A 144,179-nucleotide genomic window follows, 5' to 3' on the forward strand; every position below is an offset into this window, starting at 1 on the left:
AGTTGGCTGGTGCTCAGCTGGTTGGTACTTCTGCCGGTCTCACTCACAATCTGCTTTGTCATTGCAGTTAGACGGTGCTGAGGTTGAAATCTGTTTTGTTTTTGGAGATTTTTATTTGTGCCACTGGTGCCTGGGTAAGAATAGCTGAACCTCTGGGCTCAGCTGGGACACTGGGATGCTCTATCCATGTGGTCTCAAGGCTTCTCTCTTCACATGGCTTTTCCATGTGGTTTATCCACATAGTCCTTCTAGCAGGGGAGCCATATTTCTCAATCGGTAACTTAGAGCTCTCTAAATCACAGAAAGTAGAAAGGAGAGAGCTTTTTTAAAGATTAGGTCTGGAAATGGTGCAGCATCACTGTGCCACATTCCATTGATTAAAGTAGTCACAAGACTAGTCTACATTCAAGGGGGTGAGGGACTAAATAATGACATGAAAATAAAAAGAAATGATTCATTGTGGACTATTTTTGAAGTCCAGTTACCACCCATGTTAATATAAATATCAGTTGTTAGACAGTGGTATGCTATGTATTAGCTAAAATAATATTTTTTTCCATCAGTAGTGTGTGACTTGCTTTTTGGAAAACACTGGCTTAGCTGTGTTAACCTTGTGTCATATATTTCTCTAGAATCACCAAAGCAAACTTTACATATACGTTGCATTGTACAACATGGCATATATTTTTAAACTACCATTGCAATGATTTCTCAGATATTCATAAATTAGTTTTCTCTTCTTTTTAGTTAACGTACCACAGACATTTCATATGTCGTAAAAAATGACGAGACAGATTGTCAGAGCCTTCTTCAGGAGAGTCCAGGAGCACTAAATAATCTAACGAGCTAGAAAAGTGATGTTTATTGGATAAAAATAGAGTAGACAGTATGTAACAACCTTAATTTAAATATTTATAACAAAATAATATGCTTCATTACACAGCTACACTATAGGTATAAAATTGCCTGAAGGCCATTAATTATGCTCCATAAAATAAAATATCATTTAAAAATAAGCTTTACAGAACATACAAATATGCCAGTTAATCTAATGTTAATATTTGTAACATATCTTAAAAACACATAAATTAAGTTTCACCAAAAATACTTTTTTTTTTTTGTAAATAGAGATGCTAAGTAAACTATTATTCTTGCAAAACACAATCCTTTTGTTGATCTGCTGTTGACATTATTGGCCACAGCATTTGAAGTTTCATGATAAATGTAAATTTAAATGTGGTATCAAGTGAGCAGGTGTTAGCTGACAACAAACACCAATACTATCTGCACTGTCTGGGAACTGAGAGATAGACACACTTAGATTGCTGATGTTTTCACTGGTGCCTGAAATGGCTTGGGAGGCTGATGTTTGGCCTGTCACTGCTACTACCACTACCAATGCCACATATACCACCCAGGGTCCCAAGGGCCCAGCTGCCTGGAACACTGTTGCTACTACTGGCATCTGAACATATGAACTAGAGGCCTGAGGACCAACCCAACAAGACTCGCTATTCCAGGTGCCAGGTTTCATTAACAATACCCTCAGTGCTTCTAGTCTCTGCCTGCTACTTGCTAACAAAACCCAGACCATATCTTTTGCTATGGCAGTACCTATGTCTGATACTAATTTCTGTTCTGGTTATCTTTTGCAGTGCAATAAACTACCCCCAAACTAAGTGTATTTTAAAAAGTTGTTATTTCTCATGATTCAAGAGTTAACTGGTACTCACTCAGCTGGATATCACTTTTGCTGGTCTCACAATCTGTTTTATAATCAGAGGCCTGTAGATCTGCATGGTGTCCTGCCACCACACCAGTACTGGTGCCTGAGGATTGGCACACTTCATGTCCCTGTGGCTAAAAAAGCCTCACCACAACCTCCAGTAATATCTGTAGGCTAAGCCACTGAGAAACTTACATATGCCACTGATGCTGATTATAGCCAAAGAAACCATAGGGAGACTACACTACTGCACCCACCCCAAATCAAATGCAAAGCACTCTATCCTACCAAGACTATAGATATAAATATATAAAAAAAAGTCTTTTTCATGAAAGCCAATTCATAAAATTGGAAGAAATGACTGTTACATCAGATATGCAGATATCAATGTAAGGACACAAGAAACATTAAAAAATAAGGAATCATGACAAAAACAAAAACAATTCTTAAGGAATAGATCCCAAAGAAAGGAAAATCTATGAAATGCCTGAAGAAATATTCAAAATAATTATATTTTAAAAAATCAGTGAGATAAAGGAGAACAGAGATAAACCATATAAAGAAATCAGGGAAACAATTCATGATCTTAATAAGAAATTCAGTAGAGATAGATATTATTTTAAAAAACACAAGCAGAAATAATGGAACTAAGGAATTCAGTGTAGGAGATAAAAAACATAATTGAGAACTTCAACAGTAGAATATCAAGCAGAAGAAAGAATTTCTGAACCTGAAGACAGCTCTTTTGAACTAACTCAGTCAGAAAAAGAAGTATAGCAAAGAATGAGGAAAGCTTATGTGACATATGAAACACCATAAAGCACTAAATAATCAAATTTGGGGAATTCAGAAAGAAGAGATGGGCAAAGACATAGAAAAGTGATTTAATGAAATAATAGCTGAAAACTTCCCCAAGTCTTGCATGAGATATAGATATCCAGATACAGGAACTTCAAATACACCAAAATAGACTTAACCCAAAAAGGTCTTTTTCAATGCACATTATGGTCAAACTGCCAAAAATCAAAGACAGAGAGACTTCTAAAAAGAGTTAGAGAAATATGTCAAGTTACAGGTAAGGAAAGCCCCAGGAGACTAATAGCAGATTTCTCAGCAGAAAGCATGCAGGCCAGGAGAGAATGTGATGATGATATATTCAAAGTGCTGAAAAAAAAAAAAAAAAAAGAAAAACAAAAAACCTGCCCTGCTAGTCAAGAATACTATTCCCAGCAAAAGTATACTTCAAAAATAAAAGAAAAATAGCCTTTCCCAGACAATAACTGAGGGAATTTGTCATCACTAGACTGGCCCTACAAGAAATGCTTAAGGGCCTCCTGCGTCTGGAAGTTAAAGGAAAATATTTACCATCATGAAAAGACATGAAAGTATAAAATGCCCTGATAAAGCATACTAACAAATGAGAAAGAGAAAGGAGTTCAACATTATCACTACAAAAGGGCAAGAAATCATAAAGATAAAAAGAAAGAAAAATGATATACAAAATTTCAAAAATTAACAAAATGACAGGAGTAAGTTTTCACCCATCAATAAAATTCTTGAGTGTAAATGGTTTCTATACCTTGATTAAAAAAACATTAACAATAGATTTTTTTAAAAGACCCAGCTATATGCTTCCTACAAAAATTTCACTTCATCTGTTGTATCATTCCATTCCCACACTGCTATAAAGAACTACCTGAGACTGGGTGATTATGAAGAGAGAGGTTTAGTTGACTCATAGTTCTGCAGGCTTAATAGGAAGCATGACTGGGAGGCCTCAGGAAACTTACAATCATGGTGGAATGCAAAGGGGAAGCAAGCGCATCTTACCATGGTGGAGTGGGGTTGGTAGGGAGGTGCCACACACTTTTAAACCATCAGATCTCATGAGAACTCATTCACTATCATGAGAACAGCATGGGGGAAATCCACCCCCATGATCTAATCACCTCCTACCAGGGCCCCACCTTTAACATGTGGGGATTACAATTCCACATGAGATTTGAGTGGGGACATAGAGCCAAACCATATCACTTATAAAGACAACCATATACTAAAAGTGAAATAACAGGAAAAACAATATTCCAAACAAGTAGAAAACAAAAGCGTACAAGAATAGCTATACTTTTATCAGACAGAACAGACTTTAAGTCAAGAAACATAAAAAGAGGTAAAGAAGATCACTATATAATGACAAAGGAATCAATTTAGCAACAGCATATAACAATTATAAATGCACTCAACATCAGAACACCTAGATATATAAAGCAAATATTTTTAGAGCTGAAGAAAGAGATCAACCCCAATACAGTAATAGGTAATAGTTGGGGATTTAACATCTCATTTTCAGCACTGAATACATAATCTAGACCAAGTTTCCCAACCCCTGGTACTGGTCCATGGCCTGTTAGGAACCCAGCCACACAACAGAAGGTGATTGGTGGGCCAGCGAGCATTACCACCTGAGCTCTGTCTCCTATCAGATCAGTGGTGGCATTAGATTATCATAGAAGTGTGAACCTTACTGTGAACTGTGCATGTGAAGAATCTAGGTTGCATGCTTCATATGAGAATCTAACCAATGCCTGATGATCTGAGGTGCAACAGTTTCATCCTAAAACCTTCACCTCTGAACTGCCACTCCACCTCCCACCATCTGTGGAAAAACTGTCTTTCATAAAACAGGTTCTTGGTGCCAAAACGGTTGGGGATCACTGGTCTAGACAGGAAATTAACAAAAAATATCAGACTACATTTTCAATATACATCATATAAACTTAACAGACATTTAGAGAACATTTCATTCAATAGCAGCAATGTACACATTACCCTAATTAGTACAGGGAGAATTTTCTAGTATAGTCCGTATGTTAGGCCACAAAAGAAGCTTCAGCAAATTTATAAAAACTGAAACCATATTGAATATCTTCTCAGATCACAATGGAATAAAGCTAGAAATCAATAATAAGGGGAACTTTAGAAACTCTACAAACACATGGAAATTAAACAACATGCTTCTGAATGAACATTGAGTCAATGAAGTAATTAAGAAAAACTAAAAAAATTTCTTGAAACAAATGAAAATGGAAGCTCAACATACCCAAACCAATGCCACACAGAAAAAGCAGTGGTAAGAGAGAAGTTTATAGCAAGAAATGACTACCTAGAAAAAGTAGATATGTTTCAAATAAACAACCTAATGATTTACCTCAAGGAACTAGAAAAGTAACAAGAGACAAAACTCAAAATTATTAGGAGGAAAGAAATAATACAGATCAGAGCAGAGAACTAAATGAAATCCATAGTAAAAAAAAATACAACAGATCAACAAAACTAAAACTTGTTCTTTTGAAAATATAAACAAAGATAAACAAATTTTGAAAAGATAAACAAAAATAAATTGCTAGCTAGGCTAACCAGGAAAAAAGAGCGAAGACCTAAATAAATGGAATCAGAAACACAAACAACTGATACCCCAGAGATACGAGGGATCATTAGAAACCACTATAAAAGACACTGTGCTAACAAACTGGAAAACCTAGAGGAGATGTATAAATCCCTGGACGTTTACAAACTACAAAGATTGAACCAAGAAGAAATATAAAACTAAACAGAACAATAACAAGTACAAGATTAAATTAGTAATAGAAAGTCTTCCAAAAAAAGAAAAGTCTAGGACTGGATGGCTTTGCTGTTGAATGCTACAAAACTTGTAAGGAAAAACGAACAGCAATTATTTTCCAATTATCAAAAAAAAATTAAGAGGAGGGAATTCTTCCTAAATCCATGTATTTTTATCTTTATTTTTTAGAGGTGGGGCCTTGCTATTTTGCAGGGATGGCATTGAATTCCTGGGCTCAAGCAATCCTCCTACATTAGCCTCCTGAGTATCTGAGACTTTAAGTGTATGCAACCATTCCCAGCTTTCCTAACTCACTGTCATGAAGCCAGCATTACCCTGACACTAAAACTAGAAAAAGACACAACAACAAAAAAGAAAACTGCAGGTCAATATCCCTAATGAACATAGATGCAAAAATCATCAAAAAATACTAGCAAGCCCAACCCAACAGCATATCAAACAAATAATACAACATGATCAAGTGGAATTTATCCCCAGAATGCAAGGATAATTCAACATATGCAAGTCAATAAATGTGATATATCATATCAATAGAATGAAGGACAAAAATCATATGTTCATTCCAATACATGCAGAAAAAGCACTCAGTAAAATTAAACATCCCTTCATGATAAAACTCTCAACAAATCAGACATAGAAGAAGCAAACCTCAATATAATAAAGCCTATACAAGACAATCTCCCAACAAGCATTACACTGAATGGGGAAAATCATTTCTTCTAAGAAGTGGAACAGTATCCTGCTTTGAGGATGCCCATGTTCACTACTATCATTCAACATATTAGTGGTAATCATAGCCAGAAAAATCAGGAAAGAGAAAGAAATAAAAGATCTTCACATTGGGAAAGAGGAAGCCAAATTGTTCCTCTGTGCAGAGGACATGATCATATACATAGAAAAACTGGAAGATTACACCAAAACCTCTTTGAACTGATAAACAATTTCAGTAAAGTTGCAGAATACAAAATCAACCTACAAAAATCAGTAGCATTTCTACACTTCAATAATAAACTAAGTTGAAAAAGAAATCAAGAAAGCAATCTCATTTGCAACAGCTACAAAAAGTAATAAGAAACCTAGGAATAAATTTAGCCAAGGAGGTGAAGACATCTACAATGGAAACTGCAAAACACTGATGAAAGAAATTGACACTGACACAAGTGAATGGAAAGACATTCTGTCCTCATGGATTGTAAAGGAATTTAACACAAATTTACTAATTATTCCTTCGGGTGTTATCTCATGGTTGCAAGTATTAAATGTCATTATAAATAATGTTTATAGATCAATAGAATAACGTTTAAAGAATCAATCCACTAAGCAATAGACTAAGTAGTTATCTGTGGAGACCACAAATATACACCTATAGATAACTAAATAAAGAAAATAAACTGTTACAGTGTTATTGAACATGGATTCTTGCACCATAAAACAAATAGAAAGTTATCATCCCTGTTTCAAAATTCTGCATCTAAAACCATGTTGTCAAAAGTGAAAATAATGTATATTTTGAAGTCAAGTTAGATCACTCAAAACATGGCTTTAGTAATAAAACATTTTAAAAAGGAAGGTACAGAGTTAAGTAAAGCATTTTTGGAAATGTTATAATGAAATAATATGGTCTTTTTTTAGTTTAAATTATTATTATTTATTTATTTATTTATTTTGAGACAGAGTCTTCTCTGTTGCCAGGCTGGAGTGCAGTGGCGCTATCTCGGCTCACTGTAACCTCCGCCTCCTGGGTTCAAGCGATCCTCTTGCCTCAGTCTCCCGAGTAGCTGGGACTATAGGCGCGTGTCACTATGCCCAGCTAATTTTTTTATTTTTAGTACAGTCGGAGATTCACCATGTTGGCCAAGATGGTCTCGACCTCCTGACTTCAAGTGATCTCCCCTCGTCGGCCTCCCAAAGTGCTGGGATTACAGGCGTGAGCTACAGCGCCTGGCCTTTAATTATCTTTTAAATGAACATTTCAGACATCCAGAAAAGCATAATGAAATCATCACAATATGGCCACTACTCAGCTCTGTCAAATTCAGCAGTTTTTGTAATGTTCCAGATTACTTTTTAATTTAAGGGAGTCTAACTTACCAATTTTTTTCATGAACTGTGCTTTTTCTGTTGTGTCTAAAAAGTCATCACCAAACTTATGATCACCTATGTTATCTTCTAAAAATTATATAGTTTTGCGTTTTACATTTAGGTCTATGACCCATTTTGAATTAATTTTTTGGAAAGGTGAAAGGTCTGGGTCTAGATTCGTTTTTTTTTACATGTGGATGTACATTTGTTATAGTATAGATGTGATGGATTACATTAATTGATTTTCTATTGTTAAACCACACTTATATATTTGGCATACATATAACTTTTTAAAGAACCAAAGTAATATAAATTAATTGAGTACTTATCATCTAGTACTTAAAATTGTGCAGTTTGTACTTATCAATTTAAAAAATAGAGTATTCTCTGTCAACTGTAGTCAAGTTGAGAATTTTGATCACTCTAATGGGTGAGAAGTGATATGTTAGTGTGGTTTTAGTTTGAATTTCCTTTATTATGAGTTAAGATTATATATATATATATATATATATATATATATATATATATATATGTTAATAGCCAGCATGGTCACATTTTTTTTTTCCTGTGAACTGTTCATTTGTTTTGCCTATTTTTCAACCAGAGTTTTGGTCTTTACCTGTGATATAAGTTGCACATTTAGGTTTGTTTGATCATGTTTTTGATAACTTTATCTAGTCAAATTTATTCTTTTTCTTTCATTGCTTCTAGATTTTGAATCACATTTAGATAGAGTTTTGCTACCCTAAATATAAAGGAATTCATTCATTTTTCCCCTAATAATTATGAAAATTTTTATTTGTTCATTTAGATTTCTGATGTCTTTGGACCTTACCCTTGGTAAATGGTGTAAAGTATGAATTCAACTGTATTTTTTCTAAATGACCATTACCTCCCCCCCCTTAAAAAAAAAGCTCAGTTTTAAATTTTATTACTTTGTACAAATCTTTTTTGCTTTTTTTTTTTCTGTTCGTTTCCTTCATTTGACGTCGTTAAAAGTTTTGAACATCATGAAATTGATTTGGCTGCAAAGGAAGTAACAGTACAAAAACCAAATGAAACAAATACCCAAAAGGCAAACAGAAAACCCTAAATAAACCCTCAAGTTTGGTCCTGGGGGTTTACATATCACAACAAGAGCTATCAACTCAATCCCCACGCAAGGTAACTCCTAGGAGAGCTGTTGGATCCACACCAATACAGGAGACAGCGCACAACGTCTTTTGTTAATTAACACAGCAAGTGTGACACTAGGTAACTTTTTTTTTTAGTACAGTATATGATACACAGGGTCACCAAGGTGACCCTGCATAAACCCCTTGTGAAGACTTGAGCCAAGCACTGGCTGTTTTTTGTAAAAATATTGTGTTGCTACAAAAGTGTAAATAAATGCTACTGCTATTAAGAAATATTAAACACATTAAACTTATACAGATTAAGAAAAATATTAATTAATATCAGTAGAAAACTCTGGCCTAAAAGATATTTTTGTGTGTTTTGTTTTTGTGAAATATTTTTGTATTTTTTTAAAGATGCTTTGAGTTTCTTGCACTCAAAGAGAGAGACACAGTCAGAAGTGTCTATGGCATTGCCTAGAAAATCTTAACTACTGAGAAAGGATGGCGCGGGAGGCGGTGGGGTGGAGGGCGGGTGCACACACATGGTTACCGAGTGGGGAGTGGGGAGGGGCATCAAGGCTTTTTCAAGATTTACCTGATGTGAACGGATCACTGATGTGAATTCGTGGGGAAAAGAAAAAGGTAGGATTAGAAAACAACTGAAAATTATTTACACTTCTTAAAAAGTATCTCAGCAGCCAGGCGCAGTGGCTCATGCTTGTAATCCCAGCACTTTGGGAGGCCGAGGTAGGTGGATCACCGGAGATCAGGAGTTCGAGACCAGCCTGACCAACATGGCGAAACCCCGTCTCTACTAAAAATAGAAAAATTAGCCGGATGTGGTGGTGGGCGTCTGTAATCCCAGTTACTCTGGTGTCTGAGGCAGGAGAATGGCTTGAACCCAGGAGGTGGAGGTTGCAGTGAGCCGAGATTGCACCGTTGCACTCCAGCCTGGACGACAAGAGCGAAACTCCATCTCAAAATAAATAAATAAATAAATAAAAATGAAAGTACCTCTGTGATTTCCTGATGCTTGGGATCTGAATGGCCCTGGAGGAGCTACCTGGGCCTGCCCTGCCGTGTGGTTCTCATCCTCCTGGCTGGCAAGGCCCAGCCCTGGGTCAGTCCACCAGCTTGGTTCACTGCTTGGGATGCCGCTCATCTGGCTGGGCAGGAGGGGATGTCCTAGGCAGAGACTGGCTGGTCTCTGTGGGAAGAGCCCCTCCTTCTGACTAGCCTCAGACCCCATTGTCTGTGGCAACCTGGAGTTCAGGAGGTGCCACAGAAATCCTAGGCCCCTGAGGTTTCAGACAAGGCAGGGCTTTGTCCTCTTAAGGAATTTTGGTTTGAAGAGTCAAGGTGCCCTGTGGGACACATAGGTGGGCAGGGCCCTCGTGGGTCTTGATGCTAATGCCCAATTGCAAACCTAGCAAATCCTTCTCTGAACAAGAACTGGTCTTCAAAGCAACCTCCGTGGTGGTGTGCTGGTGTGGTGGTGTGGTGGTGTGCTGGTGTGGTGGTGTGGTGGTGTGGTGGTGGTGTGCTGGTGTGGTGGTGTGGTGGTGTGCTGGTGTGGTGTGGTGGTGGTGTGGTGGTGGTGTGGTGTGGTGGTGTGGTGGTGTGGTGGTGTGGTGGTGGTGTGGTGGTGTGGTGGTGTGGTGGGTGGTGTGGTGGTGGTGTGGTGGTGTGGTGGTGGGTGGTGGGTGGTGGTGTGGTGGTGTGGTGGTGGTGTGGTGTGGTGGTGGTGTGGTGGTGGGTGGTGGTGGTGGTGGTGTGGTGGTGTGGTGGTGGTGTGGTGGTGTGGTGGTGGTGGTGGTGGTGTGGTGGTGGTGTGTGGTGGTGTGGTGGTGTGGTGGTGTGGTGGTGGTGGTGTGGTGGTGGTGTGGTGGTGTGGTGGTGGTGTGGTGTGGTGGTGGTGTGGTGGTGGTGTGGTGGTGGTGGTGTGGTGGTGGTGGTGGTGGTGTGGTGGTGTGGTGGTGTGGTGGTGTGGTGGTGGTGTGGTGGTGTGGTGGTGTGGTGGTGTGGTGGTGGTGGTGGTGTGGTGGTGGTGTGGTGGTGTGGTGTGGTGTGGTGGTGTGGTGTGTGGTGGTGTGGTGGTGTGGTGGTGTGGGTGGTGGTGTGGTGGTGGTGTGGTGGTGTGGTGTGGTGGTGGGTGGTGTGGTGGTGTGGTGTGGTGGTGGTGTGGTGGTGGTGGTGGTGTGGTGGTGTGGTGGTGGTGGTGTGGTGGTGTGGTGTGTGGTGGTGTGGTGGTGTGGTGGTGGTGGTGTGGTGGTGGTGGTGGTGTGGTGGTGTGGTGGTGGTGTGGTGTGGTGGTGTGGTGTGGTGGTGTAGTGGTGGTGGTGGTGGTGGTGTGGTGGTGTGGTGGTGTGGTGGTGGTGGTGGGTGGTGGTGGTGTGGTGGTGGTGGTGTGGTGGTGGTGGTGTGGTGGTGTGGTGGTGTGGTGGTGTGCTGGTGTGGTGGTGTGGTGGTGTGGTGGTGTGGTGGTGGTGTGGTGGTGTGGTGGTGTGCTGGTGTGCTGGTGGTGGTGTGGTGTGGTGGTGGTGTGGTGGTGTGGTGGTGGTGTGGTGGTGTGGTGGTGTGTGGTGTGGTGTGGTGGTGGTGTGGTGGTGTGGTGGTGTGGTGGTGTGGTGGTGTGCTGGTGTGCTGGTGTGGTGGTGGTGTAGTGGTGTGGTGGTGTGGTGGTGTGGTGGTGGTGGTGTGGTGTGGTGGTTTGGTGGTGTGCTGGTGTGGTGTGGTGGTTGTGTAGTGGTGTTGTGGTGTGGTGGTGTGGTGGTGTGGTGGTGGTGGTGTGGTGGTGTGGTGTGGTGGTGTGGTGGTGTGGTGGTGTGGTGGTGGTGGTGTGGTGGTGTGGTGGTGTGGTGTTGGTGTGTGGTGTGGTGTGGTGGTGTGGTGGTGGTGTGGTGTGGTGGTGTGGTGGTGGTGTGGTGTGGTGGTGGTGGTGTGGTGGTGTGGTGGTGTGGTGGTGTGGTGGTGGTGTGGTGTGGTGGTGTAGTGGTGTGGTGGTGTGGTGGTGGTGTGGTGGTGGTGTGGTGGTGGTGTGGTGTGGTGGTGGTGGTGTGGTGGTGTGGTGGTGTGGTGGTGTGGTGGTGTAGTGGTGTAGTGGTGTGGTGGTGTGGTGGTGGTGGTGTGGTGGTGTGGTGGTGGTGTGGTGTGGTGGTGGTGTGGTGTGGTGGTGTGGTGGTGTGGTGTGGTGGTGTGGTGGTGTGGTGGTGTGGTGGTGTGGTGTGGTGGTGTGGTGATGGTGTGGTGTGGTGGTGTGGTGGTGGTGGTGGTGTGGTGGTGTGGTGTGCTGGTGTGGTGTGGTGGTGTAGTGGTGTGGTGGTGTGGTGGTGTGGTGTGGTGGTGTGGTGATGGTGTGGTGTGGTGGTGTGGTGGTGTGATGATGGTGTGGTGTGGTGGTGTGGTGGTGTGATGTGGTGTGGTGTGGTGGTGTGGTGGTGTGGTGGTGTGGTGGTGGTGTGGTGTGGTGGTGTGGTGGTGTGGTGTGGTGGTGTGGTGGTGTGGTGGTGTGCTGGTGTGGTGGTGGTGGTGGTGGTGTGGTGTGGTGGTGGTGTGGTGGTGTGGTGGTGGTGGTGTGGTGGTGTGGTGTGGTGGTGGTGAGGGTAGGGGGATGAATATGTCAAACAGTGACCTGACAACCTTCACCCTCATTAAAGTGGGAGTGGGAGCCTCTTCCACGGAAATCACGGGGTTCCTTCAGTGAAAGCCAGGGCTTCCCCGACCACAATCCTCAAACCCCAATAATAGAGGAAGAAAAACAACTACAACAAAATTCTCTGGAAACCCTGAAAAGGGGAAACTAAAAGGAAAACTTAAGAGGGAACACAGTGTATATCATTGGTTGACCATAACTGGCCTAGCAAACATTAGCCACGGTGAAGTGGAGGGGCAGCCTCCTTCCCAGTTCTTCCACTGGCCCAGCTGGACACGGGAGCTGGAGCAGGGCTGGCCGGGACAGAAGCTCCCACCTACTGGCTCCAGGGGACACCTGGAACTTACTTAGTCTCTTGGTTCTGTCAAAACCATCGGCCTTGTTAGGACCCTCCTTAAGATCCAGCCAAGAGAGTCACTGTGGATCTTCCCAAGGCAAGGGCAAAGTTATGAATTTGGGGCGGCTCACTGGGGTACCTCCTCCTCCAGCACATCCCTCATGATGACAAGATGTCGGGAGCATCCCCAGTTGAACTATCTCACAGGGCTTCCCTGCTCTATACACAACCCATCTTCATTTCAAACCCTCCCGACTACCCTGTGCGCCCCCCGCCCCTCCCCCAGCATCTGTATCCCTAGCATCTCTCTAAATGCCCACTTTCAAGGAGTCTAGCTCAAGTCCAGGGGAAGCAGGTGGACTTGCTCAAGAATAGGGGACTCCTAAAGGCAGAGGTTCAGCTTCACAGTGGAAAACATGCCTTGGAGAATTTTTCTTTGGTGTTTCTTTGAAAGTGCAGGCGATAAAGTGGCCATTACCTTTTATTACCAATACAATTTTTCCCGTAGTGATTTGAGATTACAGTTTATCATGTACTCAATTTCTATGTGTACTGGGATCTGTTGCTAGCTGTTTTCTTTTCATCATCATTCTATCTGTTCTACCAGAATCAAATTTTTAAGTTATAGTTTTAAGGTTATATTTCAGTACCTGGAAGGGCTACTACCATTCATTTTTCTTTTTCAGGATTTTCTTTTTTCTTCTTCTTCTTCTTTTCTTTGAGATGGAGTCTTGCTCTGTTGCCCAGGCTGGAGTGCAGTGGTGCAATCTTGGCCCACTGCAACTTCCGCCTCCTGGGTTCAAGTGTTTCTCCTGCCTCAGCTTTCCGAGTAGCTGGGATTACAGGCACACGTCACCACTCCCAGCTAATTTGTGTATTTTTAGTAGAGATAGAGTTTCACCATGTTGGTCGGGCTGGTTTCAAACTCCTGATCTTAAGTGATCCGCCCGCCTCGGCCTCCCAAACTGCTGGGATTACAGGCATGAGCCACTGCGCCCGGCCCTTTTTCAGGATTTTAATTGTTATTCTTGAATGTTTATTTCTTCTTTAAAAACTTTAGCATCGAATTGTGATGTTCCTAGAAGAAATTTTTTTTGTTTGCATTTACATCTACCTTGAGGTTAATTGGCATCAGTATGATTTTGTGTAGCTCAAGACAAAGAGAACAGCTATATTCTTTTTGATGTTCTATTTTATGTCTTTTAAGATTTTCTTTCTATAAGTTGAGCAATTTTTGTAATTTCCTAAGCATTCTATTCTGTTGTTGTCATTAAAAATGGAATGTTCTCTTAGTTAAGCTGAGCTCATACTAGAATAAAAAATGGAATATTCTCTTCCATTCTATTTTTAACATGTTATGGTTAGTATATAAAGACTTTGATTTTTGTACTTTTTTATATTTAATGAATTGTGTCACTGTGTTTTACATAAATAATTTTATATTATCAGTAAATAGAGATAGGTTTACATGTCGTTTTCTAGTATTGTGCCTCAATTATTTTTCTTTTGTCTGATTACATTGGCTCATGCCTCCAAAACAATGTCAAATTACAGTAAGGATATAGATGTCTTTATTTTTTTCCTGATCTTAGTGGAAATGCCTTTAATGTTTCTATATCAAGTAAGATGCTGCTTTACTTTTTGAGTGCTTTTCTTTAGAATGCTTGTGGAACTATTGAAGGCCTTTTAAACATCCATGAAGATAATCATGTTGCATTTTTTTCCATTTACGTGTATTGATATGATAAATTAATCCATTTTGAAATATTGAACTATCCTTCACTTCATAAATTCCTTTTGGTTGTGGTGTCATTTTTAATGAGATATTAAATTTTTCTTGTACATTTTTTGTGTTTTATAAACCATATTCAATATTGACATTTTCTGAATGTCTTCTTTGTATGCATTAGGAGAAATGTTTGATTTTTAACTTTAATTTGATAATGAAGTACATTATATTATAGTAACTATTTTTCTAATCCTGAATACTTTTAAATTTCTAGAATAAGTTAGATTTGATAATAATATATTATTTTCATACTCACTGATAAATTCAAATTAGCTAATAGTTCATTCAGTATTTTTGGATCTACACTCACTTTTTTAAAATAATGGCTTCCTGGTATTTGCATCAAGTTTGCATTATTATTTTATAATTCATTGAGTGGCTTTTTCTCTTACTATATTTTCTATAATAATTTCCTTATAGTTCTTTTTAAAGTTTGGATTGTGTGTATATGTGTATGGGTAAGGTATGAGAGTGCATAGTTTGAGTGAAAAGAAAGAAATTTGGTTACATTTGGAATTAGCTTAATGCTTGAATATTGATTAAGGTTTCTTATTTCTTCTTGAATTAGTTGGAGTAATTTACTTTTCCTCTAGGGAATGATCTATTTCATCTGAAAATGTTAAATATATTGAAATAGTAAATGTTCATGATTTTTCTTACTTTTAAAAATCTCTACGTGTTATTTTCTCTCCTTTTATTATAATAATGTTTATTGTGACATTGTGTTTTTGGTTATGAGTTTTTTCGATTATTCCTTAGACTTTTAAAAAAAGGTATTTAGTTTTATTTTCTATACTAATTTTAGTTAGAAACTTAGCTTAATTACCAAATCCAATGGCCAATGCTAGGAACTGATTTTTCTTAACCTATCAGTGTCAATTGACTGGTTAAAACACTTTCTTTATTTGGCTTCTGGAACATTACCTTTTCTTGATTTCCCTCTTACCTCACTTGTTACTGTTGTTTAGTCTTCTTCATTGGATCATTTTTATTTCCATGTAGTATGATGCCCCTAGGTTTAGTTTTGAACCTCCTCTCATCACATACATCCATTATCTTCTCCAAATCATCTCATTCATTCCTGTGGTGATAAATATCTCCTATATGCTTGTGAGTCCCAAATGTACTAAATGTACTTAAACCTGTTTCCTGAAATTCAGACCCATATCCACCTCCTTACTTGACATATTTATTTGAATGTCTATGAAGCATCTGTGTAATAGCATGTTTAAAAAATCACTAAAATTTCCCCTTCTCCCCCAGCTTACCCCATCTCAGGATAGTATAAATTCATTATTTCAGTTACTGGGCCACAATCTATGGAGTTATCCTGAGTCCTCCCTATCTGTGAAACTCCACTTCCATTTCTTAGCAGGTTCTGTTGACAGTTTCTTTAAAATATATCTAGATATGACTACTTGTCACTTCTATCACTACCATTCTGAGTCCAGCCACTATAGTTTCTTGACTGGCATTCCCAGAACCTAGAAAAATATCTAGATTAGAATATATGTTCATGAATGTATGTGAAGAGTTAAAGAATGTAGTTCTATTTAACTATAACATTCTAGAGCCTAAAGCTACTTCACCAATAACATTAATGTTATTTTGTTTATGTATGATGATAAGAATACCTGAGAAGCTTAAGTATTGCCCAAAATTATATTCCCATGGTGCCATCTTGTTCTCTTTATTGATTTTAATAGGGTGAATATGGTATTTGGGTATAGAATACATTTATCTTTAGATTTATTGCCTTTTGCAAGCGCATCATAAATTTTTAAAATTGGATCATCTTTTTTTGGATAGAGAAACAATATTCAATATAATTCAGTTCAATTCATTTCAACATATTTATTGATTTTTCTACTTTGTATCTTGCAATGTCCCAAATACTGCCAAATACTGTGGTGGATAAAAAATGAGTAAACACAGTCTACATATCTGAGGGCTTACAACCTAGTCATAGTCCAACCAGAATATACATTTGTCAAAATATAGGGAAATGATACCAGAAATGAATAGTGAGAAATCTGGAAAAGCCTAATGAATTAGCCAAAATTTATATGAGGGTTTTGTGGGTCATATTGTGTCCCCCAGAAAGATATGTTAAAGGCTTTAACTCTGCTACCCCTGAGTGTGATCTTATTTGGAAGAGGGATCTTTGCAGATGTAATCAAATTAAGATGAGCTCATGTTTCATTAAAATGTGTCCGAATCCAACATTACTAGTGTCCTTATCAGGAGAGAACACCATGATCAGGAGAGAACACTATGATGCAGACACAGACACACAGGAGAGCACATCATGGAGGGTGGAGGCATAGATTAGAATGATGTATCTGCAAGCAAAGGTGTATAAAAGATTTGCAGAAGCTAAGGGACAGATTCTTCCTCAGGGGGAACCAACCCTGCAACAAAAACAACAATTTCTGTTATTTTCGAAGCCACACAATTTGTAATACTTTGCTGTGTCAGCCCAAGGAAAATAATACAAATTTTATTACCAGGAGTGGGATGCTGCTGTAATAAATACTTAAAAAATGTGGTAGTAGCTCTGGAATTGGATAATGGGTCGCAGCAGGAAGAATTTTATGGCATATGTTAGAAAAACTTAGCCTTAAAGAGATCGTTGGTAGAAATATGAATGTTAAAGGCAATTTTAGTGAATGCTCAGAAATGATAAAGCTTCTTTTATCTTAGAGAGTACATACGTCAACATGAACGGAATGTTGCTAGAAATATGAACGTTAAAGGTGATTCTTGTAAGGCGACAGATGGAAACAAGGAAAGCAGAGCGAAGATGATCCTCATTATAAAATGGTAGAGACTTGGCTAATTGTCTTCTGCTGTTGGGTGTAAAATAAAACTTTAGATGATGAACTTGGATATATAGCTGAGGAGATTTCCAAGCAACGTGTGAAAGATGTGACCTTGTTTCTTCTTGCCACATACAGTAACATGCAAAAGAAAATAGATAAATTGACAAAGAAACTCTTAAGCAAAAAGAAACCAGAGGTTGATTATTTGAAAATTTTCGATCTCTCCATGTAGCTTGCTCTGGAAACAAGGCCAGGGAATTTCTGTAAAATATTTTGGTGGGCTGGGCACGGTGGCTCATGCCTGTAATCCCAGCACTTTGGGAGGCTGAGACGGGTGGATCACGAGGTCAGGAGATCGAGTCCATCCTGGCTAACATGGTGAAACCCTGTCTCTACTAAAAATACAAAAAATTAGCCGGGTGTGGTGGCAGGTGCCTGTAGTCCCAGTTACTTGGGAGGCTGAGGCGGGAGAATGGTGTGAACCCGGGAAGCGGAACTTGCAATGAGCCGAGATCGTGCCACTGCACTCCAGCCTGGGTGATACAGCGAGACTCCATCTCAAATATATATATATATATATATGAAGAGATCAGGCATGTGACTCACAGATCCAATTAATCATCTCAACAAAGACACTTCCAGATTGGACTAAGAGGAGAAGAGACACACACATGGAGAGGAAAATGCCATGTGAAGACACAGAGGGCAGACAGGCATGACATCATAGAGATTGGAGTTATGCAGATGCAGATTGGAGTTATGCAGATCTAACAGCAAGAATTGCTGGCAACCACAGAAGCTAGGAGAGAGAGGATGGCCCTCCTGACACCTTGATTTTGGACCTATTGACTCCAGAACTGAAAGAATTTAAGTTAATGTTGTTTCAAGCCACTTAGTTTGTGATAATTTTTATGGCATCCCTAGGAAATGAATACAGGGAGTTTGGTGATTATGAAGAACTCTGACTCCTTTAGAAGAATAGATTTAGACTCTAAGCCACTAGAGAAAAGTAAAAACACATGCATATTCAGTTAGTAACCAGACTATAATCTCACAGGGCAAAATTTAAAAGGACCAGAATCTAGAGAAAGTTTGATACTATTCCTTCAGTATTGTATGAGAAAAGGACAATGGTGAAAAATACATTTTACATTTCAATTTACATGTTTCACAAAATAACTCTTACCACACCATGATGCATTCTGATTCGTCTGTTCCATTCTATTTTCTTTTGTGCCATAAAAGAAGGCTGACCATGACTAACCAAGGTGATTTCAAGATCAGTCATGAAAAGCATTGTGTGTAAAAACACTCTAGCTCTAGCACTGCCTAACTTTCTTGTACTATTACCAAAGTCAAAAGTAGTCCGCATTTAGCTGGCATAAACTTGGATGCATTCTCTTAAATTATGTTTTATTATTGTTTTCTGCTCTTATTGTTATAGTCATTTAATAGAAAAAACATTGAGAACTACTCATCAAATAGTACATAAGGCACAGTGTCTTCTATGAATAATTTGACATGTTAATCTACTATTTTCTTGTTCATTACATAAAGAGAACAAGGAGATTTTTCAATCTGTCCAAGTGTTTGTGAATAAATGTTATCATCTTGACTAAACTTTCTAATGTGGTAAAATAGATAAAGCAATAGATAATCTTGTGTTGATGCCATGTACTCTTGGTGAAGATTCAGGTCTTGCTTATTGGGAGAGAGAGGGTAATAAAACCGCTCAACTAGAGAGAAATTTTATTGTCTTTAAGAATGTAGTGATTGACAGTGGCAGGACACTGGTAGTAATCCACTCATTAGCTATGGATGTTACCATGGACACCAGTGCAGTACCGCAAATCATGAGTGGGAGAAAAAGAAAATTATGAGAACCAAGAATAGTTTCTCTACATAAAGTATATATTTCAGAGAGACAATCATTTACTTATGATTTTTTTAACTGAGATTTTCCTTTGTTTCAGACTCTGCTGATCTTCTTTAATGTCAAAGGCTCTCCTGTTAGAAAAGAAAGAGTCTGATTTAAACAATATTGCTGTTGTGTCCTGTTTTGATCTTTTGTTTGGTCAATCTGTAAAAACTTTTAATACTTACAAAAGGAATTAGAAAATACATGGGCTGTCTTTGATAAACAATCTTCTGACTGTTTTGCCCACTTAATACTATAGGTAACATTTGTTGTGGTAGAAATACTAATACTGCAACCTTGCTCCTAAAGAAATTATTTCAGCTGGTCAGTCAGTTTTACTTTCAAATATTTCATTCATTCATTCACTCATGTTTACGTTTTCATTTATTTCATAGATTATGATAGGAAGTGATAAAGTTCTGAAATAAATGTATATAATGTATTTTCACTATCATTGTAGTCACAAATTTGTTGTTGTATTTGGAAATACCGATGGGGATATTTTTACATTTTTGTTCTGGACATGATGTATGTATGCAATGAAAAATAAGACCATTGAGCACTTCCTCAGAAGGAAAAATTGCAACAGCAGTAGAAAAGGCCATGTATTAGTCAGGGTTCAGCCAGAGAAAAGAATCGGTAGGGGTAGGGGTGTATGCGTGTGTGTATGTGTGACAGAAAGAGAGAGAGACAGCCAGAGAGAGAGATAAATTTGTTACAGGGGATTGGGGGATTGACTTACACAATTGTGGGAGGTGGTTAAGCAGTCTCCGTAAGGCTGCTCTCTCCTCATATAGTCCTGGATCTTGAAGTTCACAGGATGTGCAGACAGAAAGGAAAATAGACGTAAAATGAGGAAGACCAAAGGCAGGATGGATTCCATAAGCATGAGCCAGAAACCCATCTGGAAGGATTGAGCATTATCTTCTTGCCTCTACCCTTGATGCCAAGTGTATCCTGAAGAAGCTATGCCTGTTGTCATGAAGTTAAATTGAAGCCCAGGAGTCAGAAATGCTAAAGGAGTCTCCAAGGAAAGGTGAAAACAATTTAGGTTCAGCTGCTACTTCTTGCCAACGAGGTGAGTCAGCACACTGGCAACAGTATGTGGGAACTACAAAATGGCTGATGCTCACCTTCTGCCTTGAAAACAGCACAAGGATCTCCCTTGTGGCCCACTCTTGTGCCTCAGTTTTCCTTTCTTGGAATGACTAGAAACTTCTCCTCTGTCTTCTTTTAGCCTTTTATAAATTATAATAGTAGTTATCAAGCATTGAACATTTGTCATGCAACAGGCACGTATGTTGTCTCATTTAATCCTCATAAATTTCCTGTGGGGTAAAGTCTATTAATAACCTAATTTTACAGATGAGGAAATCAAGGCTTAGAGAGATTAATAAACTTACCTAAGGCTATGATGCTAAATTATTAGTGGAACAGAAATATGAATCTAGATGTCTAGGATCATGCTCATTCTCTGAACCTCCAAACCATGTCCATCTCTGCTATGGTCCACATGTGAATATACTCTAATTATTTCAATCTATTTGTATCTGTTTTTTCCAGCACACTAGAAATCCCTCAAGGCAATAAAACATCTTACTTTTTTCTTTTTCTCATGTCAATTTGTATTTTCTGTTGCCCTTTGTACTTTTTCACTCTACAGCTATTTGGAGCACCAATATTGCTCTTTTTCTTTTTGTAACAACACAGAGAATAAAATCTCATTATAAGAAGATAACTTTAGTAAATTATAATCAAAAGCTTTTCTTGGCAGTAACTTTTAAGCAAATAATTATAACTGTAAAAGCTTCAAGAAGTTGCAAGAAGATTAACAGATTTTTTTTTTTCATTGTCTAAAAACATACATCAGTTCTTTGGAATGATAAACCACTTTCATGGTCTTGCACATAAAACTTCAGCATCATTCTGTTTGTAATGATTGGCCCAGGGCTATCAGAGAGATCTCTGAGAGAAGTGAATTTGCTGTGTCAGGCATCAGATAAGTGCTAACAAGAAGGTCAGTTTTCTTCCCTCCGGAAACAACAGCAAAAAGAAAATAAACCCTTTGGTGATTACAAGAGGATAAATATATAAAATTAAAATAAAATTAAAAAGTGAGAAACATTGAATAAGCAAAGAAAAACCAAAATAAAAGCAATGGTCCCCATATTAGGAAAGAAAACTTCCTTACCAGTGAGGACTTTGCTGACAGTCTTCTGAGAGTACACTGAGCAGGTTCGTGGAATTGATGCCATTAGGGCTAATATTAAAATAGAGCATTTAGTAGCAGTAAAGCAACGTAAACAAATAGGAAATCTTTTTCTATTTTAGAAAATAATTAGAAAATAATTCTATAGGAAAGCAGATAATTTTTATAGCGGATTCTTTACTTCCACAGTTAAAAGTATTAAATGTCTGATTCCAAATGTGGTTTGAGCTCTTCTTAAGAGGCAAGCACTTTGCTAGCTTGCAGCCATACTGTGGTGAATAAGTTAAGGCCAAGCACTTTAAAAAGATGACAGTATAATGGGGGCATATCTATAAAACAAGGAGATTGCATGTCAGGGGTGAGAAGCGCAATAGTAGGACAAAACACAGGAGGGAAATCTGACCAAGTATTGAGGCTTCAGAGTAGACTTTCCGGAGGATGTCACATATATGACGTGAAGCATGGGTAGAATTTAGCTAAAGAAAAGAATTTGAGAATAGGAAAGAACATTTAAAGCAAGAAAGTAGTGTATGAAATGAGAGGAAGTGGAAAGGAAAATAACATGTTCTAGGAACAACAATCATTACCCACTGAAAGGGTTGCATTCTGGAAATGTATCGTGGAAGGCAAATCATGGTTGTCACAGGGAAGGTCTCACTAAGAGTCCCGGATCAGGTAAAATGCATGAAGGAAATATATCTATGCTTTAAAGACATCTTCTATCAAAATCACGCAATGAATTGAAATTAATTCCCCTAATGAAGCCCTCTAATTGAGTGTCACTTGGATATTCAGTCAGTCTGCAAATAGTCTTGAGTTGTTATCATTCTCATAAGCCTGTTCTCCCACATGGTTTATGCTCTGTACCCAAGTGTTAAATTCTTTAGCTAATTCTGTTAAGCTCGTAATTACTGGCAGGTCCTTGTTGGTATTTTTTTAAGTTATCACAGTATTTTACGGCCTACTTTCTCGGTCTGGTTTTGTAATTGAATAATGATGCAGAATATTTTCTGTCCTCTCCCTTTGATAATTCCATATGATCTTTAAAGTGGACAAAACAATATTTTTGTTTTTTAAATCTCTAAATCATGAAATAAAAGCATACATTAAAAAAGGTTTGTCATATGCAAGTGTGCAATAATCTAATAAAACCAAGAGAGGACCACTGCCCAGTATGGTTAGAGGAAATAATAAAGTGAACGTCAAGAAATGAATATAGATAAGGCAGGGAGACATCTCCAAAGCCTTTCCGTGTTTAATTAAAGAGCCTGGGATTTACACTGAAAGGGGTAATTAATAGCTAAGGAGGATAAATTAGGCTAATGTCACAAAGCTTTATTAGGTGACTTTGGGGTTTGTGCATTTGAAGTGAATGACGTCAAAGATGGAAAAACCAGTGGGTTTTGAGGATAATGATAAGATCTGGAAAACAGTCAAAAGTTGTTGATGGCCTCAACTAGAGAAACACCAGTGGACATCTAAAGAAGGGAATATATTTGAGAGATATTTAAATAGGACCATCAATAAAACTAGGTGATTGAAGGTGGAATGTGAGGCAGAAAGGAGAGTAAACATTGATCCTCAAGTCACTGAGTTGGACAAGCAAGTGTATCAGCAGGTCGTGCACTGAGAATGGAGTCACAAGAAAGGGACACAAGTGAACACCTACTATGTGCCTCAAACTATACTGCATTCGCTTTTCACACATTATTCTATCAATTTTCCCAACCAACCAAATAAAGAAACTGAACCTCAGAATGTGTTAAATAACATGTCCAATGTCACACAGCTAGTACATTGGGGAAAGTGAAACTCAAACCCAAAGACTAACCTATTTTTTTTTACTAGGTTTATATATTTTGAGTTTAGGGTCCCAGTAGAAGTTCAAAGTAGAGATGTCAAAGTAAGAAATAAACCTTTTCAAATTTTGAACCTGGGAGGAAGGCTACATAATTTTCAATTGTGAAGCCAGGGGAATGAAAGCCACCATGCATGGAGAGTGAGAAGGCAAAGAGCCCAAGACAGCAATGTGTCACACACAGAATGGAGGAAGGAACATTTGCAGAGAAGACAGAGAAAAAGCATCCCTAAAAAGGAATTAAAGTAGGAGCAATGTGTCATGGAAGCCAAGAAAATTGAAATTGCTCTAAGGAAAGTGGTCTCCAGTGTCAAATGCTACATTAAGATCAAGCTAAACAATGGCATGAAGGTGGTCCTGTAATATAGCAATAGGAACATTGTTGGTAAAGTACAAGAGTCTTTTTTAGTGGAGTGGTGAGGGTGGAATTCACCATAATCATTTCTCTTTAGTGAAAGAAAGGGAAATTAAAAAGCAAGGACAGCAACCGTTCAAGAAGTTGGACAGTGAAGATAAATTAAAGGGGTTTGTTACTTCTAGGAAAGGTATTTGTAATTATTAGAAATACTGAAATATGTTCAAATGCTGCCATAAAGGAGACACACAACCAGGCTTACGGTGGAGGGAACGCAAAAGGTCAGGCTTTGATTCAGAATATTTACTGTGTCACAGTAACATGGTGATGTTTTCAGCTCATTTACCAACCAAGCCATTAGGGACATGCAATATGCACATGCTATTAACTGACATTTTGGGAGGACATGAATATTTTGCATCTCCTTTTCTCCTGGGTAGTATTGTTGTTAAAGGGAAAAGCCTCAGCTATGATCTATGTTAAACATAGAGATATATAAAGGGTTCCCTACTAATATTAGCTTATGTGCTATGAGGCTCTCGCGAAGATTGTGAAGGGAGATGCTTGGCCATGGCTCATCATTATCCATCACCACAGGGAGGTGGGAGGAGATGGGGAGGAGTGTGGCACATGTGAGCTGCATGTTTTGTTTTTCTTCTCTCTGGTGGTATCCATTGGTAATTCACAGAATCATGAAATAGAAATGTAGTAGAACTCATACCAAGTCACAACACCTGTAACACTGAAACAGTCATCTTTGGGCAGCAAAAGTATAACATTGTTATATCAGTTGGTACATTATCTACAGTCAATATTGCTTTTATAATCTTATGAACTCTTCACATTTTGAATATATTCACGCTCCTTTATTTTTTTCTCCAAGAACCCATAAAGTGGAAGTAGACTTTTAGTTTATTTTAAAATCATACTTATTGTTCTTTTTCTGATTTTATGTTTAATGCATGCTCATCACAGAGATTTTCATGGTAAATAAACACTCAAATAAAAATTAAAATATTACTCATTTACCAAGCCATAGATAAGCATTGTTTTCCTTATGATATTATTTCTCTCTAGATTTTATTGTGTATATAAAATTTCCTTCTTAGGTAATTCTTTCATAAAATTGATCAAAATACTCCATTTTATTGTAGTTTTCAAATAACATCTTTCTTTGTAACAGAATTATTTTAAAACATGAATTTAGTAGCAGTGTATTATTAAATAATATAAATACATACAAATAAAATGTTCAGAAATACAAAGAATATAATTTGTACTATTGTTTTAACCATTTATTTAACCATTGTACTATTCTTGAACATTCAAGGGCATGATAAATAATGCAATAATCAAGATCTTTGTGCCCAGTTTATTATTTTGTTTTCTTCACTTAGAATAGATTCATAAAATGGGAATTATTAAATAGTAGGTTACATATAAAGTTAGTTTTTATCAAGGTATGACCATTTAAATTCCTGCCACCAATGTAAGGGACTGCTACTATCAATTGTCTCACTTCTACGTGGAAACTTTGAGATTTGCCTCCACATTTTGTATAATATTTGCTAATTTGAATGAGAAAGATCATTGTTTTAATTTGTACTTTAACTGAAGTAAACGTTAAAAAAAGATTATCATACAATATAGTGTAGTGGTTATGATCATCGGGTTTGGGGGTCAGACAGATTAGATTTAAACTTCAGCAGCTCCACCTAACAGTGATGTTTCTTCAGCCAGTAACTTAACGACTCTAAGCCTCAGTTCCTCCTGTAAGAATAACAGCACCTCCTAAAGGCCAGGAACTCTTCCAAGAGTACCTTATATATTAATTCAGGTAATCTCCACAATACTATCATGGAAAAAAAGGCATTGTTATTACCTCAGTATCTATATTGTTAACCCCTATGCTACGCTGTCCCATAGGACTGTTGGAAGACTTACATGAGAAGGTATATGTATGTAAAGCATTTTAGATCTATACTGGAAACAGAGCATATACAATAATTAGTAGCCAAAATTAATTTTTTGTGTAAATTGCCTAGGTACTTTATTTATTATTCATTGGTATATTTGAAATTGTCTTATCGAAGTATATACTTTTTTTTCCTCTAGTAACAAAACCACTTGTTTGTCATTTGTCGAAAATTTTCTTTTGGTCTAGAAAATTATCAAACAAAAACAGTCATCTTTTTGATTCCTCTCAAGGATATGAAAGGTTAAACACAGGAGGTTTAGAGTACAGTAAGGACACAGAAATTTTTTTAAATTTAATTATTAATTTTTGTGGGTACATAGTAAGTATATGTATGGATGGAGTACATAAAATGTTTTGATACAGGCATGCAATGCATAATAATAACATCATGGAAAATGGGTTATCTATCCCTTCAAGGATTTATCTTTTGTGTTGCAAACAATCCAAGTATATTCGTTTAGTTATTTTTAAATGTACAACTCAGTTATTATTGACTGTAGTCACCTTGCTGTGCTATCAAATAGTAGGTCTTATTCATTCTTTCTATTTTTTTGTACCCATTAACCATTCCCATCTCCCTTCCACCCTATCACTACCCTTTCCAGCCTGTGCCAAACATTTTTCTAATCTCTATGCCCGTGAGTTCAATTGTTTTGATTTTTAAGTCCCACAAATAAGTGAGAACGTGCGATGTTTGTTTTTCTGTGCCTGGCTTATTTCACTTAACAAAATGATCTCCAGTTCCATCCATGTTGTTACAAATGACAGGATCTCATTTTTTTATGGTTGAATAGTACTCCATTGTGCATATGTACCATATTTTCTTTATCCATTCATCTGTCGATGGACACTTAGGTTGCTTCCAAATCTTGGTGATTGTGAACACTGCTGCAAAAAACATAGAAGTGCAGCTATTTCTTTGATATGCTGATTTCCTTTCTGTTGGGTATATACCCAGCAGTGGGATTGCTGGATCATCTGGTAGCTCCATTTTAAGTTTTTTGAGTACTCTCCAACTGTTCTCCACAGTAATTGTGTTAACTTATTTTTCCACCAACAGTGTATGAGCATTCCCTTTCATCCACATTATCGCCAGCCTTTGTTATTGCTTATGTTTTGGATATAAGCCATTTTAACTAGGGTAAGATGATATCTCATTGCAATTTTAATTTGCATTTCTCTGATGAGCAATGATGTTGAGCACCTTTTCATATGCCTGTTTGCCATTGTATGTCTTCTTTAAAGAAATGTCTATTCAGATTTTTGCCCGTTTTTCAATTGGATTATTCAATTTATTTTCCCTAAGTTGTTGGAGCTCTTGGTTATTAATCCCTTGTCAGATGGGTTGTCTGCAAATATTCTCTCCCATTCTGTGGGTTGTCTCTTCACTTTGTTGATTGTTTCCTTTGCTGTGCCAACCTTTTTAATTTGATATGATCCCATTTGTCCATTTTTGCTTTGGTTGCCTATGCTTGTAGAGTATTACTCAGGACATTTTTGCCCACACCAATGTCCTGGAGAGTTTCCCTGATGTTTTCTTGTACTAGTTTCATAGTGTGAGGTCTTAGATTTAAGCCTTTAATCCATTTTGATTTGGTATTGGTATACAGTGAGAGATAGAGGACCAGTTTCATAATTCTGCATATGAATATCCAGCTTTCCCAGCACCATTTATTGAAGAGACTCTCTTTTCCTCCAGTGTATGTCCTTGGCACCTTTGTCAAAAATGGGCTCACTGTAGGTATGTTAATTTGTTTCTGGGTTCTTCTTTTAGTTTCATTGGTCAGTATGTCTGTTTTTATGCCAGTATCATGCTGTTTTGATTACTATAGCTCAATAGTATAATTTGAAGTCAGGTAATACAATTCCTCCAGTTTTATTCTTTTTACTTAGGATAGCTTTGACTATTCTGGGTCTTTTGTGGTTTCATATAAATTTTAGGACTTTTTTTTTCTTTTTTGTGAAGAATGTCACTGGTATTTTGATAGGGATTTCATTGAATCTGTAGATTGCTTTGGATAGTATGGACTTTTTTTTTTTTTTTTTTTTTTGAGACGGAGTCTCACTCTGTCGCCCAGGCTGGAGGGCAGTGGCGCAATCTCGGCTCGCTGCAAGCTCCGCCTCCTGGGTTCATGCCATTCTCCTGCCTCAGCCTCCAAGTAGCTGGAACTACAGGTGCCCACCACCATGCCTGACTTGTTTTTTTGTATTTTTAGTAGAGACTGGGTTTCACCATGTTAGCCAGGATGGTCTCGATCTCCTGACCTCGTGATCTGCCCACCTCAGCCTCCCACAGTGCTGGGATTACAGTTGTGAGCCACCGCACCCGGCCTAGTATGGACATTTTAACAATATTGATTCTTTCAATTCATGAACATAGAATATCTTTCCGTTTTTTGGTGTCCTCTTCAATTTCTTTCATCAGTGTTTCATAGTTTTTATTACAGAGAACTTTCACTTCTTTGGTTAAGTAAATTTCTAGTATTTAATTTTATTTGTGGCTATTGTAAATGAGACTGCTTTTTAAATTTCTTTTTCAGATTGTTCATTGTTGGCATATAGAAATGCTACTAAGTGTTGTATGTTGATTTTGTACCCTGCAACTTTACTGAATTTGTTTATCAGTTCTAATAGATTTTTTGGTGGAGTCTTTAGGTTTTTCCAAATATAAGATCATATAATCTGCAAACAAGAATAATTTGACTTATCCCATCCCAGTCTGGATGCTTTTTATTTTTGTCTGCTATGATTGCTCTTACTAGGACTTCAAGTACTATGTTGAATAACAGTGGTGAAACTGGGCACCCTTGTCACTTCAAAGATCTCAAAGGAAAGGCTTTCAGTTTTTCCCCATTCAGTATGATACTAAATAGTATGATACTAGCAGTGAATCTGTCATAGATGGTTTTTATTGTGTTGAGGTATGCTTTTTCTATACTTAGTTTTTTGAGCGTTTTTTATTATGAAGGAATGTTGAATTTTATCAAATGCTTTTTCAGCATCAGTTGAAATGATCATATGGCTTTTGTCCTTCATTCTGTTGATGTGATTTATCACACTGATTGATTTGCATATGTTAAACTACTCTTGCATCCTGGGGATGAATCACACTTGGTCATGACTGTTGGGGAAACCAGCCCCACACCACCTAGCGGGTACTCCGAGCCTCGCGGAGACAAAGGAGTTAGAAAGAGATAGAATAAGCATTTAAAACGCGGGTCCAGGGGAAAAGAGAGTCGGAGGCTTGCTCATGGCCCAGAGCTCTCAAGCTCCACCCAATTTATTGGTTTACAAGCTCTTTCTTCTCAGGGCAGATGGAAAGGGGAGGGAGGGATGAGGAAAAGGATTAATCAGTGAAGGAAAACTCGTGAGTCATTCAATAAGATGTATAGCAGTGGCAGTTTCTGTGAATTTCCTTGAGCAAAGGCGTGTGTCTAAACTACTTAAGATCTTTAACCTACCAGGACTGAAACAGGTGGGAGCGGGTTTCAGGAGGAGCCAAGATGTTTGATTATACTCTACTGCTTCAAAGGTAGTGTTATCTCCCTGAGCAACCTGTGGAATGCCGCTGAGCGGTTATGCTCCCGGGGCCTAAAGACATGAAGGCAATAAGGAGACTTTTCTCCTCAGAGGCCTCCCATGACTTCCTATGGATGTCTCACACAGGGGAGACCAACTCAACTGGCACCCCAGAAACTCTCTTTCCCACAATGACGAATGATCTTTTTAATATGTTGTTGAATTCAGTTTGCTAGTATTTTTTGAGGATTTTTGCATAAATATTCATCAGAAATATTGGCCTATAGTTTTCTTTATTTGAATTGTCTTTGTCTGATTTTGTATCAGGGTAATACTTACCTCACAGATTGAGTTTGGAAGTACTCCTTTCCCCTGTGTTTTTCAGAATAGTTTGAGTAGGACTGACATTAGTTCTTTAAATGTTTGGTAGAATTCAGCAGTAAAGCCATTGGGTCCTGAGCTTTTCTTTACAAGGAGACTTTTGATTATGGCTTTGATCTTGTTACATATGATTGATCTGTTCAAGTTTTGGTTATCTTTCTGGTTCAGTTGTGGTAGGTTCTATGTGTCTAGGAATTGCCCATTTCTTCTAAAATTTTTCTATTAATTGGCATATAGTTGGTCACAGTAGTCACTAATGATGTTTTGAATTTCTGTGGTATCAGTTGTAATGCTTCTCTTTTCATCTGTGATTTTATTTATTTGGTTGTTCTTTCTTTTTTGCTAAGTTAGTCTGGCTAAAGGTTTATCACTATTTTTTAACTTTTCAAAAAAAACAACTTTTTGTTTCCTTAATCTTTTGTATTGTTTTCTTCATTTTATTTGTTTCTGCTCTGATTTTTATTTTATTTTCTTCTATACTGATTTTTATTTTATTTTCTTCTACTAATTTTTTTGGTTTGTTTTGCTCTTGATTTTCTCATTCTTTAGGATGCATCACTAGATTGTTTATTTGAAGTTTTTCCTCTTTATTAATGTAGGCATTTATAGCTATAAACTTCCTTTTTAGCACTGCTTTTGCTGTCTCCCATAAGTTTTTGTATGTTGTGTTTCCATTATCGTGTGTTTTGAGAAATTTTTCAATTTTATTCTTACTTTCCTTATTGACCTACTGGTTATTCAGAAGCTTATTGTTTAATTTCCATGTGTTTGCAAAGTTTCCAAAATTCCTCTCATTACTGATTTCTAGTTTTAGTCCATTGTGGTCAGAGAAGATGCTGGAAATTATGTCAATTTTTTTAATGTTTTAAGGATTGTTTTGTGACCTAACATATGGTTTATCCGTGAGAATAATCCATGAGTTGAGGATAAGAATGTGTATTTTGAAGCTGTTGGATGTAATGTTCTGTAAATATCTATTAGATTCATTTGGTCCACAGTGCAGATTAAGTCTGATGTTTCTTGCTGATTTTCTGTCTGGAAGATCTGTCCAATGCTGACGTGGGGTGTTGAAGTCTTCAGCTATTATTGTAATGGGGTCTATCTTTCTCTTAAGCTCTAATAGTATTTTCTTTATATAGCTGTGTGATCTAATTTTGGGGTTCATATATAATTAAGATTGTTATATCCTCTTGGTGAATTGACCCCTTTATCATTATATAGCGACATTCTTTGTTTCTTCTTATAGAATTGTCTTTAAATCTATTTTGTCTGATACAAGTATAGCTACTCCTGATCTTTGTTGATTTCCAATGGCATGGAATATTTTTTCTATCCCTTTATTTTCAGTTTCTGTGTATCTTTATAGGTGAAGTATGTTTCTTATAGGCAACATATTATGGGTCTCTTTTTCTTATCCATTCAGCCACCCCATGTCTTTTGATTGGAGAGTTTAGACTATTTATATTCAATGTTATTATTGGTAGGTAAGAACTTTTATGCCATTTTGTTGTTTGTTTACTGGTTGTTTTGTGATCATCTCTTCTTTGTTTTCTTCCTGTTTTTCCTTGGTGAAGGTGATTATCTCTGGTAATAAGACTTAGTTTCTTGATTTTTATTTTTTATGTATCTGTTGTATGTTTTTTGGTTTCAGGTTACCATGACACATGCAAATACTATCATAAGCCATTATTTTAAGCTTATAATCACTTAACACTGTTTGCATAAACAACTAAGAAAAATGAATAAAAACTCTGTGCCTAAACTTCATCACCCTGCTTTGACACTTTATGTTGTTTCTATTTATATCTTAGTTTTCTGTCTATCTTGAAAAGTTATTGTAGTCCTGATTTTTTTATTTCTTCATCATTTATTCTTTGTACTTAGGATAAGAGTAGCTTACACATCACAGTTACAGGTAGTCATATTCTGTGTTTTTCTGTGTACTTGCTATTACCAGTGAGTTTTGTACCTTCAGGTGATTACTGATTTATTACTCAGTAACATTCTTTTCCTTTTTTTTTCTTTTTTTTGAGGTGGTGTCTCACTGTTATCACCCAGGCTGGAGTGCAGTGGCATGTTTTCTACTCACTGCAACCTCTGCCTCCCGAGTTCAAGTGAGTCTCATGTTTCAGCATCCTGAGAAGCTGGGATTACAGGCATCCACCACCACATCTGGCTAATTTTTGTAATTTTTAGTAGAGACAAGATTTGACCATGTTGGCCAGGCTGGTCTCGAACTCCCAACATCAAATGATCTGCTGGCCTAAGACTATCAAAGCGCTAGGGTCACAGGTGTGAGCCACCATGCCCAGCCATTAACATCCTTTTCTTCCTTATTGAAGCACTCCCTTTAGCATTTCTTGGAAGACAGGTGTAGTGTTGATGCAATACCTCAGCTTTTGTTTATCTCCTAAAATCTTTATTTCTCCTTCCTGTTTGAAGTATATTTTCACCAGCTATACTATTCTAGGTTAAAAGTTTTCTTTTTTTTTTCCCTTCAGCACTTTAAATATGCCATACCACTCTCTCCTGGCCTATTAGGTTTTCACTGAAAAGTTCGTTAGGGTTCCATTGTATGTTATTTTTTTTTTCTTCTTGCTGCTTTTAAGATCCTATCTTTACCCTTGATCTTTGGTTGTTTGACTGTTAAATGCCTTGAAGTAGTAGTCTTCTTTGTGTTAAATTCACTTGGTATTCTATAACTTTCTTGGATTTGGATATTGATATCTTTCTCTAGGTTTGGGAAGTTCTCTCTCATTATTTTTTTGAATAAACTTCCCAGCCCTATTTCTCCACTTCCTCTTTAAGTCCAATAACTCTTAGATTTGCCTTTTTGAGGCTGTTTTCTAGATTCTGTAGTGTGCTTCATTGTTTTTTATTCTTTTTTCTTTGTCTCCTTTGATCGTATATTTTCAAAGAGCTTGCCTTCAAGCTCACAATTTTTTTTTATCAATTCTGCAATTAAAAGATGTTAATGCATTCTTCAGTATGCCAAATGCATTTTCAGCTCCATAATTTCTGCTTGATTCCTTTAAATTATTTTAATCCTTGTTAAATTTATCTCATAGAATTCTGAATTCCTTCTCTGTGTTACCTTGAATTTCTTTGTGTTTCCTCAACATAGCTATTTTGAATTATCTATTTGAAAGGTCACATATCTCTGTTTCTCCAGGATTGGTACCTGGTGCCTTATTTAGTTCCTTTGGTGAGATGATTTTTCCCTGGAATATCTTGATAGTTGTAGATGTTCATGTATGTCTGGGCGTTTAAGAGTTAGGTATTTATTGTAGCTGTCACTGTCTGGGTTTGTTTGTACCTATCCTTCTTGAGAAGTCTTTCCATGTATTTGAAAGGATTTGGGTGCTGTGATTTAAGTTGTATCTGCTTTAGAGAGCACCCTGTATTAGGTCATTCTCACACTGCTAATAAAGACATACCCAAGGCTGGGTAATTTATAAAGGAAGAAGGTTTAATGTATTCATAGTTCTGCATGGCTTGTGAGGCTTCACAATCATGATGAAAGGCAAAGAAGAAGCAAAGGCAAGTCTTACTTGGTGAAGGCAAGAAAGCATGTGCAGGGAAGCTTGTCTTTATAAAACCATCTGATCTTGTGAGACTTATTCAGTATCATGAGAACAGCAAGGGAAAGATGTGATGCCATGATTCAATTGCCTCCCACCAGGTACGTCTCATGACACATGAGAATTGTGGGAACTGCAATTGAAGATGAGATCTGGGTGGGGACACAGCCAAACCGTACAATTCTGCCCTTTGCCCCTCCCAAATCTCATGTCCTAACATTTCAAAACCAATCAAGCCTTCCCAACAGTCCCCCAAAGTCTTAACTCATTTCAGCATTAACTCAAAAGTCCACAGTCCAAAGTCTCATCTGAGACAAGGCAATTCCCTTTTGCCTATGAGGCTGTAAAATCAAAAGCAAGTTAGTTAATCCTAGATACAATGGGGATACAGGCATTGGGTAAATACATCCATTCCAATTGGGAGAAATTGGCCAAAACAAAGGAGCTACAGGATCCATGGAAGTTCAAAATCCAATATGGTATTCATTAAATCTTAAAGTTTCAAAATGATCTCTTTTGACTTCATGTCTCACATCCAAGTCACACTGATGAAAAAGCCCATCTCCCACAGCTTTGAGCAGCTCAACCTCTGTGGCTTTGCAGGATACAGCACCCTTTCTGACTGCTTTCCCTGCTGACATTGAGTGTCTGCAGTTTTTCCAGGTGCATGGTGCGAGTTGTCAGTGGGTCTACCATTCTGGGGTCTGGAGGATGGTGGCCCTATTTTCACAGCTCCACTAGGCAGTGCCCCAGTGGGGACTCTGTGTGGAGGCTTGCACCCCACAATTCCCTTCCACACTGCCCTAGCAGAGGTTCTCCATGAGAGCCCTGCCACTGCAAGAAATTTCTGCCTGGACATCCAGGCATTTCCATACATCCTCTGAAATCTAGGCAGAGGTTTCTAAGCCTCAATTCTTGACTTTTGTACACCTGCAGGCTCAACACCACATGGAAGCTTGGGGTTTGCACTCTCTGAAGCAATGGGTAGAGCTGCACCTTGGTGTCTTTTAGCCTTGGCTGGAGCTGAAGCAGCTTGGCACAAGGGACCATGGCTGCACAGAGAAGTGGGGCCCTGGGCCAGGCCCAGAAAACCATTTTTTCCTCCTAGGCCTCTGAACCTGTGATGGAAGGGGCTGCTTGGAAGGTCTCTGACATGCCCTGGAGACATTTTCCCATTGTCTTGGTGATTAACATTAGGCTCATTACTTATGTAAATTTCTTCAACTGGCTTCGATTTCTCCCCAGAAAATGGGTTTTTCTTTTCTATCACATTGTCAGGCTGCAAATTTTCCACTCTTTTATCTTCTGCTTCCTCTTGAATGCTTTGCTGCTTAGAATCTTTTCTGCCAGATACCCTAAATCATCTCTCTCAAGTTCAATGTTCCACAGTTCTCCAGGAGAGGGGCAAAATGCTGCCAGTCTCTTTGCATAGCAAGAGTGATCTTTACTCCAGTTCTCAACAAGTACCTCATTTCCATCTGAGACCACCTCAGCCTGTACCTTATTATCCATATCACTATCAGCATTTTGGTCAAAGCCATTCAACAAGTCTCAAGGAAGTTCCAAACTTTCCCACATCATCCTGTCTTCTGAGTCCTCCAAGTCTCTAGGAAGTTCCAAAATTTCCACATTTTCCTATCTTCTTCTGAGCCCTCCAAACTGTTCCAACCTCTGCCTGTTACCCAGTTCCAAAGTTGCTTCTACATTTTTGGATATCTTTACACCAGCGCTCCACTACCCAGTACCAATTTACTGTATTAGTCTGTTCTCATGCTGCTAATAAAGACATACCCGAGACTGGGTAATTTGTAAAGGAAAGAGATTTAATGGGTTCACTGTTCCACATGGCTGGGGAGATATCACAATTGTGGTGGAAGGCAAGGAGAAGCAAAGGCACATCTTATAGGGTGGAAAGCAAGAGAGTATATGCAGGGGAACTCCCATTTATAAAACCCTCAGATCTCATGAGACTTATTCACTATCATGAGAACAGCAAAAGACCCACTCCCATGATTCAATGACCTCCCATGGGGTCCCTCCCCTGACACATGGGAATTATGGGAGCTACAGTTCAAAATGAGATTTGGATGGGGACACAGCCAAACCATATCACACCTTAAGCCCAGTAACACTGTGATTCTCTCAGACTTGCACAGGTACCACCTTGATGATCCTGGACAACATCTGGCAGTATTGTCTGGATTACTAGCAGAGACTCTTGTTCTCCTCCTTTACTTTCTCCCCCCAAAATGGAGTCTTTCTGTTTTGAGTGTCCTGAAACTGGGGTGGAATGACAGAAACACCCCTGTTGCCACCATCACTGTGACTGTGCTGGGTCAAACCTGAATCTAGTACAGCACTGAGTATTGCCCAAGGCCTGCTGTCACCACTCCCTGGCTACTGCCTGTTTTCACACAAAGGCCCGAGGCTCTACAATCAGCAGGTGGCAAAGCCTGCCAGGCCTGTGTCCTTCCCTTTAGGGCAGTTCCCAGATGTGTCTAGATGTGGTGTCTGGGAGCCAGGGAGTAGAGTCAAAAGCCTTAGAAGTCTACCTGGTGCTCTGTTGTACTGAGGTTGAGCTGGCACTACAGACCACAAGACACAATCCTCCCCACTCTTCCTTCCTCTTTCCAAAGGCAGAGGAGACTCACCCTGTGGCCACTGCTATTACAGGTCCACAGGAAGTACTGCCAGACTGCAGCCAATGTTCCCTTAAGGCCCAACGGCTCTTCAGTCAGCTGGTGGTAAATTCTGTCTGGCCTGAAACCCACCCTTCATGGAAGTAGGCTCCTCTCTGGCCCAGAGCTGGTCCTGAAGTGACATCCAAGAGCCAAGTCCAGAAATCAGGAATTCCAAGAGTCTGATTGGTGCTCTACCCATCTGTGGCTGAGCTGGTACCTAAGGTGCAAGACAAAGTTCCCTTTACTTTTCCCTCTGCTTTTCTCTAGCAGGAGTCTAGCCCTGTGGCACCACATCTGGGAATGTGCTGAGTCTCACCTGAAGCCAGGAAGTCTCAGAGCCTCATCCAAGGCCCTAGTGTAGTACCTGTGTATCACTGCTGGTTATTCAAGGCCCAAGGGCTCTTCAGATAGCAGCTAATGAGTCCTCCCAGGACTGGGTCATTCCCTTCAAGGCATCAGGTCCCCTTCTGGCCCAGGGCATGCCTATAAATGTCATCCTGGAGTTAAGAGGGCCTTCAACTCTGACCAGTGCCTTACCCCGCTGTGGCTGAGCTAATATCCAAGATACAAGACAAAGTCCTCCCCACTCTTTACTCTCCTCTCAAGCAGAAGGAAAGGGTCCCTTTTGGAGCTATGAGCTGTGCAGCCTGGGATTAGGGGAGGGGTGATGTCAACACCCCGTTAGCTGCCCCAACTGGTGTTTTGGTAGGTTGTGTGTCCCCCAGTCTGCTGTCTCTGGGCCCAGTTCAGCACTAGGACTCACGTAAAAGTTGCAGTCCTTGTGGCCTAGGCTGCCTTTCAAGTTTATTAGAGCCCCAGGGCACAAAGATAAATATGATATAGTCTCTGTCTTCAAGTTTAGTAAATGGAAAATAAACATACCTAATATAGTGTGAAACGTACAAAAATTGAAGTTTAAAATTAATTATGTTAAGCAGCAAGATGAATGGTTGTTTGTATTTTATAAAAGGGCAGAATTAGAAAATAATTAACGGGCTTTGTAGAAATGATGAAATTTGTCATCAAGGACAAATAAGAGTTTGTTAGCTGAACAAAGGCTAGTAGGTGACAGTGTCAAGGTTAAGAGAATTACAAATGTAGAACCATGAAGGTGAGAAACAGCATGATGTGGGTATTAGTTATCTATTGCTGTGTGACGATATCATCATCAATGTAACAGCCTAAAGTATCACTCATTTATTAGCTCACTGTTTGGTGGGACAGGAGTCTAGGAGTGGTTTAGCTGAGTTCCCTGCTTCAGGGTCTCAATCTTGCAATCCAGATGTCAGCATGAACTGCTATCTTATCAGAAGCTTGCATGAGGGAAAGATCCACTTCCAAGCTCACTCAGGTTATTGGAAGAATTCACTCACTTGGTGCTATAGACCTGAAGACACTAGTTGTGTCTGGCTGTTGACTGGAAGTTGCCTTCATTTCCTAGAGGTCTCAACAGTTTTTTGAGATACAGGCTCCCCGAACATGCCTGCTTACTTTATTGAGCCAGCAAAAAAGGTAGTCTTTTTGCAAGACATAATGTAACATAATCCCATAAACTTAATCACATATATGTAATCACATGAACTTAAAGGATATCTTTATTATGGCTGCAATGCCATAATATATACACAAGATGAAACATTTAGATGTAGATAGATTGATAATATATGTATGAGTCAAATCATAAAAAGCCCAAGGAACTTGGACTTTATATTTAAGTGATAGGGAACTAGTGAAAGATTTGAAGAAGAATATTAATATATATTAATATAGTAATATAATATATTAATATGTTCACATTTGTGTTTTAAATAGCTCAGTTGAGCAGGCACTGGAAAGATGAATTTGAAAACAGTGAGGTTAGTTGGAAAATTTTTTAAGTATCAACTGAAAAGAATGAGTCACCTCACTTAACAGTATTAAGTTCACTGAAAATAAATAGAAATTTCCTACATATGGAACAGCAGGTAGAAACTGGAGCTTTAGCCTCTGTAACCTCATTGTTTCCTTGGAAATATTCTTCCAGTTCCCTTGCCAGCACTCTTGTCTTAGGGTATGGTGCTTTTGAAAAATATCTGTGAAGTAAAAATTCTACTAGTTTCCTGCTTTACAGGAGAAAAGGCTGGAATATTAAAACATTTCCTTTAGAAATACAGGGCATAACCTGTGGAGAGTGAAGGAGATTAGAAGGGCAGGCTAAACATTTAAAGGTGATGAGGAAATCAACACTAAAAGCAGGTTAGAAAAAAGAAAGCCCAGCGAAAGAGATCAAGGAGAATGAACACTTGACTTGAACAGAGAGATATCAGATAGCAGTATAAGGAAGTTTGTTTAGGCAGTCTGACTGAAGTACTGAGTATTTCAATGTATTGAAATTTATTCAATAAAGTTACGGCACATTTTAGATTTTCAATAAAGGAATGATGTGCTAAAAGGTTGTAGGAAGAGTAGCTAACCAAAAATGTTAGATGGATTACGCGGAGGGAAGTCTATAGTTTGAAAGACTAAATATGTAGATTATTCATGTATTTTATACCAAAGATGGTAAAGGTAGTGATAATGGAAATAGAGAGTAAGTTTAAAAGCCCTAGAAAAAATAAACATTAGTACATACTGACAAAATGGAAGTAGAAGATTGAATAAAAGAAAACATTAAAGATGAAGTCTAAGTTGAACTCTATTTTATGGTTCTGTTAGTCCACACAAACAGTTGGGAGTCTGAAACAATTCGTGGAACATAAATGCAACACAGAGTCAAAATTAGAGCATGAGTAAGGTCAGGAACCCTAACAATTACTTTTTTTTTTTTTTGCTTTCTGCCCAAGTGTCTTCTTCAAACACCAGGCTAAAAATTTACTGGTTTTGCAACTAGCAAAGGTTAAAAGTTACCTCTCCAGACTCCTAATTGCTATTCAAACAAGTTTCCTTAAATCTTCTTAAATTTAAAATGGTTTAAAAATATAATTTGAGTGTTTACATTTCCAATAAAGGAAGACTGGCTTCCTGCTGATGAGTTCTCTAACTGAGATCAACTATAATTGCTGGAAATAAAAAACATAAGTGCTATAATCAAAGAGCTAACAAGACAGCAAGGACTTGAAGTGTAAAGATTTCAGAGAGAAAGGAGAAACATATTCTCACATAGGTTTTAACCAGGCCATTTGCCAAATCACAAAGAGAGGCTAAAAATCTGAGCACTGATTCCAAAGTTGTAATATCCTGACATATAAAAGTTGAAGTGTAGGGTCCATCAATGAAAAGGGGTTTTTTCACTAGAACCTCGGAAGAGCTGGCTACACGCCAGAAATAGAAGTGAACCACAGCTAAATCTCCTTTCTAGAAACCCTGAAGCATGCCATGAAGTTAAACTCAATCTCTGATTGTATGAAGGTGATCTTCCCTTTCATAACTGCTTGCAAGAAATAAAGACAAAATCTCTCCAGAAGAACATAACATCAGCCAGAGCCTAAAATTATCAGTATCCACGATAATTATCTGTAAAATTTTTCATAAACAATGTCCAGCATGCAATCAAACATTACCAGGAATATCAGGAAATAAGACCACATGACCAAAAAACAAAGGGACAGAGAGGGAGAAAGAGGGACAGCAAGAGACTGAACCACAGGAAATTCAAATATTGGGCTTATCTGAAACAGACTGCAATGTGGTTTGGATCTGTGTCCCCACCAAATCTCATCTTGAATTGTAATCCCCAGTAGTGGAAGTGGGGCCTGGTAAGAGGTAATTTGATCATGGGGGCGAATTTCTCATGAATAGTTTAACACCATTGCTCTTGGTACTGTCCTCACAATAGTGAGTTCTTGTGAGATCGGGTTGTTTAAAAGTGTGTGGCACTTCCCCCCTCACTCTCTCTTGCTCCTGCTCTGGCCATGTGATGTGCCAGCTCCCCCTTTGCCTTCCACCATGATTGTTTCTTGAGGCCTCCCCAGAAGTGGGACAGATGCCAGGACCATGCTTCCTGTACAGCCTGAATAACCATGAGCCAATTAAACCTCTTTTCTTTATAAATTACCCAGTCTTAGGTATTTCTTTATAGCAATGTGACAATGAACTAAAACAGACTGTAACATAAGTTTCACAAGTGTGATTAATATATTCAGAAATTGGATGACAGGATAGAGAATACAGCAGAGAACAAAACACTATAAAATGGATTAAATGGAAGTTTTATATCTCCCCTTAAAAATTCAAGAATGTGTTCAGTAGCATATTAGATATAGTTGAAGAAAGAATTAGCAGAATGGAAAATAGGCCAGAATAACATGCCCATTCATATTTATAAAGATGAAAGAACAAAAAATATTTTAAAAGTATTTGAGAACTATGTGACAGTGAAAAGTTCTAACACACATGTAGCTAGATTTTATAAAAGAGAGGACAGAAGGAATAGAGCAAAAATAGTTTTAAACAGACAGTGGGTGAAAGTGATAAATGAGAAACTGATAAAAGATATCAATTTCATATTTAAGAGTGAAAATGTATCCCAAACATGCTAAAAATGAATAAAATGTTAAGGTACATCATAATAACACTGTTAAAAATCAAAGACAAAGAAAAATAATAAAAGCAACAAGAGAGGAAAAGCATCTTTCCCTTCAAAGGAGCAAAAATAGGCCGATTTATTAACTAAAAAGAGAAAGAGAGACAAGAGAACAATTGAATTACATCCTCAAATGCTGAAAGAAAAAAAGTGCCAACCTAAAGTTTAAATTTAACCCAGTAAAACCACCAATAAAAATGGAGAAAATTAAAGATATTTTAGGCAAGGGAATACTGAAAGATTTGTCACCAGCCAACCCATGTTAATGAAAATAATATAAGAATTATTTTTAAGGCAGAGAGAAAATTACCCCAGATGGAAGTATGGTGATATAGGAAGGAACAAATATCAATGGATAGAGTAAATATGTGGCTAAATAGAAATGAATACTAACTATATTTAGAAATATCACCCCTTACAGTCTTCAAACTCCTACTTCAATACCTCCTTCATAAATCTCTGCTCAAATAAGATGTTCAAACTGCATGCAAAAGGCAAAAGAGTAAAGCTTTTAGAAGACTATAGGAGAGCATCTTAAAAAACTTAGAATAGCTAAAGTTTTCTTCAACAAAAGACAAAAATCACTGACTGTAACAGAAAGAATGAAAAATTGTACTAATTTAAAACTAAGTGTAATCAAAAGAATATTTTGAAAGCGAGAAGGGAAGAAACTGATGGGAGAAGATATTTGAAATAAGTAAAACCCATAAAAGACTCATATCTTGATGATGCAAATAACTTCTGCAAACCAAGAAAAAACTCAGATAATGAATAAAGTAGAAAAAATATAAAGAGTTCACAAAAGAAGATGTCCAAATAGCCAATAAACATGAAGAGTTGAGAAACTTCATGAGTCATCAGGGAATTGCGAATTCAAGTCACAATAGCTAAAGTGAAAAGGACTGACAACAACAACATATCTTTGTTTGGGCAAAAGAAGCTAGCAGTATTTTCTACTTATATAAATTTCACAAACTTTGTGATGTTGGAAATCAGGTTAGTTGTTACATCTGGGAAGGAGATGGGGAATATGATTGGGAGTGGATGCAAAAGAGACTTCTAACATTCTGGTATTGCTCTATTCCTGGTTGTACTAACATTGATATTTTTACTGCTATAATTCATCTATTTGTACAGTTACATTTTGTGGTTTTCCTGTAGGTATTACATATTTTAATAAAATGTTTGAAAAAATAATTAACAGCTACATAAATACATATTTATTTAGAGTGAAAAACAATACTTGAAAAACATTTTTATGAGGTATGAAATGTCTAAATAAAATATTTTCTAACTGGTAAAGTGCAGCACTAGCCACCACTGGATAAATTTAAACCATCTTTATTTCCCTGTCCTCGTAGTTATAAACATTATTTTATTAAAAAGTAAGATTTCCAGCACTTTGGGAGGCCAAGGTGGGCAGATCACAAGGTCAGGAGTTCGAGACCATCCTGGCTCACATGGTGAAACCCCGTCTCTACTAAAAATAAAAAAAATTAGCCAGGCTTGGTGGCACATGCCTGTAGTCCCAGCTACTTGGGTGGCTGAGGCAGGAGAATCGCCTGAACCCGGGTGGGGGAGTTGCAGTGAGTCGAGATTGCACCACTGCATTCCAACCTGGTGACAGAGCAAGATGTCATCTCAAAATAACAAACAAACAAAAAGTTAGATTGCCTACTATTATTCCCCTACAGATTCATGCAGTTAGTTATGTTATCATCACTATTATAATATGTATATTTATAATATTTTATTCTGTTCTTTGATAATTTTCACAGTTGTTAGCTTTGGTTTCATATGAAAATGATTTAATGCTAAAATCCATCTCTTTATCATAGCTTGGCCCGTCAACTCTTGTGTTGATTGGCATTTATTCTCAATGAGTGTTTTTCAAGAAATATACTCATAGATACTATAAATTTTTAACTATTGAATATTTGAGAGTATATGTCTCTTGATCTTTGAATAGTTACTTGCTGGGTAAAACTATCTTCAATTAAAATTTTAGACTTTTTATTATAGCATTATTGAATATGGTAGTAACTCTATCAATTGTATGGGCAATCTTTTGTTCAGATGCCCATGCAGTTATTTCTTTATTGTTAAAGTCCAGCGACTTTACTAAACTACCTACTGATATGTATTTTTGTATCACTGTACACTTTTTCTCTTTTCCTCTGTATCAGGGAAATTTTCCTCTACATTTAAAAAATATGTTTATCTTCTATCTTTTCTATTTTCTTTAATGACAGCAGATGCTGACTTGTCTGAAGCTCCACATCTTTGTCCATAGTTCCATTTATTTCTCTTAACATTTTAAACATTATGTTCTTTTCCATTTAATTTTTCATGAGTGTTTCAAGCCTATCCTTCAGCTTTCTATGTTTCCAATGATGTTTATGCTGATTGCTATGTCTTTGATTCATTATTCATTTCTATAATGGTTTAATTTTATCTTCATTTCTTTGAAAAGAGCTCTACCAGCTCATTAAAAACTTATTGTGCAACATTTCATACATAAAATGATGATTTAACATGTAAATGCTAAGTTTACGCAATAACAAGGATAATAAAACATCCATTTACCAACCATTCTGCTTAAGAAATAGATCCCAACCAGAACTTTTGAGCCCGGACTTTTGAAGCTTCCTTTCATTCCTCTACATCAGATGATCTGGATCCTAAAATTACAGACAACCATTCTCTTCTTGCTCTTTAATTTTTAATTTATTGTTTTTAAATGCATCAGTGGGTTTATTTGTTATTTGTACGTTTTTGGGTCTTATTTAAGATCCCCTCTATGACTGCGAGGTCAATTAATACAGCAAACAAATGTAATAGTCTGTAGAATGTCCAGAGAATTAGCTCTCTTTAGACTCTACTGGGACAGAGAACAGGAGTCACTTAGGTAGTATAAGGCCCTGGGCAAGACAAGGAACATATATTTTTGTCTATTCCACGGGAATGCAAACTGCTTCTAATCCTCTTTCTGGTCATGAATTTAAAAGAATGCACTTACCACATCAGTAGCCACATATGAGAAGTTCCAGAGGCCGTGTCCATCTGTTTTGGAGATTACATCTGCCACAGCATCTGTAGCTGGGGATCCAACTTAGTTAAGTTTCTGGTATCCCACCATTACTCACTGTGAACTAACTGGCTTTTCTGGGGTCAGGCTGGTGAGTTACGTGGTTATATTGTTTAGTTAGTATAACTTAAAATAATACATAATTTATACATGAGTATAACAGAAACATTTATTTACTATATATAATAAACTATATTATATATAGCTATCTGCCTAAATTTGGGGAAATACAAATACATGTGAATATAGTCTAAATAAATATACATTTCTAAAGTATTTAGAATACTTGCCACACAATAAGCACTCTGTATTACATAAAAACCAATTATGATGACAGAAATACAATTCATGGTAGAATGTGATAGGCCAGATTTCTTCAATTCAAAACTATACATTTTTTTCATCTGTTATCTTTTCTGAAATCTGAAAGTATACATATAATATGTGAATCTTTCTCTCCATGTAAAATTGCTATTAAGTTGTTGGTACATATTACAATTTGTTAATATGACTAGAGGTGTAAAAATTTTTTTCACATTTCTGTTGGCTTAAAACTTTTTATTCAAATAAAAATCTGTTAAATGTATGTTGCCAAATGAATTCAGATTTTTCCATAACTATGTCTATTTTCTTATATATCAAGATATATTGCTATTAAATATTAGTTTCACAAATTTATATTTAAATAACTTTGCATACTTATGATACAAAAGAGATGATGTAAAAATTGCATGACATTGAAATGAAATAATCTTCAGTACCTTTAATGAAAAGTAGAAAAAATACATAAAAGTTAAATTCTATATTTGAATTTGATTCCTTTAAAGCTTTGCTGATAATGAAGTTTGTCTTTAAGAAGTTGTGAATATAACGTAGAATTTTCATTGAAAGTGTCCTAAAAGATCTACATTCAACTTTTAAAAAATTGACAAATGAAAAGCAAAGAAATATGATAACTGATTTTCACTTTAACTCAAAATTTAGTTTGCTTTTTAAAGAATATTATGTTTTCTAGTACTGCTTGTTTATTCCTCTTTTTTTTTTAACACGCTGTGAACATTTAAGATGTACTACTTCATAAATTCTGCCTAGGATATTTATCATATGTCCGCTTTTCTCACTTCAGTATCATTTTCATACAGCAGCGTGAGCATTTTATAACTAACAATTTGTATTAGTGTTGGTTACAAAAGAAAAATAACATTTTAAATGCATTTATACCTATAAATTTTACAACGAGTATAGAAAATGTACCTATATGCAGTTCTTACCTACAAGACATGGTTCTAAGCACACATAACTCACTAAATCATTCCAACATCTCAATGAATTTGGTACCATTAGTATTCCTATTTTATAGATAAAGAAGCTGGCATTATAGGATTCATGAACTTGCTCATGGTCTCAATATTTTGAGCACTGGCAGTTGTCTTCAGAATCCAAGTTCTACTCCACTATATATAACTTCTTTGCAGAAGAGAGCTCATATTTTTTGCATATACATCAGTAAAAAATGAAATTATGTATGTAATTAGCAAGTGGTAAGAATATTCAGACATGCTGTTTGAAACAGGGCTGGAAAGCAAATAGTGAAACTGGAAATGTTGTATATTAGAAGATGCTAAGTATTAAAAATGCAGTGGAGAAATTACTGTTAACTAAAGAAGCATCTTATTCCTTGGGTTGCTTAGTAACCAAGAATATGGAAGGGAGCAAGGTAGTGGACTGCAATACTCACAAGTGGATGCTAAATTCGGCAAAAGAAAAAACATGCAGAACCTCTGAGCCAGAAAGCTCTTCCTTATCTCAGGATGAATTTATTCTGGGTTCTGAAATGCATATAGTTGAAGAATCCATAAGTGATTAGTGTGATTGGTCAGGATTGGGAACTATAGCTCCCCATTATCCACAGTTTCACTTTCTGTGGCTTTAGTTACCCAAGGTCAATAGCAGTCCAAAAATAGTAAACGAAAAATTCCAGAAGTAAACCATTCATATGTTTTCAAATGCCTCGCAGCTCTGAGTAGCGTGATGCAATCTCGTGCCATCCTGCTGTGTCCTACTGGGATGGGAATCATCCTTTGTCCAGCCTACCCACGCAGTCTACACTCCCCACCTGTAGTCACTTAGTTGCCCTCTCAGTTATCAGATCAAAAAAATATATATGTACACACAGCAGGCCCTCAAATAATGTTTCATTCAATGTCGTTTTGTTATTTGATGTTGTTGAGAAAAAAAAAAAAAGGATTCCTGGCTGGGGCCACCATCTGTGTGGAGCCTTTCTCCCCACATCTACATGGGTTTTCTGGGTAGTCTAACTCCCTTTCACATCCCAGAGCTGGTTCATTGGGTTCACTGGCATGTCTATGTGGTCCCCATGTGAGTGAGTATGGGCGTGAGTGTGCCCTGTGATGGGATGGCATCCTGTCCAGGGCTGGCTCCTGCCTTGTGCCCTGAGCTCCCGGGACAGAGTCTGGCCACATGGAGACACCAACTGGGAAAAGCAGGTTGGAAATGAATGGATGAATACAAATTATTGTAAGATAAAAATTCCTCATCTACAATAATCATACAAATCCAGGACAATAAACAATGCAGTAGGAAAGCTCTCCTCGAACTGGCCGTATGTGTTGGATTTTGCTTTTGAAATGCATGGTAGAAGGAGGTGCTCCTTGCAATTTTCACTCTGCAAACAATTCTTCCTTGATTTAACCCACCACCACGACCAATATCACACACTGATTCACCAAAAATTCGGTAATTTTCTTAGTTTTTGTTATTATTATTATCTTAGACATGGAGTCTTACTCTGTCAGCACAATCTTAGTTTACTGAAGCTTCGACTTCCTGGGCCCAAGGGATCCTCCCATCTCAGCCACTGCAGTTGCTGGAAACACAGACATGTGCCATCATGCTCAGCTTGTTTTTATTAGTTTTTCTTAAATGTAAATATAGTCAGTTACTTCAATGTTTAATATTAGAAGTGTTTTGCTCTTTATTTAGAAGTTTGGTGATGTTTTGTGACCAGAAATATGACCTAGGAACTTAACTCTTGTTTATATTAATTAGCCCATGATAAAATTGGTTTCGTAATACCTCATTTTGCTTAAAGTTGCAGTTTCCAAAAACATATCAATGACTTTATTGTAACTCTTGAGGACTTATTGTATAGAATTTGGTTCTATTCATGGTTTCAGGCATCCACTGGGGACCTTGGGTATATCCCATTAGATTAAATGGAAACTGCTGTACTGGCATGGAGGGCTGTGATTGACAGCCCATTCCATAACATGGTATATTGAATAAGTTCAAAATCATTAAAATGAACCATGGAGATCTATGCAACCTGGTGTGTCTCTAGCCTCAAGCTCACTGTTTTGGCCTCCTTTCTAAGGCCTCTGCCCTTTCCACACCTCTGATATCCATTGCACCCAGCACTTGTCACCCCATGGCTTTTGTTGATCTGAGTCTTCTCCTTGTAATGCTACCATTGGCTCTCTTACTCCTTTCCCTGGCTATTACTCATCTCATTTCATCTTATCTAGTTCAAGTCCTCAAGGATGTGACAGCCTCCCTTAGTTACTCCCTATATTTATTCCATCATTGCTCATATCAATACTAACTACATAATCATTTATGAGATGATTTATCTAATATGTTTCTCCTACTGGCCTGTAACCTCTGTGAGGGAAGAAATTTGGAGTCTGTTCTGTTCACTCTTCCAGTTCCTAGTACTTAGCACAGTGCTAGGTATGTAATCACCACCCAATAGATGTATGTAAATGAATAAATGAATGAACAAATGAGCATTTATGGCTGATAACAAGATTTTTGCTGAACTACTAACCTGTTCTAAGGGCCACATATTGCTCATCGAGGTGGTAACTCTAAAGTAAGATTACCATTGCTTATTGCCAGTTAGGGGATTACTAGTGATTTCTCTCAACTCTATGAAGCAAAGAGTTTTAAGGATTTGTTAACGTTCTTTCTTTTCCGTTTCCTGATTCAGAAAGATTGACTATAAAAACTGAGAGTAATGTTAATGATACAATTTTATCGAAATTTAAATATCAAGAAGCAAAGTTTTGTACTTCAATAGCTTCTCTTCCTTGACTTGATAGATCATGTAAAAAATTGTCTTGTGCTTGCCAGTAACTGTATGATGTAGTGCAAATAAATAGCAACCTCCACCGTTAAAAAATAAAGTTGTCAGTTTTACATTGTCAGGCAGCAATCATTAGCGAAAAGTTACAGTGATAGAGCTTCAATCTTGGAAAAAACAATGGATTTGTAACAACTTATATATGCCAAAAGATGCCCCTTAAAAAATAACAAGTTATTCTATAATAAAATGTGATAAAGAGGAGAGACAACAATCTATAGGCACTAAAGCAATTTTAGAAGTAATTGTTAAATTCTAGAAACTTAGTCTTGTTTTCTGGATGTTTCTAATATTATAAAAAAGGAATGTGAACAAAATAAAAATGTAAGTACTCATTTTTACTGTGATATTTACTGTAATGACTCATTATGACATCTGTTGAAATGAATGGATTAAGTATTTTAATAACTTTATCTCCATATGTTTTAAGATGTTTGTGCCTTTACATTCAATATTTATCTAGGCATTTCAAATAACTTGTTTTGGCTCTTGTAGGCAAGGATATGTAGATAATGCACATTTATACTGTAGAATGCTAAATATTTAACCAAGTTTTTATAGCATATAATTTTAAAAACAATTATGAGATGTACTGAAAAACTGATGTGCTTAGCTCATTCTCAAATCATCCCCTCTGCTTCAAACACAAAGCAATAACCAAAAGTATATTCAATGTTTAAGCCAAAAGGATTATTTTTAGATTCAAAAAGATAAATATCTTCTCAATATGATTGGAATGGAAATATCCAAAAAACGAATGAGGCAAAAGCACTGGGTTTTCCCGAAAGTAGCCAAAAAATGGCAGTGTGCTATGTAAACTCTATACTGAACAGAGTCTAATAACGGGTTGGTCGATTAGAAAACAGTATTGAGAAAGCTGACCAGAATGTGCCACAGGAAGACTGTGGTAAACCAAAAGAAACAAAAGTTTTAAAAAAATCACCCGAAAAACAGTATAAACACATAGTGAGGCTCCAACCCTCATGGAATAAGAATTTGATAAAAGCAGAATGTAGCAAATGTCCGAGCAATAAAACTTGAAGAAGTAATTGCTGAAAATTTTCCACATCAGAAGTATACTCCAGGTACTTAGCAGAATAAATTAAAACTAATGAATGCATATGCATATCATCATGAAGTTGTAGAACATTAGGATAAAAAGAAAAATCTTGAAAAGCACTAAAGAGAACCAATGTATCACCAACCATGGAATGACCAATTAAACTAACAAGAGACATTGGCAACAACAGATGCTAAAAGACAATGGAATAATATATTTAAAATGCCAAAGGAAAGAAACTGTAAGCCATATACACAGATAAACTATTATCTGTGAGGGAAGAAAAAAAGAATGTTTATGCTTACAATTACCAGAAGAATTTACCACCCACACAGAGTCTCATTAAAAGAACTATTAAGTGCATATACTTCAGCATGAAGAAAACTGAACAAATAAGGAAGCTGTGGGATTCAACAAACAAATGAGCATTCCAAAATTGATTAAGTGCTAGGACATTTCATTAACTATTGACCTTATGCAAAAACTTATATTTAAAAATAAGGATTTAAAACTTAAAGCCTATAGAGGAATGAGATGATGGGAGAGGGGTGTTAAAGAGTTATAAGTATCTTTTCAAGCTGGTAGGGGAGACAATAGTGAACAAGTTCAGATTTTTAAAAGACAAAAACGTAAGGGTAGAAGTGTTCAACACTATTTATAATATTTAATCAAAAAAGTGTAATGAAAGAGTATTTTTTTGAGTAAGTTCAATGTATAATAGATGCCAAGAAGGAAAAAAATGAGAAATTCAAAGTACAATAGAAGATGGCAAGTAGAAAAAAGTGATAATTGACATGAGTCCAACTATTCAGAAATCACAGTAAGTATAAAAATTATGCATAGATATTGAAAGACAAATTGTTTTTTTTTTTGAGACAGAGTCTTGCTCTGTCACCAGGCTGGAGCACAGAGGAGCCATCTCAGCTCACTGCAACCTCCCACTCCCTGGTTCAAGCAATCTTCCTGCCTCAGTCTCCCGAGTAGCTGAGATTACAGGTACGCGCCACCACGCCCAGCTGATTTTTTTTTTTTTTTTTTTGTGTTTTTAGTAGAGATGGGGTTTCACCATGTTGGCCAGGATGGTCTCAAACTCCTGACCTCATGATCCACCGGTCTTGGCCTCCCAAAGTGCTGGGATTACAGGCATCAGCCACCGTGCCCAGCTGACAAATTATATCTTAAATTCTGTTCTACGATGCTTAAATGTGAATCATCTAAAACAAAATCAGTCAGAAGACTGAAAACAAAATGCAGAAAAAGAAAACATGGGGACTTTTATTCATTGTAATTATCTTAGAGCAAGAAATGCTTTTGTAATTTTAACTCAAAACCCAGAAATAATAAAGGAAAAGACTGACAAAGTTAATTGGATAAAATTTTAAATCCTACAAATCAATTAACATCACAAGTCAAAAGACAAATGAAAATTGGAGAAAAGTAGTTGCAGCTCATATCACAGAAAATGTTTTATATTCTTAATAAATTAGAAGATGCCATTGAATATTTATCTATGTCAATAGAATATACATACCTCTCTACCATATCAAAGATATTTACATATATATCCTTTAGGGAAACTCACACACCTATACAGGCAGACATCTGCAATAATGATTTTGTAGAACTTTTATAATAGTGAAAATTTAAGTATTCCAAATGTCTATCAACAAGAGCATTTTTATGTTGGTGTATATTGATACAGTGGAAAATCATACAGTGGTTAAATTAATTTGATCTTCCAAATTATCATTCATATTTATATATATATTTCCCTCCATATTTTTAAACCCATAATTATTACATAATTTAGAACTGTACAGAAATTGCATCATCCTTTGGCAACTTGCTTTTTATCCTTGCCGGTAGGTTTTTACAGACTTTTCTATATTGTTTTATGTAGTTCAAATTTATTCATTTTTCCTACACTTAAATGTCTTATGAGAATTGGATCACAATCAATTCTCATTTTCCTAGATCTTGGCCACAAGCATCTTACAGAATTAAAATGTTAGAGTATCCTTTTAGGATTTTTTCTGTTATCATCTCCTTTGGAATGAAAATGAAGCCAATTTTCACCATCACTGTGGGCCTCCAGAAATTTGTGGCAGCCCCATTAACCAGATGTGTTTCCCAAAATATGAATGAGGTCATTCTTATCAGGCAATTGTCTCATTCACCACTCACGGTGCAATCTCAACTGGAGATGAAAATTCCTTCAGCTTTGGCAAGCTTCTATCTGGCCTCTCATCTCCTGACTCTGACATGTATCTTCCACACTCTAAATTCAGACAGATGTGCTAATATACCACACTTGAATTTCAGGTGCCTCATCAATTCAACGACAATATTTTTTAGGGAGAGACTCTAAGGAGGGATAAAGAAAGTGAGAAGGCCTGCTGTGTTTGTAATTTCTAACTCAAATTCAGAATTTGGCTGAATAATTATTTTGAGATATGATACCTCTAATTCCATTATTGATCTTGAGTAACCTTGAATAGCAATTTGTGCCATCTGATGACTTTTTTATTTACTTGTATGACTGAATTCCTTTTTCCATAAAATGTAGCACATTGACAAAAAGTAAATCGTTGCCTAGTCATAGCATTTCTAAAAAATCTTTTGAAAAACAAATATTTTGGTAGAGAACAATTTATAGCATAAAAGAAGACTTGGGGTTCTCATTTTTAATCATTGGAATGGGAGATAGCTTTATAAAATATTAAAGAAAAGAAACATCACTTTATCAAAAGATAATTTTCCGTGTAGTAACAGTTTTTTATATTACCTCTTCCCATTAATTTCCTTGAACTTTTCACATCCCAGGATAGGATATACTTAATGAGAGCAGAGCAGTGTAAGTTCAAAGCATTCCCAAAACACTAATCACTCCCAAACGTGGGTAGAGATTTAAACATAATCCTCAAGGATTTCTGTTCATCTATGATTTAAAAATGGCCAAAGCTGTTCCTTTATGTTCATCATATATTAATCTTGAAATATGACAGTAATGTAACTAGGTGGGATATTTAGGAATTGAACTTTTATGGGGAAAAAACGTGGATCAATCCACTTTTCAAATTAAGCTTAAGATTGTTTTCACATAAAAGCTTAAAGCTAATTTAACAATAAACCATACTTTTAAAAAACATATTTCCCAAATAATTATTATTGTTTTTCTTTTTCTTTTTTTTTTTTTTTTTTTTTTTTTTTTTTAGATGGAGTCTCACTCTTTCGCCCAGGCTGGAGTGCAGTGGCTCGATCTCGGCTCACTGCAAGCTCTGCCTCCGGGTTCACACCATTCTCCGGCCTCAGCCTCCCAAGTAGCTGGGACTACAGGTATTATTGTTTTTCAAAAACTTGATTTTGCCTTAGGGAAAGTAATATTTTTTGTAATTTTTAAGTTAATAACTGAAGTAAATGTGCACTAATATGTGCCAACTAAGATCAGTAAATGTAACCACAATAAAATGTGAAGAGCCTCTTTTGGGGGTTTTCCTTATAATGTGCTCTCCTCAGAGAAAATCTAAACTGTTTATACTCCCTCCATGCGTGAGGAAGCATCTGGTGATGGAAGCATCACCAGTACTAGATGCTATCATCTTGTAAATTTTGGCAAGCTGACTGGTGAAATGTGATATCTCAGTATTTTACTTTGCACTTTTTTGGTGATACTGAGACTTTCTACATATGTTTATTGGGGAAATTATTTCTTCTGAATTTGTCTATTTATAACCACAACAACATTTCCTTTGGGTTTTATTTTCTTCTGGATGTATAGGGGCTACTTGTATTTCAGGATCATAAATCCGTTACTACTACACTATATATGTCTTATATTTTTTCTGTTTGTCTTTAACTTTGTGTAGGGTGTTTGTTATTGCTGTCAATCTGTTTTTAGAGTGCTTAGGTTTTGTTTCATGGTTTTATAGATCTTCATCCCAATTTTTTTCTACTAGTATTTTCGTTTTATTCATTCATTCATTTATATGCAAGTACAAACACATGTGTGTGCATATGTGTACACACTTATCTTTACAGCTGTCATTCATGCAAAACGACTCTTCTGTCTAGGTGGGGTTTTTTATGTGTTTATTCAGTTTACAGCTAATTTCCCAACACTCTTATCATCAACACGGGCAAGAATTTTTTAAAAACTTTCAAATTTTGAATTAATTATAAATTCACAAGAATTTGCTGTGTAATAAAATAGTTGGGTGGCTTCCATGCCCAGTTCCTGGGAGGTAACCTCTAAATTCTTGGGATTTCCTGAGTGATAGGAGTATCTTGTTATTCTCTGTAGGCCCTGATAGTTCATGCCAATGAAGAGATTTTTCATGGACCCCCAAATGGTTTAGGCTAATGAAGTGTTTTGGGATGGGGGCTGGCCATGCCAGATAGACCAAGCATGTGATTAGAGGACTGGGGCTTTGAGCCACATGCTATCAACCTGGCCTCTGGGAAGTAGAGATGGGGCTGGAGATTAAGTCACATGGCCAATGATTCCATTAATTACACCTACATCATGAAGCCCCAGTAAACTCTCTGGACACTGAAACTGCAGGGAGCTTTCCTGGTTGGCCATATTCTGCCTATTGTCACACATCAAAAAGGCACATTCTGACTCCAAAGGGAAAGGGTAATAGAAGTTTCACTTTGGGGATCATTCCAGACCTCACTCCATGTGTTTCTTCCTTAGGCTGCTTCTAATTTTGTACTCCTTTGCTGTAATAAAACTGTAATTGTAAGAACAATGCTTTCCTGAGTTTTGTGAATCATTATAGCAAATTATAGTAGAGGTAATGGGATAGTGGAAATCCCCTTGTGTAGCCATGGGCACCCTTGAATTTGTGCCCAGAAGTGAAGGTGGCCTGGGCACCCTTGAATTTGCAGCTGGTGACTGAAGTGAGGACAATCTTGTGGAGGACTGGGCCATTATCTGTGAGGTTTGGTTTAACTGCATGTAGTTGATGTCAGCAGTCAATGCAGTTGCAAAGAAAAATAAATAAATAAACATACAGGAAGGTTCCATGCATACTTCACCTACCTCACCCCAATGGCAACTGCATTGCCTAGTTTATTCAGCTTTCATCAGTTTTACAAGCCCATAATTGTATGTGTATATAATGCTATGAGATTTTATTTGTGTAAGTTTGCGTAACCACCACCACACTCAAAGTACTGAACTCTCCCATCACCACAGGCACCCTCATGCTATTGCTTTACGGTCCTTCTCTTTCTCCTCTGAATCTTTAACTTTAATCTGTTCTTCATCTCTACAAATCTGTTATTTCAAGAATGTTATGTAGTGGCATCATACACTTTGTAAACTTTTGAGATGGACTTTTTTTCACTCGATAATTCTTTTGAAAGCCATTCAAGTTGTTGCATGCATCACTAGCTCATTCCTTTTTGGTCACTGTTGAATCCAAGGAAAGGATAAACCACAGTTGAAAGTTCAATGGATAAACCCATTGAAGGATATTTGGGGGGTTTCCAAGTTTTTTTTTACTCGTGAATAGAGCTAATATAGACATTTGTGTACATGTTTTACATTAGCAAAATATTTCATTTTTTCTGTAATAAATGCCCAAGAGTGTGATTACTGGGTTACATTGGAAGCAAATAACTGTTTTAAAGAAAAATCTGACAAATCATTTTACAGAGTGCAGAACCATTTTATTCCCACCAGCAACGTATGTGTGATCCAATTTCTCTGCATCTTCACCAGCATTTGGTGTTGCTATTACATTTTATTTTAGCCAATCTGATGGGTGTGGTATTATCTCATTGTTATTTTAATTTGCATTTCTCTAATGTTAAACATATTTTTATATGCTTATTTGCCATTTATTCTCTCTGGTAAAATGTTCCTTTTTTGGTTCAACTTCTAATTGGATTTCTTTAAATGTTGGGCTTGTATAGTTCTTTTTTTTTTTTTTTTTTTCTTGAGACAGGATCTCACTCTGTTGCCCAGCCTGGAATTTGGTGGTGCGATCTTGATTCACTGCATCCTTGACCTCACTATAGCCTCGACCTCCCAGGCACAAGCAATCCTCCCGCCTCAGCCCCTGGAGTAACAGGAACTACAGGCCTGTGCCACCACGCCTGGCTAATTTTTGTATTTTTTGTAGAGATAGAGTTTTGCCATGTTGCCCAGGCTGTTCTCAAAATCCTGAGCTCAAGCATTCCACCCACCTCAGCTTCCCAAAGTGCTGGGATTACAGGTGTGAGCCACCACGCCCAGCCACATAGTTCTTAATATACTCTAGGTATTGGTCCTTTTTATAATACATAGTTTGCAAATATTTTCCCCATTCTGTAGCTGGGTTTTTTACCCTCTTAATAAGAACTCTCACAGAGCAAAAGACGAAATTTTGATCAGGTTTATTGATTTTTAATGGATCATAATTTTGGTATCAAGTATAATAACTGCCCACTTAGAATTGACTCCTGAAGATTTACTCCAATTAATTTTTAAATAAATTTAATGTTTTGCATTTAAGTTCATGATTTATTTTTCATTAATTTTTTTATAAGGTATGAAGTTCAGGTGGGAGCTTTTCTTAATGTTTCAGTACCATTTGTTAAAAGGTTTGGGCATATTTGTGTGGGTCTATTTTTGGGTTCTATATTCTGCTCCATTGTTATATGTATTTATCCTTACAGCAACTTACTGTAACTTAACATCAGAAAGAGGAATTGCTTCCATTTTATTCTTTTAAAAAGTTGTCTTAACTTTTTTAGGTCCTTGGTCTTTCCATATAATTTTTAGAATAAGTTTGTGTAAGTCTACCAAACAACAACAACAACAACAACACACATGCTGGGATTTTGATAAGAACTACATTAAACCAGCAGATAAATTTCAGGAGCATTGATATCTTTACTATGTTGAGTTTTCCAATCAGTGTACCTGGTAAATCTCTTCAATTATTTATCACTTTTTTGATCAGTAAAATTATCATTTTGTAATTTTAAGCATACAAGTTTTATACATGTTTTGAAATACTAATACATATGTATTTCACTTACTTTCAAGTGTTTATAAATGATATTATGATTTTAGTTTTGGTTTCCACATGCTCTTTTTTTATACAGAAATGTAATTGATTTTTGTGTGCTGATCTTGTATACAGCAATCTTGTTCCACTTGCTTAATTCTAGGATATTTACTTTTTTCTTTATAGATGCCTGTGTTTTTTTAATGTTAAAATCATTAAAAAATCTGTACTTAGGGAAATATTTACTGTCTGTATGCCTTTATTTATTTTTATTGTCTTATTGTGCTGAATAGAACTTCCAGGCTATGTTGAATGAAGGTAGTGAGAGTAGACATTCGTGCCTTGTATATAGTCTTATAGGGGAAATATTCAGTCTTGCATCATTAAATATGGTATTAACTTTTTTCTCTGTAGATTTTTTAAAAAATCAAGATTAGAAAGTTTTTTCTATTTGCAGAGAGCTTTTATCATGAATGTGTTACTTTTTGCCAAATGTATTGTTTTTATCAATTGGTAAGATCATATGATTATTCTTCCTTAGCCTGTTAATTTGGTGGATTATATTAATTAAATTTTAAATGTTGAGCCAGATTTACATATTTGGAATACATTTTACTTGACTGTAAAATTCTTTTTATACATCACTGGGTTTAATTTTAAATATTTTTAACATTAAAATATTAATACAATATTGTTGAGGAATTTTGCATCTCAGTTCATGAGAGTTACTGGTCATTAGTTTTTTTGCTTTGTACTGTCTTCTTCTGATTTGGGTATCAGAATAATATTGGCCTCAGAAGATGAGCTGGGAAATGTTAGAAGGAGGTGGAACGGCCTTTTACATTTTCTGGAAGAGACGATGTAAAATTGGTATTGATTCTTTAAATGCTTGGTAAAATTCTCCAATATAACCATATTGGCATGGGATTTTCTTTTTTGACCTCTTTTAATTACTAATTACTTTTCTTTAATGTTTATGGAACTCTTTAGATTATCTTTTTTTAAATCTTCATTTAGTTTTGGTAGTTTGCAGTTTCAAGAAATTTATCCATTTCTTTTAAATTGTCAAATTTATGGGAAAAACAATTTTAGTATGTTTAATATTATCTTTTTATTTGTCCATGTGTATTGTTTTATGTCGATGTTTATTTATAGAAATTATGTCGTGCTCTCATTCTCTTTCTTACTATGTTCACTTCACACTATGATTGAAGCATACCATATTGTATAATACTGCATAATGTCCATAAAGTCCATCTACCATATACTCCTATATACTCCTCCAAGGATGCACCTTAAATTGCTTCTAACATCTAAACCCTCCAAATAATGTTAAAACAAGCATTTTGTTTCTATCCCTTTGTGTATCTGTGATAACTTTTTTAAAGGAATGCTGTTTACAGGAACTATATTGTTCAATTTTTAAAAAATCTGATCTTAGAGTCTCTGGTTGGTGAGTTTAACCTACTTACATATATTCATTACTAATAATTTAGGACTTGGCCAGGAGCGGTGGCTCACACCTGTAATCCCAGCACTTTGGGAGGCCGAGGCGGGTGGATCACCTGAGGTCGGGAGTTTGAGGCTAGCCTGACCAACATGGAGAAACCCCGTCCCTACTAAAAATACAAAAAAGTCAGCCGGATGTGGTGGTGCATACCTGTAATCCCAGCTACTCAGGAGGCTGAGGCAGGAGAATCACTTGAACCCAGGAAGTGGAGGTTGTGGTGAGCCGAGATCGTACTGTTGCACTCCAGACTGGGCAACAGGAGTGAAATTCCGTCTCAAAAAATAATAATAATAATTTAGGACTTATTTCTACTTTATTAGATCATGTTTTCTATTTATTATCCTTTTTTTCTCTTTTCCTATTTTGTTTATACTGACTGAGTTTTGATGATTTTTAAAATTATGCATTCTATGCTTTTTAATGGTCATAGTTGTTAGCCTAAGAGTCATATTTATATTTTTTCACCTATACTAGTTTCCTGAAATTATGAGGATCTATGTGTAATTTCCCTATAAACATGACAGATACATAAGCATGATTCTTCCCTAAACTCCCATAATTTTGATATTTAATATTTATTTTAATTCTATATTTTATATAGGCATTTATTTAAAAAACTCATAAATTTACCAAGAATAAACAGGAACTGAAATTTGTTAATATAATAATAAATAATTCTGATACGGTTAAATGGAAAATATAATAGAAAATAAATGTCCCCAATTAACATACATTCTTTCAGTAATCCCCAGTATTTTAATAATCCTCATATGGTAATTCTGTGTTATTGAGTTACAAGAAAAGTAAAGTTCTTGATTGGTCATTAGAGAAGGAGAAGTGATACTCTCGTCATCCAGATCTCACATTAAATGCCACCTACTCAGAGAATTTCCCTGATGATCCACTCAACTCTGTCACTTTATGTCACATCACTATATTTTAATTATTTTCATAGCACTTATCACTATTTAAATGTTTCCTGTTCACTTGTGTCTTTGTAGGGCCTGTCACCCAGCATAGATTGAGAGTACGATCTCCATGAAATCAGGAAGAAGACAATACTTGGTGTTCAAGACATGTTGATGGATTTTATATATATCTTTAGCTTACTTTCAATAGTCTTGGTTGGATTAACAAAATTACACCACCAGCATGAACAAACATTTATTATATTACTATTATTTTCATGAAAACTGTTTTTTAAAGAGTTTTTTTTCTTTCTTTCTAGGAACACAAACAGGTAAAGCATCAGAATCTTTGGTAGGATTGAGTATACACTTTTTATTCATTTATTTTTTACAGATGGGGTCTCTCTATGTTGCCCAAGAGATATTCCTGGGCTCAAGAGATATTTTCATCTCAGCTTTCTGAGTAGTTGGGATGACAGGCATGCATTTGGCTTGCATAATCTTTAAATATGAGGTTATTCATATGAATCCACCATAATTTTCCAGGAAGCTCTATCCTTCAGGACCAAATGTATAGTTCAAGAAAGCTAAAGATGTAAGTGATTTTAAGTGTTGTGGCCATCTTCATGTGGAAGTGTCATTTTCCAGTGTGTCTACTCTGAAATGCACCAATCTGAATACTGCTTTGTGCTTAGTGAAATAACATTACTTTTCATTATATTGCATCATCACTACAAGGGGAAAGCAATTATTTCTACTTATCTTTTCCCCTAGAAATAGCTTAGTAAGAGAATTATTTACTCTCTTTCTGTAACTAGACACGTTTTTACTTACTCTCAGAAAGTAAAAATCAGATGGTGAGAAGAAGAGTTGTGATTTTGTACACTCTGAGAAGTTTTTTTTACTTTATTATTTATTTATTTTTTACTTATTAGATTTTTCTAGGGCTGAACCCAAGAAATGCAGTCATAGAGAAATCTTGGTAAAATTTGCTTCTCATCATAAATATCCTAAACTAACTTAAAGGTAAATAATGATTCATGGGATAGTATTTCATGTATGCATACACAATAATATAATAAATAAAGATTTATGAACTTAAAATAAATCAATAAATTAAAGGAAAATTGGAAATGTGCCCATGGGACAACTAGTAGGCCATAAAGACAAATCTGAAAGAAGAAAATAAATGGCCTATGGACATAAGTAAAAAGTTATTGTCACTAATTACACAATATATGTAAATTCAAAGAATAATGAATTTCCATTTCCACCTAGTAGATTGGCAAATATTTGTAGGTTATAATACTTAGGTTTAATAGATTGGGAAAAATGATATTCTCTACAATATATTGCAGAAGTACCTTGTTTCAGTCTTCCTGGAAGGGAGTTTAGCAATAAGATAACATATTTTAGGAAAACATATAAATTTATGCATGCACACACACACACACACACCCCCACACACCAGCAAACACACACACCTGGAAAAGAATCTTGAAATATTTTGCCAAATGTTAATAGTAGTTATTTCTACATGGAAACATTATGGCTTATTTTAACTATTATTTCTTTTTTCTTCCTACAATGACTATATTGCATATATAATGACAAATTAAAAGTTAAAAAATGACTTTGAATCACAAATTATTTACTTTTTAAAGATGCTCCATGGCTAGAATTTGTTGTTGCATTCCTGCTATCCCATGTCCCACTTTTAAAACAAAAAATAAAAAGAGGAAAAGGAAATGAAGTAGCATTGGAAGGTAAACCAAGCAGTGTTGTGCAAGAGAGATAACTATGGCTACTAATTGTTGATTGTCAGCTATGTATGCTTAGATAACAGTTGCTGAAGGGCAAGTCCTAAGATTACCACAAACTGTAGGATTTCTACGCGAAAGTAGAAAGTGGTATATTGATTGATTTAATGTCTTCCCATAATAACTGCCCTATATGCATGTCCTTTGCCCTCTATTTCATAACTCTATTTTTATTCTGGACTCAGCAAGTGACTTGTTTTGGTCAATGGAAGGTGTCTTTGTCAGCAATAGTTGCCATAACAAAATACTATAGACTGGGGGCTTAAACAACAAGCATTTATTTCTCATAGTTCTAGAGGCTGGGAAATCTGAGATCAAGGTGCTGGCAAATTTGGCTCTTGGTGAGGACTCTCCTCCTGGCTTGTAAACAGTCACCTTCTTACATGGCAAAGAGAGAGAAAACTCTGATATCTCTTCTCTCCTTATAAGATATAAATGGGGTGGGAAGCAACACACATATTCAGTCCATAACAGAGAGTTTGCAAAAAGGTTAGGCTTGGAAAGCACATGCATATTTCTACTCACTTTCTTGTACAACTGATCTTTCTTACACACATCTGTTGAAGAATCAGGAAATTCTGGGCTAGCCTGCTGGAGGATTGTGAGATACATGTAAAAAAGATTGAGTCACAGGACTTCCAGGCCTGGCCATCCCAGATCAGCTAGACTCCAGCCAAAGCCTTGCTGACAACAGTGCATTAGAGTCCAGGTAAGATCAACTGAGCCACATCCAGACAGCAGAACCACCTAGCTACCCTGTAGTCTCACAAGAAATAATACGTGGCTATTGGGTTTTAAGTCACTAACTTGTGGGGTACTGCGTTACACAGCATTAGCCAACTAATAACACATCTTCTCACTAAGAGGCAGACAGGAACCTCCTGTGTCTTGTAGGTATAAGCTAGAAATGTCAAGCTTGTGAGTTGACCAGATTCTGGTGACAGCCTCAACAATTTTGCTCCACCTACATAATTACTTGGCATGCTAAGATGACAGATTTAAAGAGCTCCCAGGCCAGAAGTTCTAATCCTAATAGCAAGTAAGCATTGATAAGATTCATCCCTCAGATATTATGGTGTTATTATACACTCGAGGGGCAACTAAGGTAAACATAACTATCCTAATTTACAAAAAAAGAAAGTGAATCTCAGAGGGATTCTTGTCTTTTCCTACATAACAAAGGAAGTACATGGCAGAGCCAATCATTTTTTTTCTTTTACTTTAAGCTCTGGGATACACGTGCAGAATGTGCAGGTTTGTTACACAGGTATACATGTGCCATGGTGGTTTGCTGCATCTATCAACACATCATCTAGGTTTTAAGCCGTGCATGCATTAGGTATTTGTCCTAATGCTCTCCCTCCCCTTTCCCCCAACCCTGACAGGCCCCAGTGTGTGTTGTTCCCTTCCCTGTGTCTATGTGTTCTCATCGTTCAAGTCCCACTTATGAGTGAGAATATGTGGTGTTTGGTTTTCTGTTCCTGTGTTAGTTTGCTGAGGATGATGGCTTCCAGCTTCATCCATGTCCCTGCAAAGAACATGAACTCATTCTTTATTATGGCTGCATAGTGTACTATGGTATATATGTGCCACATTTTCTTTATCCAGTCTATCATTGATGGGCATTTGGGTTGGTTCCAAGTCTTTGCTATTGTAAATAGTGTTGCAATAAACATATGTGTGCATGTGTTTTTATAGTAGAATGATTTATAATCCTTTGGGTATATACCCAGCAATGGGATTGCTGGGTCAAATGGCATTTCTGGTTCTAGATCCTTGAGGAATCACCACAGAGTCTTCCACAATGGTTGAACTAATTTACACTTCCACCAACAGTGTAAAAGTGTTCCTATTTCTCCACAGCCTTGCCACTATCTGCTATTTCCTGACATTTTAATAATTGCCATTCTGACTGGCATGAGATGGTATCTCATTATGGTTTTGATTTGCATTTCTTTAATGACCAGTGATGATGAGCTTTTTTTCATATGTTTGTTGGTCACATAAATGTCTTCTGTTGAGAAGTGTCTGTTCATATCCTTTGCCCACTTTTTGATGGGGTCGTTTGTTTTTTCTTGTAAATTTGTTTAAGTTTCTTGTAGACTCTGGATATTAGACCTTTGTCAGATGGGTAATGTCAATATTAGACAGATCAATGAGACAGAAAATTAACAAGGATGTTCAGGACTTGAACTCAGCTCTGGATCAAGTGGACCTAATAGACATCTATGGAACTCTCCACCCCAAATCAACAGAATATATATTCTTCTCAGTGCCACTTGGCACGTATTCTAAAATTGACCACATAATTGGAAGTAAAATACTCCTTAGCAAATGCAAAATAATGGAAATCATAACAAACAGTGTCTCATACCACAGTGCAATCAAATTAGAACTCAGGATTAAGAAACTCACTCCAAACCACATGACTACATGGAAGTTGAACAACCTGCTCCTGAATGACTCCTGGGAAATAATGAAATTAAAGCAGAAATCAAGGAGATATTTGAAACCAATGAGAACAAAGACAACACACCAGAATCTCTGGCACACAGCTAAAGCAGTGTTAAGGGGGAAATTTATAGCACTAAATGCCCAAATCAGAAAGCTGGAAACATCTCAGAATGACACCCTAATATCACAATTAAAAGAGCTAGAGAAGCAAGAGCAAACAAATTCAAAAGCTAGCAGAATACAAGAAATAACTTAAGATCAGAACAGAACTGAAGGAGATAGAGACATGAAAAACCCTTCAAAAAATCAATGAATCTAGGAGCCGGTTTTTGAAAAAATTAACAAAATAGATACACTGCTAGCTAGACTAATAAAGAAGACCCAATCTTTTGATGATAGTTCTCTTGGTTGAGAAATAGCCCCTAGCTGGTAGGCCTCCCCAACTGATGCAATGACAACAATTGGTGAGCAGAATCCCAGGAAAGGAAAGTGCATGGCTTCCCGTGAACTGTCATTGAGTGAGAAGACTAGAGAAGCCTGAGTGCTGATTATTGGCATAGATATCTCTAATTCATTGCAAATTTTTATGTCCATGTTTGCTACCAGAAGGGTGGACCTAAAATTCTCTTCCCATAATGTTCTGACCAGAAGCCCTATCCTCAGGGCCCACTGTATGCAACCTCACCTTAAAGAAGTTGCTCTGCAATGAATCTCAGCCCTATCATGCTGGGCTCTTTAATTCAGGCAAAAAACTGTGGTTGCTTAAGATATTTTTCAAAAACATTTTAATCTGTGTACGTTGAAGGGGTAAAAGAGCATTTTTGTTACATGGATGCATTGCATAGTGTTGAAGTCTGAGCTTTTAGTGTTACCCTCACCCAAATAAGGTACATTGCACCCATTAAGTACTTTCTCATCCCCCCCACTCACTTTCAACCTTTCCACCCTGCCATCTCCAAGGTGTATTATTCCACACTCTATGTCCATGTGTACACGTTATTGAGCTTCCACTTGTAAGTGAAAACATGTGGTGTTTGACTTTCTGTTTCTGAGTTGTTTAACTTAATAAATGGCTTCTGGTTCTGTCAATATTGCTTCAAAAGACATGATTTCATTCTTTTTGATGGCTCAATAGTATTATAATATGTGTAATTTCTTTTTCAAATCACATTTCTTTATCAAATCATCCATTGATGGACACTTAGGTTGATTCCATGTTTGTTATTGTGGATTGTGCAGCAATAAACATACACATATGATTAGTTTTGTTTGATGTTATTTATTTATTGTCTGTGCCAATATTAAGGAAAGAGATTGTCTTTTTGTTTCTTGAGTATACAAGATATTCAAGAAACAATATTGTTTCTTGAATTCAAGACTATATTGAATAAATATTTGCCAAATGAGTAAAGGTAAATTTAATCTATAAAATTAACAGGTTTGAATATATGATTTTAAAGTCCTTGCTATTTTAAGATTCTATAACTTTTACTATTTTGGCATACCAATGAGTTTCATTGTTTAATTTCAGGAAATAAGGGATTCATTGCATTCTTTTACCCATCACAATACTTACCCACAATTTTAGTCCACCTCATCAATGCATCTTTTCAAATACCTCATCAATGCATCTTTTCAGGCACCAGAAAGTAGAATAAAGTGTATTTCTCTTCACTTTGGATACCCTACTCTGATGCAAACAAGTGGCTCCTTAGATTGTTTTTTGAAAAAGAGACAAGGTCTGGCCTCAGAGATGATTATTGTGACTTCCTGTCCAGGTAGTTTCTCTGGTGCCAACAGAACAAGAGAGAGAGATCTGTAAAAAAATTGAGAAAATAAAATTTTATCTAAAATATAGTTATATATACCATAAGGTCAGGGCATGCTGTCCTATAAGGGGTTCTAGCCTCTCAGAGTCAACCTAACAGCTTTATTCATAAACATCCCCTATGATGCCAACAAAACAAGCCAAGCTGAGTACTCTCACACTAACCCTATCACTGACTATATACCAAAATATCTGCTTACAAGGCATATTCTTTCTATTCATCCTCCACACGCTATAATATTTTGAGAAGCCTAAAAATATCAATGATCTAAAACAATCAATAGTCTTGTCATTAATAGCACAGAAACTCTTGTCCATAATTCGGGTGCCTTTTCCACAATTTTGGTGCCTGATTCTATTGCCAAAGATTTAACTGTTAACTATTTTTGAATCCTGTAGTTAATAGTTAATTCTTTGGCAATAGATTCTGATGTTATAGTTATTGATTCATCCTTTGGTCCTCTTATCAGCCTAAATGTATTGTTTTTGAAATTAGATCTCCTTTTCTTACCTATAGCATTCCTTTTTCTTATTTGGTTTAGAACCAACCATCAGTGTTCAGAAGAATAGTAATAAGAAGCATCAATTTAAAGATTTCTCTGCATACTTGCCCTTGGTCACATTGCATAAAAATGCTCCAACCTCAATTTCTTTGCATTCATTCTCTCTTATCCTAGGCAGACAGCATTTTGACAAAAGGATTTTCAGGATTACAAAAATAATGTTTGAAAAGAACTAGTTGGGGAGTAGTTTAGTTTCTAGAGAATAATAAGCCATGGCCACTAAGTCTTAGCAAATCTTTCAAATAAGCATGAAGTTGTTCCTTCTACCTAGACTGAAAACTGACATCAATATCAGCAAAACTCTTAGAAATTACATATTCTAGAGCATAGGATTTAGTTTTTAGGGCAGCCATTGTTGACAGTTTGACATGCCAAAATAGAGCAAGTACATTGGGATTTTGCGACTTCCTTCCTTGAGGCTGGGATAGGAAGCACAACTCCAGAGCACCCTGAGAAAGTATAATAGATGAGGCAGGCACATGGAAGCAGCATTCACTTTGACATTAGTAGCAGGTCATTAATAAGGAGAAGGCTGAAGCTAGCAACTGTGCTCAACGTACCACCTTGCAAGGGAAGTGATTATTGACTTGTGCTACACAAATATTTTAAGACGTAGAAAAATGCATTTATCTCCTATAATTTGGGGTCTTCTGAAACACAGGAAGAATAGACAGCGACTCAGATGTGCAGCCCTCTTATTGAGGTAGTTTCATGGTAGGACATCCAATCTAAACTCTTCTGACTTCCCAACCATCAAGATCACTATGGTTCCAATGGAGTCCTTTGACTTAATTAATGCATACCACATTTTGTCATTTGAAATGAGCATTTCTGGATCACAGCAGGCTACTAGTGACATATGCCAGACTGAAACTGGTGTTGAATTACAATTCTCATCTACCAAAATAGGCTGGAAGAATATATACCTTTTATTACTAGTTCTTAATGGTCTGAAAGAATATGGAAAAAATGGAATTCCAGTAGGCTAAATCCCTGTCTTAGAATAGATTGACCTAGGCACAAACACCGTCCAAGCTGTCTCTGGATGGCACTCAGTGGTTGAGAACATGACTATTCTAGTGTTTCCGTTGAGGGTAAGTATGTTTTCTCTTTTGGCAAGTACATCACTTGCTTTGCTGTATAAATGTAAACAGCATTGCAACTGTGTGAATGTGGCAATTACAACAACGTAGTGTAGAAAGTTCAGAAATTTGAGTGATACCCAAGCATATTCAGGCATTAATTGAAGTTCTCCATAGTTTCCCAAGTGGCCTTTAGTCAAAGCTGAGAGGCCATTGGCAAACTGGGTTGCTATCTAAGACTCTGAGTTACAGAGACCATGGGGATCTATAAAGGATTATCTCCAAGTTTTAGCATACCTCCTTAGAGCCTGCTTGCATGCACATGATAAATGAGTTGGTGGAAACAGCTGTTGAAAAAAAAGTGTTATGTGCTTTATACTTGAAGGTAGAAAAGGATTAATTTAAAATTTCATCAAGTTATGCCACTATAATAAATTAAGCCTCTTAGCTTTGTTTTGGTATTTTATAGTGAATATTTTGTATGAGGAAAATATTCAGATACTGATTACATGTCCCTAAGTTGCTATTTATCATAAAATTAACTCCCATTTAAACAGATTGGGGTTATTTTTTTCTAGGAATACTACTGTCAATTTGCATTCAGCTATATTTTTAAGTTATACTTTAAACAGTATAGATGATCTTTACTTAAGGTCTTGCTAGATTGATAATGAAACTTGGAGGTTTCCAAAAATGCACCCTTTTAATTCTCTGAAAGGAAGATAAATATTACTTTGTAGCTGATGATGTTCTTAAAATATTTACACTACATTAAAAATAACATAGATTCACAGCTATTCATTCACGGATTCATCAGAAAAAAAGCACAAATTCTGAGTTACCTAATAATCTTGATAGTCATTAAGAATGTAGTTCATTCCAGGCCTAAAATATTTAAAATAAATCAGAAAAAAATATGGTTTCACTTTCTACAGACAAGGAAATGTTGATGAGGCTAAACATGATGCTAAACATGTTGAGTTTAAAGACACTATTTTAAAATTGTAGATCCCATTCCTAAGTCTGACATAGGACAATGAACGATATAAAATAGTTTACCATTTGTATGCCATAACATCTCATCATGCACAAAATGGAGATTAAATAAATATTACAGAAACACGAACTTAAAGAAGAAATGTTAAAGACTATGAGTTTCTTTAAACTCAGATACACTACAAAAATGCCTCATTTTGTAAATTCTGTTAAAAATTGTACTAAAATTCATAACAAACATAATAAGAAAAATAACAGAAAAGACTGGAATAAAGGGAATAAAATTATTAATTATTATTTTTAGATGATAAGGTGACTATATAAAAATTCCTCTCGAGATATACAGATAAATAATTACAATAATTGGAGAATATAGCAAGTTTCTGAATATGAGGAATATAAAATAGTCAATTGTACTTTCATGCATCAGCAAAAACCAAGTGAAAATGTCATTTAAAATAGCAATTATAATAGCATTAAAATTATAAATATGTGAGATAAAACAAAATATAAGCAAAACAATGTATGTATAATCATAGAACTTTAGTAAAAGATATATGGCCAAGTATTACACATTCATTGAAAGGAATACTTAATATAGTAAATATGCTACTTTTCTTCAGGCTGAGCTATAAATTCACTGCAACTCTAAACAATATTCCCAAAACATGGTTTTCTTTTAACTTGAAAAATTAATTTTAAATTGTGTAGGGAACAGTAAAGGCTCAGGCTCACATAGAAAGGATGGCAGTTAGACTGACAGCAGCAAGAATAATTGAAACCAAGGTACCACAAAACACTACATTCAGAGAAAATATCAGCCTACAATTCCATAACAAGCAGAAATGTCTTTCAATAATAAGAACAAAAAAAATGACATCTTCAAACAAGGAAAAATTAAGTTTAACAGATCCTCAAGAATGAAAATTCTAAAAACTATTCTTTAAACAAAAGGAAAAGTATCCCAGATGGAACACCCAAGATGTAGAAAGTTATGAGGACTTGTACAGTGAAAACTATAAAACATCATTAAAATAAATTGAAAATTTGAGATAACTTTTGAACATGAATTGGAAGACAAAATATTGTTAAGAGGGCAGTATTCCCCAAACTGAACTACAGATTCAATACAATCCCTATCAAAATTTCAACTTTCTTATTTATAGAAATGACAAATTGATCCTAAAATTAACGTGGAAATGCAAGGAAACCATAATACGCAAAACAATCTTGAAAAAGGAGACCAAGGTTAGAGCTCTCAAACATTCTAATCTCAAAAACTACTGCAAAGCAAGTCATTAAACAGTGTGGTACCAGCACAAGGATAGACACATAGATCAATGGTGTAAAAAGAGCTAGAAATACACTTGAACATCTGAGTCAATTAATTTTGATAAGGGTGCCAAGATTATTCATTGGGGAAAATTTGCCTTATCAACAAATGATGCTAAAACAATTGGATATACAAATATAAAAGGATAAAGTTAGATGCCCATAACATAACATTATGAAAATTAATTTAAAATAGATCAAAAATGTAAATGGAAGAGATAAAAACTCTTCATAGAAAACATAGGTACAAATATTCATGACTTAGCATTAGGCAATAGTTTCTTATATATGACAGCAAAAGCACAAGCAATCAAAGAAAAATTAAATAAATTGGACTTCATCAAAATAAAAAAACTTCTGTGATTCAAAAGATACTATCAAAAAGTAAAAAGATAACTGACAGAATGGAGAAAAATATTTGCATATCACATATCCATTTAGGATCTAATATCCAGAACGTGTAAAGAGCTCTTACATACCAATAATGAAAAGACAACACAATTAAAAATGGGCAAAATATTTGGATAGATATTTCTGCAAGGTAGATATACAAATGGCCAGCAAGCATATTTAAACATGTTCAACATCATTAGTCATTAGGTATTTGTAAGTCAAAACAAAATGAAATACCACTTAACATCCGTTAGGATTTCTACATTTAAAACAAAACAGAAATAAAACCAAAAAATAAAACCCATGAAAATAACCAGTGTTGTTCAAAATATGGAGGAATTGGAACTGTCATATATTGCTAGGGCTAGCATTGTGAAAACCTGTTTGGCATTCATAGCAAAATTATCCATAATAGCTAGAAAGTGAAAGCAGCAAGCAAAATGTTCATCAACTGATGATGGAGAAACCAAATAAGGTATATCCATACAATAAAATATAATTCATCCATGAAAAGGAATGAGGCAACAATACATGCCAAAACATGGATGAAACTTGAAAATGCTATGCTAAGTGAAAGAAACCAAAAACAAAAAGCCACATCTTTTATGATTCTATTTATATTAAATGTCCAGAACAGGCAAATCTAGGAGACAGAAAGCAGATAATATGTTGCCAGTAGCTGAGGAGAGTGGGACATGGGGAATAATCGCTAAGCAATAGGAGCTTCATTTGGGAGGGTGATGAAAATGTATTGAGATTAGGTATTGGTGATGGTTGCACAGTATTGTGGATATTTGAATACTTAACTGAATTGTACACTTTAAAATGGTGAATTTATTATATATGAATTATATCCCAATTTTAAAAGTGATTAATAAAAACATTGGTAAAAATATGGGTTGAGGTAGCAATAATCAACTACATTTTCCCCTGCTTTTTAAAGAAAATAATAACATCAAATGTTTGGTGGAAAAATGAGCCATGTCTAAAACACCAGAAAGTAATAGCATATTGCTATGCACTGAATGTTTGCATCTTCCCAAAATTCATATGTTGAAGTTCTCATCCCCAGTGTGATGATATTTGTAGGTGGGGCCTTTGAGAGGTTTAGATGAGGTCATGTAGGTGGAGCACCCATGATGGGATAAGTGTCCCTACAGGATGAAGAAGATACCAGAAACCCTCTCTTCTCCATGTGGAAATACAGCAAGAAGGTGGCCTCCTGAAAACCAGGGAGAGGGCCCTCACCAGACACTGAATCGGCCAGCACCTTGATCTTAGACTTTCTAGCCTCTACAACTGTGAGAAATAAATGTCTGTTAATTAAGCTGCAGTCTTAGTTTGAGCTGTTATAACAAATTGCCATAGTTTGGATGACTTATAAACATGGAAATCTATTTCTCACAGTTCTGGAGGCTAGAAGTCCAAGATCTGGGTGCCAGAATGGTCAGGTCCTGGTGAGAGACATCTTCCCAGTGGCAGATGCCTGATTTCTCATTGTATACATGGAAGACAGCAGAGTAAAGCAAGCTCTCTCAAAACTCTTATAAGGGTTCTGATCCCATTCATGAGGGCTCTGTCCTCACGATCTCATCTAATCTTTAATTATCTTCTAGATGCCCCAATTTCTAATAGCATCAAATTGGAAGGTAAAGCTTTAACATATGAATTTTGGGAAGAGATAAATATTTGATCCATAATAGCCACCCAGGTAACAGCATTTTGTTATAGCAGCCTGAGCTAACTCACATATCCAGCTAGGACGTGATAATCAGAGTTCGTGTGCTAAGACCCTTGCATTGCTTAGAACACACATAAAGCTATTGTCTAGTTTTAAGATTTGTTAGGTTAGCATCTATGTAAAAATATCTAGGGTAATATTTTTTAAAAATCATGAAGAATGGGCCGGGTGCGGTGGCTCATGCCTGTAATCCCAGCACTTTGGGAGGCCGAGGCAGGTGGATCACGAGGTCAGGAGATTGAGACCATCCTGGCTAACATGGCAAAACTCCGTCTCTACTAAAAATACAAGAAATTAGCTGAGTGTGGTGGTGGGCGCCTGTAGTCCCAGCTACTCGGGAGGGTGAGGCAGGAGAATGGCATGAACCCGGGAGGTGGAGCTTGCAGGGAGCTGAGATCGTGCCACCGCACTCTAGCCTGGGTGACAGAGCGAGACTCCATCTCGAAAAAAAAAAATCATGAAGAATGAGGTGCGTAACTTCTAAAACCATAGAGGGAAAAGTGGAATTTAAAAATCAAAAGTAAACAACTCAATTAACTTTAAAAATCAAAGAAGTAAACTTATTAATACAAGAAAAAGTAGCACAAATAGAACATTCACTAAAATGCACTTTGCATGTGGGAGGGATGTAAGTTATTGTGGCCAAAGGCCAGTCTGAATCAGATTATATTTTCTTACAATAGTCAAAGCAGTATTTCTGGCCTGATGCCCTCTTCCAGAACCTCGACACTATCTTAGTAAGAAGTGAAATCCATTTCTCTTTTTCTTGAAATTGAATGAGCCTATGAGATTACTTTAACAAATAATATGTGGAGGGCATCACAATGCATTACTTTTTTAAAGCTTTTTTTAAAAATTTATGTAGATTTAAGGGGTACAAGAGCAGTTTTTTGATGTGGATATACTGGGCAGTGGTGAAGTGTGGATTTTGGTTTAACTATCACCTGAATAATGCACATTCTACCCATTAAATAATTTCTGATCCCTCACTCTCCTCCCACCACATGTTCTGAATATAAATGTCTATCATTCCACACTCTATGTCTATGCATACACATTAATTAGCTCCCAATTATAAGTGAGAGCATGTGGTATTTGACTTTCTGTTTCAGAGTGGTTTAACTGAAAATAATGGCCTCCAGTTCTATCAATGTTGCTGTAAAAGACAAGATTTCATTATTTTTTTATTTGTATTCCATTGTGTATATATATGATATTTTCCTTATACAACCATCTGTTGATAGACACCTTGATTCCATATCTTTGCTATTGTGAATTGTGCTGTAATAAACATATGAATGCAGGTATCCTTCTTATACGATTTATTTTTCTTTTGGGTAGATATCCAGTACTGGGATTGTTGGATTGTATGGCAATTCTGTTTTCAGTTCTTTGAGAAATCTGCATACTGTTTTCTATACAGATTGTTCTAATTTACATTCCCATCAATAGTATATAAGCATTTCCTTTTCTTCGCATCCTCACCAACATCTGTTATTTTTTGGCTTTTTAGTAGTTGCCATTCTGACTGATGTAAGATGATATCTCATTGTGGTTTTAATTTGCATTTTTCTGATAATTAATGATGTTGAGCATTTTTTCATAGGCTCGTTGGCCGTTTGTATGTCTTCTTTTGAAAAATGTCTATTCATGTGCTTTGCCTATCTTTTAATGGAGGTATTTTTTGTTGTTGTTGAGCTGTTTGAATTCCTTGTACATTCTGGATATTAGTGCCTTATTGGATGAATAGTTTACAAATATTTTCTTCGATTCTGCAGGTCATCTCTTCTCTCTATTGATTATTTCTTATGCCGTGCAAAAGCTTTTTCGTTTAATTAAGTCTTATTTATCTATTGTTGTTTTTGTTGCTTATGCTTTTAAGGTCTTAGTTATGAACTTTATGCCTAGACCAATGTCCAGGAGAGTTTCCCTTAGGTTACTTCTAGTATTTTTATGGTATCAGTTGTTACATTTCAGTAAGTCTTTCATCTATCTTGAGTTGTTTTCTGTATATGCTGAGAGATAAGGGTCCAGTTTCATTCTGTATTTGGCAATCTGATTTTCCCTGTACCATTTATTGAAAAGGGTGGCGTCGTTTCCCTAGTGTATGTCTTTGTCAGCTTTGTCAAAGACTAGTTAGCTACAGATATATGGCTTTATTTCTGGGTTATCTATTCTGTTCCATTGATCTGTGTCTATTTTTATACCAGCACCATGCTGTATAGGTTACTACAGCCTTGTAGTAAAATTTGAAGTCAGGTAATGTGATGCACACAGATTTGTTCTTGTTGTTTAGGATTGCTTTGGCTGTTTGGGCTTTGTTTTGGTTTCATATAAATTTTAGGATTTTTTTTTCTTATTCTGTGAAAAAAAATAACACTGGTATTATGAGAGAGATTGCACAGAATCTGTAGATTGCTTTGGGAAGTATGGCCATTTTAATGATATTCATTCTTCTGATCCAAGAGCATGGGATGTTTTTCCATTTATTTGTGTCATCTACAATTTCTTTCAGCAGTGTTCCATAGTTTTCCTTATAAAGATTTTTCACCTCCTGAGTTAAATGTATTCCTAGATATTTAATTTTTTGGTATTTATTAGAAATGAGACTACCTTTTGATTTGGTTCTCTGGTTGACTGTTATTGGTGTATAGAAATGATAGTGATTTTTGTACATTGATTTTGTATCCTGGAACATTACTGAATTCGTTTATCAAATCTAAGAGCTTTTTTGGAGGAGTGCTTTGAGTTTTCTAGGTATAAGATTATATCATCATTGAACAAAGATAATTTTACTTTCTATTTTCTGATTTGGATGCTTTTTACCCCTTTCTCTTGCCTGATTGCTGTGGCTAGGACTTCCAGTACTATGTTGAATAGGAGTGATGAAAGTGGGCATCTGTGTCTTGTTCTAGTTCTTAGAAGGATTGTTTTCAACTTTTCTCTGTTCAATATGATCTTGGTAGTTTGTTTGTTATATATGGCCTTTATTTTCTGTTCCTAGTTTGATGAGAGTTTTTATCCCAAAGAGATGCTGAATTTTATTGATTGATTTTTCTAATTCTATTGAGATGATCATATGGTTTTCATCCTTAATTCTGTTCATGTGATAAATAACATTTATTGATTTACTTATGTTGAAACATCTTTGCATACATAGAATAAAACCCACTTGATCATGTTGTATTTTTGATGTGCTGTTGAATCTGGTTTGCTAGCATTTTGTAGGGTATTTTTGAATCTATGTTCATGAGGGATATTAGCCTGTAGTTTTTGTTTTCTGTTGTGTCCTTGTCTGGCTTCAGTAACAGGGTGATTCTTGCTTTGGAGAATGAGTTAGGGAGAATTCCCTTATCGATTTTTTGGAAGTTTCAGGAGGATTAGTACCAGTTCTTATTTGTATGTCTGGTGCACTTAGGCTGTGAATCCATCTGGTCCTTGGGATTTTTGTTTGAAGATTTTTAATTACTGATTCAATCTCATTACTTGTTATTAGTCTGTTTAGGATGTCAATTTCTTTCTGGTTCAATTTTGGAAGGTTGTATGTTTCCAGGAATTTATTCATTTACTGTAGGTCTTCTAGTTTGTGAGTGCAGAGTTGTTTATAGTAGTATCTGATGATCTTTTACATTTCTGTGCTATCCATTGTAATGTCTACTTCTCCATTTCTGATTATGTTTATCTTGATGTTCTCTCTTTTCTTAGTCTAGATAGTGGTGTATGAATATTGTTTATTGATATAGTTTGGCTCTGTGTCCTTGCCCAAATCTCATCTCAAATTGTGATCCCCACATATCAGGGGAGATACCTGGTGGGAGGTGATGGGATCATCGGAGCAGTTTCACCCATGATGTTCTTGTGATAGTAAGTGAATCCTCATGAGATCTGATGGTTTAAAAGTGTGTATAGCACTTCCCCCTTTGCTCTGTCTCTCTCTCCTGCCACCATGATTGTAAGTTTCTTGAGGCCTCCCTAACCATGCAGAACTGTAAGTCAAATAAACCTCTATCCTTTGTAAATTACCCAGTCTCAGGTAGTCCTTTATTGCAATGTGATAATAAGCAAATATAGAGAATTGGTACCAGGACTGGAGCACTGCTATAAAGATACCTGAAAATGTGAAAGTGACTTTGAAACTGGGTAACAAGCAGAGGTTGAAACAGTTCGGAGGACTCAGAAGAAGACAGGAAGATGTGGGAAAGTTTGGACTTCCTAGAGACTTGTTGAATGGTTTTGACCAAAATGCTGCTAATGGCATGGACAATGAAGTCTAGGCTAAAGTGGTCTCAGATGGAGATGAGGAACTTATTAGGAACAGGAGCAAAGGTTATTCTTGCTATGCCTTAGCAAAGAGAATGGCAGCATTTTGTCCCTGCCCTATTGATCTGTGGAACAATGAACTGGAGAAAGATGATTTTGAGCATCTTGCCAAAGAGATTCTAACCAGCAAAGCATTCATTCAAGAGGTGACCTGGCTTTTTCTGAAGTGTACAGTCATAGGTGTTCACAAAAAGATGGTCTGAAATTGGAACTTATGTTTAAAAAGGAAGCAGAGCATAATAGTTTGAAAAATTTGCAGGTTGATCATGTGGTAGAAAAGAAGAACACATTTTCTGGAGAGAAATTCAAGTTGCAAACATTTGCATAAGTAAACAAGAGCTGAATAGCCAAGACAATGGGGAAAAGTTCTCCAGGGCATTTCAGCGATCTTCAGGGCAACTCCTCCCATCACAGGCCCAGAGGTCTAGGAGGGAAAAATGGTTTAATGGGCTGGGCCCTGCTGCTATGTCCAGCTTTGAGACATGATGCTATACATCCCAGCAATTTCAGCTCCAGCTGTGGCTAACAGGGGCCAAGGTACAGCTTGGGCTGTTGCTTCAGAGTGTGCAAGCCCCAAGCCTTGGCCTCTTCCACATGGTGTTAAGCTTGCATGTGTACAGAAGGCAAGAGTTTGGGAACCTCCACCTGGACTTCAGAGGATGTATGGAACACCTGGATTTCCAGGCAGAAGTCTGCTGCAGGGGCAGAGCCCTCATAGAGATCCTCTACTATGGCAATGCAAAAGGGAAATATGGAGTTGGAGAACCCACACAGAGTCCCCAATGGGGCATTGCCTAGTGGAGCTGTGAGAAGAGGGCCATTGTCCTCCATACCCTAGAATGGTAGATCTACCGACAGTTTGTACCATGTGCCTGGAAAAGCCACAGGTATTCAATGCCAGCTCCTGAAGCAGTTGCAGGGTCTGAACCCTGCAGAGCCACAGGCACAGATCTGCCCAAGGCTGTGTGAGCCTACCCCTTGCGTCAGCATGCCTTGGATGTAAGACATGGAGTCAAAGGATACTATTTCAGAGCTTTAGGATTTAATGGCTGCCCTGCTGGATTTCAGATTGCATGTTGTCTGTAGACCCTTTGTTTTGGCCAATCCCTTGCTTTTGGAGTGGGAGTATTTACCCAATTTCTGTGCCCACATTGTATCTTAGAAGTAACTAACTTGTTTTTAATTCTACAGGCTCATAGGAAGAAGGGACTTGCCTTATATCAGATGAGACTTTGAACTTGGACTTTTGAGTTAATGTTGGAATGAGTTAAGACTTTGTGGGACTGTTGGGAAGGCCTGATGTGTTTTGAAATGTGATAAGTTCATGATATTTGAGAGGGGCCAGGAGTGGGATGATATGGGTTGGCTCCATGTCCCCACCCAAATGTTATCTTGAATTGTAATCCCCATGTGTCAGGGGAGGGATCTGGTTGAAGGTGATTGGATCATGGGAGTGGTTTTCCTCATGCTGTTCTCATGATAGTGAGTGAATTCCCATGAGATTGAATGGTTTAAAAGTGTGTGTAGCACTTCCCCCTTTGCTGTCTCTCTCTCCTGTTGACATGATTGTAAGTCTGCTGAGGCCTCCCCAGTGATGCAGAACTGTGAATCAACTAAACCTCTTTCCTTTAAATTATCCAGTCTCAGATAGTTCTTTATAGCAGTGTGAAAATGGAGTAATATAATTATCTTTTTTAAAAAAAACAAGTTTTTGTTGATCCTTTTGTATTGTTGAGGTTTTTCTTGTCATACTTTTATTTAGTTCTGCTCTGATCTTTGTTATTTCTTTTCTTCTGTTAGCTTTACATTTACTTTGTTTTTGATTTTTTAATTCCTTGAGGTGCAACATTAGGGTACTAATATGTGATCTTTCCATTTTCCATTTTTTTGATGTAGGCATTTAATGCTACAAACTTCAATCTTTTTTTTTTTTTTTTTCAGATGGAGTCTCGATCTGTCACCTGGGCTGGAGTGCATTGGCAGCATCTTGGCTCACTGCAACCTCCATCTCCCAGGTTCAAGTGATTCTCCTGCCTCAGCCTCCTAAGTAGCTGGGATTACAGGTGTGTGCCACCAAACCAGGATAATTTTTGCATTTTTAGTAGAGACGGGGTTTCACCATGTTGGTCAGGCTGGTCTCAAACTCCTGACCTTGTGATCTGCCCACACTGGCCTCCCAAAGTGCTAAGATTACAGGACAAACTTCAATCTTAGCAATGCTTTGGCTGTATCACAGAAGCTTTGGTATGTTTTACCTTGATTTCTATTCATTTCAAAAACATTTTTAATTTTTGTCTTAAATGCTTTATTGACCCAAACATTGTTCAGGAACATGTTTAATTTCCATGTGTGTATATAGTTTCAAGAGTTTCTTTTGTATTGACTTCTAGTTTTATTCTATTGTGGTTTGAAAAGATACTTGGTATTATTTAGATTTTTAAAAAAACTATTGAGATTTGTTTTGTAGCCTAATATATGGTCTATCTTAGAGAATGTTCCTTGTGTTGATAAGAATGTATGTTGTACAGTTGTTGTGTAGAATGTTTTGTTAGATCCATTTGGTTTAGGGTCCAATTGAATCAAATAGATTCAATAAAAAATGAAAAAGGGGATATCACCACCGATCCCACAGAAATACAATCTACCATCGGAGAATACTAAAAACACCTCTATGCAAATAAACTAGAAAATCTAGAAGAAATGGATAAATTCCTTGACAAATACACCCTCCCAAGACTAAACCAGGATGAAGTTGAATCTCTGAATAGACCAATAACAGGTTCTGAAATTGTGGCAATAATCAATAGCTTACCAACCAAAAAGAGTCTAGGATCTGATGGATTCACAGCCGAATTCTACCAGAGGTACAAGGAGGAACTGGTACCATTCCTTCTGAAACTATTCCAATTGATAGAAAAAGAGGGAATCCTCCCTAACACATTTTATGAAGCCAGCATTTTCCTGATACCAAAGCCTGGCAGAGACATAACCAAAAAAGAGAATTTCAGACCAATATCCTTGATGAACATTGATGCAAAAATCCTCAATAAAATACTGGCAAACCGAACCCAGCAGCACATCAAAAAGCTTATACACCATAATCAAGTGGGCTTCATCCCTGGGATGCAAGGCTGTTTCAACATATGCAAATCAATAAATGTAATCCAGCATATAAACAGAACCAAAGACAAAAGCCACATGATTATCTCAATAGATGCAGAAAAGGCCTTTGACAAAATTCAACAATGCTTCATGCTAAAAACTCTCAATAAATGAGGTATTGATGGGACGTATCTCAAAATAATAAGAGCTATCTATGACAAACCCACAGCCAATATCATACTGAATGGGCAAAAACTGGAAGCATTCCCTTTGAAAACTGGCACAAGACAGGGATGCCCTCTCTAACCACTCCTATTCAACATAGTGCTGGAAGTTCTGGCCAGGGCAATCAGGCAGGAGAAGGAAATAAAGGGTATTCAATTAGGAAAAGAAGAAGTCAAATTGTCCCTGTTTGCAGATGACATGATTGTATATCTAGAAAACCCCATCGTCTCAGCCCAAAATCTCCTTAAGCTGATTAGCAACTTCAGCAAAGTCTCAGGATACAAAATCAATGTACAAAAATCACAAGCATTGTTGTATACCAATCACAGACAAACAGAGAGCCAAATCATGAGTGAACTCCCATTCACAATTGCTTCAAAGAGAATAAAATACCTAGGAATCCAACTTACAAGGGATGTGAAGGACCTTTTCAAGGAGAACTACAAACCACTGCTCAATAAAATAAGTGCATAGTTTCTATGTTGAGTTTCTGCCTTGATGATCTGTGAGTAGGGTGTTGTGAAATCTCAAACAATTATTGCATTGCTCTTGAGTTATAGTAAATTTGTTTTATGAATCTGGGTGCTCCAAAGTTGGGTACATATATATTTAAGATTATTGGCCGGGCGCGGTGGCTCAAGCCTCTAATCCCAGCACTTTGGGAGGCCGAGGTGGGCGGATCACAAGGTCAGGAGATCGAGACCATCCTGGCTAACACAGTGAAACCCCGTCTCTACTAAAAATACAAAAAATTAGCCGGGTGTGTTGGTGGGCGCCTGTAGTCCCAGCTACACGGGAGGCTGAGGCAGGAGAATGGCGTGAACCCGGGAGGCGGAGCTTGCAGTGAGCCGATATCGCGCCACTGCACTCCAGCCTGGGGCACAGAGCAAGACTCCGTCTCAAAAAAAAAAAAAAAAAGATTATTATATCTTCTTGTTGAATTGATTGTTTTATCCTTATATATTGACCTTTATCTTTTTACATGGTTTTTGATTTAAAATCTGTTTTATCAGATGCAAGAATAGCTACTCCTGATAGTTTTTGGTTTCTTTTAGCTTGGAATATCTTTTTCCACCCCTTGCTCTTCAGTCTTTAAGTGTCTTTATCAATACAGTGACTATCTCGCAGCATATAGTTGGGTCATGTTTTTAAAAATCCATCTGCTAATCTTTATCTTTTAAGTGGAGCATTTGATTCATTCACATTCAAGATAAACATTGATATGTGAGGTTTTATTCCTATCTTAATGTTAATTGTTATGTAGTTGTTTTACAGATTCTTTCGTTTTTCTTATTTTTTCTGTGTTTGTCTTTTTAGTTTTGTGGAGTCCTGTTGTATTGGCATTTTATTTATTTCTCTTTCTCCTTAGTGTAATTTTTAAATAAGACCCAAGAGTTTTATGCTTTCCTTGGTGTCTAGAATGGAAAAAATTGACCTTTTATTTCTTTTAGCACCAGAGTTGTGGTGACGAATGCCCTTAGTGTTTTCTTGTCTGAGAAAGACTATTTATCTTTCACTTATGTAGTGTATGCTGGCAGATTATAAAATTTTTAGTTGACAGAGTTTTTCTTTAGCAATCTGAAAATAGGATTCCAATCTCTTCTGGCTTGTAAGGTTTCTGCTGAAAAGTACACTGTTAGTTTCATGAGGTTTCCTTCATAGGTGTCAGGATGCTTTTTCTTGCTATTTTCAGAATTTTTTTCCATGGTAATTTTACAGGGCCTAATACATCATGGCAAAGGTCACCTTGCAATGTATTTTGCTGGAGTTTGTTGTGCCCCTTATACCTAGATGTTTACATCTCTTCCTAGTTTAGGGAAGTTTTCACTAATTATTTCCCTACGTAGGTTTTCTAAATTTTTTGTTTCTTTTTTTCTCCCTCAGGAATACTGATTATTCACCTTTTGTTGCTTTATGGAGTCTTATACTACAACAAAGCTTTGTTCATTGTTTTTTATCCTTTTTGCTTTATTTTTGTCTCACCAAATTAATTAAAAAGACCTAGCTTCACATTCTGAGATTGTCTCTTCTACTTGGTATAATCTATTCTTAAAGTTTTCAGCTGTATTTTGTAATTCCTTCAAGACATTTTTCATTTCCAGAAGTTTTTTGACTTTTTTTTTTTTTTTAAGACTTACCTCCTTGGTAAAGTTCTCATTTCTATCCTGAATTGATTTCCTGATTTCTTTGTATTGGTTATTGGTTTTCAGCTTTCTCTTGGATCTCATTGAGCTTCTTCAAAATCAATATTTTGAGTTATTTATCTGGCATTCTATAAATTTTATTTGCAACTCTATTGGTAAATAATTATTGTGTTCCTTTTTGGGTGTCATAACACTCTTATTATTCATGCAAGTTGATATTATTATGTTAATTTATTTGCATCTGGAAAAACAGTCACTTCTTGTTTTTTGAATTTACCTTCATTGGGGCATGACTTTTTTTTTTAAGGATGTGTCTATAATATATGTTGAGTTGGGCCATTTGGATTTGCTTCTGGGTGCATTTAGTGGCAAACACTCTGTATGATTTCCTTAATTATAAGTAGCCATAGTGTGGTGGCTGTCTCAAATGCTGGTTGTAGTAGCAGTGTATTGGGCAGGCGAGCAGGCTCATGGTTTCCTGGGTGGCCAGGAAATGGTGGTAGCAGAAGATGAGAGAAGCTTGTCTCCTTCCTGCACGCTGTGTATGCACTTGGGTCAGCAGATGTTGTACTATGTTGTACATATCTACCTGTAGGCCAGTAGGTGGAGCTTACTGTGAGAGCCAGCTGTGGTGGTGGCAGTAGGATTTATGCTTGATCTTTGTTAACCAGGGGAAGTACTTAGGTCTCTTAGGGGATGGGTTAAGCCGAGGAATGCTCAAAAGTCTGGATCCTGAACTCTGCCTTTGAGGTATGGGAGTGGGAAAGCCGGATGGGGCTCAGCCAGGCAAGCCTGCACTCGGGCCCCTTAATGGCTGGCATGAGGGTCAGAAATTAGTTTTCAGGCCCCCATAGAAATGCCTTCATGAGGAGTGGAGCAACTGTTGCTGTGCCAAAGACCCAACAGAGGGAGAGGTGCAGTTTCAACTCCACAGCCCAGCAAGCATCATTGGAACTTGCTTCAGACCCAGCAGGGCTCCCCATCATGGCCCAGCTTTGGCAGTGAGTTATGACAGTTAGCCAAGTCACACTTAGTTTTCCTTCAGTCCATGAAACTGCCCCAGGTCATAAAACTCACCACCCAGGCCAATAGCACCCTTCCCAGGTAAATCTCTTCTTGCTCTGGTCCCAGGAAGGGGTGAGGGGTGTGCTCCAATCTAGCATCTACAGCTTGGGCCCATGTCATACTTGTCTCACAGTTCTGGCTGTGGGGGCTCCTCTCTTATTCTAGACCAGGACACCAAATTCTGGCCAAAGACTCTCCAAACCAGTGACTGCTATGCTGCGAGCTGGCAGTTTCTTTGCAGCCCTCTATGATAAGGAATGGCTACCTTCTATTGGTGCCCAGGTCTGGGAATGTGCACAGTCGCCCAACTGCTCCCCAAGTCAAATGCATCCAAGGCTTGGTAGGTTCATGTGGCTTGGATGCCTGCCTCCTCAGTGGGAATGTGTATCATAGAGACACTCCTCCTCATCTCATGTACTGGGGATTCACTTGTGGTTTTCCACCAGACTCTGCTATGCAGGCTGTTACTCGCCTTTTTTGTCCCCATATCCAACGTTTTCTTTTTCTTTTATGTTGAACTTTTGTGTTCCTTCTTGGATAGAAGTTCACAGTGTGAATATCTGTGCACTATTCTGCTATTTCCAAATAGGTTAAGCATCCTTGCAAAGCCTCTATTCTGTCATTTTGGAAACAAAACAAAACAAAACAAAATGCATGGCTTTTAATGCTGGATCATAGAAAGTAATATAGCTTTCATCTGCTTCTCTCTCTAGGGACACTTGCCCTTGCAACCTTGTCTTAAGGAAACGCAGATCAAATGCACAGACTACATTGGTTGTTGTGGTTGACAGTTACAGCTAAGATTCAAGCCTACAACCAGTATCTAGACCAGTTATGTGAATGAATGAGCCTTTCTTGCCTCTAGCCTTTGATCTGTTCTACCGGATACTGAAGTGGGAGAAATAAGTTGTCCCCACTGAGGACTGCTCAAGTTACAGATTTATGAGCAAAGTAAATGTTGTCATGGATTTCAGTCACTAAATTTTGGGTGGTTCATTACGCAGCAATAGGTAATGCAAACTATTAAAGTCTTTATTAGTATAACAAGCCCTAATTTAGAGCTAGTTGTTATCTTTAATGTGGGAAAAAATATTAACCTTCTTTAACAGCTTTTTAACAGCTTTGTTTATTCACAGACACAATGGTTTTCAACTTTTGGAGTTTATAATTGTCTTTTCAATCCTAAGAATGTTGGTGGACACTTGAAGAAATTAAATAATTTTAAATATTATCAAATACGTCAGCAACAATTGCTGTCCAGTTATCAGCAAATCACTATAATGTCCCATAGAATTTCTAGAAAAGCGCAAATACACTACTCAGTTGGTATCCCTTCAAACTGGTGTTTCTGTGGAACTGTTGACTACTTTGATCTCTCATCTTTTAATATATAGATGGGTCAACGTGGTTGTGGCCCCATTCATTCATGACCTTCCTTGGTACCACTGTTGTTACTCTATCACTTGCAGCCAGTTAGACCCCACTTTGAACCAGGTGGCATAGTGTACTCAGCTTAATGTTCATTCTGACAGTAGTAGAAAAAATAACTAAATCGTTGGTCAAAACTTGATGGCACAATTGGGATTTTATGCCACTTAACATTCACTACTCTGATGGAAAGTAACAGTAACTCTTAACTCTTTGTGGGCTGGAAAGATAGCTTACAGTGGTTGCTATACTAAGAACAAGAAAATGAGGTAGGATGGAAAAATGGAGGAGAGTTTGGGTGAAGGTGCACAATTTTAGAAAAGTTTACTGCTATAGAAAGGCTGTGGTTGGGTAATAAAAGGTGGATTCTTACAGAGACAGTTTCCTTAGGCTGAAGGAGACATCATTCCTATTTACTCTCTAAGGCAGGTTCTTTTCCAAGACATTGAATACTGCACATTAGGTGCAGTATAACTTGTCGCCCTCCTTGAACATGCTTTTTTAACAAAAGCTACAAAGAGGCCCTAAGAAGAGCTCAGCCAAAATTAGGGAAACAAATGAAGGCAAGATTTTGTGATGAAGTTTACTTATATTCTCCTGGCTGCCTGAGGTGACCTCATGCGTAGCCTGAACTTTTCCAGGTGACATAAACAAAACTCATGACTGAGAAGCATTCTTTGCAACCAACAATGTGCCCTAATAGGGCACAACCAACAATTGCCCTAATAGTGCCCTAATAGGGCACATTGTTGGTTGCTTATTTCACATATGTTTCTTAGGCACATATTGTGCTGCTAGGAGCTGGGCATGAGAAGATATAGATAGATAGGTAGGTAGGCGGATAGATAGATGGATAGATTTAGACAGAGATATGTACAAAGATATAAAGAAATGGATGTAGATATATAGACTGATATAACATAATGCACACAAGCACACAACAGTTTTTTTCTTTATGGTGCCCCCAGACTGTGTGGGGGGAGAAGGCCATATCTTTGCGAACCATGGTCTAGTCTGTTAGAGGCCCTCAATCCCATTTTCTAGCTCACTCCATGATTACACGTTTGGTATAGCTCTACAATCCCTAGAAAGTGAAAAATGTAGGAGTTTACAGTTTTAATATACATCACACTGAATGAAATGCTACTGGGAATGTCAAGAAATATGAATGTTCAAGATATACTAAAATTTTAAAAGTCACAGAGGGATATATATAAGAATTAAATAAATTAGGACACAGACATCTGTAAAGATTTCCATTGCCACTCCTATTGAGGATTAGGGAGAAGTTAAGAGGCCTCTGTTTGATTCCATTTTTCCCCTCACAGTCTTAAATGTTTGAGATACATGAAGAGAAAATATAAATAAAATTTAAGGGATATTGCAGAAAAGTAGAAAATAAGCAAGGATTTTTAGTGTTAACTTTTCTCCCAAAACTGAATTGAAGTTACTTCATAACTTTAAGAACTGTTAAATTTTGTAGGAGATAATATGGTGCAATCTTAATGTGCATATTTTCCTTTCAGACCTCTGTTTTCTATGGTGTTGTAGACATTTGCATTTGTATGGTAAAGAAAATAGTATGTGCTTTTGTAACATATAGTTTTATATAGACTGTTTTGTAATGAAGAACATAAAAGATGCAATTTGTACAATTTGATCTACTAATTTTATTACCAAGTTTAGCTTACTAAGTACAAAAGCAAATTTTACTCAGAAAATGTAAAATTTGCTAATTTAATTTACTTTTAAACATGAGATTTTACTTCAAATATTATAAGCTACCTCTATTTATGGAATACTGGATTTCTTAGTTTTTTCTAGTTTCACAAAGTTAGATTAAAAACTTGAAAATAAAAATCTATTAACATTTTTGTAAGACAAGGAAAATGGCTTTTTTTTTTTGGAAGGGAAGGCAAAAGGCTTTTTGGAGAGATTTTTGGCTTTTGTTTTTCTTCTTTCATAGGTTTAACACATACTATTGTTAAACTGACTTTTTTTTAAGAAGTGTCTCTTTGGAAATGTAAACGTTTAAAATGTATTTTCCCACATGCTGTAAGAGTTATAAACACAGAAGGCGGGCATGGAACGGCCTGACTTGGATAGCGTGGGATAAGCTTAAGTGAAGGTGATGCTCCAGGAAGAGTTAGCTGGAGTGAAGGGGCAGAGCATTCCAGAACAATGTGAGTAAAAACAAAGAGAAAAAAAGAGTGGTATGTGTCTGCCATAGCTAGTGATTCTAGTGGCTGTTTCTGGAGAGCAAAGGGTACTCAGGAAGAGAGCCTGGAGCTGCTGTATTTTCTGCTTTGCTGAGGAGTGGGTTTTAGGTGGAAGTCATGGGGCTCCTAAGAAGGAAAAGAATAACATGGTCCATTTAATGAATATGTGGGTAGAGGCGTTTTTATGAGGTAGGTCATATAGGAAGACAAATAGGGTTTTGGATGAAGAAAAAAGGAATTCGACTTTCTTTGTGTCAAATTTATGGATATCTTTGTGGTGCTCAATTTTCTACAAGAAGGCTGAAGTTATGGCTGTGAGTCTCCAGAGAAGGTTCTGTGCTAGAAAGAATTGCTTTGGGATTTATCAACATGTGCTGAAAATGATGTGCTAATAAACACCCTCCAGACAACATAAAAAGTGAAATAATAAAGAAGACCAAAATATATTTTGAGAAAATGACGATTTTTCCTAGGCTTCATTCCAACATAATTCCATCACATTTTGTGTATTCACAAATGTGGAAAAGTTTCCAGTAAGTGTATTTTTTTCATTTAACCAAGATCAATGAGGGTATAAATTACATAATCGCCTCAGGGGCAAAGATCTGTGTGTGTTTTGCTCACTGCACCAGTACCAAGAAGAGTGCCTGGCACTTAGTAGGTTATCACTGAAAAACTACAATGTTTGAAAATTTAGAGGATTAATAAGGAAATGCATAAATTAGTGATACTGGACAGTGTTTTACATGCAGGGGATACATTTTCTACCTTCAAGAAAGTCAGAGTCTTGTTAGGAAGATACATCAATAAGCCATGATTGTAAAATAATATGATAAGCAGAGGGTACAGAGGAGAGTTTAGGTGACAGGATAGCAGGTGACAAAGAATGGGAACATGCAAAAGCACGTGTTTTCAGAGAATAGCATTTTTTTCATGTGTCAGAACATGATGTGTTCCAAGTCCTAAGTCTGCAATTTGTTTCTTGGAATCCTGCTATATGCAGTAGCTAGTCTCATATTTCTGTCTTTGCAGTTTAGATACAAAAGATTTGAAGTTGCATATTTTTTAAAAAATATATTTATTATTACAATAGAATTATTTATTTGAAGCTACCATTTAGAGTATCAATCAGGACCGCATTTACCAAAGACTGAAAAACAGCGGTTTAAACTAGATGAATGCTTTACCTTGGTCATAGAACAAGAAATCTCAGTGCTGGAGTCCAGAGTTAAGGCCCTGTTCAAGGAATCGGGCTGCTCTGTCCTCCTGCTGAAGCATCTTTAGAATGTGGCTACAAGATGGCTGTGTTGCCTCTAGGCATTGGTGAAAGTTCCAGGCAGAAAGAAAGGGAAAATTCCTCTTCTTTTTATCAGGAAAGTGAAGGAAGCTTCACCCAGTAGAATTCCACTTACATTTCTTTGTCCTAAACAAGGTTAAATGGCATAATTATGTCACTAAAAATAATCTTACTGAGTATTTAAGGAGAAGTAAAGATTAGTTATAGTAGATTTCCTGTTGCAAGAATATGTCTGACTTGATCATTTAAAAACCTTCTTTAAAAAAGCACCTACAGCAGTGGCAACAAAAGCCAAAATTGAGAAATGGGATCTAATTATACTAAAAAGCTTCTGCACAGAAAAAGTGAACAGGCACATCAGAGTGAACAGGCAACCTACAGAATGGGAGAAAATTGTTGCAATCTATCCATCTGACAAAGGGTTAATATCTAGAATCTACAAAGAACTTATACAAATTTACAAGAAAAAAAAAAACCCATCAAAAAGTGGGCAAAGGATATGAACAGACACTTCTCAAAAGAAGACATTTATGTAGCCAACAAACGTATGAAGAAAAGCTCATCATCACAGGTCATTAGAGAAATGCAAATCAAAACCACAATGAGATACCATCTCACACCAGTTAGAATGGCGATCATTAAAAAGTCAGGAAACAACAGATGCTGGAGAAGATGTGGAGAAATAGGAATGCTTTTACACTGTTGGTGGGAGTGTAAATTTGTTCAACCATTGTGGAAGACAGTGTGGTGATTCCTCAAAGATCTAGAACCAGAAATACCACTTGACCCAGCAATCCCATTATTGGGTATATACCCAAAGGATTATAAATCATTCTACTATAAAAACACATGCACATGTATGTTTATTGTGGCACTGTTCACAATAGCAAAAACTTGGAACCAACCCAAATGCCCATCAATAATAGACTGGATAAAGAAAATGTGACACATATACACCGCAGACTAGTATGCAGCCATAAAAAAGGATGAGTTCATGTTCTTTGCAGGGACATGGATGAACCTGGAAACCATCATTCTCAGCAAACTATCACAAGGACAGAAAATCAAACACCACGTGTTCTCACTCACAAGTGGGAGTTTAACAATGACAACACATGAACACAGGGAGGAGAATATCACACACCAGGGCCTGTTGGGAGGTCGGGGGCTGGGGGAGGGATAGCATTAGGGTAAACATGTAATGTAGATGACAGGTTGATGGGTGCAGCAAACCACCATGGAACGTGTATACCTATGTAACAAACCCCTGTTCTGCACATGTATCCCAGAACTTAAAGTATAATTTAAAAATTTTTTTAAAAAGCACCTACAAATTCTGTGAAAATCTAGTAACAAACAGTCTTCTACATACTAAGCTCCACTCTTGGGAAGAAAACACCTAGATGCTGAACATGACGATGGATCCAGAAGTTGGAGCAACATGCTGCAATACTGATGCTCTGTGGGATGGGGAGAGGGTAGGGATAGGTACCAACATCATAATTTGGCAATTTGTGACTAAATGTGCATGAAGATAGGAGTTTGACTATTGATTGCCAACAGGCAAAGTGTGCAGATTTGAGAAACCCACGTTAAAGTTGGACCTTCAAATGGTGGTGCTCTCAGTTCAAGGTTGTTTAAAAATGTTCTTCATTTCAGAGGGAGATGATAAAAGTTTTGTTTCCTTTTGATCTTTGCAAAAAAGGTTTCTCCTGACAGTCTGATCTTAGCCTCACAGAAGTACAAATTCACAAAAATTCTGGTTCCAAAAAACCAAAGCCAAAAATTTAATACAAAAATTAGTCTCTACATGATGATACAACTGGGACCATGGGTGAAACAAAAGCAAATTACTCTCTGGGCTACTTCCACAGCTCTGATCAATGTGGTTTCTCTCAGCAAGAGAAGCCCAACCTAGGATGATCTCACAATTATAAAGTCATATAGCACTTCAGGAAATGATACCCTTTGATTAGAAAAAAAATCTCAAGAATTTAAGGAAAAAACATGATACTACAAAGAAAGAATATAAAAGAAATATTTAAAAAAATTTCAGACCTAAAAGAAAGAATGTTTATTCTTTGAAAAAGAAAAAAAAAGGTACTAAGAAAAATAAAGAGATTTGAAAAGATCTAAATGGAAATTCAGGTAAAGAAAAATATAGGTAATTAGATTAGACATAGATGAAGAATAAAGAAATAAGGAGGGGATGGAAAAAATACATGAAATATTGCATACAGAAATGAAGAGGTAGAAAATACAAGCAAATCAGTGACATAAAGGATAAAATAAAAAGATCTATGTCTACGAAAAAATTTTAGAAGAAAGGATAGAGAGAAAGGGAAACAAAAGAATAAATAGAAGTAATTTCACAACTGGATACCTCCTGATGAAACTTTACAACAGCAAAGCAAGGAGAAAATCTTAAAACTAATCAGGAAAAAAACCCATATTACTTACAAGAAAATAGCTGTATTTTCAGATAAAACTTAATAATAACCCTTCACAACAAAGTATGAAGCTAGGGAAATAAGTAGAACTGGAAAGTTTTCGAGGCCAGTAACCCTTCAGTAACAGAATAGTTCTGCAAATGGAAGCTCAACACAGAACTCTACCCTTGGGTCAAAAACCTATTATTTTTTTCTTACCAGAACAAATAATTATTCCAAGGAAGACTCCTGAAACATGTAATAATAATAAATATTTATTTAATATACCATTTTATGTGTTTAGGAGAAACAAATGGAGAGCTCTGTGCTCTGGCATTAGTTCAATTCCTTTGTGTTTTACATAGAAAGTATTATTTTATATCCTAAACAATATTATAATTGATGGAAATTTATGTTTAAAAACTAATGTAGTCAAGCCTCTATCCATGTAGAGAGCAGTAGCACTACAAAATCCTCCAAATATTATCAATGAATCATAAATTTATACTTAAAATCTTATCAGGTTTAAAGTCCTTATAAAGAATCTCTTGTACACTGGACCTTTTGCTACTAGTTTTGAATCAACGATAGTGTTCTACAAGGACAATTCACAGTTCTTATCTTCTAGAACTGAAAAATATTTTGCATACATATCTTGTACATATTAGATGTGTTCTAATGCTTAATACTTATTTTAAAAATCTATGAGTCCATAATGATTCTAAAATGTAGTGGGGGAAGCTCTTCTTTACAGAAGAATGACAACTAATAAATGTAGAAGCAATGTTATAACTAGAAAAGTCACTGTTTTGCAACCAGTGTTGTAATAACTGATTCAGGCAAGAATAATAATTTGATGCTGAAACCGGTAGGTGACAAGCTGTTGGAGAATAGGATACATCTGATTTCAAAGTGTCACTTCCTAGATTATTTATTAATTAGAAGAGAAACAGGGAAGCCTCCATATGATGTAATCTGGTAGACATACCAACAGATCCCATTTAACATGACAGAAGGTGACATCATGGCCTCGTGCCTTACTGCACTGAAAGAACACAGCACCATTGATCACAGTATCTTGCTGAGAAGTTGAACCTGAGTCTAGGACTGAGGGAACAATCAGACAAATTCAAATTAAGGGACAATCAGGAGACAATTGACCTTGACTCTTCAAATCAGTATCATGAAAGAAAAGAAAAAATGGCTGGGGATTTTTCTGAGTGAAGAGAGTCAAAAGAAACATTACAACAACATGCAAATAATGCTTCTTGTTTGGGTCCTGGATCAAAATGAAAACACAAATAAGACTGCTTTAAAGAACATTATTAGGACAGTTGGGGAAATGTGAGTACAACCTATATATTACATAGTAGGAGTACCAATGTTAAATTTCTCGAAAGTAATCTTTATACTGAGGATATGTGGGAGAACATCCTTGTTTTAGGACATTCGTGCAGATGTATTGAAACATAAAGAGGGAAAGATCCAGCTTGTGTGGCAAGAAGGGAGCAGTTGGTGACTCATGGTGGATGTATGCTGTTCATTGTACTATTCTGGAAAGTTTATGTTTGAACTTTCTCAAAGTAAAAAATTGGGAGAAAGGTAATTTTCTGAGTAAATATATTATTCATTATGCTTTAATATCATAATCTTAATTTTTGTAAACATTTTCAGAAGACAGACACTACCACTGACCCATGGCCTACAAAATTTCATCTATGTTCTATGGTAATAAAAATTATTATGCTTATAACTGATCACTAAACTATGCCATATACCATGCTAAGCACTTCAAAACGTATTATCTTATTTGCCTCTTATGGAAACAATATTTTGATTATTTCTACATTTCACACAAGAAAATTAGAGTTTAGTGAGACAATGTTAACCTGTCCACAAGGCAGAATTAACATTTGCATACATCAGTTTATTTCCAGAGTCCCAGTTCTTGCTTGTACAGCCTGCCTTGAAAATTTTTGCACATAAGGGTGTAATCTGAACCTGACAGAGGAGAGGTGCATGATAATAAAATAAATAGCTTTTTAATCAGATGTGAATAAGCCATGACCTTCCTCATGCAGGTTGGCAATTTGATTCTGAAGAGATGAAATGAAGGAAAAAGGATGTTTAAATACAGAAATAAATGCAATCACTTCCAGAAATGTTTAATATTTTTATTAAAGATATTACTGTTTTGAAAATACACACATATTTTTGTCTCTTACATATGTGAGACTCTTTTACTGATTTACCACTTAATATGTCCTGTGAGGATTCAATTTCCATTCTAAATCAAAGTAGATTAAAAAAAGAAATGAAAATGAATCAGTCCATCTTATTAGTACATAAGAAGATACATTTTCTGAAACTACTTTTTAGTTTACTCAGAGATGTTTTCTCTGAATGTCTTTTTTTTTTGTTCTCTAACAGGGCATCTTCACATAATGCCTTAAAATTATATTGATTATTAAGTGAGATAACTTTAGCTTTTTTTCTTGTTAAGATTGTGGGAAATGATTTGCAAGTAATATTTTAGCTACCATAAGTGGGCTCGATGGGAACAGACGGCAAAATGGCAGGTATAGCAATAAGGCATGGGAAGGCTTCTTATACAGAGTGTTAAAGAAAAAGCTTTGAAAACATCTCTGCAGGAGAAACATACCCTAAGTGAAAAAGGTCTACTAATTATAAAAAAGACTTCAGTTATTTTTCGTCCTTATCCACCTTAAAAGAGCCCTCAACAAATTTCTTTAAGCCTAAGTGAATATTACATCATTTATAGAGCATTATTTACTCAATACATTCTTTTTCAAATGTATATGGTTTATCCACTTATTTATTTATTCATGTATAAACTTTTACTTGGCTGATCTCATGTGCTGGAAACTGTGCTAGTTGCTTGAGAGATAAAACATCACTAAGATACAATGATGGTCCTGTTGGGTTTCACAAATTGTGGGCAGCAAATTAATCTGTTATCTTCAAAGAAATCAATTCATCAATGGCATTACTCTCTGAGCTAGTCTTTTAATGAAACTTCCACTGAGCATTTGAAAATTTTAGCCATTGGCAAGAACTGCAGGTTAGAGAAAAGGGTGTTAAATTCTGCATAAATAATACAGCTAGGTTAGGTAAAATGCAGAAACTTCTATTCTTTAAAAGCAAAAGAACAATCAGGCTGATGAATCAGAGTGAAACACTGCCACTTTCTAAAAGCTCAATATTTATGACTTGCAGCCATTTAACCAACGGACAAAGCTATCAAGACTTTTCCAAACGCAGTAGCTATTTTCTGATCACTATGTCTATGCCAAAGGTTAATTCCTCCCTACTCACTTTTCCTGAGTGCACAAGGTGACCTGCCGAGGCAGTGGGACCTACAGGTCCAAGTTCAATAGGAGAGAAAAACAAACAAACCAACAAAGTAAATGATAGGTGACTCGAGTGAAGGTTAAAAAAAAAAAAAAGATAACCAGCTTTCACTGAAATTAACATAAGCTCATCAGCTAACCAGGAAGACAAAATATTGTAAAAGGCACCATAAAAACTCTACCTAATAAAACAAAATCACTAGATTTAAAAAATTCTAAAAAAAAAAAAAGGAGAAATAAATTTTCCAGTGACTCTAAAGCAGTGCCAAGAGGAAACTGAAACTCATTTAGGAGCATAGTCTGAGAACAGGAGCAGGTACCAGTCAAGGCTCTGAGACTTAAACAGGTCTCAGGCCAAGGGCACTGAGTAGGAGGGGGGGCGGTGATAGGGGCCAGTGGAGGAAACATGGTGGGCTTTATAGTACTGCATTTAGTCAATTTTCCTCGGTGCCCTTACAGTACTTTAAACATACTGCTATTACCTTCATCCGTTAGACAATGTATTCTTTAGTTAATTTCATTCCTGTGTAATAGAGAGTAGTATAGCCCCTGGCATAGCCTCTTTGCATTTCCTATATATATTTTTGAAGAAAGAAGAGAAAAAAATGGCAAATAGACCTAAAAGTAAGATTGACAGTAGAATATTTTTAGTGTCCTTTTGGTGTCCTTTCTGTTGTGAGTGACAGAAATGGAACACAAACTAGATTAAGCAAAAATGGCATTTATCGGATCATAAAACTACAAAGTCTAAAGCAGGCACTGGCTTTCTATATATGAAGATCCAGGCACTCAGCTGCTGACCTCAAGGTGTTCTCTTTCTCCAGTGTCTTGATTCTGCTTGTTGCTGGTTAGCTTTACTCTGCAACCAGTTCCAAGCATATGGCAAGTTGTCCACATATTAATTCCAGAAAATGCCTTTAATAATCTCAGCCTGGGCCTCATCCACAACTCTGTCTGAGGATTACAGGAGGGTACAGGGACTGAAAACTTCAGCCCATGGGGCAGGAGTAGCCCATTTCCCCAAGGAAAAGATATCCCCCATAGCACTCAATCAATAGTTCTTACATAAATGAATGAATGAGTCAATCAATCGATAAAATAATTTCTACAATACTGGAAGTTTTCTAAAGAAATCAAATTTCTGTACTACCTCCCTCCTAATACTTTGTGTGCGTTCATTAAAACATGCTGAACAACTAGAAAGTAAGATGTTCTGGGCAGGAATAAAAACAGTATTGGGAGGAGTGCCTAATGCAGGTGGGTGTGAAGACAGTAACAGTGAGGTAGTAAAACTGGAGATTCTGATGTTGCATGTCTTTTTTTTTTTTTTTTTTTTTTTTTTTTTTCTGCTCCAAAGAACCCAGAAGCAGAGGGAGGAGAAGAAATGATCTGGCTGTGAATCCACCTACAAAAAGATCATTAAACCTTATATCCCTACTAAAACTCTGGAAAAAGTCTGTGAGAAGTAGAACCCTAAGAAAAGGAAGAAATGATCCCTATGAGGGGCCCGGCGTGGTGGCTCACACCTGTAATCCCAGCACTTTGGGAGGCCGAGGCGCGTTGATCACGAGGTCAGAGGTTTGAGACCAGCCTGACCAACATGGTGAAACTCCATCTCTACTAAAAACACAAAACTTAGCTAGGCATGGTGGCGGGCACCTGTAATCCCAGCTACTCAGGAGGCTGAGGCAGGAGAATTGCTTGAACCCAGGAGGTGGAGGTGGCAGTGAGCCAAGATCATGCCACTGCACTCCAGCCTGGGTGACAGAGCGAGACTCTGTCTCAGAAAAAAAAAAAGTAAAGAAAAGGAAGAAATGATCCCTAGGAATGGACGGAATGGACACAGATTAATTTTTAAAAAGTAATACCAAACTAAGAATATTTGTTTTTCATTAAGTTTACTAAACTAATAGAGCAAAGGATGGCCACAGACACTGGTTATCTTGATTTAAGCAAGGCATCTGATAAAGGTGACCTGACATCTCATGACATTCTTGAGGACAAGGTAAAGTGACATGAAGATAGGTTAATTCACAGAAGCTAAGATAACTGTGCAACAAAACTGATTCTAAAGCACAGAATGTATCAGAGTATCCTGAGTAACACTTTCAAACCATCATCACCACCCAAGAGAGATGCTAATATGCCCCACAGAATTGGAAATAACAGGCCGGGCATGGTGGCTCATGCCTGTAATCCCAGCACTTTGGGAGGCCGAGCCGGGTGGATCACCTGAGGTCAGCAGTTCAAGACCAGCCTGCCCAACATGGCAAAACCCTGTCTCTACTAAAAATACAAAAAAAATTAGCCAGGCGTGGTGGCAGGCACCTGTAATCCCAGCTACTTGGGAGGCTGAGGCAGGAGCATTGCTTGAACCCAGGAGGTGGAGGTTGCAGTGAGCTGAGATCATGCCACTGCACTCCAGCCTGGGCAGCAAGAGAGAAACTCTGTCTCAAGAAAAAAAAATTGGAAATAACAAGTATCAAGGGTGTTCATAAATAAAACTGGGTTGGGCTGCTCATACAATGAAGGACCAAGCAGGTTTCAACATGATCTGAAGAGGTGGAAGCACTAAGCCCGAGCTAGCAAACTCTAGTTAAACATACGTAGAGGTAAAGTTCTATGTGCAAGTTTAAGAATGTATAGATAGGCCGGGCCCGGTGGCTCACGCCTGTAATCCCAGCACTTTGGGAGGCCGAGGCGGGCAGATCACAAGGTCAGGAGATCGAGACCATTCTGGCTAACACGGTGAAACCCTGTCTCTACTAAAAATACAAAAAATTAGCCAGGCGTGGCGGCATGCGCCTGCAGTCCCAGCTACTCGGGAGACTGAGGCAGGAGGATGGCGTGAACCTGGGAGGCGGAGCTTGCAGTGAGCCGAGATCGCGCCTTTGCACTCCAGCCTGGGTGACACAGCGAGACTCTGTCTCAAAAAAAAAAAAAAAAAAAAAAAAGTATAGATAAAGAGCAGAAAAGCCTAGAAGATAACTTGGGAGGGCAAGTCAGGCAGGCATTAGAAAAATGAATTAGGAAGCCGTAGTGGGCGTCTGCCATTTTTGAACGTTCAAAATAATCACTCTCTACATTTTGATATTTACTTGTATCATATATCTTGCCAGCCCCAAGACTACATTTCCTACCTTCCCCTGTCACTAACATCAGACATGGATATATTCTATCCACAGGATGCATCCTCAAGAGACAGGTTAGAAATTGAACTGCCCAAGGGGAAGCATTGATTTGGGGGAGTGGATGCGGAGGCCACATTGTCTGGACTCAGTGGCTGCCAGAATAGCTCTGAGCTATGGTTCTGGGAGTTATTACAGGTGGTTTAATGCAGGTCCTGTCCTTTCAGAGTAGCCAAAGATTGTGAGAGCTATCTAATATCTCAACATGCAAAGAAACAAGTAAGCAAATATAATTTCCCCACTTAAATGGAATTCTATTGTCTTCCTTTATGAACAATTATAACACAGGCCTCGGGTGTTTATCAACAAAATTAAAAAAAATTATACATTTGCAAGCCTTACAGGATGGCCCTATGAACAAAATGCAGTAATGTACGTGAAACAGCTTGAAAAAGTACCAAAGAATGACATATATAAGTATGGCCTGTTTTCTACTGCTACAAACGGCAAGTCTTAAATCATAGGATCACTGCAAAGAGACAAATTCTGAGTAAACCTTCCAAGTGATATGGGCTGGCCAGTGTTGGGACAAGCACCCTAATAAAGGAGTGAGCTTCTCATCAGTGAAGATATTCAAGCATGTAGATGATAGGTAACAAAGATACAGTAAATGGAATTTCTATTTTTAAAAGATACTCAAACTAGAAGCTCCTAAATTCTCCTTATAATTCTAATATTTCCCGATTTTTTTTGCCTATTTTATATAAAGAGATTTTCTGGTCTGGTTTTATGGCTTATCTTCTGTGTATATTATATTTATTTAACATATGCTATGATAAAACTACTTTATCTCCCTATAAACTATACAAATACATGGAGTTCTTAAATTTATATGTATATGAAATATGTTAATATATCAAAATGTGTGTGATGTTAGCTTAGAAAATATAAATCAGCATAATTACATTAATTATGGATGTATAAAAATGCATATGGTATATTGCATGCATTTGCAAAATAATTTGTCACGATATTATTTTGTGCACATTTGTTCTTTTCAACTTTTATGAAGAAGGAAATATAAAGTTCTTATCTATATTTCAGTTTTAAGTATATACTTGTTATCTCGGGTAAATTTTGTATGCAGATGCTTCTGAGGTGTTGAGTTTACAAACCCAATTCCTAAACATTGCGAGAGAAAAGTACACATATGGAAAAGCATAGTGAAATATGTCCTCTCCATACTCTGCTTGAAGGGTGCTTTATGTATTCTTCTACTATCAAGTAATTGTGCATTCAGTTGCCATTCTACATGGTTGAATTAGGAACTGCTCAATGGCCAGGCTTTTTAAAACAACAGCCTCATTGAGATACAATTTATATACCGTATGATTCACCCACTTAAAGTGTATAATTTAATGGGTTTTTTAGTTGTGCGATCATCACTACAATCATCACAGCATCTAATTTTGAATCACTACAATCTAATTTTGAATATTTTCATCACCCCTAAAATAAACCCCATACTATTTGTACTCTTTCATTCTCCCGCCACCTCTTCTCCTCAACCCTAGACAACCACTAATTTATTTTTGTCTTTACAGATTTTCCCATTCTGGACATTTAATATGAATGGTATTCTGTAATATGCATGTAATATGTGGCCTTCTGTGACGGGCTTCTTTCACTCAGCATATTTTCAAGATTCATCCATGTTGTAGCATGTATCAGTACTTCATTCCTTTTTATTGCTAAATATTATTCCAATGTATGGATTTGTTATATTTTGTTTATTTATCAGTTGATGACATTTGAGTTGTTTCTATTTTTTTGGGTATTATGACAAATGCTGTGAGAAATACTCACCATATTCTCATCAACACTTATTATGATCCATTTTTTCTAGCCATCCTAGTGTGGTGTGAAGTGGTATCTCATTCTGGTTTTGCTTTATATTTCCCTGATGACTAATGATGTTGAGTATTTTTAATGTGCTTTCTGGCCATTCATATAACTTTTATTTTAGAAACGTTGATTCTGAATAAAATTTCCAAATGATAAGGGCTGGCTAGTGTTGAGACAGGCAGCCCAATAAAGGAGTGAGCTTCTTACCAGGGAAGATATTCAAGCATATGGATAATAGGTAATAAAGATATGATAATGCAATTTTAAGTTTTAAAAGAGATTTGGACTAGAGGCTCCTAAATTCTCCTTGTAATTCTAATATTTCCTGATTTTCCTTTGCCTGTTTTATATAAAGAGATTTTCTAACCATCCTAGACCCTTGCTCATATTTAAATTGGACTACTTGTCTTTTATATTACTGTGGTTGTAAGAGTTCTTTATACACTGTAGATACAAGACTTTATCAGGTATTATTTGCAAATATTTTATCTCATTCTGTGAAAATGCCTTTTTGCTTTCTTGATGGTGTCCTTTGCAGTACAAAACTTTTAAATTTTGATGAAACCCAATTCATTTATTTTTTTTCATATTTACTGGTGCTCTTGGTGTCATATCTAAGAAATCATTGCCTAATCCAAGGTCATAAAGAGTTATGCCTGCTTTTTCCTAAGAATTCTACATGGTTTTAGCTCTTACATTTAGGTCTTTTATCTCTTTTGAATTAACTTTTGTCTATGGTATAAAATAGGGATCCAATTTAGTTTTAGGTATATGTGGATATCCAGTTGTTCCAGCATAATTTGTTGAAGAAGCCTGTTTTTATTCAATTGTCTTGGCACTCTTGTCAAAATTTAATTGATCATATATGTGAGACCTAATTTTTGGACTCTGAATCCTATTCCATTGATCTATACGTCTATCTCTATTTATTTTTGTAAATTCTAACACTAGCACTGTGCGTGACCCCTACAGAGTGCAATATATATATTGCCAATGAGTGGCAATGAACCAGAGGACTGCCTTGCCTTTCTTTCTTACTGTCTTAACAGATTTTTTTCTTTCTTTGTTTGAAATGGAGTTTTGCTCTTGCTGCCCAGACTGGAGTGCAGTGGTGTGATCTCAGCCCACTGCAACCTCTGCCTCCGGGGTTCAAGCAATTCTCCTGCCTCAGCCTCCCGAGTAGCTGGGATTGCAGGCATGTGCCACTATGCCCGGCTAATTTTGTATTTTTAGTAGAGACAGGGTTTCTCCATGTTGGTTAGGCTGGTCTCGAACTCCTGACCTCAGGTGATCCGCCCACCTCGGCCTCCCAAAGTGCTGGGATTACAGGCATGAGCCACCACACCCGGCCAACAGATCATTAATTGCACAATGGTCTATGGTGGCTCTCAATAGACTTGTAGCAGTCATTTAGAAAGAAGTATCCTAGCCCTTTAATTCTGACATGTAGTTAATAGAGCAAGTGTCAAAGCTATGGCATAAAGGGTCTGACTCAAGGTCAGATTTTCAAAAATTTCTCCGTCTTTTTGTACCTGTTTTTCTGTTATGTAACTATTCCTTGCCTGTAACACTCTTCTTTGTTCTTGTCAACTCCATTCTTGTATGTAGATGATAAAGTTAAATTTACAAGAATTGCAACTCTGATTTATTTTTTGAAACTAAAATGTCCATTTTGACATTTTAGTTTATGTATTTTTGTCACATAATTCCGAAAACTAGTAAAGCCAAATGAAAGTGCTAGGAACCCACTTAGATGATATATTATCCATATTTATTATGTACCATATATTGTGTTATTTCTTATATATGTTATCTCACTTACCTTTATCCCAGCAATGGAGATAGGTGCCATTATAATATTTATTCTAAGAAGACAAAATCAGAGTGCAGATAGGTTGAATAATTTAACCAAAGCCACAGAGCTAAAGAGTTTTGGAGCCAGCATTTAAATGCAGATATGATAAATTCCAGAACCCATAGCCTCAACAAATAACTGCAAAAGAGATCATCATTGTAACATCTTCATTTTATAAATGAAGAAAATAAGATCTAATGATATTTATTAATTATGCCAAATTATGCAGAGCCACAAAACCCAGTTGTTCAGGTTGTGCATTGCACAAATCTAAGAGTATTAGTTACATAATACCGCTAGACCCGAATGTGTTCAACCCATTTTCTTTGTGATAGCCTGCACATATTTGCAGATTTCTACTACGTGCTTCTCAAAACTCAACATATTTGCTCTTGTGACCAGATTCCAATTTTTTATCAAGTACTCTTCATTTCTAATAAAGTTAGCTATTTATCACAGCCTGCATTATGTCCTGAGATCTGTGATATATTAGTTGATTAAAAATTTTTTTCATATGGTAAAGCCCATCCTTTGTGATTTCCAGTTCTACAAATTGTAACAAACGCATGGAGTCACATATCTACCACCAGTATCATATAGAACACTTCCATGCAGTGTCACAAACAGTCCTGATTTGCCTGGAGGAAAGAAGGATAAATGGGACTCAGGACATTCAGTTTTAAAATTGAGAGTCTTGGAAAACTAGGATGCATAATTTGTTGCCGTACTTCTAGCATCCTACAATTCCCTTTCTATAGCCCTCTGTAGTCAACCCCTTCCCCAAGCCTCAACTCCTGGTAACCACCCATCTGTTTTCCATTCTTATAGTTTTGCTTTTTCCAGAATATCATTTAAATTGAATCATATAATATGCGGCCTTTTACATCTGGCTCTGTTACCTCAGTTCTTTGATGGATTTAAGATAAGTCATTTATTTTCAGTTTGTCCAGACTTTTTTGTTGTTGTTGTAGAGGTAGGAGTGCTGCTTTTTCCAGCTTTCTCTGTTTCTGAGCTGAAATCACTCATTCACTTTTCGAATGAAGAAAAAAATATCTTGAATAACATAATAACCAAATAGTGGCCCAAGTTTATGAATTGCTTACATATTATAAGCAAAATGAAATGTGTCACAGTTGAAGAGTTTTTTTCCAATGATGGTGCCAGAGAAGGAGCAGGCCAAGACAAAGAGATAAAAATGTTCAAAATCGCAGAGTACAAAATGCAGGTCTAAGTGCTACTTAGACTGTAAGAAGATAATGGTCCCTTTATGACCATCTGAGGAAAAAAACATAGCTTTAAGCAGTTCTCTGCTAGCTGTTACTGTACACTGGTATCACCAATTAAAGACCAACGTCTCATGGAAAACAGCGATTGGTATCATAATTCTCTTTACACAGTGCTCTAAGGGATAAACTGTTGGCAATTGTTTCCTAATGGACTCATCTTCTAACAGCAATAATAAAATTATTACTCAGCAACCTTGTAAATGATTACAAATTACAGCAATAAGCAAAAGGTATTCAATCTCACAATTGCACAGTTAAGGAATTTCAGCATTAACCAAAGAAATCAGTAATGAGCAAATGAGGCATTTCTTCACACAAAGAGCATATAGTATTCTCTATCTGTCCCCACTTTGCATTTTTGATAGCCTAAAAGTAAATTATTTTCTCTCCAAATCATTGCCACTTACTACATAATACATTTCTTTATTCTCATGTTTAAGCCTCCTTTATTGAACACAAGAGTAATAATTTTATGTCAATATTAAAGGAGACAACTTTTACTCTGGGTTATGATGAGAAAGGGATGTGGCAAATATTGTTTAATGTAGACTTTCAAACAATTCTCAGAAACCAAAGCTGGGAAAAAAAAGAGTCACTTCAGCAACAACATCAGAAACACACCAAACCCTAAGATCATGCTGGTGAAAGGAAGGCAGGACTATCATTCTCCTCACTATTAGATAATTTAATGTCTAAGATATGAAAGAGAGAGGAAAATAAAATCAGAAAGCAACATGCACACACAGACACACACACGCACGCACGCACACACACCCACACAGAGCTGGATTGGCCAAATCTGGATATACTGTGGAAACCATGCTTAGGAATAAGACAGAAAATCAGTTGCCAGAATCAGCACAAAATCAGAACCAAACTCACTTGTCTTGAAGCCAGTTCCAAAGAGTTTGGCCATATATTCTGAAACCCTTTCTAACATAAGAATTTCAAAGTTGAGGCTGAAGTTTTGGGTAGAATGGCTTTATATATTAAAAAGTAAAGGTTGCAGAAGTTGCTAACAGGCAAAATCTGAAAGAGCCATGAAAAAACACAAATATACCTAACAAATATACATGTCATGACTTCTCAACCCACCCTTAGAAATCAATTGCACAAAGGCCATACACACTCACATAATTGTAATAGGTCGATTGTTCTTGAGGACTTGAAGGTCACATGGTGAGGCAGAGGATACCAGCTACCTACTTTCACATCCATTTTCTCTTTGATTCTTGATAACATGATCCCACATTTTAGCTAAGTATACTGCTTTCTGGAAGGAGAGACTACATTCCTTACCCTACCTTACAGCTTTCTGTGGCTCTGTGACCAAATTCTGGCCAAAAAAGTGTAAGCAAAACTGGGAATTCCAGCAAGGTCTTTAAAGGGGAGAGAAAAATCTTTTCCCCCTTTTGCCCTTTTTGCTGCTTAGAGAACAGAAATGGAGGATGGAGTTCTAGAAGTTATCACAAATGACTGGTTAACCTTGGTGTGGGAAGGGATCTGCCCAAGAAAGCGGGGCAGAAAGGAACAGGAACAATAGGACCTTCAATCAGTTATGAAATTGAGACACAGAAAAGCCACCACACAAGCCCTGGATAGACTACCTCCAGTCTGCTTTTATGTGAAAGAGAAATAAGCTTCTGTGTTCTAAAAACAGTGTTATATTGTTGTTGTTCTTGTTCTTGTTGTATAAAGCCAAACTTAATTCTAACAAATATCCTGTAATTGTTTTAGACTATGATATGTTATAAAATTTGATGTGTGTGTGTGTGTTAGAAACATATCTAGAGTCTATGCATTTTCACAGGCACAAATCACTTTTTACAACTTACTATGTTATATCTATGAATTCACATAGCCCTGTGATGGTCAGTTCTATGTATCAGCTTGGTGAGGCAATAATCACCAGTTATTCAACGAAACACTAATGTTGGTGTTGCTGTGAGGTATTTTGAAGATGTAACTAGTCTGTAATCCGTTGACTTTAATAAGGAAGCTATCCTAGATAATCCTAGACCGTATGGGTGATCTGATTCAGTCCTTGAAAGTCCTGAAAAGCAGACTTGGGCTTCTCTGGTGGAGGAGAAACTCCACCTGGGGACAGAAGTGTCAGCTCCTGCAGGAGAGGATCAGCTTGCCCTTCCTCATGCCTGCCCCATGTATTTCCATCTTGCCTAGCCAGCCCCCAAATCACAGGAGCCAAGTCCTTGCAATAAATTTCTTAGCATACATCTCCTACTGGTTCTATTTATCTGTTTCAACTGGTACAGTCCCAAAATAAAAAAGAATAAAAAATACAGCAAAAGAACAATTGAAACAATATAAAGAAGGTTAGCTACGATTTTTCCTTTCACTATCACATTTAAATTTCAATTAGGGAAATATTGTTTCTCAGTTTCTTCTTCCTCATGTAGGCCTTGGAAAATCTGCCATCTGCAAAAAAGTTACTGGATGCTTTTTGTTTCTCCAGGCACTCTCTTGGATGATTTAATCCTATGACATTTCACTGAATTAATTGTATCCACAGTTTCTTATTAAGACCACAGCCAACATAAAAATTCAATTTTGACCTAGGGAGAATTTGTGATAGACTAGACAACTGTTTTGATTTGATTCTGCAACTGCATGAGTTTGATCCAGCTTTCTTTTCCTCTCTTAAGATAGAGCCTGAACGCAAATGGTTTCTAGCATCCACAATTGGCCCTTAGATTGGTAACTTTCGTTGCTTTATGACGTCTTTCCTGGAATAATGTTAGGGTCTCTGTTTATGTTCTGTACTCTAATAGATAAGAGAAAAGGATGTGCATTTTAAGCTTAGACTATTTAGAGTCTGCATTTTTTGTGTACACTAATTTCTGTTGAATCAGCTGCTGGCAATCACAGGTCACACTCCTCTGCTGGAGCCTGGATCATTGCGGTGTTTTTAAGTGGTTCGAGGAAAGTAGATAGTCAATGTCAAGATAATTTAACACTGGGATGAGGACATTTCCCTTGATCTTATCTTCCTAAAGCGTGTTTTGGAATATACATCAATGGAAACATTAGTTTGTTTCATATGAAATAAACATTTCATACTCAAATAATTTTGGGAAACGGTGGGCTACACAAACTGAAAAGATGTCTTCGCTGCAGGACTTCTCAAAGTCTTTGATATGTTAATGAACACCATGAATTACCCAGGAGATAAGTCAGCATATAGCTTTTCCCCTTCTACAGAGCCCAGTTTTGAGCTACGTGCTCCAAACCATCTATTTAACAGACTATCACTAAGTGGAATAATCTTTCTAAGAGCTCCCACTAATATCTAATAATGGAACAGTAGAGCTCTTCATAGAGTTATTTAAGTAACATAGCATAAAATACTATATGTTCTTTTACCTAGCATTGGTTGAGTGCTATGTATACTTTAAAAAGCAACACTGAAGATTCCTGAACCATCTTAGATATTTGATGACTTTTGCCACATCTACAAAATGAACTTTAGGTTTAAGAGGTTTTGTAATGTCTTCTTTATAGTTTCACTCCGCTTCCAAACTCCACTGAATGCTTTTATTTCAGTGCTCTGCGACACCATCATGATCTGATCTTTCACTAACTTCCTTTTTGCACAGAGCATTCATGAAATCTTGCAGATGGGCAGAAATCTCGTAGGTTTTAAAATAAATGGTTCTGCTAGTACAGTCTGTGCGAGGTTAAAATTCATGCAAAAACTTTGTTTCTGATTTTTAAAATTTGATGTTTTTTCATGGCTGCTAAGAAAGTTAGAATTTTCATCAGGAATGAAAAGGGTATTATTGCCCATAGGTTGGATATAGTCTTAGCTTATCTACGTAGAATAATGATAAACTGCCACAGACGCCATGACTTAAACCACTTGTATATCTAGTACATATTACATTTCTTTTCTGTGTTTCATTTTGATTTCTTGGGCAGCATCTCTAGCATACCCCCTATATGCTGTGAAGACTGAGTGAGTTAAAGATATATGTGTTGAAAAGTATTGGTGCATGGACATTTAGTGCAGGAGGACTAGAAAAAGCATTGCTAAGGCACATGTGTGCTACTTGTTTTTATTGCTGGAGTCTAACACAATTCTGTAGAGAAGGTGACAAGTATCTAATTGTAGTGAAAAGGTTTTTGTACTGATTCAGAAAAGAATTAAGGTGGAAGTCAATAATATATTTTGAAATTTGCCAATAGAAAAAGTCCTTTCTTCCCTGCATTTATTCCAAAGATTTTAATAATATTTACCCTTTCTTTTTTTAAAAAAATGCAAACTGTAATTCCCCTTTTCAGCATTCTAAAGCTAAAATAAATGGCATATGAATCAGATGGATTAAGATATTAATTCTATAAAAATACTACACTTTTTTAAAAAACCTGTTTCCTCTCTTTTATTCAGACAACTTTTCTGATGTTCTAAGAAAAATAGCTTTTAAAAAATATATTGAGTCACAATATCCCTTTTAAAAATAGTATAACCAAACTTGTCAAATGTCTATTTTTCCCTTACTTTTCTGTATTTTCAGAAGAGGGAATAAAAAACATTTATGTGTGACTTACATAATACAGAAGAGAAAATTTTCAGAAGTCACTGGATATCCTAATCTATCCAAAATATCATAAAGAATTTTGACCTTCCCTCCCTCCCTTCCTTCCTTCCAAAAATATACCTTTATACAGATAGCCATTCTTTATCTATGAGGTTATGTGTACAGCATGTAAGGCCATGACTAATACTGTTTATTCTAAGAGCGACACAGTAGTCAAAAGAACTCAGTGTATGAAACCAGCAGAAGATATCAAATAAGTTCCCTGTGGCTTCCATCAGTTTTCAATCATATTTTAGACAATTGTCTTTTCCTTTCATCCTTTCTTCCATATACCACAGCTGCTTCTGAATCTGCCTTCTCCAAATGCAGCAGAGAAACAACTCAAACCCTCCCCAGGGGATGTTCTCCACCTCCCTTTTCCATCTTTATTTTCCATCACGTTGCTGAAGTGACCTGAAAGGAGGGGAGGCGGGCAGGAGACCTCATTTATTTGTTTTAGAAGACAAATAAATATCTGAAAAAGCCCTGAGTTATTAATAATTTTTTCAATACAGTATTTTTGAACGCACATTTTCTTATTTATGAAATATTTGTGAATTATCTCTATATTAACCTTACCTATGTGTTGATTTGGGTGTTTACTCCTTCTCTTACTGAATTTTATAAATATTTTCATTTTAATCAGTTATCTACATTACAAGAAGTGATTTTTCCCAAATTTGTAATTCACATTTGTGGGTTGCCTATATATTTCCTTCACCTATTCATTTACTTGGATCTTAGTGATTTATGTATTTGTTTTAATTCCTTGCCATTTATATAATTATAGTTTGCCCAGTTTCTATTTTCAAGTTATTTATGATGACATGTCCCTAGAGAAACATAAACTTTCATGTATTCAATTCTATTGCTTTTTTCTTTCCTGTTAGTTATCTTGAAAGTATAGGTGCACATCCTAAGTTTATAGTAACACTCACCTATGTTTCTTCCAGTACTTTTAAGGCCCTTAAAAGAATTTGAAACTCTTTGTTTACCTGTGAGTTATCTTGGTGAGTGAAGTGTGAACCATAGGATTTATTTATTTTTTTTATTTCTCTACTTGGTTTACTAATACTTTTACCATTAATAAATAATTTAAATTAAGAAGCTTTATTTTGGTTGCTATGCACTTTAAACAGCTTAAAAAATCTAAGAAGTACATTTTTTAAAAAAAGTATTTAAATAGGCCAGGCAGGATGGCTCACACCTGTAATCCCAGCACTTTGGGAGGCTGAGGTGGGCGGATCACAAGGTCAGGAGATCGAGAGCATCCTAGCCAACATGTTAAAACTCTGTCTCTACTAAAAACACAAAAATTACCCAGGTGTGGTGGTGTGCGCCTGTAGTCCCAGCTACTTGGGAGGCAGAGGCCGAAGAATCGCTTGAACTGGGGAGGCAGAGGTTGCAGTGGGCTGAGATCGTACCAATGCACTCCAGCCTGGAGACAGACTGAGACTTTATCTCAAAAAAAAGTATTTAAATAATATATATATTTTTTTTTTTTTTTTTTTTTTGGCAAAGTAGTCTAGATGTTAGTTGGGGAAAATAACTTTCATGGCTTTTCTCCTATTACCTGTTTGTTTTGGTTTTCTGCTTTTTTAAGACTGTTATTTTATTTTTATTTCTTTATTTTTATTTTTTAAGACGGAATCTCACTCTGTTGCCCAGGCTGCAGTGCAGTGGCGTGATCTCTGCTCACTGCAACCTCCGCCTCCCGGGTTCAAGTAGTTCTCCTGCCTCAGCCTCCTGAGTGGCTGAGAATACGATGCCCACCACCACACCCAGCTAATTTTTGTATTTTCAGTGGAGATGGGGTTTCACCATTTTGGCCAGGCTGGGCTCTAACTTCTCACCTCAAGGGATCCGCCTGCCTCGGCCTCCCCAAGTACTGGGATTACAGGCATGAGCCACGGCACCCAGCCTCTTATTATTTATTTTAAAATGGAAAGGTAAGAAATCTTAGAAAAGAGAGTCATGTTGACATTAGAGATGGATTTCAAGAGTTTTTTGTAACCCTACCAACAACTTGTTCTTATGGCTCTTGCGGGAGGGGCTGTGCGACATTCCTCAGGGTCCAGAACAGTGATGCAGCCATTTTGCAGGCGGGCAGGGTCTCATGGCTTATGTTGTTAGCACTCTTTTGTTGCTTGTTCTCTTCTTTCTTTTCTACTCATTTCTGTACCAGGGTGACTTGCTGTCACTCTGTGCTTTCTGTCTTCCATAGCACTGGTTAGCGTATAATGAATCAAAAAGTTGGGTTTTACCTTAGGAAATAAGGAGGCCAATCAGCTCACTGGCCCAGTTCACGTTATTCTAGCTTGGTTACCTAAAGTTTGAATTAGATTGGGGCCAAAATCTGCATAAAAGTGCTGTGATTCTTCTCTGTTTCTCTGTTATTATTCCCTGTTATGTATCTCCCTTGGAAACTTTTTGAAATAGTCTCTGTAGGATTTGCTTATTCCTAGGTTCCCTGGCCCTAATACCTTTTAATACAGATACAAATTCACCATAAGTTCTGATAAGCCTAATGCATACAGGCTTTTAAAAGTGAGTAAAAATTGGATGAAGGCTAATATGGATGAAACTCAGAGTCATGGAAGAAAGTGGTAACAATGAGGCTTATGGGGTCATGTGGGCCCAGATTGTTCAGGGCTTCCCTCTTACACCTCTTGAAATATGTGTGGTTCTATCCTAACAGCAATAGGAAGCCTTCTGAGGGTTTTAAACAGGGGAACAAAATTATTAGATTAACATTTTACAAAGAATCTTTTTAAAAGACTCTTGAAATAACTATTCTTTTGGTTAACAGCTTTTTGATTAAATTATCAATCCTATCACATTCCTGTATTAGTTAGATCCTCTTGTCATTTTTCTGCTTGTTTATTTTTATTTTGCTTCTTTTGCTTTTATTTTGCCAGAGTGATGAGAGCCTATTGTTACTGTTGTTCTTCTCCATTTCTCTTATTTTTTACTGATATATATTGATGTAACGTATTTGGCACATAAAAGCTCATGCAAGATATATCTTTATTATAAAAAGTAATCTTTGTTAAGATGCCAAACACATAGAAATCACAGGAAAATGAATGTTCACTCATAATGAAATTAAGTTTGTAAGATTTGTAAGTGAAATTGCCTTTTGTCTGAATCCAGAATATACTAAGTGCAATTTGAAGGTCACAGTGAAAAATACATTAGAATTGGAAGAATATGAAAAAATACTAAAATTTGGCACTCACTTTAGAAGCTTTCCTAGCTCTCTAACTCATTGTCATTCTCTGTTAGCTGGTCCCCTAGAGATCAATAAAAACCGTTCTGGTTGGAAAACTCTAACGACTAGTGCAGAAAAGAATTGTGTCAGGTTTATTTAGTGATGTCATGAAGCCTTAAGGAAGGCAATAAAAATCTCTGATGCTCTCCAAAAAGCAGAAGCTTACTGCATAGAAACTAGTGCTCTAAAAAGGCTTTAGCCTTTGAAGAAAAACAGTTCAACTGTATTTTAGTGAAAGGAAAGAAAAACTGTGTGTCCATGGAATATGAGATATCAGATTGAATTAAAACACTTTGTGAGGAATAAATAAAAACAAATAACCCAATTAAAAATGGGCAAAGTATCCAAATAGACTTATCACCAAGAAATATATTCAAATGGCCAATTAAGCACATGAAAGGATGCTCAACATCATTAGTCAGCAGGGAAAGGCAAATCAAAATCATATGAGATACTACTCTTACCTACGAGGATGGCTAGATTCCAAAAGTCAGATAAAATCAAGTATTGGTGAGGAAATGGAGAAACTGGAACCCTAAACTGCTGATGAGAATGTAAAATAGTGTAGCTGCTTTGGAAACAATCTGGCAGTTCCTCATAAAAAACATAAGAATTATCTTATGTTCTAGCAATTCCACTTCTATGCGTTTTCTCAAGAGGAGTGAAAAGATACGTTTACACAAAAACTCACACATAAAGAAATGTTCATAGCAGCATTATTTATGATAGCCATAAATTAGGCACAACTCAAGTGGCTGAATGAATAAACTAAATGTGGTATATCTATACAATCAAATAGTATTTGGTCATACAAAGGAAAAAAGTTCTGATACGTGGTACAGTGTGAATTAATCTTGAAAACATTATGCTAAGTAACACAGACCAGTCCCAAAATGCCACACTATTGTATGATTCCGTTCATATGAAATGTCCTGAACAGGCAAATCTATACAGACAGAACATAGATTAATGGTAACTTCGTAAAGCTGGGGAGGATAGGGCTGTAGGTGGATGATAGCTGAAGGGTATGGGGTTGCTATTGAGGTGATGAACATATTTAGAATTATAGTAATGATTGCACATTTCTGTAAAAATACTTAAAATCACTGAATTTTATATTTTAAATGGGTGAGTTGCATGGATATAGGAATTATTTCTAAATAATGCTTTTAAAAAATAAAAAGATGACTCTGGGAAAGGAAGTATGTCATTAACCCATTTAACTGGTTGTAACTCCCAAGTGTGTTTAGCACAGATTTTGAGATGGATTCAAAATCCAAAGGGCACTGGTGAAGAATCATACTCCCATCATATTACTATGACACACCAGAGTAAAGAGGAAAATACTTTGCAATATTGCAGAATTCACTATCCTGAAACATGCACAGAAGATAGTACTCAGACTCGGCGAAGAGATCTACAAACACTCAAACTTTTACTCCCAATTTAAAGTAATCAACAGTGCTAAATGAGCCTGATTATTAGAATATCCAGTTATTTTAAAATATCAAGTTATTTTAAAAACTGGTTCATTCTTTTAAGCCCCTTAAATTTTCCTGAAAGAAAAAGCAAGTGGTCAGAAGTGTCATAAGGATTGAATTTTCTGTGGTGTTTATTCACTCAGGGCACTAGAATCTTGTATTTAGTGGTTAGGTACCGTATTCTCTGTTAAGATATTTTCATTACTAACACTGAAGTATTCTTTACCCCACAATTTTATAATGGCCCACTTCAGAATAAGAGTCCACCTCAGAAATGAAGTCTGTGATACACATTTGCAATAATATAAACAGCCTCCCAGTGGCTTCTAATTTCAATCTCTTCTGCCTCTTCCCTTGTTCCCTAGTGGTAATGATTAACTTTAACCTATCAGGGCTTAGGGAATAAGTTTTGCTTATGATGGGTTTTCTTCTGGGAGTTTTATATTGTTCTTATTATCCAGTCTGGTCTGTACCAAAATGTCTTCTTTTCAGTTTAGGAATCTTATCACTAAACTCTAGACTTGCTTGTGCTCTTGGTCAGAGCTCATTCATTAAGTATTAAATCTCTCCTACTGAATTCTTTGGAAGGCTGACCATTCTTCTGATACATTTTGCAAAATGCTGGCTGTCCCTGGGTGATTGTGTAGCCCAGTCTCACAAGGGAAGCTCATGATGTACAAAGCCTTTGAAGGCACTTCATGACACTCTGTTTGACAACACTATCCCTCTGGGAAGCCAGTGCTCAGGTAGCACATCAGTTACACTAGTATTTAAAAGAATAATAATTACAACCACCATTCTATTCGCCACCTCCAAGAGATCAATTTTTTAAGCACACGAGTGAGAAGATGAAATATTTGTCTTTCTGTGCCTGGCCTATTTCACTTAACATAATGTCCTCCAGTTCCATCCATGTTGTTGCAAATGACAAAATTTCATTTTTTTATGGCTCAATTGTATTCCATTGTGTATATATCACAGTTTCTTTATCCATTCATCTGTGGATGGACACTTATGCTGCATCCATATCTGGGCTACTGTGAATAGTGCTGCAGTAAGCATGGGAGTGCTGATGAAGAGTTGCTGGAGAAGGGGGGATAATGAAGGGTTGGTTAATGTGTACAGAGGTAGAGTTAGAAGGAATAAGATCTAGGGTTTGGTAGCACAATAAGGTGATTATAGTTAACAATAATTTATGGTACATTTCAAAATAACTAGTAGAGCTGCAGTATTCCCAACACAAAGAAATGATAAATGTTTGGGATGATGAATATCCCAGTTACCCAGATTTGATCATTACACATTGTATGCTTGTATCAAAATATCATATTTCCCATAATATGCATCCATAAAAATTAAAAATTAAAAAATTAAAAAGAATAATAATTGTATATGTTAATGGGGTGCAGTCCATCAATTAAAAAAATAGAAGAATATTCCCTCTTTTGTATGCTATTTGGCAGAATAGATCTTGTTGAAGCAATTAATAAACCACTTATCTTTATAAAATATGATTTTACAGAATACTTATGAGATTGAATTTCAGCTTTAAAAATAAGATAAGCAAAGGCTGTATTAATTGTAATTCCAGATAGGCTTATCTTATTCACATGTAGGCTTTATGTAGACAATAGCTTGACACCAGCATGAGTTGAAAATTGTAATGACAATTATATACAAAGATTTTTTTCTGGAATTGTCTCAATTTCAAATCACCTGTTTCACCATCTCCATATATTCATAATCCAACAGGCAGCATGTCCAAATTTTTCACATGTAGAATATGATCACTCTGTTTCCGTGGAGGAATTGGGTGCTGAAATTCAGAAATGCAAACTTTCACTAGCTTAGCTATAAAATAATTGAGGCAGTTTAATAAAGTAATACAAATAAGTTACTGCAGTTTTAAAAGTTTGTTTGAGAAGCTCAATCAAGTATATGAGAGATCTGTGCCATGATAATATCAAATTTTCATATGCCAGGCTGTTTTCCTTGTAATATTGAAGTACCATCACTGTACAAGACAAAATAAGTCTTTCTTCAAAGGTGAGTGTCACCGACTGGTTTTCTGGAATTTACCCCTAAGTATTCCCCTTAGTTCAAGGATGGGAGTTGAGAGTGTGTACCTGGATGCCTGTTTAATGTTATTATTTTCTATATTCCACAATGCCTCCACTTATTTTAGGCCGTAGCAGTCACTGTTACCGAAAAGTCTCCATTCTCTAATCTAGCTCCAGAACTGCTTCCAATTTAGGTGGGAGAGGTTTTCTAAGTCAATGCCAAACGTATGTTGGTTATTCAATTAGTGTTTGTTAAATTGAACAGCCAATTGTCTTACTTGTTCCTTAGTTGTTCTCACCCAATTAACCATGTGTTATAAAACTACTATCAAAATCTAAGAACTTGAAAGTTCTAGTTTATAATGAGTCAGACCTTTCCAGGGTTTAATCTTTGAACAGGAATGGTTAGGTACTTTTAGAAGCTATATTAACTCCATAAAACCACCTGGAATCTATTTGGTAAATTGCTACTTCTGTGCTAATTTGCATGGCCGACTTGCTGTAATTTTCAGAAGGGATGAGCACTTGGTAGGGCATGGTGAAAGAGCAAAGCTATTGTGAATAGCTATATGTGAATGAGTCAAACTTATAAATGATCATCAGCTAGAACTTGATAGTTTACAAAATGTTTGCAATTAAGTGTACAGGCTGAGTTAGTATAACAAAAAATAATTTAAAATATAGTGGTTGAAATAAAGTTAATGGAAATATTTGTTTTCCACGTAAGGGCCTAGAGGTTATCAGAGTACACAATAGACAGATGAACTTGTGTTTTCTCAGTTAGCTACCCAAATCAGTGGTGAACTGCTGAGGTAGAGGTGGCTACAACAACTCTCCTTCACCAGATCATCAGAGACTTGGGGTCCCTCCATCCTGCTGCCTTGCTGTGTTTTAAGGTGTTGTCTTTGCTCTGGTCAAAGATGTCTCACATCAGCATAACTGCTTTTAGGAAGTAAGAATGGGAAGATCTGGAGTGGTAACACTTTTTCTTTTTTAAGGATATGGAACTGGCGCTAATTGTTTCCATTCATATTCTGCTAGTGAAAACTTAGTCACATGGCCACTCTTAGCTGCAATAAGAGTTGAAAATGGGGTCTCTCCTGGACAGCCATGTGTCCTGTTGAAACTTGGTGAGCTTTTATGGCTAAAAGGGCTAATGAGAACTTGTTCTGTGAATGAAAAGGAGATTGGATGTGGTAGTGGTGAGGTAATCTAATTTGAGCCCCACAGTGATCTAGTGGTTGAACGCTTACTGTTTTATTTTATTTTACAGAGAAAGTAATTAAAGCTTAGAAGAGAAAAATACATTTAAATGTGTATCTGTTGTAATTGAAGCCCATGAATAATTTCTTTAAAAGATAAACAAATATCAGAATAAATATTAGGAGAGGTAAATGCCAGAATAAATAGCTGGAAGAGCTGAAAGTGAAAGCCTCTGGCGAACAGGGCTGGAGGATGGACAGGAGACTGCTGGTTTTCATTGTAAAATATTACGCATTTTAAGTATTTGGATTTAATCTGATTTGCTAAACTATATGCATATTTTACTTTGATAAGAGTTAAAAATCTAAAGCAGAAATTAAAGTAAAACCACCAGTCATAATTTAGGCAGATCGATTTCACTTATCCCTAATGGCCCCTGATTATACCAATCCTATCTCTAAAAGTTATCTAGGGAATGCTAAATTCCAAGTTATGGTATCATTTGGAAAACAGAAATGTCAAAAAAATCATCAATCATCTTGTTACAGGTAACTCAGTCCTTGCCACCTTCTCATCAAAAATTCACCACTGATTTGGGTACTTAGTTGGAGAGAAGATAGTTCATTAGACCTAACATTAGTGAACACTTCCAATCTCAATGAGTAATAAGGACTTTTGCCACTTCTAGTCAGCTTGGCTAATGAGTGCAGTGAAGAAACCTGGAGACAGCCATGTCCTTAGAGATTACTGTATGTTTAGTCAATATATAAAGCTTATATATAATACCCTTGACAACTTCATGGTCATTCAGCGTCTTCTCAAAACTTTCAGGTGATGGGGAGCTCACCACCTCACAAGACATTAATTCTATCTCCTAAGAATATCCTAAATCTCTGCACCTCTCTCCATCTCCATGCACCCACTTTGTATCTCCCCTCCCCCATGCTACCCTCCATTCTTCACAGAACAGTTAGCATGATCTTAAAATTGCAAATTAGATTTTGGTACACTTCTACTTTCAGTGATTTCCCATTATCTTTAGGATAAAGACCTTTGCTCCCTTCTGAGTTTTTTTCCATGTGTTTTTTCTACTCTCTGGAACACTGTTCTATATTCCCTTCCTGCAATTGGATCAATTTTATTAGTTATGTTTAGTTGTCAACTTAATATTTATTTCCTCTGGGAATCTTTGTCTTATGCCCTAGACTTAGTTGTCCTACTATAAGCATTCCAGTAACATCCTTGTTTTTTCCTGTAACAGTACTTATCTCACTGTACCAAAATTTTTTTGTTATTCCCTATAAATAGCAAATGCCATGAAGGAATGGGCTCAAGCTTGTTACATTCACTGTTGTATCTTCATTATCTTGCACTGTGCTTAGCATATGCTGGATTCTCAAATGAATGAATACATTCTTTTGCTAGAAGTCTTTTCTATATTTTATAAAATCGGTTTCCCTCTGGAGGCTAGAGAAACTAATCCTTGTTCTAAAAGAGAGTCCTTCACATATTTTAAAGTCCTCTTGTTGTCTACCATTAAATCTTCTATATTCTTGATTAAGTATTGATACTTTTAAGTTATCTCGCACAAAACATTTAAGTTTGAGGGAACACCATAAATAATAATTTTGCCCATATGACTTCAGAAAAAATTGAAAGACGGACAAAATTCACATGAATGGGAATTTATTGAAAATGCAATATCTGTTAGAGTATATGCTTAAGTGTGGGTCACCATGGGTTTGCCTCTACTTATACTCAGCTCCCATGAACCTGGATATTGGAACAGTGCAGTCATGAAACATTTGGGACCTTTTAGTTAGTACTTACACACTTTATAAGTATAAAAGATTAGCTCCACTCAATTCATGAATTAATTATTGTTATCCAGGAGTCAAATAAGTCATGACATGAGACCAGGAATGTCACCATATTGGAGTTCTCCACATATGGAAATACAAAGCAAAAAGAAAGGAATTTCTATTTTAAAGCTGTACTTAAGCCAGGCTTCCCATCCTACTTAATGCCACTAATTTTTATAACTTTAGTGGAGGACTTTATTTTTATTACTGTCAAAGTTTATTGTTTAATTCAGGTCATAACTCTGGAGTATCAACTTTATTCTATATATTGATCTGCCACTTAATTTTTCATTATTCTTTCCAGCTTATAAACCATGCACTTGATAAAAAAGTTCTATCTTCATCAAAGTCATTGGTTATAGTTTTCAACAGAATGATACAGAATCCTGTAATAGGCCACTGGAGACTGCTGACCAGTGTACAATTGTGCCAGGGGGAAGTTATATCTGAAGGTACCACTATTTTTCACAGCCATTACAGGCACACCTTGGATGTATTGTGAGTTAATTTCCAGATCACCGCAAAAAAGCAAGTCACATGAACTTCTCAGTTTCCCAGTGTCTATAAAAGTTATGTTTTCACTATACTATAATTTATTAAGTGTGCAATAGATTACATCTAAAAACACAGCATACATATCTTAATTTAAACATACTTTATTGCTAAAAAATGCTAACGGTCATCTGAGCCTTCAGTTAATCATAATCTCTTTTCTGCTTGAGGGTCTTGTTACAGTGTTGACGGCTGTTGACTGATCAGGGTGGTGGCTGGTGAAGGTTGAGTGGCTGTGGCAATTTTCTTAAAATAAGACAATGAAACTAGATTGTCTTCTGCAATCAGTTGACTCTTCCTTTCACAAAAACATTTCTCTGTAGCATGAGATGCTATTTAATACATTTTACCCATAGTAAAACTTCTTTAAAAATTGGAGTTAACCTTCTCAAATTTTGTTTGATGTCACCTTATGAATTAAATTTAGGTAATAGTATAAATCCTTTGTTGTTGTTTCAACATTGTTCACATAATCTTCACCAGGAGTAGATTCTGTCTCAAGAAACGACTTTCTTTGCTCATCCATAAAAAGCAACTTCTTATCCATTCAAGTTTGATCATGAGATTGCAACAATTCATTAGTCACATCTTCAAGCCCCACTTCTAATTATAGTTCTCTTACTATTTCTACCACATCTGCAGTTACTTCCTCTGCAGAAGTCCTAAACCCCCTAAGGCCTTCATGAAGGTTGGCATTAAGTTCTTCCAAACTCCTATTCATGTTGAGATTTTGAACTTCTCCCATGAATCACAAATGTTCTTAGTGGCATTCAAAATGGTGAATCTCTTCCAGGTTTTCAACTGTCTTTGCCCACATTCATCAGAGGAATCACTGTGTGTGAAAGCTATAGGCTTACAAAATGCATTTCTTAATACGACTTACAGTTTAAATTAATCCTTGATCCATGGGCTGCAGAATGGATGTTAGGTTAGCAGGCATGAAAACAACACAAATCTCATTGTACATCTCCAACGGTGCTCTTGGGTAAAGAGGTGCATTGTGAATGAGTAGTAAGATTTTGAAAGGAAATCTTTCTTAGCAGCAGATCTCAAGAGTGAACTTAAAATATTCAGTAAACCATGCTATAATCAAGTGTTCTGTCATCCAGGCTTTGTTTTTCCACTTATAGAGCACAGGCAGAGTAGCTTTGGCATAATTCTTAAGGGCCTTAGGATTTCTGGAATGGTAAATGAGAATTGGCTTCAACTTAAAGTCACCAGCTGTACAGACCCTAAGAAGAAAGTCAGCCTATCCTTTGAAGCCAGATATTCCCTTTTCTATAGCTCTGAAAGGCCTAGATGGCATCTTCCAATAGAAGGCTGTTTCGTCTACATTGAAAATCTACTGTAGAGTGTAGCCACCTTCATCAGTGTCCTTAAGTAGGTCTTCTGGATAATTTGCTGCAGCTTATCCATCAGCACTTGCTGTTTCACCTTGCAGTTTTATGTTATGAAGATAGTTCCTTCCCTTAAACCTCATGAACCAATCTCTCTTAGCTTCATTTTTTTTTTTCCTGCAGCTTTCTCACCTCTTTCAGCCTTCATAGAATTGAAGAGAGTTGAAGCCTTGCTCTGGATTAGGCCTTGGTTTAAGGGAATGCTGTGGCTGGTTTGATCTTCTATTCAGACCACTCAAACTTTCTCCATATCAGCAATAAGGCTGTTTGGCTTTCTTATCACTTGTGTGTACATTGGATAAGCAATTTTAATTTTCTTGAAGAACTTTTCCTTTGCCACAGTTTGGCTATTTGGCAGCAAAGGCCTAGCCTTTGGTCTATCAGCCTTTAGCATGCCTTCCTCACTAAGTTCAGTCATTTCTAGCTTTTGATTTAAAGTGAGAGACACGCAACTCATCACTTGAACATGTAGAAGCCAATTTAGGATTACTCACTGACATAACTTCAATACTGTAGTGTCTTAGGGAATAAGCAGACCTGAGAAAAGAGAGATATGGGGAATATCTGGTCAGTAGAGCAGTCAGAACACATACAACATTTATTAAGTTTGCCATCTTACACGGATGCTGTTTGTGGTATTGCAAACAAATACAACACTAACATTAAAGATCCCTATAACAAACATAACAATGATTTAAAAGTTTGAAATATTGCTAGAATTACTAAAATGTGACACAGAGACCCAAAGTGAGAACCTACTGTTGAAAAAATGGCACTGATAGACTTGTTTAATGCAGGGTTGCTGCAAACCTTCAATTTCTAAAAACCACAATATCTGTGAAGCATCATAAAGCAAAGCACAATAAAATGAGTTATGTCTGTTTCTGCCCTTGATTTGTCGCACAGGGTAGTAAAAAACAGGAACCATGTGCTATTGTTTGAGGTCACAAAAAACCCCACACATGCTATATCCATGTCTTATCACTGTTTGATCTTAACTGTAGATAATTTCACTTAACTTCACTTTAACTTTAATTTCACTTTAACTTCACTTCCAATTAATGTTTTTTTCAGTATAGAGGCATCACCTTAGTTCTATGACTATGTAAAAAAATGAATCAAGTTGAACACTTTTTAAATTCTCTTATTACAAATAATTTTCTGTAATCACTATAGTTCTTCATTTTCCAAGAAAAAGTCTCCATTGTGTGATTTAGGGCCACTGGGTATATGGCTCTGCAGAGATAATTCAATCTTTTTTTTTTTTTTTTTTTCTTTTTTTTTTTTTGAGACGGAGTCTTGCTCTGTCACCCAGGCTGGAGGACAGTGTTGCGATCTCGGCTCACTGCAACCTTCGGCTCCTGGGTTCAAGAGATTCTCCTGCCTCAGCCTTCCAAAGCTGAGATTACAGGCACGTGCCACCACGTGCAGCTAATTTTTGTATTTTTAGTAGAGATGGGGTTTCACCACATTGACCAGGATGGTCTCAAACTCGTGACCTCAGCTGATCTGCCCACCTCAGCCTCCCAAAGTGCTGGGATTACAGGCGTGAGCCACTGTGCCTGGCCTAATTCAGTCTTTTTATTCCTTCTCTTTCTTACAGATCTCTCAGCGAGGCAAGTAAATTCTGATATGATTTACTCAAGGATCATAGCACTTCACACATCTCATAAGTGAGATTGTGCCATTGTAGCTGTATCATCTTCAGCTTCCATATTTTTTCTACTAAGAAAATACCTAAGCTCTCTCTTTTTAAGAAACAAACAAAATTATATTGTTTGTTACTGAGTTTTATTATTCAATGCCAGAAAGTTGGTGGACACTTAAAAAAATCAGTATACTTTAGTAAAATTAATATATTTGAATAGAATCTCATTTAATTCTACTCCTAAAAAATTTAGCTTTCTATTTTCGTTTAAAATTAATTAGTATACATATTATAGATCTCAATTTTTTTTATTATACTTTAAGTTCTAGGGTACATGTGCACAACGTGCAGGTTTGTTACATATGTATACATGTGCCATGTTGGTGTGCTGCACCCATTAACTCGTCATTTACGTTAGGTATATCTCCTAATGCTATCCCTCCCCCCTCCCCCCACTCCACGACAGGCCCCGGTGTGTGATGTTCCCCTTCCTGTGTCCAAATGTTCTCATTGTTCAATTCCCAACTATGAGTGAAAACATGCAGTGTTTGGTTTTTTGTCCTTGCGATAGTTTGCTGAGAATGATGGTTTCCAGCTTCATCCATGTCCCTGCACAGGACATGAACTCATCGTTTTTTATGGCTGCATAGTATTCCATGGGGTATATGTGCCACATTTTCTTTATCCAGTCTATCACTGATGGACATTTGGGTTGGTTCCAAGTCTTTGCTATTGTGAATAGTGCCGCAATAAACATACATGTGCATGTGTGTTTATAGCAGCATGATTTGTAATCCTTTGGGTATATACCCAATAATGGGATGGCTGGGTCAAATGGTATTTCTAGTTCTAGATCCTTGAGGAATTGCCACACTGACTTCCACAATGGTTGAACTAGTTTACAGTCCCACCAAGAGTGTAAAACTGTTCCTATTTCTCCACATCCTCTCCAACACCTGTTGTTTCCTGACATTTTAATGATCACCATTCTAACTGGTGTGAGATGGTATCTCATTGTGGTTTTGATTTACATTTCTCTGTCAGCCAGTGATGATGAGCATTTTTTCATGTGTCTGTTGGCTGCATAAATGTCTTCTTTTGAGAAGTGTCTGTTCATATTCTTTGCCCACTTTTTGATGGGGTTGTTTTTTTCTTGTAAATTTGTTTGAGTTCACTTCAGGCTAGGAGTTTGAGGCCAGTCTGGCCAACATGGCAAAACATATGAAAAATACAACAGACAAACCAACCAACCAACTCAATGACAACAAAACAAGTCTACCCTGGAGTCATATTCTAATTTTTTCTATTTTCCTCCCTTTCTGATCCTTTATCCCACTTTCTTTTTCTTCCTCTTCCTTCTCCTTCTTCTTTGTCAAATAGAGGATTGAGTTATTATCACTGATCCATAAAAAAAAAAAAGAAAAAAAAATTTTTTGAGTTCTTTGTAGATTCTGGATATTAGCCTTTTGTCAGATGAGAAGATTGCAAAAATTTTCTCCCATTCTGTAGGTTGCCTGCTCACTCTGATGGTAATTTCTTTTGCTGTGCAGAAGCTCTTTAGTTTAACTGGATCCCATTTGTCAATTTTGGCTTTTGTTGCCATTGCTTTTGGTGTTTTTGACATGAAGTCCTTGCCCATGCCTATGTCCTGAATGGTATTGTCTAGGTTTTCTTCTAGGGTTTTTATGGTTTTAGGTCTAACATTTAAGTCTTTAATCCAGCTTGAATTAATTTTTGTGTAAGGTGTAAGGAAGGGATCCAGTTTCAGCTTTCTACATATGGCTAGCCAGTTTCCCCACCACCATTTATTAAATAGGGAATCCTTTCCCCATTTCATGTTTTTGTCAGGTTTGTCAAAGATCAGATGGTTGTAGATGTGTGGTATTATTTCTGAGGGCTCTGTTCTGTTCCATTGGTCTATATCTCTGTTTTGCTACCACTACCATGCTGTTTTGGTTACTGTAGCCTTGTAGTATAGTTTGAAGTCAGGTTAGATCTCAATTTTATACTGCATCTTTAAAACTCACCAAGAGCCACTGACTCATTTTTCTCATTGGAGTTATGGGGAATTTTATGTTATTTCAAGATAGCCTGTTCATTCCAAAGTCTATTATTTTAGAGTAAAAAAGTCTTTACATTTACATTAAAATATTCATGATGAAGCACATCTAGTCACATCTAGTCACCTGGAATGCATTTCATGCTGAATGATAATGTCTCATATTTGAACAATACATTACAATTGCAAAACAGTCTCAAATGTCTGTCTAATTTATCTAATTTGTTCTACACAATACTCCTGTGAAAATGGAGGATAGATACTATTTTTTTCCATTTCACAGGTCAGGAAACTGAACCTCACATAGGTTACCTTCCTTTGCTAAGGAGATACAGCTTGGGATAAGACAAGACCTGGGCCCTGGTCTCTGCTAAACCAGGGGTCCCCAACCCTCAGGGTGCAGAGTGGTACTGGCCTGTGGTGTGTTAGGAACAGGACCACACAGTGGGAGGGTGAGTGGCAGGTAAACAAACATTACCGCCTGAACTCTGTCTCCTGTCAGACGAGAGCATTAGGTTCCCATAGGAGCATGAACCCTATTATGAACTGTGCATGCGAGGGATCTAGGTTGCATGCTGTTTATGAGAATCTAATGCCTGATGATGTGAGGTGGAACAGCTTCATCCTGAAAGCATCACCCCCACCCCTGCTCACCTGTCCATGGAAAAGTTGTCTTCCATGAAATTGGTCCCTGGTGCCAAAAAGGTTGGGAACTGATACTGCGCTAAACCCATTCACTCTACCATAACCACCCGGAGCAGATGCTGTAATGAACACAAAAATAATGTTCTTTCTTACAATGACTTTATATTAAGTTAAAGAAAAGATTAGGGGTGATCACCCATAATATTTGAAATAGTAATTATGTATTAAGACATAGTTTCAAAAAATCAAAAATATGTAAATAGTTTTTCCTGAAGTCTCCCAGTGCTAACTGCCATTTTGGTGTATCTATGTTGGTTACCATTTCAATCAATCAAATGCTGAGATATGTGGCATGCATTGATGAGAACAGTAAGTGGCATTTACCTAGCTGTGTGTGTGTGTGTGTGTGTGTGTGTGTGTGTGTACAGGCAGCTGTGATAAGGCTAAAGGCACTGAGGATCTAGAGTTTGAAGACCTGGGTCTTGCAAAACCATCACATTCACTAGACAAGTGACTTTGGGTTCTGTACTCAGGTTTTCTTGAGTGTAAGGTGGAGATAATAAAATTCACTTTTATTATTGAGTTGGTGATCATATCTGAAAATATTCATGCAAGGTTTTGTAAACTCTAAAGTGCTCTACAAATGTTAGGTGTCATTATTATTAGTTCTGGATCATTTTCAGATTGGAGAAGAATACAATTTGGGTTAGCTTTGTTCTTGGAAAAGCCTGTGTTTGTAAAATATAGTCCTTTTTGAACAAATATGTAGGCTACACCTAAGAATATAAAATTCATCTTCTGAAATGTTTGCTTATGCTTTTGTACCAATGTTCTAGAAATAAAGAAGAAATTGTTCTGTTCTTTTGCCGGGAACATAATATTCAGCATATACTACTATAGTTACCTAAAACAAGACATAATTTGGTCACTGTGAAAGGATCCTTCCACTCAGATGGTTTACAGTAAGCATTGCTTCTATGAGGTCAAAATGTTGTCTTGTTGGTCTGCTTTCAAAAACAAAGCCAAACAGCTCAGACTTAGAAAGGAAAGTCATGCTAAGCATTGCTGCAATAGCAAAACCACTAGACTGAGCTTGGGCTGCAGCCTTCGCAGGTGTGGGCGAACTGGGGAAGGCAGAGCATGCTTCCACTCAGATGGTTTAGAGTAAGTAGTACTTCTATAACGTGAAAATGTTGTCTTGTCGGTCTGCTTTCAAACATAAAGCCAAACAGCTCACAGACTCAGAAAGGAAAGTCACACTAAGGATTGCTGCGATAATAGAACCACTGGAATGAGCTTGGGCTGCAGGCTTTGCAGGTGTGGGCAAACAGGAGGAGGCAGAGCTAGCAGTCACAGCTCTAAACCTCTGTGCTGGTGTTCTCTCACCAATTACTCATGCCATGAGAACACCCAGCTGCTCTCTTGGAGGTGCACTGATAACCTTTTTAAGCTCTGGCTCTAATTTGCTACACACTGTGAAATTCTTATAGCTGTGTCTCACGTGGCCTGATCTCACAGTGGCATTGCGATCACAGAAATTCACCTAAGAAGCAAATGCAAATTACCTTGAATTCTTCACTTGCTTTTCTCAAAATCCTTTTTGATCTCTCATCTGTGTATCTGTGCATTTCACCTGTTTCCATAGTTCTCTTAAAAGACTGACCTCCAGGTCTGTCCCAAGCTTTTCTTCATCTTCCCTTACATAGTCTTTCCTTAAGATTTTATTTTTTTTTAAGAGATGGGGTCTTGGTATGTTGCCCAGGTTGGTCTTGAGCTCCTGGGCTCAAGAGATATGCCTGCCTCAGCCTCCCAAAGTGCTGGGATTACAGGCATAAGCCACAACGACCAGCCTTTTTCAAATTTTACATATCTCTCTCTCTCTCTGTCTCACACACACACACAGACACACACACACACACACACACATAAAATTGGTCTGGTAGGACAGCAGCATTACTGAAGGACAGGAAAGGGAAGACCCCCAGTGGACCAAGTCCAAGTCCTCATTCATGGGAGGAAGAAAGAGAATATTTGAGAATCTTCTTGATCTAATTTTGGCCCTTGACAGTTTTTTCTGTAGTTACCCTTAGAAAAGCTGAGATAAAGTAGAATACTCAAGGAGACTTTATTAAATATCAAGGGGACACATGAAAATAAACACAAAATAAATAAGAAATTTGCTTCTTCCTCTAACTCAAAAACACGCATTCAGGTTGCTGTGAATGTCATTAATTCATTCCTTTTTAAGGCTGAGTAGTATTCCTTTAGATAGAGATAGATGATAGATAGATAGATATTGCATATATATATATATATACACACACACACACAAACATATATTACATACACATATATATATATATATATATATATATATATATATATATAGCAGCAAATTGCGCTGCTATAAACATGTGTGCAATTATCTTTTTTGTATGACTTATTTTCCTCTGGGTAGATACCCACTGGTGGGACTGCTAGATCAAATGGTAGTTCTAATTTTAGTTCTTTAAGGAATCTCCACACTGTTTTCCATAGTGGTTGTACTGGTTTACATTCCCACCAGCAGTGTAGAAGTGTTCCCTTTTCACCACAAACATGCCAACATCTATCTTTTTTAATTTTTTGATAATGTCTATTCTTGCAGGAGTAAGGTGGTAACACATTGTGGTTTTGATTTGCATTTCCCTGGTCATTAGTGATGTTAATTATTTTTCCATAAGTTTTTTGGCCATTTGTATATCTTCTTTTGACAACTGTCTAGTCATATCCTTAGCCCAATTTTGATGGGTTTTTTTTTCTTGCTAATTTGTTTGAGTTACTTGTAGATTCTGGATATTAGTCCTCTGTCAAACGTATAGATGGTGAAGATTTTCTCCCACTCTGTGGGTTCTCTGTTTACTCTGCTGACTGTTCCTTTTGCTGTGCAGAAACTCTTTGGTTTAATTAAATCCCATTTATTTATCTTTGTTTTTGCTGCATTTACTTTTGGGTTCTTGGTCATGAAGTCTTTGCCTAAGTATTGTCTAGAGGGTTTTTCCGATGTTATCTTCTAGAATTTTTGTAGTTTCAGGTCTTAGATTTAAGTCCTTAATCCATCTTCAGTTGATTTTTGTATAAGGTAAGAGATGAGGAGGCCGGGAGTGGTGGCTCATGCCTGTAATCCCAACACTTTGGGAGGCGAAGGCAGGCAGATCACGAAGTCAGGAGTTCGAGACCAGCCTGACCAATATGGTAAAACCGTGTCTCTACTAAAAATAGAAAAAATTAGTCGGGCCTGGTGGCACGTGCCTGTAGTCCCAGCTACTTGGGAGGCTGAGGCAGAAGAATCGCTTGAACCCAGGAGGCAGAGGTTGCAGTGAGCTGAGATAGTGCCACTGCACTCTAGCCTGGGTGTCAGAGCGAGACTCCATCTCAAAAAAAAAAAAAAAAAACAGATGAGGATCCAGTTTCATTCTCCCACATGTAGTTCACCAATTATCTCAGCACCATTTGTTGAATAGGGTGTTTTAGTTTGCTTTGTCAAAGATGAGTTGTCTTTAAGTATTTGGGTTTATTTCTGGGTTCCCTATTCTGTTCCATTGGTCTACATGCCTATTTTTTTATCAGTACGATGTTGTTTTCGTGACCGTGGCCTTATAGTATAGTTTGAAGTCAGGTGATGTGATGCCTCCAGATTTGTTCTTTTTGCTTAGTCTTGCTTTGGCTATGTGGGCTCTTTTTTGGTTTCATATAAATTTTAGGATTTTTTTTCAAGTTATGTGAAGAATGATGGCGGTATTTTGATTTGAAGTGCATTGAATTTCTAGATTGCTTTTAGCAATATGGTTATTTTCACAATATTGATTCTACCCATCCATGAGCATGGGATGTGTTTCCATTTGTGTGTGTCATCTATGGTTTCTTTAAGCAGCGTTTTGTAGTTTTTCCTTGTAGAGGTCTTTCATGTCCTTGATTGGGTATATTCCTAAGTATTTTATTTTTTTATTTTTCCAGCTATTGTAAAAGGGGTTGAGTTCTTGATGTGATGATTTGATTCTCAGCTTGGTCATTGTTGGTGTATAGCAAAGCTACTGACTTGTGTACAACAATTTTCTATCCTGAAACTGCTGAATTCATTTATCAGTTTTAGATGCTTTTTGGAGGAGTCTTCAGGATTTTCTAGGTATGTGATCATATCATCAGCAAACAGCAACAGTTTGACTTCCTCTTTACTGATTTAGATGCTTTTTATTTCTTTGTCTTGTCTGATTGCTCTGGCTAGGACTTCCAGTACTTGGTTGAAGAGGAGTGGTGAGAGTGGGCATCCTTGTTTTCTTCCAGTTCTTGGAGGGAATTCTTTCAACTTTTCCCCACTCAGTATTATGTTGACTGTGGGTTCGTCATAGATGGCTTTTATTACATTGAAGTATGTCCCTTTTATGCTGATTTTGCTGAGAGTTTTAATCATAAAGGAATGCTGGATTTTGTCAAATGCTTTTTCTGCATTTATTGAGATGATCATGTGGTTTTTATTTTTAATTCTGTTTATGTGGTGTATCACATTTTTTGACGTGTGTATGTTTAATCATCTCTGCATCCCTGCTATGAAACCCACTTGATCACAGTGGATTATCTTTCTGATATGCTGTTGGATTCAGCTAGCTAGTATTTTGTTAAGGATTTCTGCATCTGTGTTCATCTGGGATATTGTTTTGTAGTTTTCTTTTTTTGTTATGTCCTTACCTGGTTTTGGTATTAGGGTGATACTGACTTTATAGAATGATTTAGGGAGGGTTCTCTCTCTGTCTTGTGGAATAATGTCAATAGGATTCTTATCAATTCTTTTTTGAATGTCTCACGGAATTCAGCTGTGAATCCATCTGGTCCTGGAAGTTTTTTGTTGGTAATTTTTTTTATTACCACTTCAATCTCGATCTTTTACTTCTAATTGAGCTTATTTAGATTTTCTATCTTCTTTTCTTGATTAATCTTGCTAATGGTCTATCAATTTTTATTTATCTTTTCAAAACACCAGCTTTTTGTTTCATTTAGCTTTTGTAGTTTTTTTGTTTCAATTTCATTTAGTTCTGCTCTGATCTTGGTTATTTCTTTTCTTCTGCTGCATTTGGGTTTGGTTTATTCTTGTTTCTCTAGTTCCTCGAGGAATGTCCTTAGATTGTCTATTTGTGCTCTTTCGGACTTTTCAATGTAGGCATTTAAGGCTATGAACTTTCCTTTTAGCACCATCTTTGCTATATCCCAGCGGTTTTGATAGGTTGTGTCACTATTTTCGCTCAGTTCAAATAATTTTTTAATTTCCATCTTGATTTCATTGTTGACCCAATGATCATTCAGGAGCAGGTTATTTAATTTCCATGTATTTGCATGGTTTTGAAGATTCGTTTTGGAGTTGATTTCCAACTCCAAAATTCATTTTGGAGTTTGATTTCACTGTGCTCTGAGAGAGTCCTTAATGTAATTTCAATTTTATTAAATTTATTGAGACATGTTTGTGGTCTATTATATGATCTACCTTGAAGAAATTTCCATGCACTGATGAATAGGATGTATATCCTGCAGTTGTTGGGTAGAATGTTCTGTAAATATCTATTAAGGCCATTTGTTCTAGGATATAGCATAAATCCATTGTTTCTTTGTTGACTTTCTGTCTTGATGACCTGTCTAGTGCTGTCAGTGGAGTATCGAAGTCTCCTACTGTTATTGTGTTGCTGTCTATATCATTTCTTAGGTCTAGTAGGAATTGTTTTATAAATTTGGACTCTCTAGTGTTAGGTGCAAATATATTTAGGATTGTGATATATTCCTGTTGGACAAGGCCTTTATCATAATATAATGACCCTCTTTGTCTTTTTAAACTGCTGTTGCTTTAAAGTTTGTTTTGGGTAATATAAGAATAGCTACTCCCGTTCACTTTTGGTGTCCATTTGCATAGAATGTCTTTTTTCCACCCCTTTACCTTGAGTTTACATAAGTCTGTATGTGAGATGAGTCTCTTGAAGAGAGCAGATACTTGGTTGGTGAATTCTTATTCATTCTGTAATTCTGTACATTTTAAGTGGAGCATTTAGACCATTTACATTCAACATTAGTATTGAGATTTGTGGTACCATTCCATTCATCATGCTATTTGTTGCCTGAATACCTTGGGCATTTTTTATCGTATTTTTGTTTTACAGATCCTGTGAGACTCGTGCTTCAAAGAGGTTCTGTTTTGATGTGTTTCCAGGATTTGTTTCAAGATTTAGAACCCATTTTACAAGTTCTTGTAGCACTGGCTTGATAGTGGCAGATTCTCTTAGCATTTGTTTGTCTGAAAAAGACTGTATCTTTCCTTTATTTATGAAGCTTAGTTTCACTGGTTACGAAATTCTTGACTTATAATTGTTTTCTTTAAGAAGGCTGAAGATAGGGCCCCAATCCCTTCTAGCTTGTAGGGTTTCTGCTGATAAATTTGCTGTTAATCTGATAGGTTTTTCTTTATAGGTTACCTGGTGCTTTTGCCTCACAGCTCTTAACATTCTTTCCTTCTTCTTGACTTTAGATAACCTGATGACTATTTCCTAGGAAATGATATTTTTGTGATGAATTTCCCATGTGTGACTTGAGCTTCTTGTATTTGGATGTCTAGATCTCTAGCAAGGCCAGAGAAGTGTTCCTTGATTATTTGCCCAATTATCATTTCCAAACTTTTAGATTTCTCTTTTTTCCTCAGGAACACCAATTATTTTAGGTTTGGTTATTTAACATAATCCCAAACTTCTTTGAGGCCTTATTTGTATTTTTAATTATTCTTTTTTCTTTGTCTTTGTTGGATTGGATTTTTTCAAAAACCTTGCTTTTGAGTTCTGAAATTCTTTCTTCTGCTTATTCAATTCTATTGCTGAGACTTTCCTGTATACTTTGCAATTCTCTAAGTGAGTCCTTTATTTCCTGAAGTTGTGATTGTTTTTTATTTATGCTGTTTCACTGAAGATTTTTTCCCTCATACTTTGTATCTTTTTTCTTTAATTTACTTAATTTGGACTTCACCTTTCTTTGGTGCCTCCTTGATTAGCTTAACAATCAACCTTCTGAATTCTTTTTCTGTCAGTTAAGGGATTTCTTCTTGGTTTGGATCCATTGCTGGTAAGCTAGTGATTTTCTCAGGGTGTTAAACTGCCTTGTTTTGTCATATTACCAGAATTGTTTTTCTGGTTCCTTCTCATTTGGGTGGGCTATGACAAAGGGAAGATCTGGGTCTCCAGGCTGCTGTTCACATTGTTTTGTCCTATGGGGTGCTCCCTTTACGTAGTACTCTATCTCTTTTCCTAAAGATGTGGCTTCCTGAGAACCTAACTGTGGTGACTATTATTTGTCTTCTTAATCTAGCCACCCAGCAGGGCTACCAGGCTCCAGGCTGGTACTGGGGGTATCTGCACAGAGTCATTTGATGTGAACTGTCTTCAGGTCTCTCAGTCGTGGATACTAGTACCTGCTCCAGAGGAGGTGGCAGGGGAGTGAAATGGACTCTGTTGAGGGTTCTTAGCTGTATTATTGTTGTTTATTGTACCAGTTTCATGCTGGTTGTCCTCCTGCCAGAAGGTGGTGCTTTCAAGAGAGCATCAGCTGTGGTAGTATAGGCAGGATCAGGCAATGGGCAGGGCCAGTATTTGTGTTGTCTCCCGGGTCCTAAAAGAGCAATCAGCTTCCTTCTAAGGGTCTGTGGATTCTCTTGGCTTTCTTGGTATACTCCTGCATTAGTTTTTGGAGCAAAACGAGTCTCCATAAACGCTCTGGCTGTCTGAGTGGGAGCTGCAATTTAGTCCTGCCTCCTATCCATTTTATTTTCTTTTTCTTCAGCTTTTTCCTTTTTAAATAAAACTGTTTTACTTTTCTTATTGATTAAGAAAGTATTTCGAAAACCTGGTTTCAGGTTTTTTTGTTGGTGATGTATTTAGAATATATTTCCACAATCTGTGGCTTTCCTTTTCCCTGTTTTAAGGTTAAATTTCAATGATTAAAAAAATTAATGGAGCAAAACTTATCCATCTTTCTCTTGCTTTTTATTGTTTTCTAGATCTTATTTTAAAAATATTTTCTACCTGGAGATAATAAAGATTATTCTATATTTGTAACAGATTTATTATTTTGATTTTCTTCCTTAGGTCTACTGTGAACATAAATTGATTTTGTGTGTGTGCATGAAGTAAGGTAGAGGATAGCTTTTTCTTTTTTCCAGTATGGATAGCAAACAGTTCAGGCATCATTTCTCAAAAAGACTATCTTTCTCTCCCACTTCTGCAGTGCCACCTTTATCATAAATCAAGTGTTCATGGTCACCGGGATCTGTTTCTATTCTGCTTTACTTGGTTTGTCTGTCTCTGTGCCAGGACCACACTTTAATTTCTGTAGCTTTATGTTAAATGCTGGCAGTATAGCAGGTCCTCTCTTCTCAACTCTTCCAGAGTTTCTTCACTATTTTCTGTCATTGTACTTCATATACATTTTAGGATCAGCTTTTAAAGTTCCACCAAAAATAGTTTATATTAAATAAAAAGTTCAGATTTTGACTAAAATTGCACACTGGAACTACGAGTCAATTTGACAACATTTACAATATTGAATCTACCAATCCATAAACATGGTTTATCCCCTCTCCCCATTTCTTTGGATATTTCTTTCACTACAGTTTTATAGTTTTTTTTTTTGGTCAAAACTTGCATATTTTAGGATGTAATATTTCTAAATACTTAATAATGTACCTCTAGATTCTTCTGCATTCTCTAAATATTCAAACACAATAATAACATTTTTATTTTGTCCTTTCAATTCTTAAAACTTTATTATTCTGTCTTATTGCCCTGGCCAAGACTTCCAGTGCAATGCTGAACAGAATCAGATACAGCAGGCATCTTTCTTTTTAGTCAATCTCAAGGAAAACACTTGATGTCTCTAAACAGATACTCTTCCTTGAATTAAAAACAGCCCTACTATTAAATATTTCAGTCTTTAAAAAAATCAATTAAAAGAAGAGGGTAATATCTACTTCACGAGATTGTTTTATGTATTTAAAAAGATACTTTACATATAGTGTTTGGTGTAGATATCACCTTAAAAAATGGAAACTTGTCTTATTACTAAGTCATGAGTGGTGAGGACCATGGGCAAGGTAAAGACCCCTTCAGAATAACCAAAAGATGTGAGTACAGCAAATTATATCTGATATGTTCATTCTATTTTGAAATTAATTATAAAGGAAGAAAATCTCTTTTTGTAACTAAAACCAGACTTCATGTCCCAGTTCCCTACCCCACACTCTAACCTGAGGTGCCCTATAAAGGTGAAGGTTATGAGGCTAAGGTAGGACTGTGAATTCACGTCACACTGCACTGCAGGGCTCTGGACTGCTCACACGTACATTTCACCCTGTTATTCCTGAGACGTTTTTGGTTTGCAAAAACAATGGAAAGGCAGAAGGTGACCTAGTTGGAGTTGGGAGAGGCGGGAAAAACGTTCTCAGCATAGTTTTGAAGATCATCTCCTCCTCCATAGGTGAGCCACAGACACAGATGCTAGTTGTATCAGAAGTTGGCAGATGTTCTAAAGAAGAGGGTGAAGGATGAAGAGGTGGGAGCTTCTGTTCTAGGCTAGGCTGTGATGTTCCTACTTGCTCTTTTAAATATATTCTTTCTTCAGTCAGTAGCTCGCAGAAATAACAATGGCCTCAAACACCCACTCTCCCTCCTCACATCTGCCTAACCTTCTATTCTTCTTAAAAGTAATGTGTTGGTCGGGCACAGTGGCTCACGCTTGTAATCCCAGCACTTTGGGAGGCCGAAGCGGGCGGATCACGAGGTCAGGAGATCGAGACAATGGTGAAACCCCGTCTCTACTAAAAATACAAAAAATTAGCTGGGCGCAGTGGCAGGCGCCTGTAGTCCCAGCTACTTGGGAGGCTGAGGCAGGAGAATGGCGTGAATCTGGGAGGCAGAGCTTGCAGTGAGCTGAGATCGCGCCTCTGCACTCCAGCCTGGGCAACAGTGAGACTCCGTCTCAAAAAAAAAAAAAAGTAATGTGTTTCGCTGCTTTGGGAAATTTTGAAAGAAAACTACCAAGTGTTCACACTCTCAATCCCCAATAGAGACTAAATATAAATTTGCTGAAAAGCAAAAATGTATACTGTGTGATTCAGGTATATATACCTGAATATATGTGCATATATACCTGAATCTGTGATAATATAAAAGACAGGCAGTAGAACCGGGACTATAAAGAGTTGAGAAAAGGGTTGCTTGTGGTGTATATTAGGAAGGAAACACTAACAATACTTGGAATGATTTTCTATGAAGAGTAAGTGAAGAGCTAAAATTAGAAGTGAATTGCAGATCATAACCATGAATAGTGGAATGGCGTTGCTATTAACAAACATGAGGAACCCTGGAGGCGACGTGAGTTTGGGAGGCAAAATTCTGAATGTAATTTAGGGCATGCTGCATTGGAATCAAGAGGCTATTAGGTAAAGATACAACAGGGACTATAGGGCTATTTTGAGATAATGTATCATGATCATACAAATATGTAAATATATGTCTATACATATATGTGAGTGTATGGGTACACACATGGCTAAACATAAAACCAGTGATCTTGATGAATAGACCTTATCAGTTTACAGCAGGTCCTAGGATAATGTTGTTTCATAACAATATTGATGAGAAAAAACAAATTGGTTCCTGGCCAGGGCCACTGTCTGTGTGGAGTTTGCACATTCTCCCCGCATCTCTGTGGGCTTTCTCCCAGTTACCTCCCACATCCCAAAGCTGTGTGAGTGAGTACGGGGTGTGTGTGACTGAGTGGCCCTGCAAGGGTGGTATCCTCTCTAGGCCTGGCCCCGCCTTACACCCTGATCTTCCAGGACAGGCTCGGCCACCTATGACTCTGAACTGAAACATTTGGGTATTAATGATCTTTCTTGTTTTTCTTAATCTTTCTTAAATGTGTGTATAGCTCACATTTATTTCAATGTTTAATATTAAAAGTGTTTTGTCCTTTATTTAGAAATTTGTTGATGTTTTTGTGACCAGACATATACCACAGGAACTAAACTTTTGTTTATATCAATTAGCATATGGAAAATTGGTTTCATTATACATTGTTTCATGTAAAGTCACAATTTCCAAGAGCCTATGAATGAGGTTAAGTGAGGTCTTGCTGTATTTTATTGATTTACTCATTTTCAATGTGTATCTCCCTCCACTGGAATGTGAGGCCACGACAGCAGGGTTTTGTCTGGATTTGTCCACAGCACCCAGAACAATGCCTGGCAGAGAGTAGTCATTTAGTTTCCAAATATTCCAGATCTATGAATATTAATTAAGGGCATAGAAAACCATATTTGTTACATTTCCAAACATCATAGTCCATTTCTTTACAGGATAGACATTTGTTCTTAAAGAACTTGGGACCTAGGAAAATAAATTCTAGGGTTTTTTTATTTCAATAACAGAGTAAATATGTAACCTATGCTGTATATAATAATTTAACAAAATATGCCTTTAGAGGCAAGATACAAACACATCCAGTGTGCAGTCTCTGTCTGTGCTATTTGCTTTCCAGACAGATTTTTCTCTCTTAGTAAATTCTCTGACCAAGATACATATCATCATGGACATTAATAATAACTTCATGCCCATCCCGCACCACCAGGTTATTATCTTAAGACATAATTTATTAATCAAATTGATAATAAGCATTCCATTTTTTGTTTTCAATTGCTTTTACCTTTGAGTTAGCTATATGTCATTGATGCCAATATATCTGGACATAAGAAATCTTAGCCTTTTTTGTTCAGTATAAGTCTTGAAAATATGTTTTTGAAACAACTCTATCAGTATCTAAAATCATTCAGCAAGTCTAACTTCTTAACGTTTTCTGCCAACAGCATGGCACTATTGTTCAAAATTAGTCCTATAAACTAGGTTCTACAGGAAAGTCATTTAAGATTCTTGAAAAGGGAGCAATTGGGGTATTTTCATGGCAGGACGTAGCCTGAAGTTATCTAAAGGGCAGATAAGTTATTTGGAGATCAACACATTAAATTTCACTTTTATCATCAAATATGTTTGGACACCATTTCCTGAAATATTTTTATATTGCCCAAAACTTAAGATCTACCCCAAGTTAAAGCTGTTCTACAAAATGGAGTACAAGGACAGCTTAAATTATGTTACTAATATTCTCTGTTTTGAATGGAGGGTTCATTCTGCTAAAACCACTGATCAAATTGAATACTAATACGTTGCAATGCGCTTAATGGGCTCAAAGTAAACGTATGTTGAATTAAAAATCAAAAGTATCTGTTGTAACTTCTTTGCATCAAGTTAATAAAATTGTTAGAGAAAGCAGATAAGCAAGCTCCCTTACCTAGTGAGAAAATTCTCATCAGCAGTGAAATGATGCAGGAGCTGGAAGCAGAAGGTTAAAGAAATTAAGATATTCTGTAAACTATAACTGTTACCTATTTTACTTTTATATTATGGGATGTTTACAGTAGTAAATAAGAGGAAAACTCCTGTTATTTAGCCTATAATATACAGTATATCTAGGCAACGGCCCATGATCTAAGAATTGCTTTTACATTTTTTAAATTGGTATTAGAAAAAGAAGAAAAGAGGAGGAGGAAGAGGAGGAGGAGGGTGCAGTTTTGCCAATAAAGACCACATGTGGTCCACAAAGCCTAAAATGTTTGCTATCTGTCCCTTTGCAGAAGAGGTTTGCCAACTCCTAATCTAGAAAACTGTAGCCTTTGAATGTGCCAATGTAGATATACATTTTTTTAGTGAAATACGCCCACAGTATATTAAACTGAAAAATCAAGTTAACGATACTTGTAAAAAAGTATATAAAGACATATACACAAATATAGATACACATATTCATATATATATACACACACATATTCCATGTACATAAATATATATGGTAAAAGCATAGTATAGATACAGTTGTTAAAACTGATTTTCTTTGAATGATAGAATTATGAGAAATTGTAGTTTTTTTCCTAATCAATTCTTCTCTTAGTTTTAGTATAGTTAGAATAAAGGATTTTCTTTTTTGCTACATGAGGGGTGATAATATGCACATATACCTCTCAATAAGAGGGGTAATGCTTGAAGAAAAAGCAGGAAAGCTGGTCAGGTAGGCAGTAAACACTTGACTCCAATGCTGGGTGTTTATGTTGATAACAAAAATTGAAGCAAATGCGGAGTCTTTGAGTTTCATTATGTCCTTTGTGTGATGGCTGCAGGGTACAAAGATACACAGTCCCTTCTCTCCTAGACGCACTTGAATGTACTTTGAGAGGTTTCTTTTTTGTCTTTATTTTCTAGTGGGCCTGGGAACACTCTTAGTCTTTGCTAGACACTGCCTAATAGCAGCATGAGGCTCAAGCAACAAAGTACTACAACGCAGGTGGGTTATTCAATAACCGTACAGTCTGTGACATGAAAGCATTACCCTTCCAGAGATCCATTCCTGTGGAAGAAGTGGTGCACATCCAGGAAAAACTCAGTCAGGAGTTCCAAGTACCCCTGGTGGTGGCAGAAAACTATCAATAGGAAGGCAACTACACCAGCAGGGCCTTCAATGGCTCCAACACTAGATCCAAGCAAGATATGCTCAAGAGCTTGGCTGTTCCTGCAACAAGGGGCTGCTGGCAGGGTGCATGGAGCAGTGAACAAGAGTACCATTGTCAGCATGATATCCTCAGACTGCTACCTCTCATGGAGGAACTGGTGCAGCTGATTACCTATGTGTTTGAGAATTCTTTTAAATATATGTTTCTGATCTGCCATTATTGTTTCATACTGTTCTTCATCTATAAACCAAGGTTATCATGGTTTATAGATGCTTCTGTAGGCCAAGTTAGAGACCTAATGCTCTTTAAGGGCTTCCAGCTACAGACACTTATTGTCATCATCTGCCAAATGCCTTCAACAATCAAAAGGTTTAACTATTATAAATTTGCTTTCCCTTTAAAATTCTAACTTAAAGCTTTGTCTTTAACTGGTTTTCTTCTGAATATAGAAATGTAGTGAAAAGAGAGAAAATATGCTAGTTTCTATCTCTAAAAAAAAGGGTTGTTCTATTGCTTGGAGGTTGGTTCTTTAAATGACTCTGATCACTCACAGTACAGAAATCATGTTTTTCAATTTTTGCAGCTTTTAGATGTATGTGAACTTCTAAAGTTATTGCAGAGTGAACCAGTAAGATCGCTAATGGATTTTTATCACTTTATTGAGGAGATATGATATTTGGTGCATGTTTAGAAATAGTTGATATGTGTCTTCATACATACAAATTTGCATAAATTTGTGGAAATCTTAAATGTTTGGCACAGAAGGACTTTACATGATAATCTTTAAAAAGCCACAGTTACATTCTCACAAGTTAAAACATCTAATAAAAGAAAAATTTAAACTTAAACAAAACTCTCAATTTCTGCAGGGCAATAGAAGATCAAAACACTGCTTTTCTTTTTACAATAGAGAAAAACTGAATTACTTAATCAGACACTGCTGATGTTTTTATCAGCTAAGTCTTGTTTGCAAGCTATAGAAATCACTCTACTTAGCTTAGCATAAGGACATTTATTGGAAGAATAATTCAGCCTTGCAGACTTGGTAGAGGAATGGCAGAATCAAAAGGAAACTGGAGGCATTTTCGCTTCCAACCAATGTGGAATACACGAGACCAGATTTACCTTCCTGCCAGAAATATTCACGAAACAAACAAAATATATGAAAGCATGGTTTTCTAATCGCTTAGATGTCAGGCCATCAAGGACGTTCCTAAGAGGCAGGAAACAAATGAGGTAAGTCCCATGATTGTCCCAGCTTACAGCTAAAGAGAGTTTCCAGGCCACAGTGCAGGGAAGGGGAAATGCAAGTAGACCCTCTAGATTGAGGAAACAAATTTCAGAGTCCAGGGAGAAAAAGGCAGCTAGAGTTCACAGGACAAAGGGCAGGAGAGGAGAGATCTTTCAGAGAGACAACCCCAGAGATTTTCATAGGATCCTCTGAGTATGCCACTGAATACTCATGAGGGCATGCATATGAGATTTGATGAAGGCCTGCATGTGAGGAGATTATCTGAGGGCAGCGAAGGAATTATCAGAAAGGATTGGAGAGGACACTGCCTGAGCCAGGAACAGTGACACTTCTGACTGAGTGAGAACCTCACGAGTAGGTATGTAGAACGTTTTGCCTCAGTGGTGAAGAATAATAAACCATAGACTGAGCTCTGCTCTGGTCCAGGTTTACAACCCATAGACGTAAGATTCAAACGCAGAGATCAAGCCTGTGGGCCAACTCCAGTGTGTGGTCTATTTTTGTATGGCCTGTAAGCCAAGAATGTTTTGTTTATTTTTTATTTTTATTATTTTTGACTTGTAAAAAAGTTGTAAGAAAATAAAATACAAAGAAAAATATTCAATAGGGACCAAGTATGGCCAACAAAGTTTAATATCCATTTGTCTCTTTATAGAGAAAGTTAACTGACACATGCTCAAACTTTTCAAGCAACTTAACTACCTCACAGAATGAAGCTAAAGAATACTTACATAAAAAGATAAATATACAAAGTTCAGCATGGTAAATTCACGAAGACTGGCATCCAACAAAAAATTGCAAGTCATACAACGAAACAAGAAAATATGACCAATAATATGGAGAAATAAATTAATACAAAATGACCCAGAACTGACATGGATGTTAAAAGGGAACACTATAGCAGTTACTTTAATGTGGTTCATATGTTCAAATAATGTTTTCTTTTTTAAATCCAAATTGAACTTCTAAATAGAAAACTGAACCGAATCTATGAGATAAAACACAAACTGGAAAGGATTAAAGGCAGATTAGACACTATATAAGAAAATATTAGTAAATTTGAAGCTACAGCAAGAGAAATCTTCCAAAATGAAATACAGTGAGAAATAAGGGATGTGGGAGGAGAAGAACATAAGCACACTGTGGGACAACACGCATCTAATAATGTGTTCCTGGAGTCCCCAAAAGAGATGAAAAATAGAGGGACAGAAATAAAAAAAAAACTGCTAAAATTTTCAAATGTGATGAAAGCAATAAATCTACACATTTAAGTTCAAAGAACCCCAAATGAAAGAAATAGGAATAAAACAACATTAAGACACATCATAATCAAAATGTTCAAAACCAGTGATTAAGAGACCACACTAAAAGCATTCATATGTAATGAGTAGAAAACAAATAGCAAGATGAAGGATTTAATCCTAATTATATCAATAAAACATTACATGTAAATGGCCTAGATAACACAATTAAAAGATTTGAATATCAAATAAAAGAGTCAAGACAATTTAAATATAAGTACATAAAGGTTTAAAGTAAAAGGATAAAAAAAGACACCATGCCAACAGTAGTCAAAAGAAACCTGAAGTCGCTATATTAATATCTGACAAAATAGACTTTAAAAAGTATTACCCATGATAAAGCAAGCTATTTCATAATAATAGGGTAATTCATGAAGAGTATATATTAATCCCCATGGCTATATACCTAACGGTTTTTAAATACATAAAGCAAAAATGAATAGAAGTAAAAAGAAAAATAGATAAAAAATTAACTTAAACATAGCTCCAAATAGAGAACCTAAAACTGTAGAACTGTAGAACTATAGTTCTACAAAACTATATGATAGAAATTATAGGACAAAACTGTGGATCAGGCAAATATTTTTAGCTGTGACACAAAAATCACAATTTATTAGAAGAACAGATCTCAAAAGCATAGGCAACAAAAGCAAAAATAGACAGATTACATCAAGCTAAAAAGCTCCCTCATAACAAAAGAAATAATCAACAAGGTAAACAGACAACCCAAAGAATGGGAGAAAATATTTGCAAACTATCCATCTGATAAGCAATTAATGACCAGAATATACAAGGAACTCAATTCAATAGCAACAACAACAAAAACCCCTCAAATATTAACAAATGAGCAAAAGACCTGAATGGACATTTCTCAAAGGAAGACAAACAGATGGTCAACAGGTATGTGAAAATTGATCAACATCACTCATGAGAAAAACACAAATAAAAACCACAATAAAATATTATCTCACCCTAGTTAACTGGCTTTCATCAAAAAGACAGGAAATAACAAATGCTGGCCAGGATGTAGAGAAAGAGGAACCTTTGTACACTGTTGGTGGGAATGTAGGTTAGCATAGCCACTATGGATAATGGTAGGGGGGTTCCTCAAAAACTAAAAATAAAACTACATGTGATCCAGAAATTCTACTATTTGGTATATATCCAAAAGAAAAGAAATCAACCTATTGAAGAGAGAAACACACTCCCATGATTATTGCAGCACTATTCACAATAGGCAAAATGTGTCCTTTGATGGACAAATGGATATAGAAACTGTGGCACATATATAAAAGGGAATATTACTCAGCCATAAAAAGAATGAATCCTATTATTTGCAGCAAAACAAATAAAACTGGAGGTCATTATGTTAAGTGAAAGACAATTATCATATGTTCTTACGTGTGGGAGCTAAAAATGCGGATTTCATGAAGACAGAGAATAGATTGATGGTTACCAGATGCCAGGAAGGGTAGGGAAAAGAGGTGAATAAAGAGAGGTTGATTAATGGTTACACATAGAGTGTTTGATAGAAGAAATAAGAACTGGTGTTCAATGTATCAATAGGGCGACTATAGTTAACATTAATCTACTGTACATTTCAAATACATAGAAGAGAATAAGTCAGATGTTCCTAGCATACAGAAAAGATAAATATTTAAGGTGATGAATACCTCAATTACCCCAATTTGATTATATGAATGTATCAAATTATCACATGTACCTTGAAAATATGGACATCTATTATGTGTCAATACAAATTAAATTATATAAGCCTATAATTAAATTATAAAAAATAAATAAATACAAATAAATGTTTTAAAAGAGAAGAATACATGCTAAACTGGAGTTAATCAAAAGTAAAAACTTTTACTTTAGACACTTAACAGAGTAAAAAGGCACAAACTATAAGAAAATCTTCGCAAATCATATATTTAATTTGAAAAAAGCCAAACTTCTACCCAGAATATATACAGAACTCAAAACCCTAAAAACTCCATAACCCAATAAAAAAATGGGACAATGATTTGAACAGGCACTTCTTAAAGAATAATATATGGGAGGATAAGCACATAAAATATACTCAACATTATTAGTCATTATATCAATTCAAATTAAGACCACAATGAGACAACATTTGTACACTTTGTACACTGGCTAAAATTAATAAGATTAACCATACCAAGTATTGGGAAAGCTTCGAGGACCTGGAACTTTTGTATACTTCTGGTGGGAATGTAAACAGCACAACCATTTTGGAAAACAATTAGGCTGCTTTTAAATTTTTAAAAAACAGACCTACCATATGATGTAGCCATTCCATTCATAGGTATTTACCCAACAGAAATGAAAGCACATGCCTGTATAAAATGTAGTCCATAAACGATCATAACAACTTCATTTGTAATATCCTAAAACTTGAAATAAAAATCCAAATTTCTATCAACAGGCGAATGTATAAACAAACTGTTATGTATTTATACAATAGTATTATACTCAGCAATAAAAAGGAATAAACTACAGACACACACTACAACATGGATGGATTTCAAAGTGCTTATATTGAGTAAAAGAAGAAAGAGAAAAACACACTCATATTGTATGATTCTATTCATACAAGATTTCAGCACATGCAAAATACGCAGAAGTGACAGAGAGCAGATCAGATGCAAAATAATCAAAAAGCATATTAAATAATTTCAGCACATGCAAAATAATCAAAAAGGCAGAGAGCAGATCACATGCAAAATAACCAAAAGTGACATCGAGCAGAGCAGTGGTTGCCTGGAACTAGGAGACCAGGGAGTTAACACAGGGTGCAACGAAACTTTGGGGAAGATGGATACTGATTGCTGTGATGGTTCCATGAGTGTCTATATGTCAGAACTTATAAAATGCATATTTAAAATATGTGCACTGTATTGTATGCTTATCATACCTCATTAAGATGTTAACAAAATAGAGGAAACTGCCAGATTTAGCTTGGAAATTGGTTAATGAAGAAGACTCAGGAAGCAGGAAACAGGGGTGTCTCAAAGGCAGCAACAGGACAAGCCACCATTGGCACATTGCTACTGCAAGATGAGTATGTCACTAACTGCAGCATCCCACGAGAGAGATTCTGAGTAGTTCAGCTGCTCTCACAAGCCACCCCCAGTGGCGCCTCATTACACCCATGGGCAGTGGACACATGGAATGAGCCTCTCTTCAAAACTATACACAATGCGGGGAAAGATAATTCTCCCAAAGTAAACTGGGGAGGATGTTTGGAAATCTATGCAGGAAAGACAAAAACAGCAGTAACACCAGCTATATATGGCTTTGGAGATTTTGTTGTCATTGTCTGAGTATTTATGCTTCTATTTCTTGTGAAGTTGTGAGCAATAGAGAATCTATTTAATAATCCACTTCTGTTATTTTTTCTACCTAATTATTGAAATGCTTACAATATCATTTAGTAAGATTTTATTTTACGTAGAATTTCTGCTGTGAGACAGAACACCCTCTGCTTGTGAATGTTTGTGTATTTATATTAGGTTGGTACGAATGTAATTGCAGGTTTTGCCTTTACTTTTAAATGGCAAAAACCACAATTACGTTTGCACCAACTTATATGTGTTCACGAAATACCTATCCCTGCATGAGTTAATAAATCCCACGGGTCTTGGATATGGGGTGGCTGTTCATTACTTCTCAATGAAGTACAAATTTGTGTGTCTGTTCGTCTTTTAAATATAGCATTCCTTATTAATTTTAATTTCATAGCAATTTATTGGCACCCACTATGTACCTGATAGTGTCAGCTCTATTAGCATACTACAGCTAAAAAAGCCTAGCTTCACATATTGACAACACTATATTGTACAACTTTTCGTTGTCTCTGAAACAAAGAGACGTAACACTTTGCCTTACAAGTGTTCACCCATGGACTCCCCAGGTTCTCTGCCAAGAGTAAAATGTAGGGCAACTGACAAGAGGCTGCACAGCTAATACACAGGAGGAGAAGCCTGTTCTCACGGGTTCGTTTCTGCTTCTTATGGTTCATTTCACAGAAAATTCACTTTTCTGTGTCTTAATTTCCCCAGCTACAAAGAAAGAAAAAACTATTTCTTTTGTGAACACAGGAATAGATAAAGATTCAGTGACTAGCTTTAATGGGTTCATTTAATTTTCTACCTAGACCTATTACTAAATTCGCTGAAATTTGAAACAACAAAAATAGTGTGTGCAGTCAAGGCTGCCAGCTTATATAAGTAAACCTAACCATTAGAACCAACCGGTTTGTGCACATCGTTATGACCCCAAAAGTTCCTATGCATATCACTTGAGAAAAATTTCATGATATCATGGAAAAGTGGAGGAAAATGACTTTAGGTTGAATTTAAACAGTTATTTTTAAAAGCCATGATAAAGGAAAAATAATGCAACGGGTAGAGAACATGCTCAATAGTTAAATATTGGAACTCATCTATAAAATGTGCAAATCTGGCAAGTCAGATTAACTACTTTCTACTTAGTTCCTCTGGATATTGATATCATGTATATACATGGTAGAGATTTTCCCTTCCTTGTTTGAGAAATTATTTGTGTAGCCTTGTCTGAAAATCATCTCTTTGCCTGTATTAAATGATTTATAGGTCTACAAAAATTAACATAGCAATGTAAATTATAGTTCTAGCTTTGTTACTAATTAGGTGTGTCATCTTAGTTATATGTCTTAATCTTTCTGTATTTTGGCTTCATCTGTAACATGAGGGACAGAGCAGAGAAGATGCATAAGTGGCATGCGCACTGCCACGCACCATGCTGTTTGCGGCAAGCATTACTAATCAAGCATGACAATCTTTCCCATTGAACTCACACATTGCATAGGATCCTTTTCATCACAGCATATCTCTGAATTAGATTTTACCTGATTTTATTGAACACTTACTATATGTCAGTCACTATTTAGGATACTTATCTGTATAACTAGCTTAATTATGACACAATTATGACACAATTCTATGAGGCACGCAAATTAATATCCTTATTTTGCAGATTAGGAAAGTAAGGCCCCAGAATTTACATATAGTAGGCAACAGAGCGTAAAATCAAGCAGCCTGTGCTTTTCTTCGTTTTGTTACTTTGCCTTTGAGTTCTCTAGAGTCTATTTTAACACAAATTCTATGGGTAGTACTAAAAACATGCCACAAACATTTAACAGTGAGAAGTATTCTCTGCTCTTTGGGATTTGTTTTATTTTGTTTTTTAGTTTCTTCACAGCTTTATTCTCAGTACCTAGCCCCGTGCCTAACAGATGGTGGACACTCAGTAAATATTGATTGAATGAATAAATGCTGCCATCCCCACAGCCAGTATCACTATACTTTAAAAAACAGGCTGTGAAATTATCCCTTTTTTATGTTGCATCAGTCTGTTATTCTGCAGACTCCACATTGATCATTTTCCAGGCAGCATCTTATTTGATTTCCTCTGGCAGGAGCTACAAAAAGATTAAGAGAGGGAGGAACCCAAGGGGAACTCCCAGCTGTCTTATGCAATGTTCTATCTCAGTTCTTCACTGGTTGAGAGTTTATTATCATTTTAACAATTATCTGGGACCCACAAGTAAGAGGTCGGCCACAGGCAATTCTTAATTGTGGGAGCAGTGATGATGCTTTGCATAAGCTGACTCTTGCCATGCAAGAGAAGCAGCCCGAAACGAGAGTGGTCAATGCCAAACTGGGAGGAGTCGTGTCTGACTGAAGAACAGATGTTCTTGTGTATAATTAGTAGAGACTTGCAGTGACCTAGGTGATTATTTAACTCAAAAAGGAAACAGCCAAGAAGCCAAATTTGGATAATTTTGAGGGGATTTCATGGTGAGTCATTGAGCAGACTTTAACAATGACACAAAAAGAACAAATTGGTAATCTAGTGTTTATAGTAATGTATATAGAATTAACATCAGGACAACTTAAAGCCAATGACACTTTTTGTCTGGATCCTCATGCTTTCACAAAATAAACTAGTACCTAGCTTATCTGAATTATAAATGATAACAAAAGCTACAAGTAACTGGAAAAGCACATGTTTGGAGGATGCTTATCAGTGACATTTTCTACAAATTATGACAAATGTATTTGAGGAGTAGTGTTCAAGATTCCTGGCATATGCAGATGTGTATCTGTATCACATGATAACCATGACTTTGGAAACCATTATATTTCTTTCAAATGCCAGCCTGAATCCAGATATGAATGCCTGGACATCTTCAAATAATGAGAATAAGAGTGTGCTAACATTAACCGCAGTGTAAGAGATAAAAAGTAGGGCAGAAAAGGAGCAAACATAGACCCAAAAAAAAGTCATTGGCAGGAGCTACAGAACGATTAAAGGGAGATGAAATGGAGGGAAGGAGCCCGAGGGGAATTCCTAGCTGATGCTAATTGTACCATAGCCACCAGCTACCTCATTGGGTTCCTTTGTGGTTAGCACAATGGGGTACTGGTTGCTGTCCTCCAGGGATTTCTGCACAGCTCTGAAAAGAAAGCATTTCATGTATAACATGAGGTTGAGAGAAAGGTGAATAAAATAAGTTGGAGATATTGTCATATTAAGAAGATACTAATATCCATTTTAATTAAAGGTAATCAATATTGGGAGATATAGCAGGATGCAGAAAGAATAGAGTTGCTAATTTCAATGCCATTAAAAAGCTGTGACCTCAGGCAGGTACCAGCACAGACAGACATCAGCTGCATGTACACCTGCTGTTCCCTGTGAAGTGGAGCAGTGGTTTCTGTCAGGTTCAAAATCAAATCATGAATTTTGCCTACATGTTGTCAAGCTACCTTGGATAGTTTCCTCCCTCTTGGCAGCCCCTGACCCAACTGGCATTCTCATACCACCTTGTAATAATTCAAAGAGTCTTCGTCCCAGGTCTGTCCATTTCCAAGAGGTCCATGCCCCAAAACTGTTCCTCTTCCCCTGCTATGGACTGAATTATGTCCCCAACAAATTCATATGTGGAAGTTCTAAGCTTCAATGTGATGGTATTTGCAGATGGGATCTTTGAGAGGTAATTTGTTTTAGATAATTCATTTTAGATAAGGTCATGAGGGTAGAGCCCCACAAAGGAATTAATGCCAGAGAGCTTGCTTTCTCTCTCCAGCTGCCTGAGGACACAAGAGGGCAGCTGTCTGTTATCTAAGAAAAGAGCCCTCACCAGACACTGACCCTTCTGGCCCCTTGATCTTGGACTTTCAACTTCCAGAACCATGGGAAATGAATTCCTGTTGTTTAATCCACCTACTCTATGGTATTTTGTT

Source organism: Nomascus leucogenys, chromosome 4 (assembly GCF_006542625.1).
Source record: "Nomascus leucogenys isolate Asia chromosome 4, Asia_NLE_v1, whole genome shotgun sequence".
NCBI lineage: Eukaryota > Metazoa > Chordata > Mammalia > Primates > Hylobatidae > Nomascus > Nomascus leucogenys.